The following is a 121,896-nucleotide window of genomic DNA, read 5'->3' as shown; positions in this document are numbered from 1 at the left end:
TATTAATGAGTTATTAATGGGTTTAAATATTTGTTTTTCTTCTGACCGTATTAAAATCCAGTATGTAGAAAAGTATTGTAAGTGGCAAGTTGATGAAGGTGACATAATACATTTAGATTAGCATAAAGCATCAGTATTACACCAAAGGAGGAACTATCTCATGTTTTATGGGCCATGCATGAGTAAAACTGTATGTGTTCATTTTGTTTGCCAAAAGCTTATCAACAAAGAAATGTATGGTATCCAAAGCACCAATGACCAGAAATCAGTGTTTTACAGTCACTGAGGGCTCAAACAGAATAATTGTGTGATTTCCTGCAGCTGAACCCTGAAACATGTCATCAGTTCAAAATCTTTTCAAACAATTCCCTTAAATTTGGGACAAGCTGATAAGCCATGGTAGTGGTATATTTTATGTTTTTGACCTACTAAAGAAGGTCAGGATCTCCAGGACCACAAACATTACATTAGAGTTAAACTGAGATGTGCTCAAGCAAATAGGCCATTGCAAGAAATACATTTTAAAAAGGAATACAAAAAAATACTCTGTACACTAACAAACAACTTCAGCAGGAAGTCAGTGTCAGTCAGAGCAACCTCTCTTGTTATTGTTAGTGTTATTAGCAGCCACAGGACTGTAATGTAAAGTATGTATTTTTGCTTTTAGGTTTAATTTCTACCGTCATGCTTTCCTAATCATGGCGCTGTTGTCGGGCTGTTAAAAGAATTAAGTTGCAGACTTCCCAAACCCTCCCCAAACCATATCATCAGCCTGGAGAGGCTGACTGGACAGACCTGCAGATCACAATGGCTGTTGATTGCAGCATGGGGCATCGCCCAGTGGGGGCTCTGGGTTTGACCTGGACTGGCTGTCCAGGGCATAGGGCCAGCACAGAAGAAAAGCGCTTTACGGATGGAGCATGTGGTCAGGCCATCCCTTCTCCTTCTCTTCACCCCCTTCACAGCTCCCCCTTAATCCCAGCCTGAAGCTCCCTCCCTCCCTCTGCCTTCGTCCCTCCTCCTCCTCAACTCACCACCCTCTCCTGTATCCAGCATATCGCAAGGAAATGTCAACAGATGCCCAGTGTCTAAGACAGGCATTATGTTCTTAGAGGATGTCCTGGTAATTCTGGTTTTTGCCAGGCTGTTGATTATTACCACGCTGTCTAGAAGTGGGGAGGACGAGAGGCAGCATAGAGGACAACAGGTAGCCATCTCTGCCGGCTGGATCACATGGCGCTGCAGCCTATGCAAAACAAGATCTGCAAGACCCAGAGGGGACATATGTCTATTTGTAGTATATGACGGGGTGATGGGATTAACATTCATGGAATAAACAGATACAATCCACAAACACATGGTTAGACAGACAGATAGATAGGTAGCTTGTTAAATAATTAGAATATTAAATAATTAGAATGTTATTGTCATTATTATTAGCAACATTATCAAAGATATTGAGGGGCTAACTAAATGGTATCTAAATGAGAATGCACCAACAGGGCATTTAGTGTTGTATTTTATAACATGTTACTCATCAAGAATTTAAAACTGGAGGAGCAGGACTTCATTTGCTATAAGAAAATGTGTCAATCATGGGGACTCGGGGAGAAAGTGGTTTGTCAGACCCTGAGGGGGCCACACTGACCTAAATACAAAATTGTCAACAGCAATCCTACACTGACCAACCGCTGGAGATACAAACATTTAACTCTGCAAAGACGGCATCAGTTAAAATACCTCAACTGGGAATCCATATTTCCAAAGACCATTTTAATGTTTCACAGTAAATGTTCACCACCATGTTGGAGAACTACAACAATAAAATAGGCTTGATGCTTTGTGAATACAACATACATGTATTCATCTTCAGTAAATAAGATGGGCATGTTGTTAATGGACAAGGTGACCGAGCTATTAGTAAGTGGCTGGCTTCTTTGGAAATCCTTCTGTTGTTCATCTTGTTTACTTGCCTGAGGGGCTCAGACAGATGTTTCTGCCTTATTGTTGATGTATGGTTTTTACATGACCGGTGAAAAGAGATCATTAAGATTAAAGCTGAACCCTTCCAGTAAAGAGGATTTCTCTCCATTCAACTCATCAGTGCTGAATTCATGGACGAGTCGGTGAGGACTGATGCCACCATGTGGTCAGGGGTGGTGTTGCTGGTGGAACACAAAACAAATCCTGCTCTATCAGGACTGTGATAATAAAGCTGTATATTGTCAAAAGTGTCATCATGTTTGGTTATTTTTGAAGCCCTAGTTTACAGTATTATTATATTTTACTGTAACACTGCAAGAGGTTTCTGTTAGTCGCCAAAATCCTCTACAGGAATAGACAAAACTGAAAATGTCTTCTTGAAAACATATTCTTTTTATAGATGAAAGACACTTAATTACCACATACACTAGAATGATTTCTAATCTGAAGTACTTGCACTTCAGTATTTCCATGAATATGTAATTTTACATCTTGACATTTCAGAGGGAAACATTGTTCTTTTTACTCAAAATCACTTTGTTTTTTTTTTTTTTTTTAATGACTAATTACTTGGACCATCAATATCTTACATATCAAACACTAGGGCTGCTCTTTATCGACTGATCGGTTGATCATTTGTTTCATTAATTGAATAGACTATAAAACATAAGAAAATAGTAAAAAAAAATGGCCACCACAAGCTGTCAGAGCCAGGACTGCATTTGAAGTACTGTTGACGAGACTGAAGTAATGCCTTCAGTAATATTTTTTGAAGTTAAGGGGCTTTGTAATGACATGAAGAGGTTATATTCAACAATTGCACATATATTATACACGTTGGGGTATTTACAGGGGTTTTAGACTAAATTTGATTATTTTTGGTATCCTACATCAAGAATACACCTGGCGCCAGAGTATAACTCAACTGCCAAATCAAAACATGAAATATGATATTTTGTGATAACTATTTAATTTACAATGACATAAAACTGAGAAAAGCAGGGAATTCTCACATTTGAGAAGCTAGGGCCAGCAAATGTTGGCATTTGTGATTGATAATTGATATTTTGATTGATATTGCAAATCATTTTCTGTTTATCAACTAATCATTTAATCAACTTATCATTTCATCTGAACAAAATATATTATCACCTCATAAAACATGCGGCACCGTATTAGATTTAATCATTCAACAGTATATGTATATATAGGTAGTTCAAAAAGGCTTTGGTTCAAGAAGCTACGTATCAGTAATAGAAGAGCTAATACTGACATTCACTTCAGTAATATAATACATAATATAATCATATATCATTTACAATGAGGAAGAAATGTGAAATGACTAATGATCCTCGAATATTGACCAAAACCTAATACTACCTTAGAGGAAGTGTGGACTTTTTTTTCCTTAATAGACATGATTTTAGTTCTTTAAAATGAAATTACAGAAATTAGACTTGCAGATGATTGTGAAAAAAAAAAATCAATGGAGACTTTCCTTCACCAACTCCAGCCAATATCCTGGACTTTTGTGAATAGAATTCCCTATATGACCTTTGCTCTGTGTATAAAAGCTGTGCACACAAGTACATGTGTTGTGAGCTGGGCTGCACCCGTAGCTCAATACTGGTTGACCTACAAAACCAGTGAGAGTGCTGATGTTCATCACAACCGCAGGACCCTGGTGTGTCGTAAAGACTCATGCTGATCTGAGAGTCTATGAGGCTTGACGCGTGACATCGACCTCGCGAAAGAACAGGGAGGGGAAAATAAACACATAACTGCCCAGTAACAAGGGCTCTCTCCTCATTGGCTGCTGAAGAATGTTGCATTGATCATACTCTTTGTGCAAAAATGACACATGTGGTTTTGAACCACGCACACACAGGCAGGATTACAGTAAAATGCTCACACAACACACGGCAGCTTGTGAATGTGCATGCACGGTCTGAGGCTTAGACGTGCGCAAACACACACAGTCCCTAACGCGCAATTACACATACACACATCTCACATTCACACACTGACAAAGTATTGGTGAGAACTAGGGCAGAACCACACCAGTAAGCCTCTTTTTTACTTAACTATCCTCTGAGAATTCAGTTTTTTCCTCCCCAAGATTAGCACTTAGCCCCTAGTAACAGTGCTGTCATTTTGCTGTTACATGACACCCACCATGGTTCATACTTATATATATATATATAAACTATATATATATATATATATACACACACACACACACATATGTATATAAACACTGTTTCTTTCTTCTATAATTGGCTGCTTTTCGTAACAACCTGGACTCAAAGTGTTGAGAAGTAACGTTTCAGAAACTGACTGCCTTTTAAAAATACATTTTTGCTGTCAAACTACACTCAAATATGATGTTTCATGGTAAATGATTTTTAGATTTTTATGTCAGATATTTTGTTCACATCATCAGCTACCAAAAAATGTACGGCTGCAATGAATGATCACGTTCAGTGTGTTCACTGATTCATATGACAACGGCAGAATGTTTGGCAGTTTTTGACTATTTTTGCTTGGAAATATATTTATCAATTATCAAAATAGTTGGTGATTATTTTTCTGTCATCTGACTGATGATGATTAATCAACTAATAGTTTCAGTTTTGTTAGTTTCAGAGCTGTAATACCTCAAATTTGTTACTTTGTTGCATTACCCACAGTATATTACACAGATTATGTGTGAGATATTGTGAAGACATGATCCATTTTACATATACGTTTACAAGAAATCCATTTGGCCTCAGTGGCTACAGTGTGTGCGGGCTGATCAGCAGTACTACAGAATGTGGCTATACTGCATATAAAGTACTCACTGACACTGCAGTGAGTATACTACAGTCTTCATCTCTGCTCAATAGGAACTGTGAGGTTTGATTTGGTCTTCGTTGCACGGATAAGATTAAACATCTTAGCTTGCTGTTACAGCATGTTCTGAGTGGACAAAAACACGCACACGCAGCATGTTTTAGTCCTGTGGTGATAGCATATCAAGTTTCAAGAAGCAAAATAATCTCGACACTGATCGATGATCCAATAAAATAAAAAAGTAAAAATGGTTTCACATATTTCACTTGAATGCTTATAATGTTAAATTTACTTGTCCATTAGCCATCATCACAATGTCTATCAAATGGCTGTGTGATGAGACGAGTGCATCGGTGCATTTCACTTTCTACCCTCACTGCTGGCTCTCAGCACCATGAAACGATAGCCAACTGTGTCAGTGTCTCCCGCCAGTACAAAACCTCTCCACAGCAAACCCCATGTATAGCCTCCCTGTGGTGACTACCATGCGGTCCAAGGCTAGATATGTAAGGATTCAGAGGAGGTCTGGCCCCAAGACTCGTGACATACAGTCCTCCTGGTGCATAGAAACCAGAGCTTCACTCTGCAGAACGATGAGTGTGCAGAGTTTGACATTCACATTCATCTGCTTTGGAAGGAAAGTTTCTCTGTGCCCATTAAATCTCAATGTAACATGTCTACATTTGAGCATGGTCTTAACCTGACATGCCAGGTGGTCTGTCACACAGAACCATCAGGGAAGTTGTCTTTGGAAAGTGTTTGGAAAAGGGCAGGGACTTTAAAAAAAGAAATACTAATCAGCCCATCAGATCAATGAACCATAGTAAGGGAAGTCAGGAGAAGAGTAAAACATCTATTCCATGGAGAAAAGCCTTCATTACCATTACTTGCTAATCTGAAAGAAGAAATACTGTGCAGTTCTGATATAACTGATGCTATAGCAACATCTACGCTAACTTCTTTCGGTCCCAGAAATGTTATTTTTGAACAAAAAAATGTCGCCCATAGCTGCGAGTAGTTCCTCACAGGACAATGATAGGTCCGAACCACTGAGATTTGGCTTCAAACACGTAACTCGAAGCCTGGTAAAATGGATTGTCACGCGATCTTGTGTGATCACACGAGTCCACCGGCCTCGCAAAGAAGTCATGGTCCAGTATGCCACTTACACAAATGTGATGTGGAAACTTGAAACACATAAACACCAAAAAAGACTTTACAGTGAGGTTGGAAACATGTATCTTTTGAAATTAACAATACTTGCATATTCATAGATTTTGGATTTTGAACGAAGGAGAAAGAGTACATGTGATTTTAAGAATTCTTAACGAATTCTTAAGTTTTTTTGTGGAAAAAACATGTCAGACATAACTGATTATTGAAAGCAGAGTGTTTTTCTATGTCTTAAAACATGGGGGATTGTGACGTGGTACTTTACTGACAGTCCATATGGATAAAGACAGCATCAAGGCTTGGCCTACGGAGCCAATAGCCTTATTATTACTTGCAGAGGAAGAAAAGTAAGTCCTCGTGTTTTGGTTTTCCCATTTCCACATGGTTCAATAAAAGGGCACCTATGGTTCTAAATAACACCGCCATAATGGTTGTGTCATCACTGGTCCATCATTGGCTTACATCATAGTTTTACGTCAATTTTTGTTTTGTTCATGGTGGAGCTACTGACACGCTGCTCACTGCAACCAATCAGCCAGTCTTCAGCTGTAAAAAATAAACTATGCCTTTCTGTATCTGGAACAATCAAGGATCTGGGGTTGGTAGGTTTTGAGTTTGTTTCTGTATTGCACATCCACTGCACATGAAAAAACACAAAGTTTACAGTAACAAACAAAAACAAGCAACGCTCAAGTCATCTTGCAGCATCTTTAGTATTTAATACTCATTAGTGAACCTGAGATAAGGTTAAGCTGCAAGAGAAGAATTAAAAAAAATTGGCTGTCGCACACTGATTAACATGAACCTTCTGAAGGTTCCTGGAACACAGATGTAGCATCATGAGCTCCTGAGCTGGGCTGAAATTGAATACAGAGAACAATATACACACCCTGTTCTCAACAATAGAGACGCAGCATACCGGAAGTGGGCCAAATATGATCACATGCAACATCACTGAACACCACCCCTTTCATGCATGCAGTCCATTTCGCCCTGTAATCCACAGCTACCGCTCAGCTGTAACACTGAGTCTGGAGAGCTAATTTAGGGATCTGATGAGAGGACTGTTTGCTCAACACACCGGGGTTCCCTGGCCTTCCCACGCCTCATTTGAGAGGCGACAAGAAAAAAGGCAAATAGATGAAAGGCGGACCCACAGTTGGAGATGATGCACCAAGGGTCCTCTCACTAAGCAGGCAGCTATTCAAATGAGTGGCTAATGGTGGCATCTGTTAACCCACTGAAGAGGTGTCAGTGCAGTATCATGGGTCTGTTAATTGGTACAAACAGGTAGCAGATGTAGGCTCTGAGATTGAGCATCTGCCATTTAGTGAGCCAACCTCCATGGGCAGTGATTAGACAGCCAAGCTGATGGAGAGAGATCAAATAGGAGGAGAGGAGAAGAGAGGGGAGGAGAGAGGAGAGAATATTTAAACATGAGAAAGCTTGGATTAAGAGAAAGACAAACCACTGAATAAATCACCCATTAAGATCGGTACATTTTGCTTCCAGAAGACAGTTTCCAGGTTATTTGTGTCATTTATTATTATTTTGCAAAATAATATCTACATTCCTTTTCTTTTATCATGCATATCTTTTGTGCCTTCATTTTCACCTAAAAGATCTAAAGATGATGACGTGACTTTTGCTGGGTTACAAATATTCTTTTACACCTGGAGAATATGATTTATTGGTTGGGACATCTCTGTAGCAACACACAGTTTCTTGTATGTTGTGACACATTTTATCTTTACAACAAATTTCAGCTCCTGCGTTTTGGATTTTGCATTTGGTCATATTGCAATTTTGATACTATTTTGAGCAATTGTTCAGCCCTAAATCTAATCTTTATTGAAGCAACAATTTAGATTTTTTTAGCATCATGTAGTATTCATGTGGGAAATGCTAACATTGACAGCTGAGATTGGATATTGTTAAGGGCCTAACAAATGTCATAAAAGTGCATAAAGTTCAATCAAATGAAAGATAATGAAGTAGCAGTAGTAAACTGAAATTTGTCTATGTCCAGATGACTGTAATAATAATGTGCTAGAGAGTCAAGCTGATGGCATCTGAATGCTATTTTTAGGCTTGTGACTGAACCTGTGATGGTAACTTCTTGCCAGCAGATGGTACTGGCTGGGCATTAGTAAAGAAACATCGCCTACTGTCCTGTGCTAAAGCATACAGACAACTGACAGTCTCTTTCTGTTCAGACTTCACTTTATGGGTTCTTGAGTTGAGTCATTCATATCACTAACAATTGATTGTGTTTATCTGATTAAAATGCAGTTGAAGTACATAATAAAAGCAAACAAGAAATATTTTCCCAATTAAATCACGTTTGGAGAGCTGGAAAAGGCCAGATTTTACAGAGCGGAACCTGAGGTACTACCATACCTGTGGCAGGTATATAATCTAGTTTAGAAAGGTGACTGATTTGAAAATTGCTCAATGATCTCTATGTGCAGGATACTGTATCTCTGAAAAACTGTGTGTTTTCACAAGGAATCTAAAAAAATCTTAAAATCTTGAAAATTTTGATTGATTAATCAGATGCATTTAATAATTTGTATGTGTACATTCACATGTGCACAGCAATGAAACACATGTAAACACTATAAGAAAACTGGATCCAGCAATATGGGCACATGGTAGGCTACAAAATCTGAAATCACTCCCTAGTAATCCTGCTGCTGCTAATTCATGAGACAATATTTTGGTTATCCATATGCAGCAGCATACAGGATGATGTCACACAATCATTATCCTGTAATTGCTGCAATTTCCTCCAAGTATTTAGCGTACCCTTGTTGTGACAGAAACAAGACAAGACAAACTTTACGATCAGACAAAGTATTGCTCACACTAGTAGTAGCACAAACGTTGATCCCTCTGTGTCGATTGGGTATGCAGAAATTTTCACTGTGTGATTAGATCATTAGTATACGAATGCTGTCAACACTGCAACACTGACACCTACTGGGAACTCGTACTACCTGCTGACAATGTTCATAATAAACAACACTCCAAATACATGAGAGGGTGATCAAACTACTTATTGCCTAACAATCTACCCTTACATATGGTATTACTACGTCACAATGTCTTGGCCTGCAGCCTGACTTCCATGTTGGCGTTTCAGCGCTCCAGATTTTTTGTGTATCTGTGTGTATGTATCTTTTTTTCTTCATTGTCCACTACTTCATACTCTACAGCTACAATCGGAATATGCTCGCAAACATTAGGGCATTAATGCCAACTGCTTCATCTCCACCTTTCTGGAGTTCATCGGAAGAAACTGGAAAAGGCTACCTGACTCACATGCACGCTGTGTAGCATTATAGGGGTCAGCGAGCAAGTGCCTTCTGCAAGTGGAGGACACTGCACACTGCTCCCGGCCATCTGTATGTCAAACGTGTGCTCCCTCTGCAACGAAAGGGATGAAGTCAGTCAGCTTTTACAGGACAATAAAGACTTTTAAAGGAACTCTGCCTTATAATAAATATGAGTCCTGATACACCAAACAGCTCTGAGAACTCAGGAGCCAAGAAATTGTAATAAGAAAAGCTCTGCTTCAAAAGACTCATCCTGTCCATCCTCAAACCAACCACAGGCCCTCTATCGGACCCTTCCGGACCAACCACTCTGTGGATCGATGCTGTCAACCACAGTCTCCACCACATACTTCAGCATCTGGAGACACTCTACACCTATGTCAGAGCTCTGTTTGTGGACTTCAGCCTTTAATACTATCCTCCCTGTCTGTCTGCACACCAAGATGCTTTCACTGTAGGTATCCTGCCCAATTCCTAACCAATGTGAAGCAACATGTGCAGCTTGGCAGCCACATGTGAGGCCTTCACTCTCATGACCATCCCATCATAGCTCCCTCCTTCATCTTCCGACCACCCGCCATGCATCATAGCCAATGCCCCCCCCCCCCCCTTCTCTAATGTATAGAATTCTTGTAATTAACTTTCTTTAACTTTTTAACTTAACCTTTTAATTTCTTTCTTTAAGTTCTTGTTTCACTCCAAAGTCAAAATCTTGTGCTGAATGAATTGACAGGCAAATGTAATATCCTCACCTCCTCAGTTATCTGAGCGCTCATCATGTATGTTTGCATTGTGCTCCTTTATTCTTCAGTGTTGTGCTTCTGGTATCTTTCTATTTTGGTTGCATTTGTCTGGATGGACTACGCAACTTTACCTCCTACAGATGTTTCTGACTAGCTTGAATGTACTTTCAGAATGGCTTCACAAAATAAAAAGAGATAGCGAGCACAAGCATTGACATTAAACACTGGCTTCAGACTGTCAGATGCTTGCTTATTAGCTTTTTAGATTACAGATGCTGGTCATCAGTATTTGCTCAGTACTTGTGCTCAGACAAACAAAACCCTTATCTGCTACTATTATACGTACCTGGGTCATCTTTGCTTCATCTTGTATCTGCTCCAAGATTCCTTTCTGTCAATGATGCTGATCTAGGTTTGTCTCTCCTGGATAGACTTTTTGGATCTTCTTCAAAAATCCAAAATATAGCTTGATTTTGTGCTACATCTTTAATTGTTTTTTTTTCTGCAAAATGTGAAACCAAGACAGTTAGTAGATAGTAGTTTGATTGCTCTTCACACCCATACTGCCCCCACACAGGTGTTTTAATGTTTTTGCTTGATTAAATATCTTCTCAGGACAATGGAGACATGTAAATGTGCTTGACTGACATCTCCCTCACTCTCTAGTTGCACCCAGTGTGATGGGATAACATTTTTAACACTTTCATCACGGCAGACATTTTTGACTTGGAACTGAGCCATAATTAATGTTATTGTTACTTACTTACGTACTTACTTGTTATTACAGTTGTGCTTTTGCTACTATGATCATTTTAAATGTCTTCTGTGAAAAAGGTCTACTGGAAAGCTGACACTGGGTACCTCAGTAATTCCAAGCACATCTCTACCTAACTTTTGCCCAAGTATCTTAAACCTCTATAAAGATATTACACATCGCCCCAGACTCAGTTGAGGTTAATAGCTCTCAGTACAGATATTTCACTCAGTATAACACTCTGAATTCTTCAATGAATTGTTGGACAATGAATCTCCTGCTTGTACAACTATAACCTGTGGGGACTGGCTGGTGCTGGTTTGCTAGCTTCCTAACATTCATACTCATTAAATGTGCCAAGAAAACACAAGCAGGAATGACATAAAGCACCAAAAGTTAGGGAACAAACATCTTTCTAACACAGCAGATACAGTTGACTCACCTGTAAAATGTGACAGTGACGCCTGCTGGTGATTTACTGGTACTACCACCTGAGACGCATTGGCGATAAACACTATCTCCAAAAACGGAACCATGAAAAACACTCGTTCATTATGAGAAACTTATTAATTAAAAAACTGTCCAAGAAATAACTTTGTTCAAGTTTCAGCGCATTGGAAGCAGAAATGATGCAAAATAAAACGTTTTCAAATTAAAATAATGCCCTCAGCAGTGCACGTTTCTGCCCGCCATTTTTTCGGAACTCATTTGAGATTCTCGCGAGATGGAAGCCAGTGTCACTGTTTATCACGTGACTGTGACGGGAGAGGCAAATACAGGTGTGAGCTCCTCCTGAATCTTACCAATAGGCTGGGTCAGTTTTTACATATAACTCTGCAGTTCAAGTACGTAAAAGACCTAAATGCTTGCAAGTTACTAATAACATTTACACCAGTTTCCCTGTTTCTTGTCTTCCCCCTGGAATACTCCTTGTAGGCTTGACAGTGGCCCAGCCTGGCCAGTGGGATATTAACAATAAAAAACGTAATTTGTACAGAACCTTTCAATCATAAGATGCAGCTCTAAGTGTTTTACAAGGTGACAATGGTAAATATTAAACTTGCTGAACATGCTAGCATTGTATGATAGCATACCGATGTGAGCAATTAGCTGAGGTACAGCCTAGCAGCTAACAAGAGACTCACATGGTCCAGTGGACATAATAATACAGTATCTTACCAGGCCCTGAATATCAGATATACTTCAAAAGCACATCAAATGAATAATAGAATACCAAAGATTTGGAGAATTGCTGTAACGTATTTGGTCTTTACAGATTGTTTTGCTCCATTTTTATTTGTCCTTTCTTTTTTTCTGATTTGCCAGGTGATTGTCAGTTACATTGTATTTTCATCTGTGGTCCGCCTTATTCTAGTAATGATTGTTGTGCCACTATTATTGTACGAGTGTGTATGTTATACATTTACATTACATTATACATGTAAAACATAACACTCATTACTCTGCTTATAACACTGCTACGGTAAATGGCAGGGCAAAGCCTGACTTTCATGGTAGTGTTTTTCATTCATGGTTGTAAAAGAGGCAGAACCACGAGGAAAGATAGGTGGAATATTAAGTGTTTAAATGGCACAATGACAAGATACATTTAAATTAGAAGTAGTGATGCAAACCATTTCAAGGACAATTCAATCACAGCAGGAGGCACAATAAACAGCAGATGAACTGTTTTTAAAATTCATTGAAGATATGAATTGAAGCCAAGCAAACAGAGAATAACAGTCTGACAATCAAGCCAATCACAATCAAGTGTGTTGATGTGTGACGCTTTGAATAGCCAATGAAATTCTGAACACACTGATATACCACTTCAGTGGGTTATTTACAGCTCGGGTAGCCTCAAATCAAGGATTTCACTGCTAATAGGAATTTTACACACAATTTGAAGTGGTGATTATAGTAAATTGCCTAGTTACAAACACCTTAAATGTAGAAAATGTAGATTTCATGAATGTAAATATAGAAACTGAAGATGAAGTACAGATTTTCAGGCATGCTATTATCTTAAAATGGCTTGAGATAGTGCATATAGCAACCATGAACTTCTGGCTCCGCCCTGGCACCCTTGCTGGGGGTACAGCCTTCGTATCCCCACTCACTGACTGCACCACATGGTTTCCACACACCTGCTCACATTCTCATTCAGTTACGCGACAAGAGCAGACAGTGGCAGGCAGATGGTGTGTTCTCCACAGGACATCTGTCAAAAAATGTCAAATCGAAACAAGGTTCTTTGTGCAAAATTTGTTTTATTACAACAAATAAATAGGTTGATTTTGTTCAAATACAACATCAAGTTTGCACTAATAACTAGAATATAAAAATAATGAAATGATACAATCATCTTTTTGTTTTCCTTTTCAAGAAAGACCTTACTGATCAATAAGTTCTCTCAGAGCCTCAGATTTAAAGTGCACAGTGTGTGTGTTAAAGTACTGCTGATTAATGAAAGAGGTTTGTCTTCAGGGAACTCTGTCACTCATTCTGTGGAGGGAAAAAAATGAAATGAAATGTGTCAATCTGTAGACTAGAATAATTAAGCTGAAAGCATCACATATCACTCATGCTAAACCCATTCAGATAGATTCAGACTCCGACGGGGTCACCTGCAACAGGTAGCAAAGAAGAAGACGCTAGTGTCATGTTGCCCTTCCTCTGTTGGCTGCAAACATATTCACCATAAAAACTCGATATATTGATATATCAGGAGTCCCTGCTTAGTAATTCACCCTCTACCTGTCTGATAACAGAAGAAAACTCAAAAAGCTGAAATAACTATCAACTGTACGAGACAACAAACAGCAGTGTATTTGTTAAATTCAAATCACATTTGTACAGAAAACATAGAATTGCATCTCTGTTGCATTAACGTACCGTACCTGCATTTGCTCATATATCCAGTTGATAAAGTAGGTTACATTGCCATAGACGCCTGGCTTGTTCCTAAAAGCACATCCAATTCCCCAGCTAGTGTCCCCTGCCAGCCACCATACATTACCCTGTTTGACCACCAGGGGCCCTCCGCTGTCACCCTGCACACAAGAGGGATAAATATGTCAGGCTAGTGTGACCCTGTGTGTGTGTGTGTGTGTGTGTGTTTGTGTGTGTGTGACGGGGAGAAAAAACTCAGCGAACCTGACAGGTGTCGACTCCTCCCTGCAGCCTGCCAGCACAGATCATGGTCTCAGTGACTTCCCCGTCTAACACATAGGGTCTGTTGCAGATCTCTCTGCTGTAAATGGTCACTTGTGCCTGATTTAGTCTGTCAGGGGTCGGCCCTGAAAAGGATCAGTGATTGGACATACTCAGTTAAGCATTAAAGGGCACTGTTCCCTTACTTGTACTTTAAACCTTAACAAGCAGGTGATCCCTGAAGAGGAATGAGCAGTATGCGTTCAAAAACAGTTTTGCTCGCTGGGCTCTCAGCGGACATGGTATATATTCTTGGAGGTATACACTTTGGCTGACCAGATGAGCGTAACGTTCCCCATCCTGTAATCCAGGCTTGGTTTCCAGCAGAGATGTCCATGTCGGCGTTGGGGAGACACACTGGCTTCACTGTTCCTGAGACGTAAACATGCGTGTTGCCATCATCACTTGAACAGTTCACGTCATCACTCAGTGAATGAAATGTGAATTTTACTGACGACTTACTTGTGAATTTCAGAGGTTCACTGAGCTTCAGAAGAGCAATGTCATTGTTATTAGTTTTTGGGTCAAATGCTTCATGAGGAATGATTTTGTTCACTTCTTTGGAAGCCCCAAAGCTCAGTTTTGACAAGCTCACGTCGCCGGAGTATACCCTCCATATTCGAGGATTGGCGTTCATTCTATGAGATAAAACAGTGAAACAGATAGAAGACAAATCTCAGATTCTTTCCTGAATGTCTATCAAAAAAAAAAAAAGAAAAGAAAAGAACAAACAAGGTAAAAGGCATGAAGGGCTCACTTTTGGAAGCAGTGTGCAGCAGACAGGATCCAGTTAGGGCTGATAATAGAGCCTCCACAAATGTGTTGACCATAAATCTGGAGACTGACCTGCCACGGCCAGGCCCCATTCACTGCCTTTGTACCACCCACAATACGAGAGCTGGGCTCTGCTGAACTCTCTCCACATTCTGTGGACAGAAAAAGGTGAAGTTCAAGTTCTGTTCTCTTAGATATTTGTTCCCATTATCCAGAGGAAGTCTGAATAACTAGCCACTGGCTGGCTGGCTGAATTGTCTTTGCACAAATCTCCTAAATTGATACATATTTTAGTGGTATGGTTGTGTTTAGGGTAAACCAGTGACTCACCAAGACAACGAAGTTTGACGGCCTTTGCTGAGCAAGTTTGGCTGGAAAGGAAAGGATGACAAAGATCGATATTTGAGACAGGAAATCCAAAAGAAGATAGGAGTTCTAAACTGCCCAGCATGAAATAAGGCTGATTCATCTCCCAGTGGGAACTGAATCACAGCTGTACTGTATATAACGTTATTATCTGGTGATACAGCCTGTGGGCTGTAATACCTGTAAGCCAGCTGTGACTGTATACGTGATCCATGACTACTTCCAGGCTTCAGCTTCATGTATCCCTTCGAGGCTATAGCACCTGCACTGCTTTCGGTGTAGGACACATAATCCTGGCTGTGGGATGGAGACACAATCAGATGGTTGCTGCTAATCTTCAAATAATCTCTGGTTTTTAATGGTGAGGTTAAAGCATTATGTGAAAGTCTAGATGTTGTTTCAGAGGCTTTTCTTTTCTGACCACAACACATCCAGGGGAAACAGTGAACACACTGAATAAGCCCTGGCTGCTGTATGTGTTGACTTTTATACAGCAGAGAGAGAGAGCACTCTGCAGAGGGGGGGGGCAATCAGTGAAGAAGACAATCAGCACCTCTTGTACCCAATGTGCTCACACACAGCTATCCCATAGTTGTTGTTCCAGTTTTCAGCACACACCGGCATCCATGTCCCGCTGTCAGTCCAGTAGCTTTCCAGGATGAAGTTCGTCCCGTGGAGGCGAACTGTGAAGCAGACAGAACAACACTGTTCAGCCACCATGCCGCTCGCTGATGTGACGCAGCACGTGCCGGAGGGAGACTGGGGGGATGATCTGAATGTCTTACAGCAGTGAGATTCATCCTCTCCGTGAGGACAGTCCTTAACACCATCGCACCACTGGGAGTGGCTGAGACACTTCCCACCACTTCTGCACGACTTCCCCAGTAAACACTGGTAGTATACTGCACACACACACACACACACACACACACACACATATATGACACATGGGAGTCTGTTGAGATGTTGATCACATTAAATTTACATGATGACAAAAATCCTTCTATGAAGCTGCAAAGTTCTTCATATTCACTTACAGAAGTACCAGAGCAGGAGGCTGACCACCGCCAGGATGAGAAGCACACACAGAGATGCACACAGTGTATATTTCCAGTGGCATTTCTTCATCCCTGCAACGTCAAATATCAGAATCACAGTCTTTTGCAGATCCCAGAGGAGAAAATGGAAAGTCTAGATAAATATAATGGTCGGGGAAAAATCGGCTATGCAAAAAAATAAAACGCAAATTGTGTGCTTACAGATTTACATACAGTATCACACATGCAAATATCAGGCTGAGCAGATACTCTGCTGCAGAGACGACAGAAGTTAACACGCCGTAGATCTAAAACACAGAATAAAAGTCTGAGAACACGTAGCCAACAGAGTTAAACCGCTCTGAGCATTATGTTCATGAAGAATTCAGATCTCAATGGTCTTTTAAATTATTCGACCTATTACTGTTCAGTGTTTGCCATAAATTGTAATGTAGTATATCTCAGTAAGTAAGAGATGAGTTTAAAGTTGGCAAACTCACATTAGCACAGAGGAATCGTATCTTTATATGACCACCATAAGCCCCTGGTCATACTGGGTCATGCACGACTGCAGCAGGAAAACCTCTGAGTGTACTCAATTAAGCAAGGGTGTGTTTTATTGCTCATGAATTCAACTTTTCATTTGTAAGAGGAAGGATATGTTCTTTCTTACTAAAAATGCAGTCACCCTTAAAGTAAGACACACTTTCTGTTCCTGAGGTGATAATAAAAAGAGGAGAAAGATTCTGTGAAACTACATTCATGTGACTGGATACTTCCCTTATGACTGGCTGGAAGTCACTGTTTACCTGCCTTTTACTTCCACACAGTATCACTTCACCAAAGACTCGGGACAAGCCATTAATCAAATATTACCGGACCTTGCTTTTTTCCTGGCTTATGTGGTGTTCCAGCTGTTACAGTGTGGTGGGTGTTGATGGTTCTGGCATTGACGGTAACATAGCTGGGAGTCTCTTGTGGAAGGGAAGGGTATATTCCCTGCTGTTGGGCATACGGAGGGGGTCTTCCGTCCTCATGCTGAAACCCGATGTTGTCATAGAGGGGACCATTTGCCTGGAGGTTCAGAAAAGAGATGGGAATAAAAACATTTTCTATAGCTAACACAAGATAAACGTGATCTGATATCACGGAAAGAGTGAGCAGACAATTAGAAATGTCGCCTTTTACTCTGAAACTGAACTTACCCGATTATTATTCATAGTGAGAGACGTTACAGTGCCTGAGGAGGGAGACTGTCAAACCTGGAAAATGTTGCACAGCACTTTTTAATAAAAATGAATGAAGTACTGGTCGTAAGCACAGTACATGACACCCTGCATGACCACACCGTAGCATTCATTAAAATGATCCAAACAAAAAATTTAGATTGAGCAAGTTAAATAAAAACTACCGAAACTCCTTTTTTTAAACAAACAAGCTGATTTGGGAGCTGTTCCACATTTCAGAAGCACATTATCAAAAACGTTCCCACATCGCCTCAGTTAGCTGACTTACTTTGAGTTTACAACCGCTTTTATCCACGTTTTTCACTTGATTTCCACCTACCTTGAAATTCCCACAAATTCCCTGCAGCGCTCTGGCTCTGTGTGTCCTTCCACTCCCTGTCTCTCTCTGTCTCACGCCATTCCTCCATGTAATCAACAGCCATGACCACACCTTTTCCACTGTGTGCACAAGCCAGCCTGTGGTGCACCACTTGCTTTATACAACACTTGACATAGACAAACAGCAGGTATTAGCAAAGGCTAGGACTTGATACTCATTATCTTCAGGCTTTCAGATAAGGAAAACGATAAGCTGAGGACTCTGTTCATCCAGCAGCGGCATCCATTGATTTGTGATAATCTCTCATTTAGGAATTTAATTCAGCAGTGTATTATACTGTGTATCTTATTGAGCCGTTTTATGGTAACTTTGTGCACCAATTATTCTGTTCCCCCCATCAAAACCAGGCCACCTCATACTCATGGTACATGATTTCTCACAACAGTTGGAAATCTTTGTTGGCCACATGTCTGGGCAGTAAACATCTGTAAAAGTGTGGTGTTGTAAAATCGCATTTTGCTGCATGAAACCTTGCAGACTTCCTCTTCAGATTACAGATGTCCAACAACAAAACACAGAATTAAAAATGTGCCATAAACGAAGTGGCAATTTCTTGTTGTTAGGCAATGCTGCCACTTCTTTTATGGCCAGTGTGACAGAGAGGGGGAACGGTGGGAGTCAACAGGTGATAAGTGGTCACTGCTTGTTTGACATACCAAAATCCGTCATTCAGACGAGGCCTTAGAGGGCTGAAAAGGATTTGAGTCAAGTGAAAAGGCACAAAAGACTTGGTTCTTACTTTATGCATGCTATTGTTTGTCCTTCTAAAGAGAAGCGTCTGCTGTGTTTAATCAGTAACGTCCAAACAAACAGGAAAGTAAGCTTAAAAATAATGACGGCCAAAGAGTGTGTCAATGTTTAACCCAATGTTTGACCGTGTTAACTGGAAGGAAAAGGAAGGAATGAAAGGCAAAGTCATCCGGTAAGAGACTGTGAAGATAACAGAACATAATGTCCTACTGAGTGACATCAGCTTTTGCATGATTAGACTGTTGTAAAATTAGTTATTAGAAAGACAACAGGAAATGTACCAGGCTAGAATATCACATTTGGCACACAAGGGGGAAAAACAGATGTACCTGCAGAGGTAGAAAATGTTGTATCTTCATTACCTTTAAGGCTCAGTTCCTCCAAGTAACACAAATATTTTTCCTTGCCCTGTTTTCTGTCTGGCAGGACATACTGCATTTGATAAATGTTGGTTTTTATTCACCTCCACTGTACTGACGTAATGGAAGAAACCTTTAAGTCATCTCAAACCCTCAGCTGGTGAAGTCTAACCTCATTTACAACCAATGACTCTTTTTAAATATATACAGAAATGTAGAAAACCTGCTGTGTGGAAGCAAAAAACACAGCGACATTCTGCTCTGACATGTTTTCTGCTGCAACAATGAGCACAAATACCATTACACAGAGAACTGCACCATCTAGTGGCCAATTTGAAAACCAGTCAGTGCTACATTATTGCAATATCTTTTTTTTAGGTGAAGCAGAAAACTGTTAAAACCAAAGTGAGTACGTGCTGTGAAACTTGATTTTTGTAAGCCACACCTTCAGTGACAATCAGCTCCACAGTCAAGAATCAATCAAAAACAAAGGAGTGGTTTCATAAAAACTATTTATTAAACCATTTCACTTCAGAGTTAAATATTAGTCTTTTTTTGGACGATATGTTTCATCAAATAAAGGAGTGCTTTATGTTTTATACACTGGAGTCATGACGTCATGTGAGTAGAGTCCAACACTGCTGTTTGAGTAAGGCCACTGGCATTTGAGCTTTAACAGATGCATTCTTCACAGTAGAAGGAAGTTCACAGAGGTCTTTACCATTTGGAGACAACAGGAAGTCAACACACAGATCAGCTAAGAGGCTCAGCTCAATTTCAAAAATCACGTTTCCTACAATTTCTGGATCAGAATAGATGAAGCGCCGCCACCTCCATTGCAGATGCCTGCCAGCCCATACTGGCCTGACTGGAGGTTGTGCACCATGTGACCCACAATTCTTGCTCCGGACATCCTGACAGGAGAAGAGACATAATTAATTTGGATATAGGCCTGAAATGTAAAAACACTTACTGGATGACACTTGAATAGTTACAGCTGAGTCTTTTGTCTCAGATTCAAAACTAGCAAAATGAAAAAAGTATTTCTGCAACACAGAGGAAATGAAGCGGTCGGGGAAAATCAGAGCACACCTCGTTCCTCATCTCAGCTCACATCTTCCAGGGAAGAACTAAGTATTTTTAGTATTTTTGTTCTTTTCTCTTCACTCCAGGTCTCTTCCAAAAGTCTGCACGAGTCTCTCTCAGCTGCTTACCCAATGGGGTGTCCCAGTGACACAGCTCCCCCGTTGACGTTGACTTTGGCAGGGTCGATGTCCAGCATCTTGATGTTGGCCAGCACAACCACGCTGAAGGCCTCGTTGATCTCCCACATGGCGACATCTTCCTTCTTCAGCCCTGCAGCATCCAGAGCCTGACAGACAGAGACAGACAGACAAACCTAGATTTAAATTTCAATTTCATCTGAAAATTTCATCTGAAATTCTGATGGTTCGAGTTTATAATCCGCAAAATACACAAATCTGCTAATTTTCGACGCTGAGGAATCTGTTATTGCTCCTCTCTCTTATCAGCAAAGAGCCTTGTACACAACATTCAACAGATCATATCAGCTGACGCGACTTAACATTAATTCTGTGAGGCCAACATTAAACTTGTCTGTTGTCGGCTCTGACGGCTCTCTTCAGCCGCTGTCTGTACTGTCAGATCCTCCAACAACTCTAACAGAGCGAGACTTTCTTCTCTCTGGCAAATCGCATCACATCAGTTTCAGAAGTCGTATTCTCCCACATAGACTTTCATTCAAATCACATCAATACTTTAAGCTTATAAAGTGTACTTTTGAATCAGGACCTTCAGTATTATAATGAAGGAGCTTGTGAAAAATTAGGTGTTAGGTACTGAATGTGTTTGATAAATATTCAATCGACATTTAGGTGAATATCAGCATCAAATAGGACTCAATATAGGCAGATCTGCAATATTCAAGGACTCAGATGAGGGGCAGACATTTAGATTGGGGCTGGGGCTGTCAACCAATATTATCAATTCAAATTCGTATTGGAATGTAAAAAAAATCCATACATACAATCTAATGTGAAGATTAATCTCTGAATGTGGAAAAAAAAAAGCAGAAACGATGAAGCAGCTGCACTGAAAGCACTGCATGATGGACAGGAGTCACAAAACCAGTTCCTATTGTCCAGTCATTAAATGTTTTTTTGTTTTTCTAACCAGGAAAATCTATCCGACATATTTAAGGATTTGTTGATGTTCAAATGCGCTGTTTCTCCCACCGCTTCTCTAATATCCGCCCTCTCCCTCTTACTTCTCTGCCGATTCTGTGAATTTAGAGTTTATTTCTACCAATCCAGATCTGGTGATGACTGTTGGAATGCTAGAAAGATGAACCAGGAAGGATTCTGTTGTTTTATTCTGTTTTCGTCATGTCTGAATGAAGTGTGAATGGAGTTTGGTGGCTTTGGTAAGAGCGATAAAATAGCTGTTTGTGGTTAAACAGAAAGGATCTCAATCTTTGAGAAACAGGTATCTCTGTAGGGAACCTTCCATAACGTTGTCAGACACTTTGAATCACGATCTGAGCTGTCAGTGGAAAACAAACACTTTCAGTGGACGTACATTGACGCTGTGGAGGGTTTAAATCACAGTGCGTTTCGTGGCTGCTGGCTGCAGCGCCATCAATCAATACCGAAAAAAACTGTCGTCATTAGTTACTTGGAGACACAAACATGGGAAAATATTATATCAGATAATGAATGAGCAGAGTTCCTCCTGTTTGTCGGGAACACTGAAGTCTTCCAGGACACGTGGACCTGCACAGCTGAGCACAAAATGTTGCTGAAAATGGAAATGTAGGCCAAGCTAATGTCCACCATTTAAAAGACGTTCATGCTGAAATAATATACAACCAGTTTGTCTGTCGTTGTATTGGCTGGCTTTCCTCTGATGGACATAATGCGCAAAAATAGTTGATGTTTGAATCTATGTGTTTTTATTTTATTTTTCAAATGTTCAAACGTCATTTTTGGCCAATTCTGACAGCCCTCATTGGGACAGCCCTGCTAATGACATGCTCACACTCACCTTGGGTACAGCATATGCAGGAGCGATGGGGAAATCGATGGGTGCAACTGCAGCATCAGCAAAAGCTATGGGAAAAAAGTAAATAAATAAATATATATGTAGACATTAATCCTGCAATTTTTTTCAGAACTATGACAACTGTGACAAACTAGCTTTGAAAGCATCCCTTCTTAATGAAGTGGTATCAAGAAACACACAAGCAAGAGCCCATTTTATTTTAACTTGACAGATACAGGTATTTGTAATTACACCGTTTATTTTCTTCACTTTTTTGAAAATAAACTGGAATGTGTCTCTGATATTACAACGTGGCTGTGAGCTTAGAATGCAATGGGAACCACTTCTAGTTTTTCTGTTTTAACGTGATGATGAGCTAACATTCGTTTTGATGTTTGAACTGCTGAAACACACATCCAACGTAGCCACAAACTCATTACTGCTTTCAGCTGCCATCCCAACCTCTCTGTTAATTTGTAGAATCAATTCAAGCCAACAGTTAATGTTGTATAAGTAGCCTGCTGTGCTTTAAAACGACAATTTCAGTGAAGCTCTGCACAGTTCAGTGTGTGTGTGTGTGTGTGTGTGTGTGTGTATAAAGCTTACACACAATCCTGGCCAGAGGAGTGGCGTTGAGTCTCTTTGCAGCATCTGCCGTCATTAAAACGAGAGCAGCAGCTCCATCGTTCAGGGTGCTGGCGTTGGCTGCCGTCACTGTGCCTAAAAGACAAGTGACCAATCACAACAACATACACGTCAAAACACGAAGGCTCGGTGAGAAAGCCTTCCGACAAACAGAATTAAAGTCCAAGTATGATGTCTGTGTCTGTTATGAGCTGTTCTGTACAAATCTGTTTAGTTCCACAAAAGGTGGCTTCGTGTTTATCCCCAACACAAGAATGAATGGAAATGAAGGCAGCTCATCATTACCGTTCTCCTTCTGGAACACCGCCTTCAGTTTGGGAACTTTGCTGAAGTCGACCCGCCTCCACTCCTCGTCCTCAGACACGACCAAATCAGGTTTGCCTACAAAACCACGTCAACATCAGTTACGCTGCGCTATGATAAGTACATGACCGAGGTCACCGGGCCCAGAGCAACTTCCTGTACCTCTCTGGGGAATGCTAACCGGAACGATCTCCTTGGCCAGAACGCCAGACTCATACGCTGCCTTGCTGCGGCTGTATGAGCCGATGGCGTAGGCGTCCTGCTCCTCTCTGCTGATGCTGCAGTTCTTGGCAGTGTTCTCTGCACAGTTGCCCTGTTAAACACAGTGAGGTAAAGCAACAGAAAACAGATCAGATATGAAACATTCAATTTCAGTCATTACAACTGACACAAGGAGGAATCTGTAGGTCCTCTAACTGTATCATCTGGCTTCTATCTGTAAACACAAATTAATTGATTGATTGAAATTACAATGACTAGAATGCATGTTTTGTTTTACACACACACACACACACACACACATTTCTGGGGCAGCTATATGTGAAAGTATTATTAGGATAAACACATCATTACTATAGATTTTAAAATCTATACAAATTACTTTTCACCTTGTGCACTAATTTCTCTTCATAATTTACAAGTAAATGCAAAAAAGATAAATCCTGTTGTACATTAACAATATATCTAACAATACTTTGGAAGTTTAAAACAATGCTTCCTGATCAGGTCACTGAAAAAGCAAGAATAAAAGTGTCTTCTTACCCCTACACTACTTCCCCCTGGTTTCCATGATCACCTCCTGCACTTGGTCTAAACCCAGTTCTTATATCTATATATTTTATAATATATATTTATATATTTATATCTAAAAATTTGAAATTTATCCAATAACAGAAGCAGGAGGCCCCTAAAAACCATTTGATAAATGACGTCTAACCTGAGCAAATGCATCCAAACGCTATCTGCACCACTACAGTTATGTAAAAACATATAATGTCTCCCACAAGCTAATATTTAACAGGTGGTTGCTAGTCACCATGTGGAATTTGTTGTAGACATCAGTGAGTCCGTCCTTCACGATGAGGTCTTCCATCCTCACTCCTCCATAGGCTGGGGTCTCTCTGGACATCACATAAGGTACATTGGACATGCTCTCCATGCCTCCAGCCACCATCACATCCTAAAATCACAGACAGCCATACGAGGATCTGTGGGGACAACTACAGTCTACTGTCCACTGTCCACTGTCTGTATGTGTATGAACGGTGTGAAAGGTCACTTTTCTGTAGCTTATTGTCTTTCACAGGATTTCTAATTACAGCCGTTCTGTCAAAGAACTGAAAGCTGTGTCACTTCAGTCCTAAGGCCACGTGTACGGAGTTATGAAACAGCTCATGGTAAACAAAGCTTGTTTTTGGTCACGACAAAGTTTTCCATGATCCAGGCAGAGATCAGATTTGTGTTTTTATATGTACAGTGTCGTGCACTGTCGCTGTACCTGCAAGCAGCACCGAGCAAGCAGAGGAGCGACAGTGCAGTTAATGCTCAAGCTACCTGGTGTCCACACATTAGACTCTGGGCGGCCATCATGATGGACTTCATCCCGGAGGCGCAGACTTTGTTGATGGTTGTTGCTGGAGTGCCGAGGGTCAAGCCTGAAGATGCAATCACAGACACATTTCCACTCATAAAAAGAGATAATAAAATACAAATCTCCTGAGCAGCCCTCACACTGTCTGTATATTTGATTTTACTACATTATTTCACAGTTAGCTATTGTATGTGACAAAAACTGAACTGTCGATTACAGTTACTATGTTTCTGATATGTTTCCAACCTGTCGAGACAGCACATGCGTAGCTGGTTTATGGAAGATCAATGTTTTGGTACACTGCCAACATCTGGAACGAGGATGAAAATATGCCAGTGTGGTCATACCTGCTCCAAGCAAGGCTTGTCTTGTGGGGGCCTGTCCTTCTCCTGCCTGCAGCACATTGCCCATGTAGACCTCCTTTACATCTTCAGGAGTAATCCCTAAATGCAGGAAAAATTCAAGTCAGCTCACTGTCTTCTGTTTGATGCATCCCTCCCCTCATGTGAAACTGAGAGAATGGGGAAACCTCAGGCCATCTGTTACATCTGTTACATTAGCTGAACGAAACATGCACACATGTGGTGATCATGTTACAAAAAGCCCTAAAAAAGTGACCCATCTGAACATACCTGCTTGGTCTATGGCTCCCTTAATGGCAACAGAGCCTAGTTTGGTGGCTGGTAGCGCTGCCAGGCTGCCTCTGAAGGAGCCCATTGGCGTGCGGACTGCGCTGACAATGACGACCTCCTGAAAGCATGCATGAAAAACCTGCATTATGGCGAGCAGTCCAAACGTTTAATTGTGCCGACAGTCTGAGATGTAATTCCTGTAACTCACATTGAGCGAAGGGCGAGACGTGTAGCTTCTTGAGAGGTACTTGTGAGCCTACAATGGCAGGATAATGACATGGATTATTCATCTTCAACATATGAGAGAGTCCCTGTTTCTAATCCCATCAGTCCCATCAAGTCTGCGCTTCGACCTGAAGCTCCTTGATACAATTCTTGTCAAACTGAGTTAATCGACTTTTAGAGGAGCATAACAGTATGTCAGCTATGCTAACAGTAAGTGCAGAGGTAATGTTAGCCAGCAGCTTGATGACAGACAGGGGCTAAAAATACCATTTAAGATAGCAGTGAAACCCGTTAAAATGGCCCTTTTACTTAAGACTAAAGACAGTTCTATTGTTGCTGTGATGCTTTCTCCTCGGTTCATCTAATGAGAGACAAATCTTGCTGTTACACTGTTGGGAAAATCTGTGATATGAGAAAGCTTCGCTGACCCACAGGAGCCACCAGGAGCAGTGATCAGGTGTTTTTAGACTGCAATATAATGACTATAATCATAAACTTGATTGTAGCACCTTTCATCTAAGAATTGCAGCTCACCGCTTTACAACAAAAGAAATCACATGCACCAAGTGCTTCACATAAAAAAGACAATGGACATAAAACACGGACAGAAAATGAACGTAAAATGAAAGGGGGAATAAAACCTATAAAAATTAGATAAAACTAAGGATGAAACAGAAGCACCAAAGGTCTCCAAACTCTCTTACGCCTTGAATGCAATGGCAGCCAGCAACCTGAGACTTAAGAGACGAGCACTCGAGAAGAATTTCGCCCTGTGTGCACACTCAACCAATCAGGCGCCTCTGAAGCAAACACGCATAACAGCGTGTCCTAAAAATCAGTCTTGATTAACCAAAATAAGCCAATTTCAGCCTTCCCAAAGGCTTAACCTCACTGTGGGTGTGATCTGTGTCAGGCACAAGCTGCCCGGGGGAAAAAAAAACACCTGTTGTGGTGCCCTGGGGGTTAAAAACGGACGGACTAGTCTTTTATAAGGTGAATGAATGACACAGGATAGAAAATTAAATCCACTGAATAGTAGTAATACACAAGGTCAAAAATAGTGTTAAGTGCATCACATAGAGAAGACATGAAGCACAACACAGGATGGAAAATGAAAGCACTGGACCAGTTCAAGTTTAAAACAGAACACACACAGAATGCAAAGGCTGAAGTGAAGAGGGAAGCTTGTAGCTGTCTTTGAAAGACATGCAGCTCACATCTACAGGTACTGTGCTCCACAGCAGGCTGCCTCTCAGGTGATGCTGTGAGGCTCCAACAGACCAGCAGCAGATGATAGTGGGAGTTAGCAATGTAGCTCGGTCCTACTCCATTCAGGGCTTTGTGTAAAATCAATTGTGAATGTCAGGGGCAGCCAGACATGACCTGATGTGATCTCTGCTCTTGGCTCTGGCTGCAGAGTTCTGAATGAGCTCAAGTCTCTCTCTGTAAACAGTACTACAGTAATGTAATGTAAAGTCTTGAAATAAATCAGCTTTTCAGCATCTTTTTGATTTATAAAAAGCCGCACTTTAGCTAAGTTTCTAAAGAGGAAAAAACAGTGTAACACAAGGACGGCCAGCAGACACAACCAGGCTAGCCGAGCTGCTCCAAGTGAAGCGGGGCCTGCTGTTTACAGCTAGCCAGGCTATAGCTAAAGCTAGCATTCCTGTGCAAGCTAACAACATGACACACAAAGTGATCATTGTGCAGAGCCTCACTCACCAGGCGTTTACAGATAAGAGCGCGCATACTGAGAAGTCCACTGGATGACATTTCGAACAGGCAGAGAGGACACTGACCCACACGCTCCCACTCACTTCACCTTCAGCCATAAAGCGGAGAGGTAACTGTATCAGCCAATCACAGTGAGAGGTGTGTTCCCTCTGACGTCATTATCGGCGGGGCATTATGGTTGTTGTAGTTTTTCGCGCGAGATCACAGTGCGTGTTCTACGTTTCATTACCTGACCATGTTTTCCTTCAATGACAGCTTACAAAAATCATCTGCAGGCACAAACTGCTAAAGTGTGCACGCTGTTTACTTCATTTAACGTTTGACTACTGTGTGAGCTCTGAGGGGATGCGTTTTAAAGGTAGTCTGATGGCTGTCAGGAGCTGGTAAACCCACTGTATAAAGAAAATGAACAAGGCATCCTCTGCCTTTCATTAACTCCTGCTGCAGTGAAGCCACTTAAACTGACAGCTGCGATCACGGTGGAAAGTGTCACCACACACACCAAAGTTTCTAGATGTCCCTTACACAACATGGCATAATGAAGAAACATTCAAACTCATTCTTGTTGTTATTTTCACTTTGAAAGATTTATTCAATCATCTTTAATTAATGCATGCAAGAAAAAAAGACAATGCCATTAGTTGCTGCCACCAGGAATATTATGTATTTCCTTTTCAGATTTATGCAGATTTCTACAGAAAAGCCCCCTTAAGATACTCAGGATTAGCGGAGTAGACCATGTGAGCGTATGTGTATTTCAGTGTTTGTTTCTTTAGTTGCAATCCATCCATCTGTAGTTCAACAGAGTACGCAGTGCTCTTCTTCGTTGGTAGTGGTACTCTGTCTGTCTGGATCCATAGGAAAAGTACAGGTACCCTGAAAGAGGGAATTCATCACTGGTATAGCCCCAAACAGGACATGCTACTAATGTTACTGCAGAGGGACCAGCCGTTGACTGTTACCTACCTCTGTTCTCAAAAGCAGCATCCACTCTGCGTCCAATCCCAGGGAGACCTCTGTGAATTAATTTTGGGAACCCCCCATCCATTCTGCCCCTCCTTTCATTGTAGCTATATGAGTAATATGAGGAGGTGTTCATCAGCATGTGCTGTTAGTCTATACCAGGATTCAGCCTGAATATTTATGGCTACCAACATTACTCACCTCCAGTATTTGTTCCCCACAAAGAAGAGGGTTCTGCCTATAAATGAGACGTGGACAGCAGCATCTACCTTGGTGACAGATGAAGGGAAGCCAAAGTCTCTGAGAGGTTTGGGATAACCAGGCTGGACAGTGTTTCCTCTGATCCCCCAGTAATGATCTCCTGTGATGTGGAAAGGCACACTTATGTTTCTGAGGGGTTCCTGCATTTATTTAGAGCTTGTTTTCATTCTTAAGTAACAAAAAAGAGCAAAAAAGGCTTTTTGTGGATTATTAACTGAGTACATTTTGTACCTTCAAAGAAAATAGCAGTATTGCCTTTCTTAAACCCATAAGCCGCATCAACTTTGCTAATTCCAGGCCAGACAGACTGAATTTTCTTCGTCCTGATGCCGTCCCAGGAGCTGCTCTTCTTCCAGAAATGTCTGACAAAAGAGGACACGTCACGATAAACTGACGGTGGTCACATACTGAGAGGAGAGTCTTGCAGTCTGCATGTAACTGTACAAATAACACCTCTCTCTAAGTGAAACCTACATGACTAAAACAAAAAACAGTGCATACATGTCTCACCCATCTTTGAAGAAGTAAAGATTGCTCTGAATGGAGGTTGCCGCATCAAATATCAGGTTACTGCTGCACCTGTCTGGAGGAGGTTCTGATGTGGGTTCAGGATCTGGTTCAGGTCTAGGTTGTGGTCCTGGTTGTTTGGTAGGCTGTGCATTTGGGTCAGGTTTAGTCGTGGGCTGAGCTGATGTTGCTCTGACTCCTTTGACAAGCAAAAGACAAAGAACTGTAACTGTAAGGAGTTCATCACAAGTTCAAGTGCTGCCTGTGAATTATTTATTATGATTTAGTACCGTAAATAGCCTGTACTCCCTGTCTGTCATCATCTGGTAGCTTGTAGCCCTCCGTGTTCACATATTGGTAGGTGGGATACATCAGGGCTGTCTGGACCTTGGAGTGGGATAATCCCAGTGCATGGCCAAACTCATGAGCTGCCACCAGGAACAGGTTGGCTCCTGCAGACACACACCCATAAAGTTACTGTGGGGACGTAATCAGCCGTAGTCTGATGTCACCTCACTCATAATGTTTCCTTAATGTCAGCACCTGCTGAGGTTTGAGTCCAGTCTTCATCTTCATCGAAATGGGTGTCACCTCCGTTGCCTTCTCCGGGGGAGAATGCATGGGCCAAGACACCACCCTGCCCGTCGAACACAGCAAAATCTCCGTGGTCTGGGTTTTAGAGGAGAAGAGTAACGTCAACACTAGATCAAACATCTTCTTAAAAGCACTGAAGGCACTGCATTACCTCGACTCTTGAACATGATCATGATGTCAGCGGTGCCGCTGTCGATCTGCTTGAAGTCCAGAGGAATGACGTCGCTGTAGAGCTGCAGAGCCTTGGCTATGTTGGCATCCACATCACTCTGACTCAAGTCTGCTGTGTAGTCAGTTATCCTACAGTGTGAGAGGGGAAATGCTTTACAGAATCTCTCAGCAGGAGCTTTCTCGTGCTTTATGTTTGGGTAGGCTGCTTGAGAGACTTGCTGCATTTTGTCCTAGTTTGTTTTTTGAAGATCTCGTGTGGTACCTGTATGTGATCACGGCCTTCTCCCACATTGGCAGACCGTCAAAGTGGGCATATCTGTTCACATCTGTGACACCGCAGCGGGGTCGAGCCATCACCTCGGCGGTGTTGGAGTCCAGCTTCCCCGTCACCTCCAGGCCAAAAAACTCCTGCATTTTTCTCAGAGTGTCTTCAAAGGAATCCAGAGAGCTGCGCCAGATGCTGTTGGGGGCACTGACACCCACGTCAGAGAAAAACCGAGACAGATAGGCCTGGACAAAGAACACAGGAATAAAAAAAATCTCATATACAGATAAAACTCCATAAAACAAAACTCCATCTGATGCATTAGAAATGTTGCTATTCAAATTTCAATGCAGTTGTTGTGGAAAGGGGTATTTTTAGATTTTAATTGAATTCAAAGAGATTTTCATGAAATCAAGCCCAGTTTTTATACTATTCAGGGTCAGTATATGTTTCTGCAATAGCCATTCAGTGTATTTACATTCTGTTACCTCCTCTCTGTGTGTAATCCAGCATGTTTGTCATTTCACCTCATTGATATCAGCCCCACTGTCTGCTGTTCATTCTCCTACAGCTGTATCAGAGCTGTGTTAGTGCTACTGCTGAAGCACCATTTCCTCCCTTCAACCAACAAAACCAAGGGCGGCTGTCATCGTCATGTCAACAGGGTTAGCCCTAATGAAAAATGAAAAACGACTAACTCTGACAAGTTTTCTGCTCAAGGAATGTTCGCCGCTCACAGAATTATGAGACCTTTAAATTGCACTTTCTCACACCACCATGGGTGTCATAAAATTAAAACCTGAATTTTACTACAACTTTCTTCTAGTTAACTTTCTCTTTTTTGATAATATCCCTTTTTCTAACATACGTTTTTACTGTCAAGGCCATGAGATGGAAAATATTGATATACTGTGTAATCCCTCTCTGTAATAACAATCTGGCATATATGCTGAAAATATACATTAAGAACATTATGTGTTATAGAAAAACACCTGATTTAATGAAAACACCACGTAGAAATGCCCGGCGATGAAATCTCATTGTCTGTAAGACATGCTGGATCACATTAACATTTCTGTTAACTTTCTACAAACTAACTTACATTAGTCATTTAAAATGTTCTTCAACACAAAACTGAGCCACATGTTTTTGTATGATGACCAACAAAATCCTGCATATCTCCAGACTTAGTTTCTCCTGTTTTAGAAGTGGTCTGTTGGCAATTCTCAAAACATGCTGGGTGAGATATTTTTCCTTTCTGCAGAAGACTGTTGTTCATATTATCTTTAAACCTCGACTTCGAATTACTTGCTAATTTTACTTTGTTTACTGGTTGAAATAGGATGGAGCTTACAGAATCACAGAGAAAAACTGGTTGCTCTTCTTCTCCCTGATGCTGCCAGGTTAACAACAGCAACAATATTTTAACATAGACAACGCCTCATGTTTACCTGGGCTTTAGTGAGCTCTTCTTGGCTGGGTGAAGCGGTGGGCACAGCTCCACAGTGGGCTACCACGACAGCTATCATCACTGTTCTAACAGCCAGAGCACCTTCCATGATTCCTTTTCTGCAGCAGAGAAAAAGGACTAACTCTGAATCCTACTTCTTCCTCCCAGGCTCTGCTCAGATGTACGGTTGCAAAGCTCTAGTCAGTTATTTCCTGAGAAATGTCCATTTCAGTGATTTGGTTGTGAGGTAAAGAGCAGAGACAGATGCATGATGGGGCAACAGAACATTCCTGCAAGTGTCTGAACAGGTCCATTTAGAACAACAACAGAGATAATACGTATAGTGATGAGAGGGGGAGAATGGAAGAGGTAAAATGAGATCAACAGCTGCAATATCTTGGGCCTGCATGAACATGAGGTAGATCACAAACAGTACAATATTGTTATCATTCAGAATGTACAGTGGCTTTTATTGACCCTTTCAGGTAGTTTATTCCTTTCACTTGCATATAACTTGTTTTGAATTAACTGATGAAGATACTTTGAATATTTTTGAGGAACAAAATTCAATGTGCTGGCACCCTTTCTCATCATCGTATATACATGTGGGGCAAATATGAGACATTTAGAGCAGCACTGAGAACTCTCTGGAATGAAAATTGAAAGACTGAAGCAGACTTAGGTTTAGTTATAGTCTTTTCTGGCATTAAATAACTCCTGATGCAGAATTTAAAGAAAGACTTTGTGTTCACTGTGCAGACTGCATCTGTCAGAGACCCTAAAGCAATCATGCTGTACTGTACAGTATATCTGTACATTTTGAAGATTAAGTAAGTGCAGCTTTTGTACAGTGGGACGGTGCAATGGCATCGAGCAAAACAAAACTTCAAAGCAAATCACTGACTGAATGTAAGCTTTGGCATGAACTGTCCTGTGAAAGAGCACTTGTGGTGTGGAGGATAATGCATCAGTGGATGTAGTAAGCAAAGAAAACAAGAGAGGGAGCCACAGTAGCACAAAGCTAAGCTTAAACAGACTGCAAAGCAGAGTGACAGGCTGACATGCCGTGCTTCACCCCGCTCTGTGGTTTATCTCACGTTTCTTCTTTTACTTCTTTTACTTTGACATCAAAACCTTTAGGATCCCTGAATCTGGCAGACAGATCAAGGCCCAAATGGAATAACAGCATAAGTGGTGGTTTCAGTACGTGCAAGTTCAATTTTACATTGGCAAGCAATTTTCACAGCAATTCACTTTCCACTAAATCGTTTGAAAGTACAAACTGTTATGCCCTCTGTGCTTCCATGTTTAAATTATTAGGTCACAACTGTGCATGCATTCATGCTCATTACAGCATAAAGACTCCAAATCAGGCTGGAAATAGGTCAAAACAGACATTTGGCTATGAATCCCGGTTTAGCCTCTAAATATCCATTATTCAATGACTGCCAGGAAAATTTGATCAATGTCTTGATTTGTAGTAGATGTTTTTGTATGTGTTAGTATTTCAGGATGCATTGGAACAACTTCTCTAAATGTTTGTGCTTTCACTCTTCGATGGGAGACGATGTAACAGATACTGTGTGTGTGTGTCAGACAAGGTGTGACTGCATTTAGTCGCTATAAATGTAGTCCTCATTAATTAGAGGACAAATGGACAGATCTTTGAATGGCTGGTAATACCTCTGTTGATTATTGGTCACCCCAAATAGCATCAGACTGGTTGAGAAAGCACTTTTACTAATGTATACTTTACTATAAGCACTTCAATAGTGGCACAGTGCACTCACTCCACATTTGGATTTTCACTTACACTTATGCATCTGTAAATTGATGGTGGCAAATTGTTTCATTTTGGTGCCCGTTACATTTAACATGTGCCCATTAAATGATTTATCCAGTATGGAGGATCCCGACAGCCATGACAACAGTTTATTTTTCTATTGCTGTCGTATCAATTTTATTTATTCTTAAAACTTTTATAAGACCTTTGTTTTGTCATGCTTTTATTGTCCAATTATATTGATGAATTGCTTTATAGGTTGATATAATATTTGACTGAGTGACTTATTGATTTAAAAATCTCAGAACTGGTAATAATAATATAAGTAACAGATGAGAGGCATCATCAGGAAGCTCCTGACAGAAGAAGCCCCCACATTTAACTTTTTTCTAAATATTCAGTTTCCAGGATGGCTGAAAAGTCTCACACACAGCATCACCATACACATACATGCATATGACAAACATGTAGAAGACAAATATAAATACCATTTTATTAATATATTCTTTGAATACTGTATGTTTTTAGCTGCAAATACATTTGATGGTACTGGTACTGAAATATTTGGAGGAACAGAAATATTTAAAATGTACAATTTTAACACTGTTACTATACAATCATTAACATTCAGAGTGGTTACATAAACAAATTAGGTAGTAAACTGGTCTAGAAGTTAGTGCAGCGCAGGAAGTAGCCGTTCCTCAGCACGCGGTACAGCCTCTTGGTCCTCAGGTTGTACTCAAACATGTAGGGTCCACTGTAGATGTACGTGAAACCTGCAGAACAGAGGCTCACTGTTTCTGTGCTACTTAAATAAATCATACAACATGCTCATTTGCTTTCTTGCATAGAGTTAGAGAAAAAAAATTAATGTCACTTTCATAGTTGAGTTTTAAATATTAAGCTGAAGCCAGTAGATGATTAGCTTAGCTTAGCACAGGCCAGGTCAGCAGGGAAATCAGGTAGCCTAGCTCTGTCAAATGGTAGCAAAATCCCCTACCAGCACCTCTAAGGCTCACAAATTAGCATGTTACCATCACTAATTTCCAAACCAACTCCAGAAAGTCACTTCATTGCGTCGTCGAACTCTCAGAAAGAAAGCTAATATTTGCATTTCCGCAAACTTTCTTTTTAAAGGCTGAAAAGACTGAAGGAGGATACATTCATCGTAAAAAACGGTGAACATATCATCTTCACTCAGGTCTTAGGTCAGCTTTAAATGTTACTCACCTCTGTACTGGAAAGCTGCAGTCACCTTGCCGGTCAGGCCGGAGAAGGTCTCATCCAACCTCTTGGGGAAGCCCCGGTCCATGGTCTTTTTGGCCTCATCGTAACTGAAGACAGTATTAGATTCTTTCAGTAAAGGAAAAGCTAGAGAACAGCTCAATCTGAAATCAGAAATGAATACAGCCTGAACACACCTGAAGTAATAGTCTCCTACAAAGAACAGAGTCTTGCCAGATTCCACGTCATAGAGCGCCGCATCGATTTTCTTCACGCCTCTTGGCAGACCAAGAGTTGTAAGTTTTTGAGGATAGCCACGTACAGGCTCATAGCCAGTGAAGGCCCACACTCTGCGGCCTGCGAGAAGGAAATGTTAAAAAAAACAAAAAGCTGACTTCGGTAAACTTTGAAACGGTGTCAGATTGCTGCCTTGGGAAGAAAAGCACATATACCTTTAAAGAGAAAGATTCTGTCTGACTGGCGGCTTTCATAAGCAGCGTTGACTTTGCTGGGGGCACTGGGCCAGAAGTTTGCGATGAGACTCTGCTGAGGTGTATTGCTCTGGGGGTGGCTACGCCAGAAGAAGCTGAAAGACACAATTTTGTCACTGCACCACTTACTATGGTGACTTTGGATTCAGATGTGTTAGTATTCTACTGCATATATATCAAACCTGTCCTTGAAGAAGAGCATTTCCCCTCGCAGGGTGGTGACAGCGTCCAAGACCATGGTCGAATCACAGGCGTCAGGGGTGGTGGGGGGCTCAGGTCCAGGTTTAAAAGGATCAATGTCTGGGTTTGGACCTGGAGATTAAATAAAATCAGCGTCTCGGTATTTTAGGGATTTTGGTCAGGTGCTTTTAGTGTAAACAGGCATCAATGATCCTGCCAGTTAGTACTAACCATAGAGAGACTGGATGCCTTTGACATCATCCCGGGGCAGAACAAAGGTGTCTGGGTTTCTGTATGTGTACACAGGGTACATGAGAGCACCAGGATCATCAGAGTGAGACAAGCCAAGAGAGTGGCCAAACTCATGGGCGGCCACCATGAAGAGGACGTAGCCTACAGCAGATAGAGACACAGATACAGTGACAGTTCTTCAAGATGATGGTCAAAACACACACAGTGGAGTTATTTCTTCAAATATCCTCCACCTTGAGGTGGAGCTAATATTAACTAGCTCTAACCACTGGTTTTAATGATCACTAATTATATACATTCACGTGGTTTAGACCAACACAAAAGGGTGGTCAGGTCCCCTATATGGAGTCATCAGATAAATCTGATGATTTATTTTGAGATGATTAATGGGAGAAGTAAAAAATATATATTTGTATTCATTTTTTGGAGTTTCCTAAAAACAAATTATTGGATCAGAACAAATGTTTAAATAAAATCATGTTAGAAGTTGGAGGGGAGATCTCTCTGATACAAGACAAGCAGTGCCAGTAACATAATAAAGGCTTACGAGCCAAAAAGGTTCAGAACAACTGTATTTTATAAACTTATCCTATATTTAATGAAACTAAACCTGAAAAGTAACCAATAACAGCAGCTGTTAAATAAATGTAATGGAGTAAACTGTACAATATATGGAATAGTTGAACTATAAAAAAGCCCAAACTAAAGTGAAGTACCTCAACAGCACTTGTGTAAATGTTCTTATTGTTACCAACACTGTCCAGTGCAGAGCATGAGTAGTGAACTGACCTCTGTTTGAGCGGAAAGTGAAGGTCTCGTCATCGTCAAAATGAGCATCTCCTCCGATGCCAGGGGCGGGGGCGAAGGCATGGGCGAGAGTGCCGTCAGGGCCATCAAAGGGGTAATAATCACCATGTGCTGGAAGAAAAAAAAAGCGTGCCTTGTTAAAAATTCTTTCTAGTGTTGTTTCCTCCTGCATTTGCTGTATTTCTGTAAGAAAAATAAATCTTTTCTTAAATACACTGTATTGCCATTTGTACTTCACAACCCTAAAGGTGAGATATCACAACCACAAACCTGAGCTGTGGTAAACAGCCTTTTCAACACCCTCTTAACCCTTAAAGATGGGAAGGAAAAGGAAAAAAAAATAAGCACTAGGGTGGCTGCAAGCTCTGGCACGCCACCGCTGGAATGACTGTTGTCTCTTTGTTACGCTGAGTGATGAACATTATGTAACTGTTCAAATGGTTGCCACAGTGCATCCGTCATTAAGGGGAAAATGTCACTCACACCATCTGTATCTGTTGTAGCAGAGGTGTCAGCAAGCTCTCTGAGATATTCACTCCTGACATACCAAACCAAACACATGCTAGAAAATAGATGCTTCACACTACAAGCCTGCAAGATCAGATGTTTTCAAAGTTACAAAGAGTTACACTCAGATGCACATTTATTCTGCACATTTCTGCTTACTTTGATTTCATGCTACTCAAGCCCACAAGCATTCAGAGGGAAATACTCTACATTTGTTTGACATGCTTACAGCAGTAAAGGAGTACTTGTACCACTGATAGTTATTTTGTACTCACATCGGCGGCCAAAGGAGATCATGATGTCAGCAGTGCCACCGTAGATCCTTGTGAATCTCAGAGGAGTGACTTTGGCCCAGACCTGCAGCGCTTTGTCTATGGAGTCATCTATCTCTGACACAGACATGTCAGGTGTGTAGTTCTCTATCCTGTAGGACAGATAAATAGTCAATCAGATAGACATACTACAACTACCACAATTTGCTCTGGTTAGATCATTCACCTGTAGGTGAGGCTGTTTTTACGCCACTTGAGGTTATTTCCATACGTGGAGAAACGGGCAATGTTGTCATCTGGAATGCCACAGCGCGGCTTCTTCATCATCGCCAAGGTGTCAGCATCCAGCGTCCCGGTGATCTGGAGACCGAAGAATCTCTGCATCTCGCTCAGCTTCCTGCTCACCTGGCTGATCCCGCGCCGCGAGCTCGGGCCAGTCTCTTCTGTTAGGTTGAAGAAATTCTTCAGGTAGCTCTGCAAGATGAGAACGCAACAGTCAGTAATGATCTGTATAATTTGTGGAGCTATGAAAGTTTCCAAAATCCTCATCTTGAATTCAAAAACACACGCAGGACAAGGTGGAGAAAACATACATACCTCTGCAAAACCCTCATCTTGCACAGTAACTTGTGAGACTGGCACGCAGTAAACTGCAACTGCCAAGCTCAGTAGGATGCACAGACTGCAGGACCTCATGCTTCCTGGATGGATGGGATTTTGTGCCTCGGCGCTGGAGTCTGTGCTGTTATATAGGCCGAGGAATACATGCATTGGGGAGTGGGCGTGTTGAGCAACTACCTTCTTGTGTCAGTTACTCAAGATGTTTTCCATATATGGATTTCAGGAGAAGATTGTCTTTGATTACTCAGCCAACAACAACAAAAAAAAATCCCCCAAACAAGAGATAATTCTGATGATGAGCGCATGACACGTCCATTCAGAAACAACACAGTCTAAAATTAGATATCAGCATTTTAGTATGAGAATTAGTATTTTTTTCGCAACCAAGTGTAGACAAAGGAGCCAGTAATCAAATCAAATGCTGCTTTTAAACTCATATTCTGATTCCTGTATGAAGAGGATGAAATTTTCTTCATCAGGGCTTTGCTCCATACTTATACAGTATTGTCCCCGAGCACCTTCACAGGTCCAAGGCACTTTGACTGAATATTTGTCATTATATTGATTTTTTTTTACGATTATATTCTGATATTCTACTTTTCCACGTTTTACGGCAGCCTGCATTCGAAGGTCTTCACTCACAAGCTGTCTTCTCTAACCCTCAGGCTACTGTTGCCCCTGATGAGACAGTGATGTGCCTTGTGAACAAGCACAGACAAGCTGCGCCATGTCGGGAACATCAGTCCCTCTGACATGTTACAGAGGATTTGTAGATACCACCCGTCACTCATCGTGCTGTACCACTGTGCTCACCAACCTCTTCACAACAACAAGGTGTATGGTTGTGAGTAAAAATGAATAATTTTACCATCAACACCTTAAATGTTTAAATATGATAACATTACATCAAATGTATTCTGTAATATATGGTTGATGTACAACATCTTAGGACCTTATTGTTTTTCAATTGGCAGAGACGTTGTGCATGTTTCCTTACATCAGCTAGGTTATTTTCTGTCTTAATATATCTATAGAAACCTATTTCAATATGTATTGATGTATCAACTGTATATATGTGTTGTCTGTGGAGAATTACTTTGTGACCACTGTTTCCTAACACTGGACGCTGGGAGGAGCAGCGCTGTCTCCGTTGTGAAACTCAAGGTATGTCTCAGGTAAATTGACCAACACTAGCACGCTCGAACATTAGGGATGTAAGTGTTGCAATAGAAAAACAGCATCTAAGTCATTTTAAATATATACATTATCTGGCCAAAAGTCAGCGGACACCTGACACCCCTCTGCAGCGATAACGGCTGCCGCTCTTCTAGAGGGACTTTCCACATGTTTTGGAGTGTGTCTGTGGGAATTTGTGCCCTACAGCAATAAGAGCATTCGAGAGGTCAGGCACTGATGCTGGACAAGAAGAAGGTGTTCAGTGTGGTTGAGGTCAGGGCCCTGTGCAGGCCAGCTGACCTCCTCCACACTGACCACAGACCATGTCTTTATGGACCTCGCTTTGTGCACAGGGGCTACAGTCATGCTGGAAGACCAAACACCCCAAACTGTTGCCCCAAGGTTTGAAGCACCCAGTTGGCTAAAGTCATAATTATGATTGACTGAATAATGATCATAATCATGATCTATAGCAGGGGTCGGCAACCTTTACCGCTCATAGAGCCATTTGTGCACGGCGTCTGCACGTCAGGTCTGTATGCACCTTCATCTTTACACAGGATCGTAAACTGTCATCTGTGAGGCATGTCAGTGTTTGTTTTTAAAACGAACAAACTAAAATAAAATACATTTTAATTTAATTCTCCTTTATCATTTTCAAAAGCCACAGGGAGCCGCATCAGAGGCACGAAAGAGCCGCATGAAAAAACAGCTGAAAAACAGCTCCAGACCCTCATCCCTCCTCCAAAGATCTTTACAGTTAACACTGTACATTCCAGTAGGTGGAATTCTCCTGGCATCTGCTGAATCAATTTTTGTCCATAAGGCTGCCAGATAGTGATCCATGATCACAACAGAGTACAGGCTGCCGCTGCTCTGTGTGTGAGTGGCGCCCTTTACACCACCCCAGCCGAGCGGCGGCGGCAGCTTCAAACATCTGTACTCAATAATTAGAAGTTGTGCCCACTGACTTTTGACCATGTACTGTAATTTATTCACTATATTATTCACTCAATAGTGGTCAAAAGTGCCCCGAATTATAAATCAATTGAGCACAATGTCTGTGCTGCACAAAACTTACTTTACAATTTCTAAAATCTATATTTATGTTAAAGTATTTTGACCCATGTGCTAAAAAAATGATATTTAAAAAAAACACAATTTGTTACACTGAACAGACACCAAGGTCTAATGGATACATGAAAAACCATCATTTCTGTTTCCAGAACAATACGCAGTATAATTTGTGTGTATATAAGGGACATGACTCACATTACTATTAGTCATATGTTGTATTAGAGAAGTTAACGTTGCATTATCCATGCTGATGTTACCACTTCTTTTTACCCATCCCGCTGCATTATTCATCAGTGCCCAGTCTATTATTAGACATAATGTGAGTGATGCCGGACCTAACTATGACCTTAACCCAAGCCTTCGCCCTGGGGGGGTCCCCACAATGTGAGTAAAACATGTACACGCACACATATACAGAGGTAAATAAATAATAAAATAGATAATAAAAGTTGATATATATATATATTCATTTCCCTCATCATGCTATCATACTTTGCTGATCTTTTAACTTTTCCATCAGCAGGTCAAAACTTTAATCTCTCTGAATACCTGCCAAACAAACTGACACTCCCATCAGCCTCAGCTGTACTTTGTGTTTCTGATGAAAGCATGCTAACACGGTAAACTAAATGTCACAGTAAACACATACCTGCTAAACATCAGCAGGTTCATATTATCATGATGCATGTTAGCATGCTGACATGGATGGATGAATCAAATGATAATGTGACACTGGCTCATGGACAAATCCACTAAGACTTTTCTCCCGTCTCTGCAGCTCCCCTCTGCTCCCTGAACAACGAGGTTTACCTTTGTGATTCACAGTGAAAATATCTCAGGAGCTTTTTAATGCACTGCTATAACATTTGGTGCAGACATTCATGTTCCCTGCTCATCTAGCGCCATCATCTGGTCAAAATTTCAGCTCGTCCAGTATTTTGGTTTGGCGTCCTGCCCTGCATGTCTTCCAACACACCTGATTCAAATGATCAGCTTGTCGTCCAGCTCTGCAGAAGCCTGATAAGGACCCTTTCATTTGAATCAGGTGGGATGGAGCGGGGGAACATGTGGGGCCCCGGGACCAGGACCGAACATGGGGAACATTTTACCTGCTGAAGTTGTTTTAGAATACATTACAGATACTGTATGTTTACGCTTTTTTCAGAATTCTATCAATGAAAAATGACTTAGACCACTGAACCACTATTACACTTTAAATTGTCATTATATTTGGCTATTTACCACTTCGTTCTAAAAACAGTGTCTTGTTTAGAAAATGTACTATCATGGACAGTAACTTTTAATTTAACACATTTATTAGACCATCTGTCAAAAAAACAAGAAAACACAAATATTTTAGAAATCTGTCAAAAACTTGTTTCAAACTAAAAATTGTATTGTTATTCATTAGGCAAACAACAAACTGGAACATATAAATAGTCCTTACTCACATATATTAACCAAAAATCTTAATGTTTTGTATGACCTCCATCGGTCCTGATAACAGGTTGCTGGTTTATGTACATTTCAATATTTTGTTATTGAGTTCCAAATAGTTTCTAGCTGTTCCCAGAGACTTGTGTTGGATGAAACTTTTGTGTGATCTAGTTTTGAATTCAATAAATCCCAGATCTGTTCAATAGGATTCAAGTCTGGACTGTGACTTGGCCAGTCCATCAGTTCCAGGACTCCGGCTTCCTTTTTCTTGGTCAAGTAGTCTCTGCACAGCTTTGCAGTATGCATGGGGTCATTGTCTCCTTGGTATGCGAACCCTCGACCGATCAGGCTCAATCCAGGAGGGATTCCATGATGCACCAAGATGTTGTAGACGTTCTTGTTCATGATACCATTAATTTACTAATTTGCCCATGCCGTTTCCCCAAATGGAACCCCATACCACAATGGAATCTCCACCGTGTTTCACTGTGGGTGCAATGCATCGAGCATCAAAACAATCTCCAGCTTTTCTGCGTTCATAAACACAACAACGCTGACCAAAGAGGTCAAACTTGGACTCTTCCATCCAGTGGACCTTTCTTTCAGTCATCTGCAGTCCAGTGTTTGTGCTCCCTGGCAAATTATAGGCATTTTTGGATGTTTGCAGGCCTCAATAATGGTTTCGTTGCAGCTATTCTTCGCTTTTAGCCTTGTTCCTTCAGTCGTCCCCTTGTGGTCATTCTGGAGACTTTCTCATTCTGATCTATAAGCAGTAATCTCTGCCTGAGGGTCAGCAGTGGTCTTCCTTCTGTCTCTAGATGTTGAAATCCTGACGTGCCTGACATCTGCTTCAGTTAGCTTTCGTTTTCGGCCTCTTCCTTCACGCATTTTATAAGTATCGGTCTCTGCAGTCGAGTCCAAGGCATACTCGACCACACTGTGGGAACACTATATGTCTCGCCTTTTTGTCTCAAAGACCATGCAGCATCATGAAGTGCTTTACCATTTTGAACAGGACTGAACTGGAATTCTCTGAGAAGTCAGAAATTAATCAAGAATAACATACAACCACTAAAACAAAAATTTCTGTTCAGGAATGCAAGTAAATAACTGTAATTTGGCATCTCAATCAAAAAATATTTATGTGCTTTGCTATTTTTTATGCCTTTTTGTAAAACAGTAAATGTGAAAATTCATGGATAACAACAATAATTCAATTTTAGCATTAAATATATCATTTTGATTAATGAGCTTGCACATACTAGCAGACTAACCACTACAGAAACTTTTGGTAATATTTTGGTAATCAGCAATACTGTTAATTTAGGGCAGCGGTGGCAAACACCTTACACTGGGTGGTTGTCTAATAAATTTCTTAAGCTCTGTACATATGCAAAATAACAACAAAACAAACTTCAAAATTTGATTAAACAACTTTTATTTGCAATTTCACGGTTCTAAGTTATTTAGGCATTTTTAATACTTTGCATAGATATTCTTATGTTTTGTCACAGTGGTGTGCTTATCTGTGTCGACATGTGGAATTGTAACAATGTTCAAATGAATTTACTTAGCATGTTCCACAGTTCAGCTTCATTAAACACAATATGAACATTCAAAAGCAATAATGAAACAACAAATATAACATAAATTAAATAAGATAAAATAGAGTTAAATTAACTTAACATAGCAATGGCTGACATCACAAAAATAAAAAAATATCTCAGAAAAAACATAAGGTGCTCAAGAAAGGCATACATCCAGTATATACCCCTAAGTATAACAATTTCATTATATATTATCAATTATTATGCCTTCATTATCACTGTGAGTGGCTGCAGAAGCAGCTTAGCTGGTAAACTGGTCTAATAGTTAGTGCAGCGCAGGAAATAGCTGTTCCTCAGCACGCGGTACAGCCTCTTGGTCGCCAGGCTGTACTCAAACATGTAGGATCCACTGTAGATGTACGTGAAACCTGGAAAACAGAGGCTCACTGTTAGTTTCTGTACAAAACCTCTTCTCATTTCAGCGGTCCTGACTTAGAAAAAGCTTTGAATGTTACTCACCTCTGTACTGGAAAGCTGCAGTCACCTTGCTGGTCAGGCCGGAGAAGGTCTCATCCAGCCTCTTGGGGAACCCCTGGTCCATGGTCTTTTTGGCCTCATCATAGCTGATGAAACACAGACAGGAATTAGATTGATTGAGCATCTTCATCATCACCTTACCTACATCAGTCATCTGAATTCACTTCACTTGACATTATTTGTACACACCTGTAGTAGCTGCTGCCCACAAAGAACAGAGTCTTTCTAGATTCCACATCATAGAAGGCGGCATCGATTTTCTTTACGCTTTTGGGCAGACCAAAGCTGGAAATTGATTTAGGATAGCCATGTACAAGATCATAGCCACTGAAAGCCCACACTCTGCGATCTGTGAAGAGGGGCAAAGAAAATGCTTTTTAGTGTATGCATCTAACAGTACATAGTGCAAAGTAATAGTGCCAGAATATGAGCTTTTGGTAAATTCAGAGAAATACAACACCTTTAAAGAGCAATACGTTGTCTAACTGTTGGCTTTCATAAGCAGCGTCGATATTGATGGGGGCATTGGGCCAGAAGTTTGTGATGAGACTCTGCTGAGGTGTATTGCTTTGAGGGTAGCTACGCCAGAAGAAGCTGAAAACACACAAGAACCAAAATTAGTTTAGAAATCAGCTCTTGTATGAAGAGAAAACACTTTATGGACTTTAGCATTCAGCTGTATGTCTGATACCTGTCCTTGAAGAAGAGCATTTCTCCTCGCAGGGTTGCGACAGCGTCCAAGACCATGGTCGAATCACAGGCGTCAGGGGTGGTGGGGGGCTCAGGTCCAGGCTGAACAGGATCAGTGCTGGGGTTTGGACCTGGAGATTAAATAAAATCAGCATGTCATTGCGTCATTGTAGAATGTGCAAAGTTTTTGGGGGATTTTGGTCAGGTGCTGTTTGTGTATCAATGGTCATCAATGATCCAGCCGGTTAGTACTAACCATAGAGAGACTGGATGCCGTTGACATCATCCCGGGGCAGAACAAAGGTGTCTGGGTCTCTGTATGTGTACACAGGGTACATGAGAGCACCAGGATCATCAGAGTGAGACAAGCCAAGAGAGTGGCCAAACTCATGGGCGGCCACCATGAAGAGGACGTAGCCTACAGCAGAAAACACAGCATTACAGGTCAGGTACAGCTCTTCTCGATGATGAGCACATATCGCATCAAGACACACACTGACAGAAAAAGAGACACCATGCGGAGAACACACAACAAACTGACCGGTGTTTGAGCGGAAAGTGAAGGTCTCGTCTTCGTCAAAATGAGCATCTCCTCCGATGCCAGGGGCGGGGGCGAAGGCATGGGCGAGAGTGCCGTCAGGGCCATCAAAGGGGTAATAATCACCATGTGCTGGAAGAAAAAACATATTCATGTCAGATTTTGCAAACCATATGGGATGTCACAACCGCTGAACTGAGCATAGGGAGCGTGTAGAACTGGGAAAGACTCACATCGGCTGCCAAAGGAGATCATGATGTCAGCAGTGCCGCTGTAGATCCTTGTGAATCTCAGAGGAGTGACTTTGGCCCAGACCTGCAGCGCTTTGTCTATGGAGTCATCTATCTCTGCTGCAGTCATGTCAGGTGAGTAGTTCTCTATCCTGCACAGAAAAATAAACTTAAATAATCAACTACAGTTCATACAACGCCTACACTGACTTTTACACATTTTCTCTTTAGATCATTCACCTGTAGGTGAGGCTGTTTTTGTCCCACTTGAGGTTATTTCCAAACGTGGAGAAATGGGCAATGTTGGCATCTGGAACACCACAGCGCGGCTTCTTCATCATTGCCAAGGTGTCAGCATCCAGCGTCCCGGTGATCTGGAGACCGAAGAATCTCTGCATCTCGCTCAGCTTCCTGGTCATCGGGTTGATCGCACGTCTGAAAGTCGGGCCAGTCTCCTCTGTTAGGTTGAAGAAGTTCTTCAGGTAGCTCTGCAAAACAGAACAAGAGTTGGCAACAGTTCTTAAATATGCATCAGCCGTAGACCCTACATAATATACTCCAAGAAAAAGAGATGTCTTATTTACAGCAGAGATGAAGCTACTACATTTTTTTCTGTTTGTAAGTTAAAGTGTCCACGTGCACCTTAATGCAACATAGTGAGAAAACATGCATGAAAAGGCAAAGCAAACCAACGTACCTCTGCAAGACGTTCATCCTCCACAGTAACCTGTGGGATTGGTATGCAGTAAACTGTGACTGCCAGGCTTAGTAGAATGCACAGATTGAAAGTCGTCATGTTGCGTTGAATGATGTTCCTGTGCTGGAGGCAGCTGTTATATAGGCTGAGGACAGGGTGTGTTCAGCAGCTACCGCCTTCACTCAGTGACTCAATGTTCCTTTTATGGACAGGAGAGGAAGTTGGGCTTGGATTGCTCATCCAACAAAAAGTTTCCCAAAACAAGATGCAGTAACTGTGTTAATATGACACATGTAGGAGTGTTACAGGTAACAGACTGTGCATGGGAAGATTTTCATGAAATTAAGATTAAAACTACCTCATGAATCTGACAAAGTACTACTTGTATATGATTTTCAGCCAATTTTTTTAAATCGAATTCAGTTTTCAGTTGTGTTTCTCATGGAAAATGTGCTATATTACTAATTGGGGTATATTAAGATTTTAATTCAACAAACAAAATCAAATCAAAGGAAAAAGTACACGTGTAACAATATAGGAGATAAACTTTTAAAAATCTGCAGTTTCTATTCAGATCAAGATCTGTCAAAAATGTTGAAAACAGCGGTAGATGTGCATGTGGTAGATTCTTTCACATTTGGTAATTGCAATAGTTATTTTATTTATATTAAAATGTCTGAATATGCAAATTGATTAAAATGTGGAAAAAAATCATTTGCTTCTGGTGTCATTTCCTAAAATTTATTCCACCATATCTCATCAAAATCATTAAAGTAGTCATGAAAATAACAAAGAAGTAAGAGACAAATACTGTAAACAGGAACAAAAATCTAACCATCTTGACAGGCTAACAATGAATATGTCTTATATCATGTTTAATACTATTAGGTACTTAAATATTGGAAGAAAAAGTAAAATGGTCAATGTTGTATTCCTTATTTGTGCTTTACTTCATCCTCAAAGATATGTATACACTCTGAGTATTCATGCAGTCTGTTTACAGCAGCCATTTTGTCCCACTTGACCCTCAGATTCAGTCTGACCCCTGACCCCTGACCTCTGCTCTCCAGCCCTCACATGGCTCCTTCCGTCTCATATTGTTGTGAATGTTTAGAATACATGAGATCACATGAGAAGTCCTGATAGGTTAGGGACTACTTATAACTCACAGTCAATCATTGTGCTGCAGTTTTAATCACAAACCACTTCACCACCCAAATTATTATCTTCATTAATGTGAGTAAATCTGGAAAAATCATGTTGGTTCTGGCTTCATCATCTTTTCTACTGTCGCTTCCATTGTGTTTATGAAAACATTAAGATCCGTTTATTCTATAACATATGAATAGATGTTGGGCTGCATAGAAAACATAAAAGATTTGACATGATAGAGGAGCTGTGTGACTCAACTACAGGTGGTTATTTTCCATCCAGACACGTCCTTAAGAACCTGTAACGACTCTCAGTGTTAGTGGAAAGCTACATTCTGGTCACTGTTACCTAAGAGTGGACACGGAGGAACAGTAATGTCTGCTGCAATGTATTGTCTCAGGTGAATTGATCAATGCCGGTAAAAGCAGACACTGTGAGAAATAATGTGTTGCAATAGAAAATAAACTTTTTTAATCGTGAAAAATAGAAATCTTGAACCATTCTGGCCTAAAATCAGGACCAGTAGATCCCAGTGTCACAGCGATGCAAAGGCAGACCCATAAAATACATTTTACATTTGTTGAGTAGCTTTAGAAGAAAAAGGCATCATGCATTACAAATGGAGATATTTCACACACCCACACACGCCCAACACACACACACACACACACACACACACACACACACACACACACTAGCAGCAACATTTGAATCAAACACATTTAATACAAGGTACAAATGCCATTATTACAACACTGTATTACACAGTGAGGAAACACTTTTAACCAGTTTCCTGAATTATTCATCAGTTCCCAATTTTGTATTACCGTAGTGACATTGCGGTTATTGCTGAACATATGGTTTTGCAAAACTTTGTGTCTACACACATCACCATCGACATCAGGCTACACGGAGCGCCTTCAGCCATCTCCCTTCAACGTCACAGTATTTGGTTGTCGTTCCTCTCTTTGCATTCCAGCAGCTCATTAGCGGGGCTGGTGGAGACCACGTGTTTGGAGTTGGAGTCATATTTGTAGTGGACGTTCCCCTTGAAGAAGTGCACAAATCCTGTCGGGGGATGGGGGCGGGGAAGATTCATTATTGTGACACATGAAATGTACATTATCAGGTTGATGCTAGCAGGAATCAGGCGCAGAAGGTGCTAAAGTATGTGAACATTATCACTGTTCAAAGTCAGGATGCTAGCTGCTGCAGGCCGCAGGGGCTCCCGCATCACTTTGGTGAATGTTAATGTTTGTTTTATCTTGAGGGATTTGTAACTCCTTTCACCATCTGTCATTGCAAGCAGTGACCGTTCTAAAGAAAGCTCAGACAGGGCTGTGTTTCCTCAGGAAAATCCCTCTTTCGTTTGTTCTTGATTTTTTATTGCCTATTTTCTTGTTCATATCACATTCTCATTTAAATATTTGTATGTATCTGTTGATGTATTTTCTGTGTGTGTAGATGGAGGAGGCCACAGCAGCTTCACTGTGAAATCCTGCAGTATGTCTGGCAAAGTTTTTTCTCTGCTTTTGTGAAGCACTTGAAAACTGCTTTAAAGAGAACAGCATTAGCTTTGGATAAGAGCCTAAGTTTAGGCATCACAATCAGTACTTGCAGGGAATGGTGAGATTGGTGCATTTGCTACCATATGTCCCTTTGCACTTTATGTGTGGCTTTGCTCTTTAGGGGCTAACTGTAAGCCTAAAATACATATATACGTATATATTTGGTTGCTATTGGAGGGCTTTATGTTTTGTCACCCTGCTTGCGAGTCATTTTTCCTACTTTATTTTGCTTGGCCGATGCTGGTGTCGATGTAAAATGTATCAGAGTTTATTGAAAGCATTTTGTTCACATGCTACGCAGCACCTTTTATGAATGTAAAGGTAGAACTGAAGGGTGTAAATACCATCATAGACGACAGCTGCATCGATTGGAGTTGGAAGCCCCGGCCACTCCTGCTCTATAAGTGCTGCCGGGCCTTCCATCATCTTCTGCTGCTCGTTGTACCTACATGTTGTACACAGAGACAACAGCTTTGTCACTGTTGCTGCTCATTACAGTTAGAGTTACAAGACAAACCACAGTGCCTGCGGTGTCTAATGACACGAGCCAAGTCATCCTGATTAATACAGTGAAAACCCACACTGGATGAGAAACAGCAAAGCTGGTGACAACACTCTGCTTTACACACACAGGAAATGTGCAAGGTGTCATTACATCAAAGTGTCAAGTCAAGTCATCTGTTTCATATAACCTAATATTACAAATCACAAATTTGCTTCAAGGGGCTTTACAGTTTCTACACCATGAGACTCTGTCTTAAGACCCTCGATTGTGATAGAAGAAACTCCCTCAGAAGAACCCTTTAACAAGGAAAAATGGAAGAAACCTCCACAGACAGAGGAAGGATCCCTCTTCTCAGCTTAGTTTAGCATAAAGACTGGACCCAGGACAAACTTCTGAGCGAACTGTAGGACTTTAAATACCTCCAACACTCATGGCCAGTGAAGAACACAGTGTAGCGGTCGTTTCTAAAGTGAAGAGCAGCATCGACGGATTTTATTCTGGAGGGGAAGCCCAAGTCGGAGATGTTTCTTGGAAAGCCCTCCTCAACTATTAACTGCCTCAGCATCCAGTACTGATGACCTGAGACAAAGACACGACTGTCTTACATTTACAGATACAGTGCATTTCATATCCGCCATCCCTTCAGGTAAACTTGCTTTTTCTTTGGAAAGCAGAACTCATAATGCTCTTTTACTATATTATTTTATTTTACCTTTGAAAAACACAACTAAATTCTTATCCACATTCTCATAGACAGCATCCAGGTAGGAAGGCACGCTGTCCGGCCACAGGCTGCTGATCAGGGTGATTCCAGTTTCATCAAACTGAGGATGTTTGCGCCACATAAATCTAAAAAAAGAAAGAAAATGATCTCAAACGCCACCTCAGTAATAAGAGAGGATACACCTGGTGAGAATCAACGTCTGTCACCTTGCAGGATGTAGACGTGCAGGTGAGGGACAGTTTACCCACCTGTCTTTGAAAAACAGGACCTCCTGCTGTAATTCTGTCACAGCATCAAAGGACAAATGTGGATCACACTTGTCCGGTGTTCTTGGAGGAGGTTTTTTTGAGAATAATGAAGCGAAATTGGGACTGACACCTGCAGGCAACATAAGTGAACAGTTTAAGCGCCTTTTTGACAGAAACTATAAGACCCCAACCTTTGAAGTGTACCCAGCTCAGCATTTTCTTTTCAAATAAAGTCTAATAAAAGTGCAAGGATAATATGATTTCTCAGAATATATAATTGGAAATAATCTAATATCATAAACTGTACATGTTAATGTGATTTAATCATGATGCATTTACTTTATAATGCGCCTGACTCTCTTATGTATTCCTGTCAGATCTACAGTCTGTCATAATACAAATCATAACAATGCCTGAAAAGTTCAGAAAGGTTTAAAGCTACACAAACGAATCAAAATATGATGCATTCACAGGCTGAGAACCTGAGGTTTTACAGTTAAAAAAAAAACAAAAAGCTGTGACGCTGGTCATTATCCAGTGTCTTCGTAGTCAGCTGGTGATGAAACTGCAGAAAGAGGATGCTGTGGTTTTCAGCACTGGGGCTGATTTATTACACGACTGCTGTGGGAAGAAAATCAGTGGTGTCAACAACAAATGACTGTTTGATTACAAGAGTGTCACCATGTAGACGTAGTCATTTTGAGCATGTGACTAAACTGACATTTAAATATTTTATAGGAAAATGCTGAGCCATGTTCACGTGAGGATTCAGTTGAAAATATGAATAAACGTTGAGGTTGAGAGCAAAGCAAAGGTAAAGATGAGCTTATTTTGAAGCTGGCAGGTGCATGGCATGCTCTGCAGCCTGTCTGAATCCACGCAGTGACATGCCGCTTCATCTTTCGGATCCAGCTGAACTCACCGTACAGGTGTTGGACGTCTTTGACATCGCGGAAGGAGAGCTGGGGCTCATAGCTGGGGGCGAAGCTGTACGCTGGGTACATGATAGCTCCGGGGTCAGGTGAGTGGGGCAGGCCAAGTGCGTGGCCAAATTCATGGGCTGTCACGGCAAACAGGTTGAAACCTGGAGCAGGAACACAAGCCTCATGAGGGCTTTACAGCACAGAGAGGGCACAGAGCTGCATAAAACAGCTTCCAAACATGTCATGAGAGGAAGTGACAAACATTTTTGGGTGAATTGTTTTCTTTTAAATTCAGACTTGTCACTTATGATCTGTGGAAATATGTTATATATGAAATGAGTTATATGGCATATGCAAAATCTTTACTTTTTTACTTTGTTTCATGACTATTCTAAAAGTGAAAGAAGAGTATGACATTTTAAAAAATATGCTCATTCACGTTCTTGCTAAAATGTGGATATCACAAGTTAAATATGGAGCTACGGCCAGCAGCTGATTAGATCAGCTTTAGATTGGATGTCCTGGCATATTTTTTATTCCATCCACAGTCATTCTAGCCAGTCAGCCTAGCTGTTTCCCCTGCTTCCAGACCTTGTGCTAAGCTAATGGGCTACTGGATGTAGCTTCAGCTTTACCAGACAGGTGTAGGAGCACTAGTACATCTTCTCTGCACAAGAAAGCGAAGAAGTGAAGCTCTCAGAATGTGTTCCAGAAAGTTGGACCATTCCTCTACGTCAACAAAATCCTACTGTGTGTGACATTTCTGGCTTCGGTACCAGTAGAGTTGAAGCTCCAATCTTCATCAGCATCAAAGTGCACGTCTCCACCAATGCCATACCCAGGCAGAAAGGCATGAGCCAGGATTCCTCCTTTGCCATCAAAAGGTGAGCCATCCTTATGGTCTGTAACACACAGTTAACTGTTATATTCAGTAAATCATTTACACCACGTGGCATTGCAGAGGAGATCAGTGGCCCGTTGCACCAGCTACACAGAAGTTCTCTCTGGAGTTAGGGTCCACACTAAACGATGTGTGGAAACTAGTCGGTTTGATGCTAAAGCTGTGTCGACGTTTGGTTGCACCGCAGATATGTAATCAGAGAAAAGCACGATCCTTCATGCAGCGTTTTTATTTCGGCTACGTTTGAACTTACACATAGCTGGTGCAACCCAGTGCCGGTCTCTTTAGAGCTCACCGCCGTTGTGGAAGGAGATGACAATGTCAGCCTCTTTCCTGCTCCGCTTGCGAAATTTCATCGGTGTGACGTTGGACCAGAGCTTCCATGCCGCTCTGAAGACTTTGTGCACCTTCGAGGCTGGGATGGACAGGTTGTAGCCAGCTATCCTGAGGAACAAAGATACCATTTTATTTCTGAATTAGATTAATCTTTCCTTATTCTTGCATTTAATGCTTTTTGTCTTTCACTTTTTTCTCAGCAGCGGGTATAAGAACAGCAGAATAATCTTCTGGCATGCCATTTTTAGCAACGTCAGTCCTGCCAATCCACCACTTGGGTGCTTAAATATCTCAGTAAACAGTGGATGGTTTGCCATAAAAGTTTGTACAAACATTCACAGTACCCAGAAAATGAATCCTTTGGTGGCCCCCTAACTTTTCCTGTATCACCATCAGCAAGTTTTCACTTATCCTCAGAAATATCTCAGCAGCTAATGAACGGATTGGCACAACATTTTGCACAAACATTCATGGTCTCCAGATGACTTTTCCTCTTGCACCACCATCAGTTTCACATTTGTGGTTTTGAGTAAAATGGCAACAGCTATTAGATCCATTGATGTGAAATTTGGTGCAGACATTCATGTCCTCCTCAGGATGAGTTGTAGTAACTTTGATGATTCTTTGTTATGATTGTGCAAAACCACTGACATTCCCTCTTGCCTGGGCTGTATTAGTGCTAATACGTAAATGTTAACAACTAAGATGGTGATCAAAGGCCAAAGCATTACACCTGCTAAACATTAGCCTGATAGCATTGTTATTGTGTTCTTGTTGCCATGCTTGTGTTATGGACTGCGGCGCCTATTACAGCCTCACAGTGATAAAGGGATGCTCTTCATTGTTGCAGTCTGTGGTTCAGCCTCTAGCTTTTTAGCAGGAATCATATCAGAGTGACTTTTACTGCACAGCTTTCTGATCATTTCTAACCTGTAGCTGAGGGTTTTCTTCTTCCAGCGAATTGTCTCTCCAAATCGTTCCACATCTGACAGTCCACAGCGCGGCCTCTTCATGACCGCCAGAGTCTCTTTAGTCAGCTCTCCACTTGGAGGCAAACCAAAGAAGCGTTGCATCTTCTCGACCTTATCACAGAGCCCAGTCGTCCAGTCAGCATCTACATCTGTGTCTGCAGCCCTCCTCCGTCTCTCTGACTTGTGTTCGTAGCCATAGAAGTGCCGTAGATATGCCTGAGGAAGATAGCTCAGTACATGCAATGCATTTCCACAGTCAGCTGAAAGGTAATGAATGCACGTTGAGCTGATGCATGCCATTCAAACAAGAGAGAGCATTCCTTAATTAAAGTTTTCTTCTCTCTGTGCCTAGAGGGTTTCACAATTTATCTGTCAAGCAGAAAAGAAATCATATAATAAAACAAGCAGCTTGAAAACAAGCTCTAGGAGCTAAATTCCTTGATTTGTTTTCTGACATAGTCACGCAGGCTGAGGAATGAGACCAACGCTCAACCACTCATGAAATGATTAAACACAAACCAGCCAGAAATCTTGATTTCAACATCATGTCTTTACTGATCTTTACTGGACAAGTCGATCTGAGCGCTGCAGCATTTCTGATCTGCTTCCTGATATGACGCGTCCAGGCCTCTCGGGTGGTCCGGGACAGGTCTGCTTACTGTCCCCAGAGCGGACGCATGCATGAAGTTAGACTGTTTTTTCATATCTTGCTTTGCAATACAAATTTTTCTAATTTGGTTGATAAGCAAGATAGATAAAACAGGATTTAGCTAAAATCGCATTTAGCTCTTATTTATGGGTCATTACTCTTTTTAAAATGTTATATCGCCTTCTCTTTCTGTTACATCTCGTCTTAATACCTTCTGTGTCTTAGATTAAGCAGTTAATTGGCTCGTTGTTGATGGGAGCTCCACACATCGACCTGCCTTTCCTTGCCTCACCGACTTTACAGTAAACATTCCACTGGTCTCCTCGAGATTTAATGACAGTGGGGGGCTTTCCTTGCTGCACTCATGTAATTGTAGGTGTCAACAATAACCATGCAAGGTATAAAGCTGGTGTCGCTTCTGATTTACAGGATTACTGAAGCTTGTACAATAATCTCCATGGCCAAATGTTCCATTTACTGTAACACCTCTATAATCTGGGTGCTAATATTACTGTTATTTAATACTTAATTTTGGGAAATATGAACATATTTGAACTTCGTTCATATCAAGTATGATACAATACCTTTGATAGTTGATACTACAGATCAGTCAGTTTCAGAATTCATTGAATTTCAATACCTAGCCCATAACCCAGTAACTCTATAACTCTATAAATCAGAAAATTGAAGATCAAGATCATTCCAACAGTAAGCTGGCATTCAAACACAGGACTGGTGGCCATAAATATGCTTCACTTGGCAAATACGGCCACTAACTGTCTCTCCGTGTGTGGCTGCGGTGGCTCATATTTTGACTGCCGTTATCTGACTTCACTATCTGTTGTCGCAATAACGCTGGCCTTGTAGACATCACATCTCCCGCTGTCTTCTTGAGAAGTGAGTCTAGACAGACTGACAAGAGGCAGAGATTCAGAGGGAGAGCTCATAAAGACTCAGCGAGCTGATTGTTGGAGAGTTGAGAGGGTGAAACACAGTGCATAGGTGTAGACACGTGCAAGGCAAAGAGATTTATTTATCAAGATGCATTTCTTATCTCACTAAACACTGTGGTTACTTATCCACCAAGTCGTTAATCAACATTAACTTCTGCATGGTTGTATACATTTTTGTTACTGTGGGTTGTCGTGAAAGAATTTAAGGGAAATTATGACTTCTATCAGTGAAAATGAAAACAAAAATCCAATCAATCAAAAAAAGTATACCTCCAGAGGATGTTTGTCTATGCAGCAAGTGACAAATACAGTCCACATGGAAGGACGTCTTTCAATAGTCCTGTATGTTGAACTATTATCAAACTATTTTATGTTGCTGTGTTATGTAACCTGATGCACCAGATGTTTGTTATATAGAACTATCTGGGGAGTCAGCCGTGGAAAGTGTTTTTAAAAAGGCAGGCACTTTCCAAAAATACTTGATTGGACGGACTGTATGTGTCTGTGTCTTCAATCAGTCAGATCAACGATGTATGATGCAGTGGGACTCTTGCTGAAGCCAGTCGGGAGGAGAGCGAATGCATCTTTTCCTTTGAGAAAAGCCTTCAGTGCCGTTCTTTGCTCATCTTCTAGTAATGAAACACTCTCCAGTTCCAATATAATTGATGCTATAGCAGCGTCTGTAGCAGCATCTAGTCTACCTTCTTTATTGTTTTGGAATGAATGGTTGCCTCTCTCACTGTTGCTACACCTAAACTCCACCTGTAGCTGCCAGCTGTTCCTGGGGGGACACTGACTGATCCGAACCACGGTGGTACGGGCACAAGCACATACCTTGCCTCGCAAGGTAAATAAATGTCTGGACCTGTGGAAAAGGATCTCTGGAGCCATAAACAGTATTTGTCTGGAAACAGAATCAGTGGGTCAACTATAACGCCATTTAAGAAGCTTTTAGGGAGATCCAGCACTTAGTTGAACTAACAAATCAGCCATACTTGAGCAAAGCTCTTCTCAGCTCAAGGTAGTGGGGCTATAAAGCTGTCCAGAGTGAAGCTCCCATAAATAAAACAACACTATCCCAGCACAGAGACTGTAAATCTAGCTGGCAGTTCTCATCTTTTCTTACAGAGGTCATATCCCAGGTATGAATCAGTAAATACCTCTGCAAACTCCTGGTCAGCCTCTGATGGTCCAGCATGGGGTCGCATAGGCAGGTCTGGGCTTCGGAGAGGCAAGGCCATGACAGGAGTCCTGCCAGGCATCATAAAGGTCAGGAGACTCAGCCAGAGCATCCTCATGTTCGACAGGTAGGAGTCCCGGCAAGTCAGGCTTTCTTTGAGATGTGCAGCCGCTGACGCACAGGTCTGTATGCAAAGCTGCAGAGGGGACCACCTGCTAATTATGTGCGAGTGCTCCTGTCCCAACAAGAACGGCAAGGTGACTCCGCACACAGCAGGGTCGTCTTTAATGTCTCGGCAGAGAAGCACCAGGACCCTGACTTATAAAGCTCCTCACAGTAGAAAATCAGGTCTGACTGGTCCAAAATAGTGAAAACATTTTATCAGCATTGCTAACTGAGGAATCTGCCCCTATGTCACGCAGAGAGATACATAACTGCATCTGTTCCACAGAAAACAACTCCTTTCATTCTACACAAATATGAAAACACACCGCGGGGAAAGCCTGCTGATTTTCCCTGTTACTGCAGCTGAGAGGGCCAAAACCACATGTTCAACAATTCAGCAAGACAAATTAGTTACGTATTCATGAGCTGTTGTGACCAACAACAGAGCCAAAGACACATCTCAAAGACATTTGTCATTGGTCTCAAAGTAATTTCATACCTATAATTCAGTATCACTTGTCTTTTTGGCTTAAGTAAAATTCAGCTATGGGTCCATGATGCAAAGTGATAACATTATGGAGTACAGATGTACAGGAAAAAGGCAGCAGTAGAAAAATTCAATGGCAAAGTGCTGACGTTCATTTCTGGGAAACTTTTAAGCACTTTGAAGTTCTACTAAAATTACAGCATCATTTTTTGACGGCAGATAATTAAAATCTGTCTGCACGGTGAAAGAATGTGGTTAATTTATTGTGCTGCATCCTTTCTTTGTTGTGCAAGTCTTCATTTGATCCTGCCAAAGAAAGACATTCTCATATAAAAAATAATGATATTTGTAATAAAGACAATAAATCAACGACTGATGTGGTTTGAAGTGTACTAACATGTGCAGTCTGACTGATGAGACGTGATACTGCTGGAGCTATTCATCATGATGAAAAACCTCTGAGGTGAAGGTGCTGTGCCAAAGATTCGACTGAATGTCCTCGTGTGATGTTAAATAAGAAAACTTTTTAAAAAGGCTCTTTTCTTTCAAATTCTCTGTCGTCCATTTCCCAAACAGTCTGATGACAAAGCAGGAGCTGCTTCCCCCAAGGCCACAGTGTTGCAAGCTGAAGCAGAACTGTCTGATTGAGGATGCACACTATAGACAGGTAGTTGCACAAGAGTATTTCAGTACTGTGAGTGTAATGTAATTCTTGGCTATATGTTGTCTCAGAACTCCTCCGAGACATGACTGTTTGACTGACGAGCACAGAAATCAATTTGATCAGCAACTTTGTATTCCAGATATTCAGGATCCAGGTCGGTTCGATCAATTTAAAGGCACATTTTCTGCCCAAATTACATCATCTCACTGTGGTGCAGCTTGACTGTAGAATGCCCAGACTGAAACATCTCAATAACTATTGGATGGGTTGCCGTGACACTTTGTCCAGGCATTGATGATACCCAGAGGACATTGGCAATACCATGACTTGTCCTCTGGCAGAACCTGCATCAAAGTTTTCACCTTTCTCCTGCAACATCTCCACATCTAAAAAATGTCATTACGGACATTCATGTTCCCCTCAGGATGAACTGTAAAAATGTCTGTGATCCTTCAATTTTCCTTGGGTGAACCCGTAACCATCATCAGGTGAACATTTTAAATTGTCCAATATTTTGGTCTATGACCAAATACCTGCCAAACTCGGCCTCAGTACTTTGTGTTTAATGCTAATGTAAATGTTCCCTGGCTAACATGCTAAACTATGATGAGCACGGTGCAGTTCTCCAAATAGACCGGTGTACTCAACATTACAGACATGAAAATGCTCAACTAGATGACGAAACTATCTTTTACATTGTCCTGTATGACTTCTGTTTCATGCTGAAAATGATTGCCGACATCCAAAGCTGGAACCTATCCTAACCCTGTCTGTTCTACTATAAAATGCACAGTAGCATTTTAAGAAACAAAGTCTGCCAACTGACAAAGTCTGTCAAGCATTTCAGCGATGACCTCAGAGCCAGCAGCCTCTCTGCGTCTGCTTCCACTCCAGCAACTCTGGCATTCCCAGCATGAGTCAGCTCAGCACTGACAAGGCGTCACACACGCCGAATCTGTTTTACGGCTGGGACATTCACCTGAGCCGAGACCAAACCTCTATACCTGAACAGAATCTAATCACAAGCGTCATTAGATACAGCTAGCACTGAGTCAAAGGAAACGGGTACACTGGAAAAAAACCTGCTAATGATAGTCATTAAGACTCTATTACACACAGTTTGGCATTGACTCATAGCATCTTCCCACCGTCCCTGCGGGCAAAGACTGATGGTCCCAAATAAAGCTTCAACATTAAATGAATGAAAGGCTGTTGTGCAATACCTGGATGATGATTTAAAGTTATAGATCTCTCTTCCAGATATTGTGTTTTTCAGTGTGCACATGTATAAATAACATCGTATACTGCTCTAACTGATGAAAATCCCTCGGAAAAAGATTGCACATTTAAAAAATGTTAATCATTTGTCATTCCCACCTTTTGTCAACATAAGGAAGACATGGTAAATTACTTTAAACTTTCAGGTTTATGGAAGCAACTATCAAAGTCCAAAGTGTTCTGTTACTGTTTTGAATGGGACAGAAGAGTGGAGAGTTGTTCATATGCCAGGCAGCTGAAGGTGGAAGGGGTTTTTACAGATTGGTCACCACAGGAGGTGTTTTCCTCCTTTTCTCAATAAAGCAATGAAGTTGTGTCAAACAAGTCAATAAAGATATGCCAGAAGCTCTGCAGGGTTTAAGCCAGAACTCAGTGTTGTGAGTAATGACGGCTTAGGATCTCTGTTATGTTCAAAACACCTCCCTACTGTATACTTACAGTGGTATACGTATACTACACACATGCTGATCGACAGTGTGCACACTGCATAATTATATTATGTGGATGAATGGATGACAGCTCGGTTTCTACAGCATACCGACAACAAAAGTCCTGTTGGAAATGACAGTGTGCAACAACTTTGCAAAAACACAGCAGCACTTGTGGAACATCAGCATCGCCTGCCTTGACAACAATGTTTACGTACGATACCCAGAGAGGAATGTGGTGCAGCCTGCGGCAATTATTCTGTGTCTAAACTTGCCCTTCAAACAGCACACTGAGAGATGTCAAGAGATCCTGACTGCCAAGGACAATTATAGTCAAATAATATACACTACATGCTGTGTGTTCATATACCTGCTGACAGTACACATCATGGGTGGTTTCCTCCTGCTGTTGGAGTACTAGAACTGCAAGACGAGAAGACAAAGAACGTGTAGCTCTAATTGTACACCGCACTATTTTTGGACTCTTTTTAAAAAATGTATAGTTTGAGATATTCTGATGTATTGAATACCAGATGAAGATTTGTTTAAAAAATTCCTCTTTGCACTGAGCTCACAGGTCTCCACTTGACAAACCAGTATTAACACTGGCCCAAAGACCACAGAAGATGCTGCATGCTAAAACAACCTACACATATCACACTAGAAGATCGACAAAGACTGCTGAGCCCCTGCTGCAAACACACTTAGGTTAAAGGTATATAGATCCAATTTCTATATATCTATTATCGACTGAATTTTGACTATGGTATGATACTTAGTGGTGTCTCTTACATTCAAACACCTGTAAAGAGTCAGGTGCCTGGCTGTTCAGGTTACCTGCTGCTGCTCTTAAATCCAGAAACCTGCATGTCTAGTCCCATACAACATATACTTAAAACAATCAAAGGAAAAGGGTTGGAGGGAAGTCAGAAAACTTGCAGTTTTATAGTCACATTAGTTTCATTAGGGTTGTGCGCTCAGCCCAGCCCTCTTCACCATGTTTACTCACAACTGTGCTGCCATACACCCCACCAACACAGTCGTGAAGTTGGACGACACTACAGTAGTGGGTCTCATCCCAAATAACAACGAGACCCACTACAGAGAGGATATACACCAGCTCACCCAGTGGTGTTCAACCAACAACCTGGTGTTGAACACCGGGAAGACCAAGGAGGTTATTGTGGATTTCAGGAGGTCCAGCAAGACGGATCACGCCCCCCTCCTCATGGACGGAGAAGTGGTGGAGCGTGTGGACAACATCAGGTTCCTGGACCTTCACATCACATCTGACCTCTCCTGGTCCATGAACACCTCCTGCCTGGTGAAGAAGGCACAACAAATGCTTTCAACAATTGAAAGCATCCTCTGCCTCAGTGTGACAGTGTGGTACGGCAGCTGCACGGCACAGGAGAGGAAACAACTGGCACGGGTGGTTAAAACTGCACAGGGCATCGTGGGCCGCCCCCTTCCTGACCTAGACTCTATATATGAAGGCCGGGTCAGGAAGAGGGCCAGATCCATCGCCACGGACCCCAGCCATCCGGGCCACAGACTGTTTGTACCGCTACCATCAGGAAAGCGGTACAGGAACATCCGCACCACCACCAACAGACTGAGGGACAGCTTCTACCCCAGAGCTGTTAGAGCTATCACCCCCAGCAGCCCCTCACTGCAGTGAGAGACTGTGTGAACTGTGAACCACTGCACACCGCACTTTACACCTACACCTGCACCTACACCTACACCATCTGTGTACTTAACATTTAACTACACACACACTTAACTAAATTATATACATTTTAGTGTATTGTCACATTTCATTTTCATTGGTATATTTTATTGTTTACTGTTGATATACATTTTAGTACATTTCAGCTGCTGTCGGTACATTTCACTGGTATATTTAATTGTTTATTGTTTAGTATATTTTTATTGTTTTAGTATATTTTCATTTCTGGTATATTTTTAATTGCATTTACAAATATTTTTATTGCATGTTGGTTTATTTTATTCTAGTATCTTAATTTTATTCTTTCTAATCTTTCTTATTATCTTGTTTCTAACATGGGGGTTGCAATGCAAATGTCATTGACATGTCATGCTCAATGACAATAAAGAAATCTTAATCTGAATCTTATGATCGGTCCTTCGGTGACTTGTTTGTGAACCGCCTTGTCCCAACATGTTTTTCTGCACATGCAGCAACACATACAGCATATCTTCATCTTTTCTGGAAGCGGTGGGTAGTTCCTTGTTATGGACTCCCGTGACTAATGAAGAACTCACTGACGAAGGGAGCAAATCAGTTCACCAGTCCTTGGCTAAAAAATCCAGGTGACGCACACTCTGAGCTGTGTGCCATGTGTACATTTAGTCAGCAACAAGCTGCTGTCTGCTGTGGTTTTTGTGGTTAACCATGATGCAAGATGAAAACAATACATCCTCTCCATAGAATGAATAAGTATGAGGCGGTTACACGGTGATGTTGTGTGTCAAAATGGTCAACTAGCAGCATTTTAATTTGGGAGGCTGCATTTAGTGGTGGAAGTACAATGTTCCTTAAAGCATAGCATAAAGTAGAAGAAAAGGTAATACTAAGTATCAAAAGTGCATTTAAGTACAGTGCTTGAGTAAATGTACTTAGTTACTTTCTACCAGTGCATTTCCATGTACATATCTTGCATCTTTTCTTTGAAGTTCACTAGTTAAAACACTCCACCATTTCCAGCTTCCCAGTTCAACGAGAGTGCACAAGAGTCAGAGGAGCGTTTTGGAAGTATGCCAGCGTCTGTAGTGTGCGGGGAGTTTGTGCCAAAGCCTTTACCAAACTACCACACCTTTCAGCCACATGACTCCATTCAGCCCAACATAATGTTATCTGTGATATGACTGTCAAAAAGGCAGACAGGGAATTCATGAGTCATGCCTGTCTTTCCTTGTTTATTGATACTGCAGCGCTCATGCCATCCTCAACCTACACACATTTGTTCTACGTGGCTACGTGGCAGTTCCCAGAAATGATATGGGGTGAAATACAGTGTGTGGCATCAAAGACAGGACAAAGACAAAATAAAGTTCTTCTGTAGACAAAAAGTCTGACACATTTTCATTTATTTGACAAGACAGGACATCATTAAAGACTGGCACGTGACCGAAGTTCAACAAACACGCTGGCAGAGTTTGCTCTTCTGGCCTCGACTCACATGTACTATCATTTACAGCTACACTTATCATCATTAGAACAACCTCTAAGATCTTGGACACATGAAATGAATGGAAGGCCAAAGAATCAGGCACAGACTTTGCATTAAACGCTGTCATTGTTTGTCCTTCTGATGCTCTAACTGCTTATAATGAGGGGAAAGGGCACGCTGTACAACACACAGGACAATTTGAATGGCGTGTTTGTCATGAACATCAAGGCCACTTGGATTACACTGCAAGGATTACAATAAGGCACCCTCTTTGACAGCTGCTCACCTCCGCTGATGAGCACTGATTTCAAGATAATGACACACACTGAAGACTCCACACAGACATTTGAACAATGTTAATACTTATCTTTCATACATTGTGCTTATGACCGTTTGTAACACTGGGATCAAGCCATTATACCCAAGCATATGAGAGTCAGAGACACAGCATGTGGGCATAATGAAATGAAATGAAATATGAATGTGTCTCAGGAAGGAGATAATCCAGCACACAGCAGTATTGGAGATCACACTGATACAAATATCTCTGTACAACACTAATGTTGTGCGTTTTTAATTTACCACAACTACTTCAAGCTCCAGGTTCTATTGTTAACATTTCACGTCCATCATTTCACAGTAGCAAAACAAACATTATGAATGAAAAGCCCTTCATTTCAAACCACAAATCCAGTAGAAGTAAACTGAGGCAAATGTCCTTCAATAGGTAGGTAGGTAGTTCTTCAGTGCACTATGGCATGCTTGGCAATGTCTGAATTAAGCTGGAAAGTTATGCCACCTAGTGGTTGTTTCATAAACTGCTTCCCACGAGTATTCCCTTAATGTATATGTGCCATTTGACTCTTCACTGTGACGTCAGGGCATAAATAAATGAAAGAAAAGGGACTGATAAATAAGAGCATAATAAATAAAATGTAGTAAAATGTGGTATTGTGGGACATGTTTAAGTCTTACATACCAATAGATAAAGGGATGTCTACAATTGACTTAAATCAAGTATTTTTCTAATAATCAGGCGGGTTACTCAGCCATTATTACTGTTCTCTTGAGTACAGGTTTTAAGGAAATTTAGTGTAATGAAGTAGGAGACAAAATCCTTCTCAGAACTGACTGGGTGTAGTACCTCATTGACTGAAGCTTATGAAGACGCAATGATTCAGACATGTTCCATTCATTCTCTTGGTCCTTTGACTGAATGTTAGCATTTACAAATAGCAAATGTTCCTCTGAAGCAGGTTGAATCTGTTAGCTGACTTCATTAGCTGGGTTTCAGCATTTTAACTCTACCTACCCTCAAAGTTAGCGGTACTGTTCACAACGGTCTTGTCACAGATACTGGCTTGAGATGGCTGATCAGACCTGCCAGATGCTGGTCAAATCCCAGCAATGGGGTTTCTTAACATAACACACCCTGTGGGCTTGAGGGGTGGCTGTAAAATTCTAGTCCAGACAGCAGAAATTTGTGTGCAGTATCACTTTCACAGAAACTTGAGATGTAGAAAGTGGTCCAACTTGCTTTGCCTCCCTGGGAAAATGTTTAACCCTGTCCTAAGCAACATTAAAATTTAGTGTAATGAGGTCGTGTAACGAACCTATAGGCTTTGCATCTCTTGCATGATTAGAACGAGGTACAAGATTAACATGTTTCACACATTACACGACAACTTTGGCGATTAAAACAAAAGAGAGATGAATAATTCCAGTCTTGGCATGTTTTGATAAGACAATTTCTGATAAAAATGAAGCCTGTGGCCACGCAAATGAAGAAGGATGTTCTAGTTACAACAGCTGAGCTGGACTAACACAGTATCACTTTCTAGCTGGCAGGTACTATCCCATTTCTAGTGAGCACATCCAACAACAATACAATTCTCCTTGAAAAGGAATATAACAACACTGTGTTGTAAGTGGAGCTCCCTCAGCTGATTGTTAAACTATACTTAAGCCTTAGTTCTACTTTTATTTGAGGGCCTATTTAAATAAATTTAATATAGGCTTAGGAGATTGAAATATCCACAGAGTCAAACATTCAGCAATAATATGCTAAATTTGAATCAGTGACGCTGTTATCCCTTTTCCCAAACCCTAATTAAGATAACATCCATAACTCCTTTAACATTTACCACTGCAGTAGACTACACATCATTTTTGCATTCACGATGAATGAACAAATAAAATTATTACACTTCAATATAATTACAGAGAAGCTAGTCTAATAAATTATGATTAATGATAAAAATCTTCCATTTCTTAAAACTGGCTCAGTGCTATACTGTACTTAGTAATTCTCCACAGTGCAGTACCGAAGGGTCCCTGGGGTGGTGCCTTGGGTCCATCTGCCCCCGAGCTGTGGGCTGAGTTCCCTGCAGTGGGCATTGGCAGGTCCCTATGCCGATGGTGTCTGTATATGGCAGTCACCATCCTTAAGTTGGTCCCCATCCCTTCATTTCAGCTTGTCTTCTGTGGTTCAATTTGCAACGTGGGCCAAACTCCACAAAGAAACTGAACAAAATGAGGATAAGACAGGAAAAATGAATGAATGAATGAATAGAATGAAATAAAATCTACCATTTAAATAAAGGCTAAGGACTCAACGTACCTTTACTTTTGGTCTGTACTTGAGGTAGGTTGACCTGATCTGCAGGCTAAAAGAAGATGAACATTAGATTGTAATGCAAATGAACATGTCTCATCACAATGAAACACACTGCAGCTGACTTCTGTTACTTGCTTAAGGGAGCTTACCTGAGAAGTATGTGCAGGTAGGATCCAAGGCCTGTGAAGATGTGCCACCAGGCATGGAACTGTGTTGCTACTCCAACACCAGGGGGAAGTGTATGTCTACTGGCTCTGAGAGACCAAAAAAGTGAAGACCCAGCAACTTTAATTAATAACGAAACAAAAACAGTATCTTTGACAGAATGAGATTCTCCAGGAGAGGACGCCACAATGGAACGGAAGAGCAAACGGTCTAAACAATCCACACATGACACATTTGATGTTTCTGCCTGCATTTTCTTATTTTCTTCTTATTTTGCTGCATTCAGAACGTATCTGGGTGTCAGCCTTTGCCCCCAGCCTATAACAGCATGTGGTTGTGGCTCTATAAAGAAGTAGCACCAGGTCACACATGTCTGTTTGACCAAGGACAAGACTGACACACACACACAAAGCAAGGAGGCAAACAATGAACAGGATTAAGTGTGCGCTTTGGCTAAATTCACACCTAATCCGGAGATGAGGCACCTTCCTGCAGGGTCGTACAGAGGTGTGGCTGTTTAACTGTGCTTTAGAATGTAACCGTCATATAATTCAGAAAATACCATTTTATCTCTCTGATTCACTGCTTTGTTCTTGCGAAAGCCACTCCCTCTCTTCATTCACTCTTTAGCTCGTTTGACCATCGCTGCTCTCTTGGTTTCATCGAGCTGGGGAAGGGGGGCTGAATTTGAATGGTTTGTTTTCAAAGAGCACCTGACAAACACCATGCCTTTAACTATAATACATAGAATAATAGACACTTAGTATTTTTCCAGAACAAATACTCACCTTAATGTGTCACAGAAAATATTGTCGATGTTCCACAGCAGGAACCCTAACATAAAGATTCCTAAGGAGGTGTAGCCCAGCGGTCTGAGCCATGGGTACACCCTAACATTGAAACAAAACAAAGAAAAGAAAATTGATGAACAAACATTCCTTTGGTATGTTAACGTTTTCAATTTTAAAGGTCCTCAAACGTACCATGTCACAATGAAGATGGACCGCATCACTAGGCAAGCTACTAGAGCACCATACATGACCTGGAAGGAGACACAATTACTGTGAGCAAGAAATAAAAAAATCTCGCTTCTAACTATTTACAATTTTTAAGTGTTGCAGCTGCTGAATTCTGAGCAACCTAGGCTGTAGAGATTGATTGATGCTAACCACCAGCATGGCCTTTTCAACAGAAGCAGAGTTCTCTCAAAATTTCTTCCACCCACCAATTTTGTTTCCTTGACAGTAACGAGCATTTACAGCCAGCCACAAGAGCTCTTTATTAGAGGTAAAGAGTTTTAGACTTTTTGCAAAATAAATGGTTTCAATTAGTCTTTAACTAATATTTTATTATAGTTGTTAACTCATGCAGACTTCCTTTTAAGGAAGCCCAAAAGGTTGGGAACCACTGTGCTAGCTTACAGTAAACACAGAAGTGTATTCCTGTTGCTTTGATACATTCCACTATCCAGCATAAATGAGGTGGACCAACACAAAGGGCTGCATGCATTCAGTACATTGTCCATTCAAAAGAAGTAGAAAAATACTCATACAAAAAAGTCACCATTTGAACCAAACTCTGTTTACATGTTCACTCTGCTGCAACCGGGACATTAGCAGTCTTGCTATGAACCAGCACAGAGCAGTGTGGTCAGTAAACAAAGTCAGCTCCAAAGAGTAAACACAAGCACCTTTGTCACATTGTCCTTACTGTTGTAAAGCAACACGCACAATGTGAGACTCTAAGCAGGTACAGACAAATACAGTACACACAACTGAGGTGGCTGTGCTCATCTTAAAAGGTTCATGGAGTTACTGTATATGGTTGGGGTTGAAATTATTCTTCTGCTTGGCAACAAATGTTAGCTGTTTGATTCTGTAGTTCAGGATTCAGCTCTGAGTGTAGGGTTTAGTATTTGTCTTTTCTGAAATACTAATACAAACAACAAACTGTAAAATATCATTAAATGTTGCTGCTTTGATATGAAAAGCTACTTTAGATTTAACAACCAACATGCACCAAACTGAGTGTTGTATGCTGTGTTGGCAGGCCCAGTGTTTACACAAGGTGAAAATGACTTAAGGCACACTGAGCCCTAATGGCAAACAACCTGAACCAGGTGAGCACAACACAGACCACTCCCTTACCTGGTGAAAGACTGGCTCCTTCCACTGTAAGTATACCTGGAAAGTGCATACAGAAACCACTCAAGAAGATATAATGTTATGTTACGCTTCACTTACAATATGGTTCAAAGTAAATGATCACCCTTATAATGAAAGTGGATACTCACCACAGTGACTGAGACACTGAAGAGTAATAACAATGCAATAGAAAATAAGCTGATGCTGTTCTCTTGTTTGAAGCATTCATATCTGAAAAAAAAAACCAAATGTGTGTATCTTACATGTTCAATTTGAATAACCGTAAGGAATAGAGAGCAAATAATGGAGGGTTACATGTTAATCCAGGTTCTCCGATCTCTCCACCCAACATATACCATATGTATGGAGAATAGACCCCACAGGGGCAGCTGACGTGGATACTGTTTGACACATCACTTGTGGTGGCCTCTGATTGGCAGCGCATGGTTATATTAGAACCATGTGTACATAGCCTCTCTGGTTAACCTTGATTGGAACATGTTTCAGAGCAGCCTGGGGCTGGAAAAATAGTCTCTCCACTCAGAGAACCAGGGTTACACATATAACCTTTATTTCTCTATCCTGTGTACATACTACACATGTACAAGGACTCTCTAAGACACACATATAGGAAAACACGCTGACCCAGTCAGGTCCCTGGAGGACCATGAAATGACAGTCGAGTTTGAATTAGACATTATCACCATCAGATCACTCACTACAGGAACCATTTACACATATACACTAAGTACAAACTTAGAAAAGGTTTAGAACACAACCAAGGCTTCACTGGGCCTGCCAGATGTTAAGGCCAGGTGTAAATGGGCGGAAGGCCACTCAGTTACTACTACTCAGTTATATGTCCACTTTTTTAATGTAGGCCAGAAGTGCTTCATCACAAGGACCATGTGGTTGTGAGGCCCTATGTGGAATGCGCACGCACCCCTGCTGAGACCGGCCTGCCTGACCTCTTATATGCCTGTTGGACTGCATCCAAACTCAATTAGCTAGCATGCATAGTCTTAGTATGCAACAAACACCTGGTCTTATGTTCTATAGGCACACGTCCAATGAAAGTACACTGTCAAGGCCCCAACGGAGCACAACAGTGACTGTCACTCAAGAGGAGAGGATGCAGTTCGATAGATTGGCTGGTGTGGAAGTCGGACAATACCTTAGGGTGGAATGCAAGATTCTGGCATCAACCCAAAGGAAGCAGCAATGACAGACTTGAGAGAAAGCAATTTCCACTCCTTCTTTGAAGAAGCTTGAATGGCTCATGTTGCAAGGCTGACAGCCCCATCTCCAAATCCCATGGAGGGACAGCTGACCTTCTACAGTATGGAGTACCTTTACGAAACAGAGCAACAATGTTGCAACAACCCTCTGTCGGTTGCAGAGGCCAAACACAGGCTGCATTTATGGCTGCCACCATTCCCCTCAAAGCTGAGGGACACTTGCCTCCACCAATTCCTGAAGGAACTGGAGACTGCCACGGACCGTGCGGAGAGGGGATCAACCCATCTGCACCATGTTTGAAATGTCCCACAACAATAGGAATATGCTGCCCTAGTTTCTGGATCCACTTTGATGGAGAACTCTTTTGTAAGATGGCACTGGTACAAAGTTAGAATAGTCCATATCAGTTAACCAGCTGTCCCTGGATTGCTGCAGCTCCATGCATTCTGGTGAGCATGGCATCCATCATTTTAATGTTCCTGCTTGGGCAGGAACTTCAAGGACTTCACCAAGACATACTTTGAGGAGGACACCAAGGCCCTGAAGGCCTAATCCATAGGAGGCAGTGAGGCAATCCTCTCCTGACCATACACGTGCTAGCCATCTATATAAATCTGACCAGCAATGGGCCTCAGATGATTTAACAAATTTCCTCTAGATTAGGAAAAAGCACGCTGGGAAAGCATGCCAGCTACTTCTTACAACAAAGTATAGAATATAGAAACGGGAAAGAGATACCTAAGTCCAGGTTAGAATCAATAGTTCCATTACATACAGCACACTCTACAGCAACACAATGATACACACTGTACTTTCTTGGAAAGGATGAAGTGATCAGTAAGGGAGTCACTTATTCATTTTACAGCCACAATCACACTAAATATGTTCTCAGTGACCATTCAAAAATCCAAAAGGTTGAGCTACTTACAGACAGTAGACAAAGACGCATGTACTGTAAATCATTGGTAACTCATCCAGTAACTGCAAATGAAAATACAGAGAAAACACAAAATAGATCACAAAAGGACTAAATTGTTTCAGTATAATTTAACATTGCATTAGGCATCAAAAGTTTGACCTCTCATTTCCATTACAAATATTTCTGATTCATGCAGTTTCAGCAGGAATGATTCTGTACATACTTTTTGCTGACATATAAAGATTTCAATATAACACTGTAGCCCACCTGCATCTCATACAGCAGCGTCATGTGGAAGCACCAGGAACCAACACCAACAGCTGTGTGGCCCAAAACATTTAACTGAAAGTCAGGGCTTAATCACATGTATGAAATAAGATTGACAGCATCAGCAGTAAATACTGTATAACTGGAAAGGCCATTGTCAATAGCCACAATATGTAAACAAGCGCAGAGTTTACTTTAGTGTTATCACTAATGTAGATCCAGGTAATTTGTGATTACAACAGACTAACCTGCCAGTCCGAGGAAAGAGCAGACATAGCGAAACTCGAGACCATCACGAAACGTCTGGATGGCCCCACAAATGGGAGGAAGAATCATAATCAGGTTGCTGACAGTGTTCCCTGTTCAAAAAGCCAAGAGACAAATTACAGCCAGATGACATGATCTGTGCGATATATGAACACGTCTGAGATTGGATGACACGACAGCGGTGAGAGTTCAGAGGGACAGCCTTGGCTACATCTTGTGATCACGGTAACAACAGCATCAATGGTATCTTATAACAGACACCTGATCACTGCACTAGGGGTTCATGCACACACTTCGATTGCTATGGCTGCTGCCACCATACATGAATTTTCTACTTTATTAAATACTGAAATTACTGCACATCAGTCCCTTTCAACAACATAATACTGGTAATGCAGTATTTGGGTTTTTAATTACAGTTGCAGGTAATGGGTAAATGTACTGATAGTAAACAATGGATGAACTTCAGTGCCACTTTTTTTTTATTATACACAAAATTAATCAGAAACAATTTTAATTATCAGCTAGTTGTCATTTTTCAAGCCAAAATGCCCAAACTTTGCAGCTTACTTTACAGTTAGTTGAGTATTATTGGGTTTTGGACTGTTGGTTTGACAAACAACACATTTGATGTATTCTCTAGAATACTGTGATGGCCATTTTCAGTTTTCTAATGATTTATACACAAAGCAATTAATAAATTAATCAAGAAACCAATAGGCAGATCAATCAGATAATGAAAATATTGTTAGCCGCAGCCCAAATTATTTTACAATGTATTGGTGTACTATATTGTATTGCATTGTTTGAACTGTTATCATTTTCACTCAATTGCAAGAAATGAGATTAGAGATTTAAAATCGATCAAGTGTTTGCAAAGAAGCTGAACTGAACTGAAGTATGATGACAGCATGGCCTGTGTGAAAACTGAAAACAGCTGAATGATGAGCTGAAAGAGACTACAATAACTATCTTTAAGTTTGCATCAAGCCTCATCTGTAAAAGTGGCCAATGCTTGAACTGGTGTCAGTGTTTCTGTATGTAATACCACCATCCTCAAGGCCACAGCTGTATACTTTCTATACCGCTGGTACATCATCAGGCCCATGGAGGTCCTGATAACAGAGTTCAACACGGAGCCTAACATAGCTCTTTCTGGGAGTGGTGATGTTAAAAAAAAAATCAGACTTACAAGGACGTTGAGTAGTTTGAAAACTAATATCTTACTGCGTACGAGTCTTTTCATAACAAGCATGACTCTTTCCCTTTATCTGTCTGTCTGATAAAAGCCAAGGCGTTTCCAAAGTCCTTACAGTGACCATTTCAGAAATGTGTGGACTTTGGTTGATGTTAATAAATGTGCACATGCCAAGAATATGCAGCAAGTGAGTGTTATGTTTGTCACATTTCAATAACTGCAAACAACTGAATTTGATGAGACACCTATCTCATGTTTGAATGATTGATATTTGAGTGATATTTTTGAAAGTGAGCTCACGCAGAAAAGCACACATGAAGTGAGGATTAAAATCCCGCTGGTGTCTCTTTTCTACGTGAACAATACCACATTCCAGCCATTGTAACCTGAATCACCATTTCAACGCCAAACAATTCTCCTGCAGCTGAAAACAGCTATCGAGCTAGGCCAGCATGTGTCATTTGTGTAAACACGAGCTCCGACTGTCAGTGCCCTTGATGTGCTGGATTCACACCAGCGCCAATGTTCAGAGACATGAACATGAAATGAACGGATACAGTATGCTGAGCACAGTAACATTAGGCCTACAACATGTACTCCACAGCTAATGGCTTGGAGTAGCTTAGGACTTTTTAGGACAATAAAATGAAGTGTATATCACTACTAAGGTGGTAATCTAACTGACCTCTGACCCACTGGGCTTCAGTATACCCTGCACTGACTGTTGCACCACTTCATACTCTGAGCCCCACTGACGACAGCAAGTGGAAGGTGCCTGACATACAATGAAGTTAGTACTCCAAAGAGTTTATCTTCAACTCTAAGATGAATAGAAAAGGAATGTGCATGTGATACTGTATGAGTGACAGCTTAAAGAGGACTTTTGTATTCATAGCCTAGTCCACATCCAAGCTTAGATTACCTGCACAATAATGAGCAACTTTAAATAATTCTTATCAAAAGGACTGTTTGTCTTCTGTAGTTTGGCTGATAGAAAGCATGTGTCACTGCATAAACGCTGACAGGAGCGCCCTGAGTAATTTCAGGCAATGCTTTACCAACAGTTTGACACTAACAACGTTCAAATCTATGATACTCGTTCCCGAGGAACCAGTTTTTATTGTTAGACAAAACAATGAGGCGCCCGATAGCATGGAGGAAATTTTTAACAAGTTTCAAACGCTGTCTGTGACTGACTAGGAAGGCAAACGTTCAAGTCCCAGAGTCAAAATGAAATATAACTGAGTGATAATTGTAGTAACGTAAGCTAACCGTGTGCTGTGTGCTGAGAGTAAGAGCCTCCAGGAAAGCTATATGCAAATGAGCTCGACTCGGAACAGGTTGACTGGCTCCGTCTCCGCTGATCTTTTTCCTCATTACAGCTTTAGCTGGTTTAATGCCGAATGAGCTAACATTTAGCTTACACCAAGCGTAAGTGCATATCAGCTGAGCTAGCACGAAATAAACTAAATAGTTGTTATAGCAGCTAGTCCTTCATGTTTACGTTATTCAGGGGCGACTGTACGTACACAGAAGGACTGTCCTCCCAAAGTGTCCTACAACGAACCACAAATTCACCCTTTTCGCATAAATCGCGCAGCTGGGTTTTACTCACAAAATTCCGCGATGTAGAAAGAGACGACATAATTTTCTTCACACCAGTCCAGCGTTGAGGTCGGCCGCCCCCAGTATCCGTGCCTGTCTATCGAGGGAGCCATGATGGAAGAGGAGGAGGCTGTGGGTGCTAACGGATCTGTAGTCCCATCACAGCGCGAGCTCCGCTCCAGCCCTCCGCCGCGCGAGCGCAGGAACAAAGTCCGGCACAGCTGGGTGGAGTGTAACTCTGCATCACATTATTTCAAATGTTTAGATATATCTGTCCTGTGGCGACATTCAATATGATAGGTCATTATTGGTGCACTGGTTGCACAAAGCTATATAATTATAATCTTAATTAGCCTATAAAAACTTCAAATATGATAAAAGCCGGTCATGCATTACAGTTATACATACAAAAATTACAAGGTGTTATGTAGAGAGATTCATCATGGTAGTTATTATATTAGCAAAGCAACAAAGAGGGAGAGACAGAGAGAAGAGCAGCCTCAGTGGTTCTTTATCTATGCTCATTACATCATGTAGCAAATCATTGCAGCCAATCAATGAAATAGTTTCAGTTTAGTACTTTCTCGCCACATCAGCAATCACTTGACAAACATTTGTCATGCAGCTCAGAGGAAAGAGGAACACAGAGCAACAAGCATACAGCGTCACAGTACAGTGAATATAACGACACAAGCAGAACAGCATGTATATCAGTAATAACAGATCCAAAGATAAAATCAGATGGTTAAATTCTAAAATCTATCTCTCGTCTAATGGCAGGTGACTGATGAACTCCATGCTGTACTTGATTATATGGAGTTTGGGTACACGACTGTATACATCACAACACATAAGCAGCTCCTGAAAGAGCATAACATCTACAGCTCATACTATACAAGACTGTCTTCAAATGAGCTGCAATGCAGTTCTTTGATTAATTACGGGTCAAGGTTTTAGACACCTGAATGGTATTTTTGAAACTTGCATTTCATGTTCTATGTCGTTGTCCCCCCTTTTTAAGTTCGTAATTACTGTAAATTTGACTGTTCATATTGCACATCATTTATGCAATTCTCCAATAATGACTCACAAAGCCAAAGAAAGCAACTAGAACAACAGTATGACGAATGTCTTATAATAGATAATTGCATAAATTATGCAGTTTGTTTACTACATGAAAAACCATCATTGTTCTGTCATACATCAAATGTCCACTAGGTGGTGTGCCTACACTGGAACAATGACTGAAATAATAGCAGAGTAACTTAGGTGCAAATTTCCTGTTTCCATCCTCTCCTTTAAAAAGTAAATTTTGTTGTTCTATTGAACAATTTGAACCTTTTCATGAACTCTTGAATCATTTGCTCTTTACTGACTGTTTTTGTAGAAGTTTTCATTGTGAACCTAATGCAAACATTCATGTGGGAGGTTGATGATATGGCATTCAGCATTTCCTTTGCCCATTACAGCAGCTGCAGAACACATCTGGATGTATCCAAATATTTTGTCGAGTTCTAAATAATTAAGAGACCATGTTTACCATATAGTGTATACCATCGCAATGCTTTCACATTCCTTGCTGAAGTGGAGCTGTCCAGGAGGTCACACAATCACCCTCAGTGGAGCTTTCTCATGTTATTCGGCTGGAAAATCCCACTGGAGGCCAGACTTCAACAGACCTGCCCAGGGCTGAACTGCTACTCCAAACAGACCTTCATCAGACGAGTCAAGAATCAAGCAGACTGAATGAGCCAAAGTTTTCTGGTACCCAAAGGAACATGCCAGCACCAAATATCTTCAATTAACATGAGACTTGTTGGGTTTTTTCACACCTTTATTTGCAAAAACTGGAAAATTGAAACAGTCTAAATGCATCCATATCTTGAAACTGTCAAACCATGTGTGCACACGTTGTTTTAAAGATAGTTCTTATTAAATCAGCCATTTGGTTTGCTTGCCAGTTTAGATCAGTGTATTCAGGGTAGATCGACACCAAACAAATAAAATAAATGTGCTTGTGCTGGAAAGCAGTGCAAAGGATGGGCAGATAACAGTGAAGCTCCTTGAACTTAACAAATTAAAGGTTGAGCCATGACAAACTAAAACATATTTTCTTAACTTAAACAACAAGCACCATAAAATCTCTCCAAAAGAATGACTGTTGAACACCTTTCACAAAGATTGATGTTAAGAAGTCACAACAGAAATCATGGCATGTGGTAATGTTTCACAGGTATTCTCCCTCCTCCATTAAGCTATGTGCATTTACATTTTAGGAATCAACCAGGGAAATCAAACTTAATGTAAGTGTCAAGCCCATAATAAGATGTGCCAATGCATAACAAAAAAAAAAGCCACAGTGATATCAAATAGTCTTCAAGATAAAAATGAGGGGTGTGCACAATGTTTGCTGACTGAAACACAGGACCAAATGTTTGAACACATCTCTTCAGTCGTGTATTGTGGAATGCTGTTGACACGTGATGTGCAATATCAAATGTACATTTCGTTTCCCACTTCTCTCAGCATACTGCAGGAGAAAATATGCACACTCACACACACGCACAGTCAGGCATTTAAGTTAAGCAGCGCAGGTGAACACGTGGTTACAATTCATCTCTCATCTTTTCACCCTTTGGCCTGACCATCCTGCCAATGAACAGGATAGAGTTTGTCTTCTGGTCCTTCACCAGGAAGATGAAAGGGTGGTCGGCGTAGAACAATTTAGGACTTTTCAGCTTGTCTGTGCCGAAGATGCTGGCGTCAATTTCGTTCCCGTCGGTGTCCCATTCCAGCGCAGAGGCGTGGAACACACTGGACAGGTAGAGGTCCTTCTTCCCAGAGATGTTGGACAAGTCAGCTTTGGATTTGTCCACAGCCTCTGTCAGCCCCAACTCCCCGAGGTGTTTCTTAAAGGGAGCAGAAAATGGAGGAATTCAGTTAGAAGAAGGGCTTGAGGCAGAAGTTAAGACGGTGTAGACATGCACACTCTCTTTCATCTGTTACCTGCAGGTTGTGACTGACTTCCATGCTGACTTTGGGCAGAGACACGGCTACTGCTGTCTTCTGCAGCTTGCCCATCCACGTATCCAGCTGCTCCTTGGTCAGCATCTTCTCCAGCCTCGCCAGAGTTTCCACATGGTGGGGCATGATGAACAGCACAGTGGACTTCTTATGAGCCAAAGGCATGCTCAAGATGGTCAGCTCATTGGTTTTGTCGTTATAGAAGTCATAGATACCTGAGGAAACAAATGAAAGACATAGCACATTAGCAATCTCTGCTTTTAATGCGCTTTAAGGAACTTCTTAAGCTTCATGCTGTGAACCACTGTTTAGTTACAAATGTGAGTGTGATTTTGAATGAATGACAGTTTTTACTCTTAGCATATTTCCCAAAAACGGTGATTTGAAATTTCACAAATTTTGCCTCTGAACACGCTACCAGCACTGTCTCCACCCACCTGTGCGGTGCATCATCTGCACTGACACAGTGTAGCTACGGGACACCATGAATCCACGGTTGTCCACCATCTTATGATGGAACTGTTCATCCCAGTGAGCTGTGAGAAAAATCAATCAATCAATCAATGAATAATTTAAAGGAATAAAGCTGCACACATACAGGTTTTACACAGACTCACGTTTGAAAAACATAGCGTTGATGATCATTGCCCCATCAGTCTTTTCTACATCCTTGGTGACCTCAGGCAGTTTGCCATCAGTAGACTTGGCTGCCCACTCGTTGATGGAGTTCACAGCGCTCTTCTTATCTCTGAAGTTTATCTTGGAGTGGTCACAGTTATAGTGCTTTTTGCTGCTCTTGACAAAATCATCGACAAAGGTGACAGAGCTGGGTCCATATAGACGGTTGCTAATCTTCCAGGTGACATTGCGGGTCTTTTGGTTGCTCACCTCCGTCAACAGCTCAGCCAGACCCGAGTGCAGCTGCTCGTCTTTAACTTTAGCCGCATTCAGAATGGTTTTCACCTGAGAGGCAGTGGAGGATTTGCCTCCAAGAGCCACCAGACCCAGAGAGGAGGCCACCACCACAGGGGAGATGAGGATGTTTTCCACATCTTTTTCCTTAGCCATGTTCTGGTAGAGACTGAAAGCCAGTTTTGCGCTGTTGTCAGCCAGGATGGTGGCGTGGTTACTCAGGACCTTGTCTGCTGAAGCCGAGGTGGCAGCTGAGGCTGAAGTGGCCAGGAGGACCAGGGCTACCAGGTTTGTCACCCACATGGTGTAATGCTAATCAGTGAAAACCTATGAGCAGACATGAAGACAAACATCAGTCATTAATGTAATCTGCTGACCTAAGAAGAAAGAGAAAATCTTGGCTGGGTTAAAGTTTGTCTGCTTTCAGTGCGAAATATCTTGTTCTTCTACTTTTCCAAATTCATCTTGTCATATGTTCAGGGTTTAATCTGCAGTTTTTCTGTACAATAGCAGGGGGAGCCCATAGCATTCAAGTCTCATCTCTCCCAGTATCTCAAGGCAAGACTTATATAACAGCCACGTAGGCAGCTGCAGGATATCACTAAGCCAAAATATTGCCCACCTACTTATGAGTCCTTCATGTCTTGACAACATGAAAGATTTAAGATTTCCAGAATTCTCTACACAGAAATGAGCCCACTTGGTGCTGAGTCTGTCACCTTCAAATAGTTCATTTAACCAGACATGAGACTGAGAATAAATGGAGAGAAATTGTCTTTTGCAGTTTTAATGCACAATAGACACTGTTTACACTGAAAACAGTATAATAGTAGACAAAGAAAAGGGAGATGTCCCATAGCGCAGACGAAACCTGGTCAAAAGTTGCAGCCAGCTCCCTAAATGTCTAAAGTCTCACACATTTCTTATGTTGTGCAACATGCTTTTACATTTTCTGCTACTTTTTTCTTATTTCTTAAAGCCTACCCAACAACTTGGATGAACCACACTGATTTAATCTGCAATGGAATCTCAAACCACACATCACAGGTCTGACTTTGTGGCCTCTTTTCACATGCCTGGGCATTTCCCACCAGTTGAACACTGCATGCATACTCTCCCTCCCCCCCTGACTCCCACTACTTTTATCTTACCTTATTAGGCTCTTTCAATAGTTCAGCCAGCTGCTTGCAGATATATTCCTCAGCACTGATGCACTGTATGTGAAGTTAGTATATTTAACGGTCTAAAGCAGAATTATAGGGGGCCTGTTGAAGGAGTTGTCTTGCCTAGTTGTCAGCTTCAAAATCTCTGCACTGGAATCTTATTTCCAGGCCGGTCCCGCCCATGGTATCCAGGGGCAGTGGGGGAAGAATCCTCCCCCTCCAGGTCCTAATGCCTGAATTTGTATTCCAGTTGGAGCACGCTACCACCCAATGACCCATAATAAAGTTACCATTCATTACTTACTTATATGGTTGCACAGAAACACACCCTTTAGTATCTCAGACAGTTTCAGCCCCTCCAATGAAATGAGCTACAGTAGGTGCTTTTAGGGTTTTTCAAATGGTGTTTTTATTTGTACGTATTGTCTGTATTTACATGAAATATGACCAGACCATGGTGGTGCCTTCATGTAGAAACCTGTATACATGCTTCTAAATTCCTGTTCTTCTGATGGCTCCACTTCTGATCTGATCTACTAGACAAAACAAAGTTTCCAGGTCATGAAGAAGGCTTGGTATTCTGCTCCTTCTAGACTTTTTTTGTATTTTTGGCCTGTGCTTGTGCTGACAGGAGAGTTAATGATCTTTATTGTCATCTCAGCGCTTTGACTGCTTTTTCTTCTGCCTCCCCCACCCTGTAATTGCACCTCTGCCAGCCAGATTGGGGGAAACATCTTGGATGCATTGCTGTAGGTTCACTTGGTTGTCAAGGTGTTTAGTAATGCCAGGACATTTCTTGATACAAACAGCTTGAGGGTGTACGATCCTACTGAGAGCAGGATGCATGTCTATTACTCAGAAACAGTAAAGACTATGTAATGATTTTAATATCAAAATCAAACGTACAGTAACACAGAAAGCTCCCCACTCTCACCGTATAAGGGGGCACTCCAGCCGTTTAGTATTTCATGTTTACAAAGCTGAGGACTTGCACAGCTGAGACACATTTGTGAAATATGGTCAAAATCAAAATCAGCACCTCACTTTTAGCCCCTAGTATGAGTTGAGTTTCAAAAACATAGGATCCTACATTTCCTATAATGCAACTCAAAGCCATTTTTCATCAGACCTTCCTGCCTTTTTTTACTTTTTTACTGTCTATAATGTAGGTTTTCTCAAATTGTCTCAGGCCTACCTCAAATAATCTAAAATAGCCCTGATGATGCATCATCATGGAGTGCCCCTTTAAACGAGTGACCTGTGTCGGAAAATCAGGTCACAGTCAGTTAGCTGCACAGCCCTGTTAGCAGTGGAATATACAGTAAACTGCAGGAGACAACAAGATGTTCTTTGAAACCACACACTCCATCTGATAAAAACAAGGCTTACAGCTACATGTGTGACACCTCAGTTCAAGAACAAACAGGGCTGACTGTCTCGGAGAGGTGGTTTGACCAGACAAAGCACGTGCCGACACAGACGGGATGAACTCGACCGTTTTGAAAACGGCTGCCTATTTATACTGCCAAATCTGCGGAGATGATTATTGTTGCCAGTCCCATGAACACAGCAGAGAGTCTAGAGAGGCAAACAGGCTCTGATGGGTTTTCTCTTCAGTTAACCCATCAGAAATCAGTCCAGTCAGTTCAGCACAGTAAACCTGGTGTGTAAAGAGGGTGTGGGAACAAATGCTCTGGTGGTATTTTTTTTCCCATGAATGCTTCCTTGTCTGCTTCCTGGTGTTATGTATCGCCCCCCTCCCTGGGAGACAGTAGCGGAGGAGGATCAGGCAACAGGAAGTTACAGAGGGAGCGGATGTGTGTCCGGTGTAACACTGTCCCTGTTCTCTAACTACAGTAGATCTACAGAGGTAGAGGTGAGAGATGGAAAAGCATAGTTCATATATCTTCAGCAGCGATCTGTTAATGTGATTAATTGAAGTGAACGTGTTTATGTTTCTGCAGCATAATGACCCATAGACCAGGACACTCACGGTCTTTTTAACTCATGCTGCTCCAGTTGTATTTTTATTACGCTCCAAATATGATCCAATGTAGTATTTCAGAGAGAAATTTTGTAACTGTAGATATTGTTTCTTACTTTTGTCAGCTTTTGGTCAGTTTTCAACTCTTTTTCACAAAACAACGAGCAGTGCGTGTCAGATAGATAACCTGATGTATTATCTTTAAAGTGTTGTGCTTTGACTACAGCTAGTAAGCTTTTTAAAGAGTAAACAAAGTTGGAAGGCTTTCAAGAAACATATTAAAAAAAAACTTTAAAAGTCCCAGACTCTAGAGATCCTACATCTCCCATAATGCAACCGATAGCACTGTTCATTAGACTTCCCCAGTCTGGTAAATGAACATTTCTTTATCATATCATCAGGGTGATTATTGCAGATGACTGAAAACCTGTTCTAGAGGAACATAAGAAAACAAACGTGGAAAATCTGTGGAGTTGTCCCTTTAATGATTAAGCTGCAGATTATCTAGACATGTCTCTGACATCTAATGTCTCTGACTGGCCCCACTGATTATTTGTTATTGATTAATTCATTTATTTGCTCTAATTGTTCACTATATCACCTGTATTTAAGCCCTCCATTTGGCCTTTTCACTTAAATCAAAGTGAAAATCTGTTTGAATTTATAATAATGAATATTTTGTAGCAGTCTCATGCCTCAGTTTCTCTGGGTCTTGTGCAAATAAGCATTGCTTCACACAGAAAAACTACAATACCCAGACCAACAGGGTATTGTACATCTTTTCTCACTGTCATTCAAAAAGAGAGACAAAGACAAGGCACCACCAGAGCAGCGGGTGCTGGTGCCCTCTGCTGGCTGAAACACTGACCTTCAGCTGAGCACTGGGAGTACCTGCCATGACCACTAGAGCCCGACAAAGAGCCAACAATAATGCAGGAGGCCGTGTGCTCTTTTTTTCTACTGTTAGTACAAGCGCCACAGCCACTGTCACCACCACTGCTACCTTTTTCATTTTATTACCTTTACAACTTCATAATCATCAGAATTACACAAAGAAATTAAATATTTTAGTTACGCTGTGATGAGTAACTTACAAGCACACATTTAAGCATGTAAAGCAAATATGGAATTACATCTTATTAGGTTTTACTTTAACGCCTCTCCTGATGCCATAACAGGACCAGCATGCATTTCATCTGTAAGACAACTTCTAGCTGAGGAACCGTCACCGCCTCTGCTTAATTGTTTGGGATTAAAGGGATCTGACGTAATTATCCCAAGCCAAGGGTTAATCTCTGAGTGCTGGGCCTGGAATAGATCTCTTACAAGACTTTACTCATCTTTGCCAGGTGCTGGTAACACACGGCCTCCTGGGTCTTGTACAGCAACTGATTGTTGAGCAACAGAGTTATTACAACAACCAAAACGCTAAATAGTGGAGTTGCACTAATGTGTAGAGGAGAACAGTACACTGCCATGTGATGATTAAAGATTCCACCCATGAAAACCTTTCAAAGCGACTTTCAAAGCTGTCAAACGATAATGTCGGACGTGTGATGTAAACAAGGTGAATGCAAGACTCTCTGTCCTTTCTGGAGATGAGAAGATTTAACCAGACACATGACATTTAACTCAGATAGCTGCACAAATGAAACACAGCTTTTTCAGTCATTGAAGCGAGTAATTATTCTTCTTATTCTTGGGGCGCCAAGTCCATTTTCAAGTCAGACTGTCAGTAAGAAACCAAGGATCCATGGAAATAAATAATCTAATTTGTGATATCTAGCATTCAAGCCTATATCTGCTCCATGTCGACTCTTCCTCACTGTGTGGTACTCCATCAGTCTGATCCAAACCCCCTTACCTCCTCCCTTGTAGCTCAGCTAGGTAAATTCTAGGAAACACTAACATTTCCTAGAGATGGGCCCTTTGCCAAACCTCCTTGGCAACTACAGACCCCCCACAGAGAAGTTTAATGAAACTATTTCTCTCTTATCCCCCTTTGATCTCCTGACAGCTCCAGCCACACTTCAGACCAGCACCACACCTGATTTAACACTTCTCACTGTGGACCAGGTCCACCAGTGTCAGCAGAAAGGGGCAGAAACCTTCAGATAGCATCAACGTGGGCCGTCTCTCCTCTCCTCTTCTCCTCTTCTTCTCTGGATAACAGATAAGATTGATGCCTGCAGAGAGGAGTGAAACTGACTTCTGATGCTCCTCATGTTTGCACTCATGTTTCCTCACACTGCAAACATTAACCACACATTTTGTCAAGTAGTGACTCTTTGAATTGTAATTACTGAAAACACTGAAACAGTATGGTAAGGGAATTAGATCACTGCAGATGTCCGTACTGTCTGATACAAGTAATACGAGTAATTACTTCATCGCTGACATTAAGTCGTATCTTCTAGAGAGTTCCTGGAGAAAAGGAAAGCTGTTTTGAAAAGAAGTCTGCAAGTTTACTGAAGTGAACTTTTCACTTTATTTCAGAGTATTATCATCGATTGAAAGTCAGCCATTAACCTGGGACAATGGGATGTTGGGATTTATTTTGCAGCAAGATGATTTGAAATGAATCAATCGCTTCAACAGATCAAATCAAATGTGTTTGTATAGAACATTTCATTCAACTGAGGCTCGGCGTGCTCACACACACAACCAATATAAACAAAATAAAACAGAGCATCACTGCATATTAAAAACAAATAAAGCAAAATCAAAATGATTCATTCCCTGCTCCCCCGCCAACATTAACATACCCGACCACACATACCCACAGACAAATTTTTAAAAAGTATCTTTTAGAAAGGCTTTCTGAATTGTAACCCAAGATGTCAGTAAGTATTAATAAATGATTTAATAATTCTACTATAGATCAGTTATAAGCATTAATGGGAACAAAGTGTGGGTTGGCAGGTTGTGAAGAATCCCTTTGATTGGTGTTTGTCTTTTCTATTTGGTTACAATGTGTTTATCAAAGATAAGTAATAGAAATAAGTAATGCTTAATTATTTGTTAATGAATGAAAAAATACTCCAGATCCTTTGCTGTCTCTTTTCAGAAGGTGGTGTGTCAGTCAAGTGGATTTCTTGTTTATTAGCCAATAATAAAGCCATAAATAAGAGTTTAATGCCTTTACGAAGGGTGCATTATAAGATAGCAATAATAAGACTGTCATGGCACAACCAGGCATCATTACAAAATAATCTTCCCATGATGCATGATAACCTCTGTCAGTTATCACCAGTTCAGTTCGTCAGTGGGTGGTGTAAAAACCGCTCGCACGGAGTATTTTTTGCAGTGTGGCGCACAGCTCCACCCACACCGTGTCGGACGGATTACAGTTTTGAACTCCTCTATGAGCGCTGAAGGTCTCGTGTGTTCAAGGGGAAACTCTCCTATGATTTATTCCAACATCTGACAGTGAAATCGTTCACAGTGTGGCGCTGAAACCGGTGTTCGCTGCTCGGGCGCGCGGCGGGCTGATGTGTGCCACTGCTCCGCCTCGCACGGCCGCGCAAAGTAACTTTCAAGACTTATGTGAAATATCCGCAAAGTCCAGCTGTGAAGAGACGACATTATGTCAACATCCATGGAAATAACTGATTAACCGGGAGCTTCTGACGGTTTCTGCTTTGTCCGGGATACTAACGGTGTCGTGGAGGTAAAGTAAGTGTTTGTGCGCACTTTATCGGATTATGTTCATATAATCTCAGTAACTGTCACTCGGCACTGTCATGTGTTTTGTGAGCAGTTGGTGGAATTGAGTGGAGTGCTTTTATTGTGAATCATATTGTCTTTTCACTCAGATCTTCTGAAGATCATGTTTAAATGACATTATGGGCGGCATCAGCACAGCTTTATAACTGTAGGCTCCCCCACCCTCTCTTATAGGGGTCCATACATTATGAGAGACTAAAGGACAGACGATGGGGTCATATTATTAGCTGTCACGTGTTCTCCTGTATGATGGTTGATGACAGTTGTGAAATTGCTTTAATTTACTGAGCATCTTGAGTGACACCTGCTGCAGGACTGAGTGTTGTGTAAGGTCAGACACAGAGAAGCAAAGCCAACCTGCACAGGAAGTTAGAAATGCTTCCATGAACACACACACTTATCTGACATATTTTGACCTGACTCCATTTCCCATCATACATGCAACGTCTCTGCAAAGGACAACATTTTGTCAGTATGAATTATTCCTTTCATGCTGCATATGATCCAGTTGGCCCTATATACACGGGCTCTCGACTGAATGTTTGCAGTGAGAGCACTTAAAGGCTGGTTCGTTGACCTGCTGTGAGTGTTTTTTCAACAGAAAAGTCTTTGGCAACCGAGTGGCGATGTCATCATCGTTGCAAAGCAAATGAATGAAGCTTTAATCACATTGGTCCGTCCTTTTGTCCTCCCAAATCTGATTAGTAGAAGACATATCTGAGCACTGGTTTTCTTCTCTCTGGGCCCTGGCCTTCCTGCAGCGCCGCTTCCCTTATCTGTCAGACTTCCATCACCTTTAACAAAGACCTTCAATAAATGAGACCTTTAATAAGTCAGAGCCTGCCTCGGAGCGGACAGGTGTTGCTTGGCTGATGATGGGGCAGGAGAGCAGGGTCTCACTTTAACGGGCAGCAGCTCATGTCCTATGACCACCTGATGGATGCATGTTATCACAGAGTGACAAAAAAACAGCAGCATTTACTGAAATAAACTTCATGGCCTCAACAGCAGCTTTGTTTTCAGTCCTGCCCTCACACTCCTCCCTGTGTGTGGGTAATGAGCACGTGGCACTAATGGAAACTCTATTTTTGGCCAAATCCACTGAAAGATTAAGGATACTATTAATGCATGCATATATAAATTTCATGAAGGAGTGAACGATGGAAGCCTGGAAAGAGGCGACAGTGACCGAGATAAAAGGCTAATAATAGACCGATACGGCAGAGGCTCGGTGGCAATTGGTTGGCTAAGACTTAGTGGATTATTGTATTATTATTGAATGAGCACATTTTAACTCCACGGACTACGTTGACACAGCGAGGTACCTGCAGCCTCGGAGGGGTATCGACAGTAACCTGGTTACCTGTGGAAGCTGGCAAGAAAGGGAGTAGTAAAGTCCTATCAGGTAAATGGCAGGTTCATGAGAGGAAACTGGCCTGAAGCCAGCCGAATGAGAGGCCAGCTGGAGAGGCCCACAAGAAAGAGCTTTGTCATAGGCGGAGGACATGCGAACCTGAGTGAGCTAGAGTCAAATCTGGAGAGCTCTCCTCTTCATAAAGTTACAAGGAGCTGGCTGGAAATTCAACAGCAACGGATTAAATAAGTGTAGTTGTCAGGGTCAGGACAGCATTTATATATTGCTTTTCCAGTCTTACTGACCCCTCAAAGTGCTTTACAGCACAAGTCAGCATTCACATATTCACACGCATTCCTACACTGGTGTCGGAGGCTACAACAAGAGGAGAGACTACCCTGTACACACTGTGTGTCAGAGGCTAGCAGAAACAATAGAAAGTACATTAAAAATTAATAGCACATTAGACCTGAGAGTTCAATCACCAGTGCAGCTCTGCTACACTAAGAACAGCATCAGCCACAGCCAACACTGCTGACTCATGACACAGTGCACCGTGGTACAATCCATAAACCACAAAGAAACTAACCAGTACAATACTGCTGATGCTTATTTTCATCGGGTAAGTGCAGGTTCATCAAAACTGTAATTCACTGAGGTCAAAAGAGTTTGTGCGGAGTGTTGCTCTCAGTGGTTTGACTGTAAGTAGAAGTTGTGTTGAAGACATTCCTTCAAAGGCACTGTAGTTTATGCTGCACATATTTCATTAGCAGATTCATCTTTTCTGTCAGGTGTTAATGGAGGTCCTGGAATACTTTGTGTGTCATTTTCCAGCAACAGTTGCCCCTTGCCTCGCATCTCTTTCACGATACTGTGTGTTGCAGCGAGCGTTGCCTGTGTTCTTTGCATCACAAACAGCTGACTGTGATGGCATGAGCTCTGATGTCAGACAGAAACACTTACCTGCACCTCCTGAGAAAACATTTCCCTTTTATCCACATTAGGGACCACGTTTACGGCCACTGGAAAAGAAAGGTGTAGAGGGGAAGATGGACTGTTCATAATTGCATCCTTTTACTGAATACATACTGTGCCAGACATGATTTATATGGAGTTATTTCCAGTTATTTTCACTAAGAGAAGATCGAAATTGCACAACACAGACAAGTGAAGGGTCTCAACCCTGACTGAGTGGCCTGTTTTACCTCCTGCAGACCACAGGTCAGTGACGATAGCACCGTGGTAGAAAGCCAGAAGTGAGACAATAGACCAACCTAGCTGGAATAAGGCCCCTGTGATTTCAGCTCCAGTTGGCCCTTGTTTGAGGATGGGGTCAGGAAGTGAACACTGGGAGTCTGCCAACTCCTCTCAGTCCAGGAGAAAGCCCCCTCATGCCTGGGAGTTACTATATAATAACCAGTCAAATGCTGCAGATCTGCAAGGTGTATGTATAACAGTTTCCTCTTTTTGACCACTGTTGTAGATTAGATTGAACAAACATTCCACCTTTACATCTTCAAGTCACATTGCTCACTGCTCATTTATTTCTAGAATTGTAGCCATGCTAGCAGCGGCTCTCATGATGGCAGTGTCGGTCGGTCAGCAGGCCTCTCCGACACAGACTGAAATATCTCCTGAACATGAATTTGACAGGATGAAGCTGAGAAGATGAAGCTTGGCCATGTCTTAACTTTTCATCTAGCGCCATCGTCAGGTCATATTTTGAATTTGTTCAATACTTTATGACCAAACTAATGGCATTCCCATCATCCTCAGCTGTACTAATTCGTAAACAAGCATGATAACAAGCTAAAGCAAGATGTTAAAAACATACCTGCTAAGCATTAGCATGTTAGCATTGTCACTGAGAGCACGTTAGTGTGCTGACGTTAGCATTTAGCTTAAAGCACCGCTGTGCCAAAGTACAGCCTCACAGACCCACATGGCTTGTTTACCTATGAGTCAAAAGTTTGAAGTTTGTTTCACTATTTGCCTTTTTGAATCTTTGAAAATCTTGAAGTGCTAGCAGTACACACACACACACACACACACACACACACACACACACACACACACACACACTCTCACACACACACTCACTCACACACACACACACACAAACACATTGGCCCGATCCCCCTGTCATGTTGTAATTTCTCAGCTCAGAGATAAGGACAAAGGAGCAGTTTGTTTTGTTAAGGGCTGCTGCCCAGGAAACCCGCCCTTATCTACCTTCATCTGACCAGGAAATTGCTGTTCATTGCTGCCTTCCATCAAGAAAAAAGGAAAATAAACTGTGAGACATTTTATTTCAGCAGAGTTTTCAGCTCCACCTTGTTTCTTGTTCGGGGGTGACTGTTTCTCCGTCTAGAAACCTCATCCTCATGGCCTGGTTCAGGGAATCGACCGTGGTCATGGCGGGGTGACAGCAGGCACCACAGGGTTCAGTTTTCACTCTCTGCAGGCTGAATCCCTCTGAAGTCGTTGTCTCTTTGAGGACAGTGCTACTGCCTGCTTTAACCAAGAGGCTGGGCGACCTTGTGCTCTCTTTCCACATCTACTTCTGACTAAAAGAAGTGAGGGGCTCTCTATTATAGGGTTTTTCCATTATGGGAGGGTAGACATGCCGAGCTGGCATGACTGAGCTGTTTTTTTTTTCCTTTACAGCGTGGTGATTCGGTAAAAGGAGGAGCCTATCATGCTCACCTTGATCAGGTGTGGAGGGTCTCCAGTCGTTGTCATAATCAGAGCGATGTATTTGTGCTCTGTGATGATGTAAACAACAGCGTTCAGCATGGAGCTCTCGTTCCTCGGATCAGTGCAGGGATGTTGCACTCTGTAAATGATCCACTTTTGTATATGACAACACATTTTTGAGCCATTGAGTGATGACCTTGCTGAGACCTGTGGTCCTGCTAAGTATCAGCTTCGGTATAAACAGAAAGGCCCTGAAAGTCACATACTCAGACTGTGAACTTGTTCCGAGGAACCGGCTTTATTTTTAGACGAGATATGAATAACACGAACTGTACGTTACATGAGCCAAAATGATGTAATTCCATATTTCTGTCAGTAAGGTACCCCATGCAAAAATGATCTGAAAATGTGAAAAAAACTCAAACGAGGACACAAGCTGTCTTTTGAGCAATTTGGACCCTAAACCAAGAGACAGGCACAGCATCATCTCTGCCAGTGAGCCATGACGAACAACAGCCTCTGTACCAAGACATTTTTACCTGCCACCACGGCAACAAGCTTCTGAGGCAGAAGCAAGGCTGGGGCGACACGCTGACTCCAGCTCACTTCCTTTTTTAATGATGTTCTTCTCGTTACAGGATCAAGTCGTACACATAGATAAATATTCTACCTACTCAAGCTTATTTATTGCTTTTCCACAGGCAGACCTTCTTAGATTGTGACTGTAAAGCATATGCCATGTTATTACGCCTGTCCCAGACATGACTCACTATTGAATGGTGTGTTGACTTCCTCTCATTGGTGTTTTTACTGCAAATAAGGCCCAGGACTGTCAACACACTCCTCTTGTTTTGTGAAAATATACCGTACCTCACCAACATGACGTGACATGGCATGTTGATGAACAATCTAATTGTATGTACAGAGACTCAGCTAATTGTTTGAAAGGTTGTCCTGTTTGGTAACACTTTGATCTCCTCCAGGGTTCCCAGTCCTGTGTGGGATGTTAACAGACTGGTGGTGCGTTGAGGCTGAAGGAGCATGGTGAAACACCAACCCTTACAGGTCTATGAGAAGCAGGTCTTTGTGTCCTTTGTCACTGGGATCTATGGTTGCCGCTGGAAACGCTACCAGCGTTCCCAAGACGACAGCTCCAGGGTAAGATAATTTAGCTGATAATAAAAAATGGATGTCATAGTAATGTATAAAAGTGAAATATTACTTGCTTGGTATACAAATAAAACAGTAATTTCTGCTTGTTTCCCACCTGTGTTGGGGAAGTGGTTTGAAAACTGTAATCAATTACTGATTACGCATTATTTCACTAATTACTCAGTAGCGAAAGTAATGCGTTACAGTACTCATTTTTCTGCCCAGCACTGTCAAAGGTTCCTTTGAATAACCCCACATCCTCCACAGCCACACTCCACATCTGCTGTATTTAATACATGTAGAAAGACAGAATGAGACACTGTGGCTGGACCGGCAGGTAGAGCCCTACAATTCCCAGGGATTTACGGACCAACAACACCTACCTTAGCCTTGGTGACGCCACACAGCTCTCCAGAAGCCCTGACCTCAGCCTCACGGTTCACACACCTTCCAACTCTAAATAAAACTAGGTGACTCCTGTGTGAGGCTGAAAACTGGCTGGGACAAGCCTTTCCTTTACTCCAGCACTACAGTGAATCAGACATGACACAGAATAACAGAAAGTAAAGCTGAGCCTGGGCGTCGCCTTTCAGCTGCTTATCACACTCGAGCTGTTGTAGCTGAAGCAAGGAGGAAGAGCACAGAACCATGGTTATTAAGTTAATCGTAGGTGCTTCAGCTGTAGTGTTTACAGTGCTGCATGAAGAAAATACCAGTTGCAGTCTAATCGGGTGTAATGGTGAGAAGAAACAGGGCTGATATGCAGAGATGGATGTGTTGAAAACATCCGCTGTATGTTTTTTACCTAAATGATTGTATAACCAGATGTGTGCAGGGATCTTGTAGGTGAGCCTTTATGTAAAGACAGTAGATCGAGTGGAGAGTGTGTGACAGTGTGGCTCACTGTACATAGCGTGAAGCAGAGGAAAACACAGGCTGATAATGACACAACACAATCCTGCTGAGGCTGCACTGAAACCTGATCGCACCTCAGGAATAAATGAACTATTTTCCATTTGGTGGTTCTGAAGGCTGAAAAATAGGTCAGGCTTTGTGAAGGGCAACACAAAGCTACACAACAGTAACCCGAAGTGCAGCGCACACTCATTGATCTTGATTATGGCCTAACAAGCTCATTTGTACCCTGAAATTCCCCTTAGCTTTTTCCACGGAGGTGCCATTTAGTTTTCAAAAGTAACATCACTATTTTTCTCTCGTTTGTCTTCTTTTACATATTGTTTGTGCACTTTTGGATTAAGTGGATAGTATATAGTCTTCAAACCAGAGATGCTGCAGTCTACATGCTACTTGTCTTGCAGTGGTACCATACAGAGTTATGCCATGTATTTTTGATGCAATGCAGATTTATTATTTTATTATTATACTTCACTTTCTAAGGTGTTTGTAAGTGATAATGAATTTACAGCTTAATTCAATTAAGCTTCACTTTAGTAATTCTTTAGAATTTACCTTTCTAATATAATTCCAAAGGTTGTTTCCAAACTAATCTAGTAGAAATTGATGTCATCCCATTTTTTTAACTGAATTCCTGAGGGGCTCCTAGAGCAGACCCTAGTAACTGGGGAAATGATCCTTACAATAATGCAAGTAACAGAAGCAGTGCAGTGTTGGGATGCGTAAAGCAGAGCCAGACACCCAGCTGTGTTGGATACCCACTGGGCAGCCACAGCTACTGCTGCTGGATGTCTTCTTTATCACAAAGAGCCAGTGGTTCGGCCATAAATTAGTCCATTTACTGAATGTGTGTGAGTCTGGCACTGATGGTGTGCTGACCAAGAGGAAAAAACACGAGCACACAGCTGCCTCTTTCCCCTCTCTGTCTCCATTTACAAAGCCTCATGCAGTCACACACACAGTGCTTGCACATAAACAGAGAGGTAAGCGTTCATGCACTGAAATGCTGTGTGTTTACGCTGCGACACACTGATGTGTGACTGATTGTATCTCTAAGGGCAGTCCTTTATTAGGAAGGACAGATTACACCCTCAGTTCTGCTTTGAGTTTCAGGCTTAATGTCCTCTTAGACACCATCAGTACTCTGAACCTCTGTTTCTCTCACTTAGCCTGTGTTGGTTGTGGAATCTTTGCATCTTGGCATTGCGGCTCACAAGAACATAACACGGCTAATCAGGCAAGATGGAGGCTGTATATGTATCAAATATGGATATGTGTGTGTGTGTGTGTGTGTGTGTGTGTGTATGTGTGGCTCAAATGATGTCGTGTAACATTTATATTGATGACGTCACTCATATTGATGAACCCCAGAGAGAATTATCAGCCAATTCTGCAGTTCCCCTCAGTCGTACTGAGCATTTTAGCCCCTTCAGCAAATTTTTTTGATTTCACGGTCTAGAACTTAGCAGTTTTGTTTCTCTATCAGCCTCGTTTCCACAGACAGCAGACAGTTCTTTCAGAGAAAGGGCTCTGGCAAACCACTCCCTGCCCACCACCAAGTGATGACTTGCTGGTGAAGAAAGTGGAACATTTTCTCAAAGTAGTCAGTTGACACCGAAACACAGCTAAAAGAGAGTTAATTTAGGACTAATATTTAACTGGTGGCCGGAAACATCTCCAAATGAATGCTTATGTTGCTCTGTGTCTGCTGGATGTGTTACTTGCTTTGGTAATGTGTTTGCCAAATCAACTCTATAATGTGATAATATCTTAATATTGTGTTCACGAACATGGATGCTCAGTGTACCCTGTATGAGATGCACCAGGCATTCAAATAGCTTCTGGAAGAAGCTAAGAAGGCTTTCTTGGAGCTAGTTAGTTGAAAGCCTGGTGTGTCTTATACAGACACTAAAGGGTACAATAAGAGCTGATGAGGGGCGTGACAAACTGATGGCATTTAACGACCTGGAAATGAGAAATGTCTGTGATCACTGCTCGCTGTGCGGCCCCCAAGCGGTCAAAAATATATTAATACAGGTTTTATATAAGCTAATACCCCCATGTGCTCTTGCTTCATCAGTGTCCATTTTCAGCTGACACTGACCTTGTCTGATGCAGGCCACCCTGTTCAGTATTCATCATCACAGGAATGCAGGAGCTAGAGGTTCGTCATATGGTGAAGTCAGCAGATACTGTAGATCAGGATTTATGAGTGCTGTCAGAAGTTGGGAACCAGCAGTTCTAATTGGAAAGATAGAGAGACCTTTGAAGGCCATGTAGCACTCAGGAGAAAGTGCCAGTTATCACACAGCTCTCCTGAAAATGACTTGCAGCTACTTCACAGTAAGAGTGTCCTGCTAAAGGTTGGAACATGTGATTAGGAGTCTCCCAAGCTTTGGATGAACGGATGAAATGCAGTAAATGTGTTTATTACTGGAGACGCTACAGACAATGTGAGAAACCTTCAAACATTTTCTCTTATGAGCTTGCTTTTTAAGTCCACATATACCATTTTTAGATCCCCTTCAACTATGACATGTTTTTCTTGTAGGATAATTGAGGTTCAGCCCTTCTAGTTGCATTACGCCATGGATGACAACATGGTTAATCAATGAGCAGGACTTGCCTTTATTGGGTTAAGAAGATTTTTTGATATGAAACGTATCTCTTTGTGTTAAGTATTTATGCTTTTTTTTTACTTTCATCTTTTAAATCTAAAAATGTGTAATATCACAAACTTTATTGTTATTGAGACATTTACAGTGACAGAAAGTGCTATCCATATTACCCAGCAGCAGTTGAATGTCCTTTGACAGTAGTGAGCTGAGGACCAGGTTTCTCCCCATCACCATTTTCTTCACTGAGGAGCTTTTCTCAGCTAGGGATTACTTGACCTGCCATCACCTTTCTCTGACCCCGCTGGTCACCCCCTGCCTAATCTACCAAACGACCAGTCTCTGGAGGAGGCGTATAGATAGACAGAGGGTGCAGAAAGAATAAAAACATATAATACCCAGCATCAATCAAGCCACACATTCTGGGAATTGGTCTGATTTAGTTAAGAAAATCCGTGGACATCATTTCCCTCTGTTGTTTGATGATGAGTTAAATTTACATCGGGAGTCTGGCTTAGTGCCTCGTAGCCATGAACCGTCACCTGACCTCCAGGTTGCTGCTAAACCAATTAAAATCAGCCACCGGTACTTGTCATATTCCTACTTCCTCTGTCATGTTGTAGTTGTGGACAACTAGGTTGGAAGATATTCCCTGATGCATACTCATTCCCTCTCCATTCCGGCTAAAAAGTGAAACCTTTCACGAGTCGCTCTGTCTGGACTCAACTGCTTCATTAGTGCAGCCATTTGCTCTTTCCCTGCACACACATCTAATTATCTCCCAGCTTCTTACATAAGTTGCTGAAAATGGTGAGTCCAGGCACAGTGTGGTGCAAAGCTGATCAATGCTCAACAGGATCTGTTGCCTGGCCTATCATACTTTACACCTCCCCTCACGTGGCATTAGCTCCTAATCCTGTTAACTACTGAAGGGACGAGTCCTTGAATGCTGCACATGCTCTCCTCTATACCTTTGTCCCACATGTCAAGCCAGAAGACTGTACAGGAAGGTGTTAGAAACCTGGGAATGAGAAAACATGTTTAAGTAATAACATTTGTGCGATTCTAAACAAATGGTTTAGGCTAACTATGTCTTAGTAATGGCATGCATGATTTACAAGAATCATCATGAGCAGATTGTTTTGAGAAAATAGAGAACTGGGTAGCTAGCCTGAGCAATGCTACCCCACTAGTTCACCCACTGATTGCTAACTTAGCGGGTTTCTGTCGCTGATGGAAATCACACTATGAGAGCCGGGAGAGCCAATCAAGCCATCCATTGATCCATTGTTGATATAAAAATTTCCCAGCTTGGGATAAATAAAGTCTATCTATCTATCTATCTATCTATCTATCTATCTATCTATCTATCTATCTATCTATCTATCTATCTATCTATCTATCTAAGTACTGATTATAGCAGCTTTAATCTTTTGTCAATATTTGTACCTTAATTCCTGGCATAGAATTAAGGATCAAACTCTCCATATTCTCATATACATGTATGCAGGTATGCAGATGAAAAGGTAAACTGTTGTTTGTGTTTTCCTTTACAGTGGGAGTGTACATGGTTCGTCATCTTGTGCAGTTCTTTCCTTCTTCTTCTCTTTTGGGCCTACTTCTGGTTGGTGGCTCAAAATGATTTCAATGAGTTCAACTGGTGAGTCAGTTATCCCACTGTGACTGTAAGTGAAACATTGTTGACCAAGGATGGAACCAGGTCCAAATGAGGTTGTGAACGGCAGGATGTTGACCCAGCAGGGTTGTATAGTGGGTTCTTGATGTTACCGGGCTGCATAGTTGAGGCACAGTTTTTGACAAGAATTGATAAGTTTTACCATAGATCAGTGAGACCTTACTTGTTCACACTTCAGGTCGGTATACAATCGCTCTGGGGAATGGAGGGATGAGACGATCCCCATCCTTGCATCCACCACTGTGGGATTCAGCTACATCACGTTCTTAATGGTAACAGTTTTTTTAAATCTCTCTAAGTGTTTACTTATTGCAATTTACTTATTGCTCACTTATGATATGACTCACTGACTCTGGCTTCTTTTTCAGATCTTAGCACTTTTCCATATATCCTTGGGCCAGCAGCTGAACCTCTACTGGGTTCATAAGGTGATGTGATTCACATCTTAAATTTTTGCCATGGATTTGCTCCACACACACTCCATCTAAAATCTGACCTCATCATTACTCGTTTTGTCTGTACAGATTGGAGTGTTGGCTACGCTGATCACCACTATCTCTGGTGTTGTCTCGGTTGATGACATATGGGGAGACGAGTGGGACATCCTGCTTGTGTCTCTGCAGGTTAGAATCAGAATCACATGGTGTGCAATAAGTTTAATGCATGTTGTGTTTTTGCCCATTCAGTTCTCCAATTTTTGACAAAAATTACATAGAGTATACAATAGAACTGATACTAATACTGGACTGATTAAAGAAGATCTCACTTTCCTTAAAGGGACATCAGTTAATCCTTTGACTGAGGCGTTTAAAGTATCATTTTAAGTTTATTATTAATTTATTAGTTTGTCCCAAACAGTACAACACAATTCTAAAAGCTAGAAATATCAGCAGCTGAGGGGGTATCATTTGGTTTAGCTTTTTTGAGATTTTAAAATAAGTATATTACTGAAACACTCGTAGTTTGCTTAGGTTTGCCTTGCAGCTTGCTTGGCAGGACACGTACAGTGGTCACTTGGGTGACCTCCTTTGCTCCTGTCATAATTATTCTGGCCACTAGAGGTCACCAACAGAAATGTAGGTCTTTATAACCTGCTTGCACAGTCGCAGTCATCGACTGTTTTTCTGGTGAGGACAGGCTAATTTACATTCAACATAAATACATGAGCTCCGAATGCAGAATAAGGACTTTAGCACCACTATAAATATAATAGCTCAGCATAAAAAAGTGAAGTAGTCCTGCACATCCTGTCCGTCCTGTAAAAATCCTGAAGGTTATGGATATAACTCCAGTTCTCTGATTGGCGTGAGTGAGTGTCTCACAATGGGAGCACCTCCTATGTGACCTCATCAGAAGCTCAAATAACATTAGGGCAGCCTGAATGGCACTAGTGACACCTATGTCATTAGGCTCTCCTTCTATATATTAGGCTGACATTGTCAGGCCGAAACTGAATAGAGGACTCAGATGCAGAGTTCAGCAATACACAGAGATTTATTATTCAGTGTGTGGAGATCTCTTCGTAGAGTGGAACCAAACAGGCTATGAAATTACTATAGGTAATCTTAACCAGACTAATCCCAGCTTGGGATAAAGTATATCTATCTAGAACAAAACAATAAAGTAACAAAAAACGCTCCACAAGGAGGATAAGTAATGACTAACTATGAGTGAACAAAATGAACAGAAAACGCTCCCGAAGGAGGAAAAACAAACTGCTATGAATAACAAAAATAAAGAACAGAAAACGCTCCCGAAGGAGGCAGAAACAAACGGCTATAAATGCTCAAAAGACTGAGTAACAAAACAACAGAACAAAAGATCTCTCCTAACACACGGAGGCAAAAGAAAACTTCTATGAACAATAAATGAAACAAAAGCTCAATCTAACAAAGAACTGAAAATCGGCTAAACTAGCGAGAAAGTCAAACCAAACTAGACTATGGAAATTACAACAAAAAACACTCAAGAAGAGGATCAAACGACACTTAAGCAATAACTCTAGGACTGTGGCTGAGATCAAGGGAAGCACGGGTGAATCGACCAAATGACAAAGACACACTGGCACAAGACAAGGGAGACGCCAACAATTTAACACATGGAGGGTAATCAGGAACAGGTGGCGACAACAGGTGATCAGGGCGGACACACAGGTGACACATGAGGAAGGGCAAGTGCTCTGAAACGAGACGAGAGTTAGACTTTCAAAATAAAACAGAAATTAACAAGACAACGAACCCAAAACGAGACAGACCTCACCACAGTGTGACAGACATAACAACAGTCATCATTCAAAACAAGCTCGCCTCTTCCTCTTTTCTTTAGTGAGGAAAGTGGTCTGGTGCGACACTCACTCATTTTAATAAAAGAACCAGGATTATATCCATAATCTTCAGTTCTCGCTATGGGATAAAAACTGACTCTTGGATTACCAGACATACTTGTAAAGAAGACAACTGTCTCCGTTGGTGCTTAACAAGGAAAGAGCCGAGTTCTGAGAAGAGCCTTGATTGAGAACTGAATGTGACAGAGTTGGTGCTGTGACTTCCCACCCAAAAAATCTAGCCAACATGCAGGCTGAGGCCCAGCATGCCACCTCCTGAATAGAAACTCCTTAAAAAGAGCACCCACAAGGTTGTTAGACCCCTGGGGGAACCTGCACGTAGGTCAGCGGGAGGCTGGAGACCCTTGCTAGTATAAGACAGGGCAATAGCCTCTACAGTCCAGAGGGTGAGATGCTGTGTGGACACGTGGTTTTACCCATCCTGTCTAAAAACCTGAGTCCTGTCCAAAAAAATTAGCAGTGGTCAAACTGGACACAGTGTAGGCAAATCCCGGTGCTACTCAGAGGAGTAAGGCAGGGGATAGAAAACGACCAGTTCTTCAGAGGGACACAAGACTGTAACCTTGTGGAACTGCATACATGCCAGGGTCACGGAAAGTGCATGGCTCTCACCTACATGCTCAACTTAGGGCTAAGGAATAAGGCTGTCTTCAAGGACAACATCATCAGAAGATGAAAAATCTCCCTGGATAACAGATCTTGCCCACAGATCCAAATGCTGTGTCCCAGTGTATGTCTGGGGGACCTCAACCCCCCTTGCCTGTTCATATAAGCCATGACAGTAGAATAGTCTGTCCTTACTAAAACACGATGACCCTGAACAGCCAGCAGCTCCAGGCAACTTATATGGGCAGAACGCATGTGAGGGTTTCCTATTCACTGTTCTCCCTTCGTGAGTGGCATCCCAGCCCACCAGAGAAGCGTATGTGGTTCTTTCACTGCCAAAAGTGCAATTGAGTACCCTGACCCGACTGTGGATCCAGACCCACTGGATGCCTCTCATACACCACTGCCCCACTGGTATGGCCACTACAGAAGAGGGCATCAGTCTGAACAGCCTCTGGCATTGCTTGAGGGGAACCACGTCGCCCCTGTGAAACAATCCCCTCCCTCACTTCTTTGGCACTATAAAATACCTAGAAACCACTGTGGTTCTCCTCAAGAGGGACAACTCCCATAGCTCCTTCTCAAGGTAGAAATTTCTTGTTGACACACTCACCCTGAGCGTGACAGTAGATTATGTCTTTGAAACATGGTGGAGCGATATTGAATTGATGACCTCTTGTTTGTACTTAACACATTTTGAGAGAGCGAGCGAGAGAAAGGGCTAACCAGCCACACTGTCAAACCTGGTGTGTTGGTGCCCTCTTTTGGCTGGGGGACGCCACACACGCCATCCATGGGCTCTGTTGCCACCTGCACACAGCGAGAAGTTCTGGTCGGAACTGGACTCCGACCAGGTGTCAGAGTCCAGGTCGTAGCCACTTATCACCTCAGCTCCCTTCTCCCTGTTGTCAGACTGGCCTCCTTCAGTCCCGGTCTGGCTGTGTTCACTGGGATGCTGCTGAGTCCAGTTCCAGTGACCATGACGTAAACACCAACAATCCCCTGGTGCTCCGAGCTCTTGGGTGGGGCAAACTTAGTCACCTAACAGGGCCGGTAGCAGCTGGCAAACTGAGCTAACTAGCTAACAGCAGCTAGCAGAGGATAGAGAAGAGTATAGTTTGCAGCAGTTAGCGGTTACTCTGTTGATATGCTGCCCCCTATTTGTTTGGAACAACCTTCGAGGTGGCCAATTCTTACATGTTGTACCTTTAAATCCTGTCCAAACCGACATCTTGTGAATGACATTTCAAACTAAATTCTGAATGTTAAATGCATTTGTATTAGCAATGATAAGGCTTCCCAATGAAAAAATGGCTATTGAAACTCTGAAAGTGAATGAACCAAACCAACCAAAAGAAATTTCTTTATACTTTGTTTCTCTAATATAACAAGTAGAAAGTGCTCTGCTCATCATGTACAGATTTATTAGATATTTATTTATGATCTACATTGTCCCATAATTGCATTCTGTTGAAGTGACTCTAACAAGTAACCACCAGTGTTTTATATTTGTGCTTTGTAACCAGTCCACGGCACCTTTCCTGCACATTGGAGCCCTGGCAACAGTGACAGCTATGAGCTGGATAATAGCTGGATTTGTGGTTCGCAGAGAGAGATCCAGTAAGTGTTCACTTGTATTTCATGTAAAGGTCTCACCATGTTATCACCCAGGCAGATTTCTGCTGTTCTTTGCCTTATAAAGAGTGATGAGGTCTAAGGATGACAATTTTTATGATTGTATCATGAATAAAGCTATAGTTTTCCATCTTTTTTCTTTTTTTCCATTACAAGGTGCTATCATGCAATATTTGAGTAAACGCATGAAGATATTTTAGATGTTTTCAGTGCTTTCCCATAATTGTCTGAATTAAAAGTCGGCATTAGCAAATAATTTTCCCCTTTCAGGAAGTGCTACCCTCTGGTACTTCAAACAAATGACCAACTCTGCTAACCAACACAGACTAAGCTAAAGCAAGCTAAACATTTCTTCTCTTATTGAGTAGATGAGATGAGCTGAAGATGAAAACTCTTAACCTTAATTGCCTTACTTCCTCTTAGATTTCCAGGTGATGGTGTTGCTGATCTACATCATCATCCTCCTGGCTCTCTATTTGGCCCCGCTCACATTCACCTGCCCTTGCATCATGGACCGCCACAGCCTCAAACCTCGACCGGATATCATTGGCCGCCGGGGAGCTCCTATGGTGAGTTGGCGCTTTGCCAGACCTCACTGTCTGATCCAGTTAATTGTTCAAATGGATGATGTGCATCTCTGTGGGAAGACCCTGTCACTGCCAAGAGCTGTCGGATATCCATTTCCTGCTGGTACTCTGGACAACAGTGTGAAAAAACTACAAAAATGGCAAAATTATGTTTATGATGGATCAATTGATATATTTTCATGTTCATAAATAAGTGCATGGCTGTGCACTATATTCCACACTGCAGTGTGGTGTAAAGCTGCAGTACATGAGCTTCCTGTTATCAGGCTCAGTAAGAACCAGAGCCAACAACACACTGAACCGTCATTTCACAGCTGGGCAAGCAAATACTGTTCCAGATGACTAGCTTTAAACAAATGTACAGTGATGTTCAGAGCTGTGTTTCCCTGCCCTCTGAAGGCACACATACATGCTCATACACACAAACCACTAAAGCCACCTGCCTTTCACCTCTCTGCAGTGTAAGGAGTTTTTAAATAAATAACAGAACAAAAGCTTCAGGAAAAATGAATACGTTTTGTGTAGCGTTTTCATGACTAAAAGCATCAACACACTGTACCACGTGAATTATTCAGATGTTACTACAACGTATGCTGCATGAAATCAATACTCGCCTATCTCAGCTGGGAATCATACATAAGTAAAATGATAGACAAAGATTTTATAAACTATAACACAGTCACTGTATGATCACTTGCTGCCATAAACAGATTACTGAATAAAGCTGAAATAGTAAATGTACAAAGTACAATAGAACCTACATGATAGTAGGCCTACTTAAAAAATGCAGATGCAAATGCACTCAGTCTCTGCACAGTCTTCACAGAACACAGTGGGAAATGCAGCACCTACAAAAAACATGTGTGAGCTTTTTTATCCATTTCAACAAGTTTGTTAGAATTCTTTTTTATAGTTCATTTTTTATACAGCTGAAATCTTTGTCTGCTATCAATATTTATATTGAAAGCAATATAAGGAATTTATTCACCATTTAACACACTTGCATTTGTGATTTAAAGGTAGTTTAACTTCAGATTCGCAGGTGGCAGTTACTGCTACATTACCCTGCTGAGCTTGTCTTTAGCAGGAGTTCAGCTTGTTTCTTCTCTGTTATGATAGGAATTAGCCACTGTGTCACTGACCTTGTCATGTTGAACAACAAACAAACTATCCAAGATGTTGGTTCATCAAGGGAAAAATCAGTTAGTGCCACCAGCTAGCTTTTGGTAATTGTGCTAATTCTCTCTTTGGAAATGTAGAAGTTCAAATACTGCAGAAACAAATTCTGAAAAGTCTTTTGTCATAAAGAACCATGTGTCCTGTGCAGATATGCAAAGTAAAGAACAAGGTCCTGTTCCTCGGTTTGACTTTGAATCATTTCCCACAAATGTATTCTGTGCTTCTCCACTGAAATGCCCTTTCCTCCCTCTATCACCTCTCCTGAGTGTGTGTTTTCTGCACACAGTGACTGACAGTAGTCCTTGTGTCTGTCTCCTCTCTGCTCTAGCTGGCTCCAGAAAACACCATCGTGTCTTTTAACAGAGCCCTGCAGCATGGAGCCAGCTCCCTGGAGGCAGATGTCACCATCAGGTTATTAACCACACATTTCTAACATTATCATCCCGGGTTGTTTATATTTTATGAACTCACTGTGCTCTGAAGTTCCACATGTAGATCCCACAGCTGACATCTAGGTTGTTTGTCTGAAACATCAAAATGTAATGAATGAGATGCAGCAGAATATTGTGTGATTCATTACACAACCTGTTGTCCAGTCCTTATCCGCTGTTTGATGTTATTTACTGAGCTGCTGTTTTAATGATAGATAATTATTAGATTTCCTTTTCCCAAAGTGTATACTAAATCATAATAGCAGTTGTGAAGTGTGACATTTGCTGACCACTTTTCTTCCAGTGTGGACGGAGTTCCCTTCCTAATGCGAGACCGCACCTTGAGACGAACCACGGACATTAATAAGATCTTTCCAGCCAGGCAGCATGAAGATGCCTCTTTCTTCAACTGGACAGAGATTCGCTCTCTAAACGCAGGCCAGTGGTTTTTGGAGGTACTGAAATCCACACCGCCTCAACTCACCCTCAGTAGTTAAAGCAGATTCCATCACAATATTTTCCTCTTGGATGAGACCACATCATTCGCCATATTCAAAAAATCCTTTAGGAATATAAAATATTTCAGGAGGTATTATGCTAGTGATGTACAGAACAAGAGACCCCTCCAGTTTTAACAGAAAAACAGAAGAAACAAGTCTGTAAGTGTAAGTAAATCTATAAAGATTAGATAGCCAATAGTGAAAACTGGCAACATTGAATTATGGAATATAATTGCAGTGGAGCAGTGCTAATTTTGAAGGAAAAGTTCTCTCCTTAGACAGCAAATATAGTTTTTGTTATGGCGATAAGTGCACAGATGATTTGGTTTCTTTTCAGTAGAATAGTCACGAAAAAGACAAAAAAAAAAAATATATATGGAAACAAGATAAAATTCTAAATCTGAGATTCAAAAGACAAATGTTGCACAAAGCTGCATATACTTGATTTAGATTATGTAAATTGTTTTTATGCTGTATTAACCATTGTACAGAAGAAGATAGTGTATGTTTCATGTCAGTGTCTGCCTCACTGCTGCTTTCCCCTGCTTCCAGAGCGACCCCTACTGGACAGTAGAAACCCTGACAGCGAGGGACCGCAGCCGAATAGGCAATCAGACGGTTTGCAGCCTGGTGGAAATGCTGCGTCTGGCAGCCAGGGCCAACAGCTCTGCTCTGCTCAACATCCGCAAGCCTCCACCAGAGCACCCGCGCTCCCGGAACTGGTTCATGGACACACTGTGGGCTGTGCAGAAAGCAGGGATTTCCCAGAAGAGGGTGAGGACTGTAGGTCCCTCTATAACAATCCTTTGATTATTTCAAGGTGCTGCTTGTAGTACTGTAACCAAATAAATCATGAGTACATGACAAACCATCACTGAGGTACTGTCCTACAGTATCTGATTTTTACATAGTGTGTTACTATGGAGAATAGTGTGAGACCTTTACAGGAGAGGGAGGGTACTGTTTTGTCAGCTGAAAGCTGCTGTAAACTCCTGCAAGGATTGAAAGTCTAAATGAATTCCAATCTAGTTAAATAACATAGTCTTATTTTTGATTAAAAATGCCAAACAGGATGCCAAAAACTATGTCATGTCGGCCTTTGCTGACCGTAGTTACTATATACCAGGCATCACAGTTTATTTGCCAACCTAAATTCATATTAGCATTGCATATTTTGAATTCTGCAAGTAGCACCATTTTACCATTCAAGTGTAACATCGCTGCATGTGAAGGATATCATGATCAGGGTCTTCCCGTGTCATATGTGTTTGTGCCAGGTGACGTGGACCCCCGACACGGACCGGGGGAGGGTGCGAGGGCTTCGGCAGACCGCAAATGAGAAGCTGTCAGTGGAAGAGATAAGGCAGAGAGGAATAACAAGTCTGACCCTCCATTACAGCAAGGCCAGCCACAAAGACATACAGTAAGAACAGCTACTGCTAGGCAACGAGGAAAGTTCTCAGAAGAATGATGAAGGAGGCAAGAGGGAGCTTTGTATGCTGCTCTCAGCACTGTCTGAACAGTATCCTTCAAACAGCAAGTGAAGGACCAGCCTGATGTAATTAATTCTCCCCCATAAATAATATGTGAATATTTATTTTAATTTTACTTCATTTTTAAGCAAATATAACTCTTGCTGTGCCAAGTAAAGAGGTAAACAAGCACAGGAACAGTTTTAATTCAAATCTCCCCCAAAGCATCCATAGATTTTAGACATTAAAGTCTGTTTCCAGGTTTTGGGAAGTACTGCTGCACATGTGAAAAGCCTTTGCTGGCTCCAGTGGGAGCTGTGAGAAATCTGATAAAGTGCCTCAAGTGATGTCACTTGAGTCATCTTTGGTTAGGACTGATGTAAGAAAATGTAAATGAAATCTGGGGATGTGGAGGTACAAGTGAGCTTACCAAACCTGTGGAGCCCAGTCCTTATCTCTGCTAGAGGCAAATCTTTGACTGAACAGTCAGCAGCCCAGTTGAATTATGGGTAATGGAGGCTCAAGGTTTTGAGAAAGGAGTAATGTGTGGAATACAAAACATGATATCTGTGGTTGTGCTGCATTGATTTTTAAACGGCAAAATCACTGCTAATAGAAAACATCCAACGTTCCTGTTTATTAAGAGTTCAACTGTCAAAAAACTCATCAATTGATCCTCTAATCCACGTCATCAGGGCCGTGTGGGTGTAGCTTCATCAAAGTGTGATTAACTGTGCTGCAAAAATCAGGGAACAACCCCAAAAATATCATCTGATTCTGATTCAAATAGTGTTATACTCTGATTGGTGCACGCAAATAGTGACATCACCTTTTACCATGTGAGCCCCGTCGACTTCAAACTAGTGAGAAGAGCACAGACAAAACAGACAAGACAGAACCAAAACTGTTCTAACTGTGGCAGAAAACTGTGCATTAGTCCCACATGGACACTGTGCTGGTGCTTTAAACACATACTTTGCCTGATACAGGTGAAATGTTGTCGTTTTAATGTTTCACAGTGCGTGCATTTTGATAAGCAACAACATTTTCTGTGCTGCGACAAGTCAAAGGAGCAAAGGGAGAGGGCCTTTTTTCAGCGCTGACATGTATTTTTCCTTTCCCCAGGGAGTATCTGGCTAATAATGTGAGTGTGACTGTCTACCCAGTGAATGAGCCCTGGCTCTACTCCATTCTGTGGTGTAGCGGGGTGCCTTCTGTGTCCTCTGACGCCCCCCAAGTCCTCCGAAAGGTGCCTTACCCCATCTGGCTCATGGTAAACAGCTCTCTTCTCTCTGTCTCTCATCTGACACCACACACACACACACACAGACACACACACACAGACGCATAGACAAGGTCACACAGCGAGACGAGAGGACAGCAGGAGATAGGACAGAGACTGACGAGGGCTCAGCAAGACTCGAGGGCAAGGACACAGAGAAATATGAGGGAGCTCAGCGGCAGACTTCAGCTCAGCGTGGCGTTAGAGAACAACAGGACCCTGGGAAAGTGTCTGGGACAGATTGAGACAAGGGCACAGTTCTAGACTAAAAAGCAGCTGTCTGTCCAGCAGGCCTGTGCTTCAGTCAGGGCCCCGTGTTTGCTTCAGGAGACGTGCATGTTAATGGTGACCTCCGCTGGTGTTCACCGGAAACTACTTTTCTCTCTCTTGTCTTGCAGAGCCAGAACGCTTATGACTTCATCTGGATCGCTTCAGATCTGGTCTCCCTCGCCGTGGTCATAGGGATTTTCTGTTTTCAGAAGTAAGTTTGGACTGTGGCCATGCTGAAAGTAACAAATATACAGTGCATTGATAACTGCAGCACTCAACTTTAATGCATAAGCACCTGTCATACAAGTAGCAAACACAGACATGTATTTAAGACACTGATGCGTAGCCATGACAACATGCTGGTTTTGCTGGGGTATTAAGAGTAGAGTGCAGCAAATTAAAACAACCAAAGCCTTGACTGCAGCGTCTCTCTTGTCTGTAGCGGTCGTCACTGGTGATATTACTCCTCCTTGGTTCCAGCTTGACAACAGCTGACAACACTGTTCGTCCTGTCCATGGCACTGATTGGCTCGTCGTTAGCGCCCCTGCGGCGCTCATCAGATCAATTGCTTTTTAAGTAGGCGCCGTCTCGTGTGGTGATCCAGTCGCTGGAGTGGGCAGATTCAAAGGTCTGGACCCAGATCCGGCCTTTAAAAATCCTGAGGTCTTAGCTTTACTTCCAGCGTGCAGTGAGACAGGTCTTCATATGGATGGAACATGGTCAGACTTAATGTCCTGTAGAAATACAGTGAATGTGTTTTTGTTCAGAACTTTCAGTATGTGTCTGATTGGACCTGAGCTGTCCAGTCTGCTCTTCAACACTGACTGGTCATCCTGCTCTCTCTGCCCCTCTGGCCGGAGGCATTAGGTTTTCGGGTTGTCCGTCTGTCCGATTCTCGTGAACGTGATATTTCAGGAACGCCGTGAGGGAATTTCTTCTCTGACTAGATTGTGGTGGTCAAAGGTCAAGGTCACTGCGACCTCACATCCGTCCCATTCTTGTGAATGTGATATCTCAGGAACGCCTGCAGGGAACTTCATCACATCTGGTGCACGTGTCCACTTGAACTCATGGATGAACTGGTAACATTTTGGTGGTCAAAGGTCGCTGTGACCTCACGAAACACGTTTCTGGCCATGAATCAAGAATTCATGTGCTAATTGTGACAAGAATTCACACAAATGCCTAAAAGGAAAAGGTGATGACAGTTTATAGCTAGATTTTCCTGGGTTGAAGATGTGTGTGAGAGCATCCAGGTTTTACAATTTGAACCCTCTTTGCAGCGACATCCATATTTGAAGCAATGTCTGTTGTCATGGCTACATGGCCCAGCTTTATGGGCCGAGCATTAGAACACATGCACGGAATCTGACCCTGTTTTTTGTTTCTCGGGGGCCTGGAGAATTGGTGCGAGGTGGTTATTCTAGTTCTTTTTGTTTCCTATGTTTTCTGTTGTTCTTCCTTCTATCTGCTGTATTTTGTCTTCTGAACGTCTCTGTGTTTCTCCTCCATGCTGTAACCTCTCTTTGTCCTCTCTGTACTCTCTTTCTCCTTTGACATTCTTACTTTGTCCTGTGCTCTGTCTGATCTGCATGCAACCTTCCTCCGCTGCCCCTGGCATCTGTCAGCTATCATATGATCAGGTAACTGCTGCGACTGCCTTGGCCTTTGTTTCTGCCTCTTTGTCTGTCCTCCTTGTGCCTTTTCTGCCTGACACCCCGAGGCTGACTCCTTCCTTTCTTTCACTGCACCTGTTTACCTCCCGTTTATTGATGTTCATTCCATGAAATGTTTGTATTGTTTTATGTGTATCCTGATCTTAAAGACCCAGTCTGGCACCATAGATATTGAATTGTCTGGCTTGATGACAAATCGCCCCCTGTACTTAATGGTTTGTGTGTGTGTGTGTGTGTGTGTGTGTGTGTGTGTGTGTTGTAACAGGTGGAGGATGAGCGGGATGCAGAACTACAACCCAGAACAGATCATGCTGAGCGCTGTGGCGCGTCGGTCCAGTCGGGACGTCAACATCATGAAGGAGAAGCTCATATTCTCAGGTGCAGCTCTGACCACATTCACACCTGGGAATAAAATGTTCACGGTGCAAACATGTATTATATCAGCAGGAAATACAGCCTTTGAGCTTCTAAATTCACAAATCAGGTTCTGTGGTGTGCCCACATAGATTAGGCATTACTATAGCATGTAGCTAATAATAACCAATATTTCCGATTAAGCAGCTGCAACATCATCAATAATTTTCTGTCATCTTTTTCAGAACTGAACAATGGACTCAGCAGCACGGAGGAGCTTTCTCTGTATCCGGAGAACGGCTATGCCAGATACTCTCATGGAGGCCTCAGTCGCTGAGCACATCATGCCACAGCCAGCAAATCTGGAGTGTTAGTTTGATTTCAGAGATTTTCTGACTGAATGTTTCTTTGTTGTCAGAAGAAGAAGGAGCAGTGACCTGTTAGTCAACTAATCCTGGACGTGGTGACAGCACGGATACCAAATCCTGTCTGAAGTAAAAAGAAAGAAAGTTTCTTCTGTTTGGCCTCTGGATTCATCAGTTTTTAAACTAACACATTATTCACTTGTTTATATACAAGTTATATGTAATATATGTATATATGTAATATAATTTTGTGTGTGTTTTGTTTCATAATACTGCGTGAGACTTAACCACATTCCTTAAAATAGTCCATTTAGTCGCTGTAAGGGGTCATTTTCTTACTTTCAGTGTGACAAAGTTAGCGTGAAGCATCAAAGTCTTCACCTGGGACACACGGCTGGTTTGTGTCATCACTAAAGGGTTTGCTGACAAATGTCCAAATGACTGAAGAACACAATGGTATTGGAGTTTAATGGGACTGGAATTTATAAAGCTGTTGTTTCATACCTGAGGAAATGGGCTGTGTAGTGTCCTATATTATTGACTCTTGTAAATATAAGTTGTTTTACATGTTTTTATCTTTTTTCAACGGTTTGGACGTATCAAATGTATATTTTATGTTTGCACTTATTACCATTATGACTGATGTCTTCTTTTAAGTGTGAAAGACAGATTAGGGCATACATGATACCAGTTTAATGCGGGGGTTTTGGGAAGTATTGTAGTGAATGTTCTAATCTTTTTTTCTGCCTCTTTTCCGTCATGCCATGATTTATTAACTATAAAGTCATATTAGCTACTACAACTTTCACATGACTGCCTTTTTTGTTAAATCAGTGGACTGGTAGAATGTAGGCTGCAATATTTTTTGTCTTTTAGTTTGATAACAGGGGCACAAAATGTCAAGTTAAAAGTACACGATTAGCTGCAGACATGCCGGCTGTTCAATAAAAGTGATCTTTTCTCTTCAAAAAATGTGCAGGCTGTCTGTTGTAGATTCACTCAGGATAGATCAGAAAAGTGAGCTGCTTTGACAGTAGACAGCTTTTCCATGCATTCTACCAGCATGTCTGATCATGACGACAAATGAATGTGTGCATGTGTGTGTGTGTGTGTGTGTGTGTGTGTGTGTGTCTGAGGGTGGCTTAGTCTGTTCAACATTTTGGTCCAGACTGAAATATCTCAACCACTGGATGGATCTGAAATTCTGTACAAAGAACGATGGTCCCTGATGATTGATTGACTTTGGTGATCCTCAGACTTTTCCTCTAGCGCCACCATGAGGCCGTCATTTGAGCCTTTGAGCGCAATGTCTCGACTGTTGGGTACACATATTAATGTGTGTCCTCTGGGTGAATTCTGATCACTTTGAATCAGTGTGCAGGTTTATACCTGCAGCACTAATGATAGTCCTGTCATCCACAGCTGTACTGGGTGTTTTGGGAAAATGAGCAAATGTTAGCATGCTAACACTTTCAACTGAGATGGTGAACATTGTACCTGCTTCACATCAGCATGTTAGCATTTGAGCACATTAGCATGACAAAGCTGACATTTGCCTCAAAGCACTGCTGTGCCTCATTAACACATGTTGGCTGTAGACACTTTGGCTGGTTAAGATTTTCTGAGCAGCAAATGTTTCCTTATTTCTTAAAATCAGCAAATGGAGAAAGAGTTTGTTGCTTCAGGTGCACCTGACAGAGAGTCGCTTACTGACTTCCTGTGAAGCGGTGAAACTCTCAGTGATTATCAGTGATGTATGGTAGGATCCAGGCCCCAACAGGAAGTCGTACAACAGTTCGCTACTGTGGTTGCATTTCAGTGAGCTGCTCAGAACATTTGTAGTAAATATGGCTGCTTACTCAACACTTTACACACTGCAAAAGTGTCTCAAAATGCTTATGCTAATAATTAAAATGACAATAAAAAAAACTAGCTTATTGTGAGTACAATAAAAATGATGACATCTGAACTGCTGAAACAGTTAGCTGATTCAACAAATAGATGTTTGACAGGAAATTAATCAGCAGCAATTTAAATAATTGATTGGTTGAATCGTTTTTTCTAAAAATGCCAAAAATCCACAGATTTCACCTTCTCACATGTAATTTTTGCTTTTTTTCTTTGTCCTATACAATAGTAATTTGAAAATCTTTGCACTCTGGGAAATGTGGTCAGCATTTTTCACTATTTTCTGACATTTTGCAAACCAAACAGTTAATTAATTAAACAGGAAAACAACTTATGGGCTGGCCTGTAATGACAATGATTGTTAGTTGCAGCCTGAGACACCTGTACTCCTTAAAATAGTCTTCTTTTTTTGGGACAGTCAGTGAGTTAACTGTGATGTTGTGTGCAAATGGAGAGTATTTGCTCATTTCATGGTGATTCTCTGTGACTGTTATTGGCCATAGTAAAATCTTTTACAGAAAACACATTCATAAAAGCTTTTTTTTCATGAAACAAATGAACACCTTACACGTGCCCAGTAGAGGGGCTTTGGGATTAGCAGTGGTAAAGGCTCACCACGGGCATTTTATTGTTCATAATTACAAATTACATTGTTGAAAGAAATAAAAAAAAAAACAGTTTTTGATTCGCGGAATAAGGAATAAAACAGGCCTTATTGCTCTCATGAAGCTGTCGTCTCCGCTGGTAGAGGGTATTCAGAGATAAAGTGAAGGTCTGTGTCCTCTGTGCTGTTGTCAGAGCCGTCAGATGGCATGTGGCAGCCGGAGTCTCTTGGGCAGTTGTTCGTATCTGCCTTCGTGTTCTCGCTGGGGGTCTCGGCCTCCTGATTGGCCTCGTTCTCCTTCTGACTATCAGCTGTAAAGCAGAGGAGACGGCTGGTTGGACTGTCACAGAGTTGAAAAGATGAGCAGTAAGTAATCCTTTACAGCTATTATTCCTGTGCATTAAGGCTCAACGGCCTATCTGTCTGCAGCTACTGTCCTTGTGTGTCCTACTCTATTCTCAGAAATGCTCTTTGGGGTTATCCTGTTATCCTTAACCTCTTTAGCTGTGGCCCGGATACCCTCCCAGTCTTATCTACTTGAGGTGCAATGTCACTTGTCCCTTCTCCTTTCTGAATCCAAACGTCTCAGCGTATCTTTTTCGGGTTTTATCTTGTCACAAAACGTGCATGGTGACACTGTCCTTGGATGACCTTTTCTGTGTTTCCCATTACTCACAGCGCAGTTGCTGCAGCGAGTCGACAGCGGCGAGCAGACGATGCCTGTGCTCTGGATCAGTCACATTCAGCTCCGTCAGGTGATGCTCCCTCAGCCTCATCAAGTCGTCCACTGTTTGGTAACCGTGACGCTGCAGAGATGAGGAGTACTCCTAGTGCAGCGAGTGGAAAAAACACTTTTCAGCTGAACAACACACTGTTGTATGGAAGATGGTTGTTGGTAGGCTACATTAAAATCAGCCTGAAACACAAATAAGAACACAATACCTCCAAGCTAAGGCGCCGTAACACCTCCAGAACAGTTGATTTCTGCCTCACTCTGTGGGTACATGTGCCCTCGTGTGTCTCGGGACTCTCCTCTGTCAGCAAATCCACATAAATGAACTTGAAATTTCCCAGTCTGTTATTCAGCATACCTGTCCATATTCCCATCGGGGGCTTGGCGATGACGTCAATCACATCTCCCACCTGAATGAAAGTTTGGTTTCGTTTTATTGCATTTATTTGACAGGCACCGTGCACAAAAAGCATCGCTCTAACACACAGAGAAGAAGTATAGAGAGAGCTATTGCTACTTTTCATCTGTGCTTCCTGGGCAGGAGCAACAAGCAGCAGGGTCTGTAAAAAAAAAAAAGATGCAGTTCCTTGAATGACCACTTGAGGCTGGCTCCAAAAGCAAGTTAATCCCCATAGACCTCCATATTAAAATTAGCAGAAATACACAGCATGGTACAAAAACTGGTTTTGACCTCTGTAGCTAATTTCCCTTGTTTATGACAACTATACAGGGTGGATTCTTACACAACTCACTCGTTTAAATTCTATTAAGGCTTAAAGTTATACCTAATTGTGGGCGGCATCCTTACGTGACAGCTGGCCACTAGGTTTCAGCAACCAGGCTTCATTCAGCCAGCCTCAGCTCCACCCACGCTCCACCTCTTTGCCTATTTTTGGATTAGCCAGAAGTTTGGTGGAGTCAGGCACTGCCAAGGTGAAGAGCCAGTGTCACTGAGCTCCACAATGGCTCGTTACAAACCTATTGTCCATGTCCACTAAGTCCATGTTTACACTGTTAATGATGTTTAGCAGGTGTAATGTTACAATGTTCACCACCTGTGTTCAGTTTAGTTTGCCTTGTAGCACATTTACAGCTGTGGCTGATGGGACTGTCATAAGTTTTGCAGGTATTTATTCATAAACCCAAATATTGGACGCATGAACATTTTTGACCTGAGGGTGGAGCTGCATGGAAATGTAAGGCATCAAAAAGTTATTACAATGCTTAGCCCATGCCACAGCTTGTCATTAATTAGGCAAAATAAGTGAGTATCTTCCAAAATTACAGTGTTTTTAGGCTAAAATGTCCTCTTTTTGTGAATATCCTTCCATTTCAGCTCAACAACACAAAAGATGACTGTAACTTTGATTTGATTAACTGCTGAATCCTCATATAAGCTTTCGATAAACCTTTGAACACACTTTCACACGGAATGAGTGCTGTGGATTTTGGACTGACATGATGGGCTTTTAATTTGCCAGTAAAATGTCAATCTCATGGTGGCACCTTGGGAAAAGTTTTTCATGGCAATCTATCAAATGGTTGTTGAAATATATCCAAGTCTGGACCAAAGAGGTAGACCAGCATCGACTGACCTTGCCATCCCCTGTAGCCACGCATGGCAGTCCAGCCCCAGTTTAATACAGTTACAGTTATACAGTCCCACATTAAGTATATTTCCTTTCCAGACTGGTTTACCTTGAGTTTGAGCGATTCGGTGTCGTATGGACTTGGCACAAAGTCTGTATGGACTCTGGCTCTGCCACAGAACTGTCTCGTGCACAATAGGTCGTCCTCCAGCCTCAGACTGTCTCTGTTACTGGAGCAGTCTGACCCACTGGTGACTCCACCTGTGGAACAGCAGACAAACACGCGGGTTCAACAAAGGGCAAGCTAATTACTTCATTCCATTCTACCGCCGTCTAGTCGAGTCATCCTCGTGTCAACAGTACGACGGCCCAAGCCTGAGCGGAGGATGTGGGTTTTGATTTGTCAGAGGATAGCGTAGCTCTACAAATTAGTGCATCTGAAGGGGAGGACAGGATACTTGAGTGCACAAGCAGGGATTGCATAATTCATCAGGTTGTGGTGTGAAGGGTACGCCTCTGCCTGAAGGTGCTTACTTGAGGAGCTTTGTCCACTGTTGAGGCTGTAGAGGCTTTCCAGAGAGTTACTGCACCCCCTGTGTCCTTTAATAAATGGTCCTCCACCACCAACTCCTCTGCTGTCTGCTTCATCTCTCTGTGTGTTTCCATTCTGCACAGTGAAAACAGCAACACATTTTTATTCTGCCTTACACACTTTCGGTTCTCTGTCATTTGTTATCTTCCACTACAGGCAAACAAAAGAAAAAGCTAACCAACCAGAAAGCTGAGTCAGGGCCCTAAGCTGCAGCGTTTGATTCCTCATGTGAAGGAACAGCTCAGTATCTTAGTTTATGCTGGGACACGCAGCTCCTCTGGCAAGCAAAACACTTAATCCTGAAAGAGTTGCCTTGCTTTTTATAGCTGAGACCTAGGAGGTGTGTGCTGAGCTTAATCCCCAACTACCTGTGCTCAGCTTTTAACTTCCTGTTCCTGTACAGGGACTTTCACACCATGGCCCATATTTACATCACTCCATCAAAGTGCAGTTTCTGAATTGTAAGATACCGCATGGGCTGCACTTAAACTTAACTTAATTAGGTTTTATAATAGCAGCAGAAAGTCAACATATTCCAAATTTACCAATGCATGTAATTTAAAGACGTTGGCAGACCAGGTTTTACTCTAAACTTCATTATGCATATCACATTACATTGATGACTAATGTAGACATAAATACTTTTTCAGCAATTTGAGGAAGGTTTAATTATATTTTCAGTACTCATAATTAGTTTTCAATAATAATACGAAGCATAATCTTAACAAATGCATAAATAATGTGCCAGTCACAATGATTCAATGCATGACTTAATGCAGATGAATTTTGCATGAAATGATCAAGTCATTATGAGTTTGTGTGATAAGTTAAAATGTAATAGATCATCAAAAATTCAGTAAAACTCTATAATTAAAGTAGAAAACGCAAAGCACTGATAGTCAGATGATCTTCACTGCCATCCCTACGGCCACACAGCTGGTCTGGCTTTAGTATGATACTTGTGAATGTGACAGATGTTTAGGTAACATGTAGATCTTTGCATCTGAGTACTAGTTTGATCCTATGTAACTGAGATGCAGATAATTTGGTGTCCAATAAATGACTGCATGAAGTAACTGTAAGTTAACATACATTGATTGTGAACTAGTCACATAAACTCATTGTGACTTGATCACATTTTAATAGTGAGAGGCAGGAATTCATGATACATCTGCAATAATTCATGTATTAAATCATCATGACTCATTCATTAGTGAAGCATACGTTCGTACTATTATTATATAGTGTTACTGAACTGTGACTGCTCCAAAATGTAATTAAATATTTCTTAAATTCATGCCTTGACTCGTCAAAAAGTAATTAGTTATCATAAATACATTTTCAGACTTGTCATAAATTATATCTGTAATGTGACCCCCGTCAGCTATTAGATGATAAAACTGCCATAATTTGACAGCTCAGTAAAACTGATGGAGGCCAGAGTGAAATATGCACAGGATCGAGTTGTCCTCTTGAGCTGTTTTTAGGAAATGCAGGTGACGCGTATGCAATGAATTCATGCATGTGTGGATTTCTTTTTAACCTTGAGCAACAGAAATTCATTACACATCGTGCATTTATTCATGCGTTTAAATCATCATGACTCACGTATTAGCTGCGCATTAGTTAAGCATGTGTTTTTCACTATTGTTAGAAGTGCCACTCACGGTTCTAATGAATCGACTAGTAAAACATGGACTGCGAATGCATGTAATGTGATGTGGTCAGGCTTTGAAAGAATGGCTGGATGCTGGCAGGCCATTTTCTTAAAAAGAAATATCTCCAATTATTATTCCAACAGTCACACTGTAATGATTACTGCTGAAAATGCATTTGCAGATAAACTTTTCATACACCATATTCACATTGTTGTGTTAACCTGTCTTTTAAAGCAAACCATGTCAAGGTGGCAGGAGTCCTCACGCATGTTGGACCTGTCAGCCCCTGCTGTACTTTTAGTGCTAATGTCAACACTAGTCTGTAAAGCTGCTTCAGTAAAATGGCAAATGATAGTTTGATTGATAGCTTACAGTGTGGCAGAGCAGGTGTGGTGCTGACAGCTGTGTCGCTAACAGATGTTTTTTCATTAGGTGTGAACCACAGCGAGCGCAGAGTGCCACGAACTTAAAACTGGTTGCATTAACGTGAGCTTTGTAGACTGCGTGACATACAATGATGGCTGTCAGCCTTCTCTCCGCTGAGGCCTTGATGTGCTTCCTGTCCCTGTGTGGTGAGGTCTCCATCTCCTTCCTCTGCAGCCTCAGCGTGGCTGGATCACCATTCTGCTCCTGCTTTTGCTTTAAGAACAAAACACTTTGTCAGTAGAGCTCTGCCAAACAAACGGTGCACACTTCCTGCTCCAAGAGGGACAAGCTGGTAGATTGGGAGGGTTGGTTCTCTTACCAGAGAGCCTCCATTATCCTCTGGTCTCATCAAAGGCGAGTGCTGTCTGAAGGCGTCAAATCTCCCAAATCTGGTCAACTGTTTGGGTAAAAGAGAGATTAAAATGTGTGTTTTGTGGTGACAGATGGACATATTATTTGCCTGTGTGTGTGTGTGTTCTCCCTGTGACCCCACAACATAAACAGTTGGGTGTTTGTTCCCTATGATTTGTGTTCAGAATTAGGTTAAACCCTGGCAGCCATACAGTTCTTAGATATGCTGTATTTTTATGTATCCTGAGCCAAAATATTGTGGCTTGTATTTGAATGATCATTTTGCACTGATCTATAACTATGTTATGTTCCAGTAACGTGGGGAGAGGCTCGCTGTTATTTTTGTCAATCTCTTTCAACATAGATCAGCAGATTACAAAAATGCATCATCTGCTGGTCTAAATTCTTACATTTTCCTCTGCAACTGTCTTTGAAGGGGAAACGGTGCGACAGCAATGAGCCCCTCCAGTTTGCCATTGGCTTCAGTTTAGCGGTCATTCAGCGCTGCTATCAGAACATCTGTTACACTGACTCTTGGCTTGTTTCCCAACACTGACCGTTGGTGAACCGAGGCCTCGCTGTCACGCTCTAAGTGCTTGGATAAGCAACTATTTAATATCATTGTCCTCAATACTGGGTACAATTTACAAACATGGATGCATGCATGTTTGCAATTACATGAAACATCCATATTAATACTGAATTTTTGTAGTTTCCATGCCACAGCTGAGATACTCAAATCATATGCCTTGAGTCATTTTCTGAGACTTGAGTGGACTGGCTCTTTAACTACATCACTCCTTCATGCATCAGCATGTCATTTATCTTTCCTGGATCTCCCTGATGTGCACCTCTAAAGATGCTGCTTCCTTCCTCTCATGTGTAAACTTTAAGGGATATCAGTTGACATCCACATTCGCCAGTTCCAGCAGGACGGTCGACGCTCCTCCAATACAGTCTTGTGTAATACCATCACATCTGTTTTGTTTTCATACGGCTGAAATTATTAAATAGCAGTTTATAGCGCATTAGCAGCGCTAGCTGAGGGTGATAATGAAACTGAGCAGTAAAATGTTTCGTTCAGTATATCCTAAAAGCAATAAAAAACAATTATTAGCTGGAAATTTCAATTAGACTTCAGTTAGTCTAAATGTTCCCTAAAGAGCTCTGAGGTGCAATTAGAGAGTCAGGCCTGGCAAAGCACAGTTTAATGATACTTTAGAGATGTGAGAGCAGGCAAAAAGAGTGAGAGGCATCACAGACTGTGGTACTCTTAATTTCTCCTGTTCTTTCAATAAATGCTTAACACTGTCTCAAATGCTTTAACATCATTTGAGACATAAGAATAATTGCTGTAAACAAACAAACAGCATCCTCTGTGAAATTGTAATGTGTTGGGTTGCTCTATTCCTCAGATATTCAACAGGCAGAAGGAGTGAAAACTTTCCACCATGTTTCAATAGAGCCAAAGAAGAAGCCACATAAAGGAGCAGTTTGGGGAGAGCGTTAAAACCACTCTCATATCTGCCTGTTCAATATGCTGTGAGACTACAGCCAGCTGCAGGTTAGCCTAGCTTAGCATAAACACTGGGCATGAGGAAAGAGCTCTGCTGGCTCCGTCCAAAGGTAATAAAATCATCCCACTCAGCATCACTAAAGCTTACTAATTAACACATTAGATCTTGTTTGTGAAGCAGCTGCATTTTGAACAGACAGATATGAGAGTGGTATCAACCTTTTCATCCAAGCAAATGCAGATATTTCCCACAACTGTTTCTCTAATATGCATCATATGATGATGTTGTGATAACACTTGCGCTGAAATCGCCTCATTTTCTGATGGTAATAACAGCAATGTTGAACTTACTGTGCTTTGTGAGCGCTGCAGGTCTGTGATGGGCCTGCAGACTGTGTGTGCAGGAGACAGATCAGACTGTTTGCTGTCCAGTTCCTGGATCAAACTCTCAAAGCGATCCCATTCTGTCGCCCGGGGCAGCGACAAGTTGCCGCCGCAGACCCACAGTTCATGTCGAGGTTGGCGACAGGTGTGGTAGAAAGGAGTCCAGGGCTGCGGACACTCAAATGGGCTCCACAGGTAACTCCCAAGCCGTGGGCTCCAAGCTCCTTCCTCCTCTGAATCCTCATGGACATCTCTGGGCTGCTGCTGCTGCTGCTGCGGTAGCGATGGAGCAGTTTTAGAGGGCTTCTTCTCGGCTCTCTTCCCCAGGCCGATGCAGGTTAGCACTGGATTGTTGTTACTCAACACGTTTGCCAGATGATCTGAAGATGAGCAGAAGTGATTGTTAATGATGACAGATTCAAGGCAGAATCTTGAACATAATGAACAATAACTCACCACCGTTCTCGGACGTGGTCTTGCCTTTTGCAGCTCCACCCTGATGTCCCTTCTGTGCGTGCACCAGATTCTGCAACTTCTTTAGTCTTCCTGTGGTGTGTATTGATTCTGCTGTGTCAGCTGCAGCGTCACCACCCTGTTATTAAGAAACAATAAGTGCATTCAATACAGTGTATGCACATGCAGCAGCAGCCATACATCAAGTTTGTGCATTACAGAAACAGAGGAATATGTTAAAGGAATACACCTTTAAATAACACCTTATTAGACTTTGACACCACTGCATAGGAATGTTTGTTTGCAAATAACATAAATGGGGAAAGCCATCCTTAGTATTTTAACTAAATTTAAATCCCCTACTACCACACATAAGCTATCTATTATTATATCAGATCTGCTTATTATTTAGCATATGAACTACCACAAGTTCTCATGTTATTCATTCAGTGCTGGAGAGTAACTAAGTGCATTTATTTGAGATATTTGTACTTCTGTATTTCTACTTTTTGCCACTTTATACTTCTAAACAGTAATGGAAGTATTCAGATTGGCCATAATAAACTTTTTTCTCCACCTCATTTATTTTACAGATATTGTTGGGGTCTCCTGTTGGACCAGAGTACTTCAGTAAGGTTTTGAGTGCAGGTTTAGGGTTCTTAGTGTGGTTTTACTAGTTTTATGTAAGATAAGAATCTGAATGCCACCACTATCTACATTTACATTAAGGCGCATAACAACTAAGCATATGAGAGGGCTAAAACATGCTGTTTTCCCTCTGTGACCATCCCCATCACTTGCTCCCTGTTGTGGATGAGACTGCTGTCCTCTCGTGATGTCCCCTTCTCAACTATCAGCTGTTGGCACGAAAAACATCAAACTGTCCAAAACCCAGGTGTTTTAAAGAACACAGGGCAGATATAAAAGAGCCTTACAAAGGAGATTAAAGATTAGAAGGCAGATTAAAGTGAACAGTGGATCTAATTTGGCTGACATACAGGTGACCTCTCTCAGGTTTAATTCACGTTCACTGTTCTGTTTACCCCTGCACCCTCCGTCCAAACCACACAAACATACTCAGTGAGTTAATTTTGAAGACTTAGCCAGACTTCTGACTTCACACATTTAGACTCCAGACAAAATGTTCTTTCATCTACTGCCAAAGGGTCTAATGTGGTATTTTTATCAGCAGCTTACTGTAATAGAATCTGTTGCATTCCTCCGTTACACCACCAGACCGTGGAAGATGACCAAAGATAGACTGACACTGACATTTCCGTCATGTGCACTGACATGTGCCCCACACATCCAGGTGTGTCAGGTAGCTACGTGCCTATCTGGCACGGACTGTCATGTGGGTAGAGGATTACAAAAGACTACTCTGCCCAGCTTTGCCAATAATTATCATTTGTGGGACTAAAGTGATTGTGTCCACGTGCGATTGATGAGATTGAGATAAGGTTTAAAAAAAAAACAAAAGCCATTATGTATTGCTCTCCAATCCGAATTCTGATTTTTATTAAGCGAATACAACATTAGCATCACTTTTAGCATGGTTACTGAACTGTATATCTGCTAAGGTGATGTGGTTTTACCTCAGCTGGCAGGCGAGCCTGTGTCCTGTGGGAGTTCAGCTCCTTCGCTCTGTCATCTCTTGTCAGCATGCTGCTCTGACGGGGAGCTTTACCCATCTCTGCAGGATCAGTCCACACAGGTCAGACAATGCTCGTATAATCATACATTGTCAAACATACAAATCAATTATGTCATTAGCACTGATGCTTTGAGGTAAATGACGCCAGCCAGTCTTAGCACAGTTATTCGATACCTGCTGTCATCTGGCTTCCTCACTCTAACTTCTCTGATATAAAGCTGATCTCTAACCTCAGTGAAACACGGTGCCCTTGTTGAGCACTTTAGTTTTGCTTAGGTGGACATGTTTCTGATGTTTCTGAACCTCTGTTCTGGACTTTCAGCTGATGAGATAAGTCCTGTCCTGTCACCTGATGACGTTCAGCAGGCATGATTAATGTCTTTGTAATGTAAGATCAAGATAAGCAGAGTAATCTTAAAGTTACTTTCTCATAAAGTCCTAACCATCTGACAACACAAACATCAGAGATATGAACAGCAGTGATGGTGATCGATTTAACCAACCTGATGTTTCATTGTCCAGGGGTGATGTTGACACACATGACCTAAAATGATAATGACAAATATTTTAATTCACTTATGGGCAATAGCTTGATTAATTAATTTATTATTATTATTATACAAACAAAACACATAGTGAAAATTATTAGCGAGCAATGCAGTGTGTGCTCACTTAAAAAACAATTCTGTACAAGCTGAGCAGCAGCTCACGTACCTTCTATTATTCCTCTTTATAACTTTTATTGAGCCTTGAGGTCGGTCCTTGGGGAAACAAAGACAGGCACAACTTATTGCAAAATCAGACAGAATAAGAAAATAATAAATAGGAATCTCTCCAGCAGATCTCTGGGCTACCTGTGCCTTTTTTTTAGTCGTGCTAGCAGCTTGACTCTACAGACACACTTTGGTCCAGAGTGAAGTTTCTCAACAACTGTTGGCTGGATCAGCATGGATTTCCAGAAAGCTGAGAGGAGTAATCCCAATGACTTTGGTGAAGTGAAATATTTCAACATGTACTGGATGGTTTGGCACCGGACAGTGAAGCCTACCGATTTTGCTGAAGCTCTGACTTTTCCTTTAGCTCCACCACGAGGTTCACATTTGTGGTTTTGAATGAAACATCTCAACAACAGTACAATGGATTGCCATGAAATTTACTACACACATTAGTGTCTCACTCAAGATGACTTGCAATCATTTTGGTGATCCCTACTTTTCATAAAGAGCCATCAGCAGTGTGAAACTTCATTTCTTTGGTTTATGACCAAATACCTGCAAAACTAATGACATTCCCATCAGCCTCCGCTGCACTCACTTGTTTAGTGGTCATTAGCAAATGTCAGCATACTTGCAGTGTAATGTCATATGTAAAAGGTTTTTCTTTTTTTCATGTGTGACACTTGAATGTGCATGACACAAAAATAAACAAATCACGGAAAACATTACACATTAACATCAGCAAAGTGTCAGCATGTTGCGCATGCTGATGCTAGCATTTAGTCCAAAGAACTGCTGTGCCAAAGTACAACCTCACAGAACCAGTAGCATGGCTTCAGACTCTTTGTATTGTTCCCTTGGTAATTACACTGTTGCACAGCTGTACCTGCATCAACTACAGTATGCAGGATCCAGCAATTCCAGTCCCGGACAGTGCGCATGACTGATCAACACCACTGTTACACCTCTCTCTGGTTGTGCAGAGCAGGCTTTCATCCTGTATCATTCAGACTCTTTGTGCAGCCAGGAAAGGATCTGAGGAGTGTCACTAGTCTCCAGAGTCCACGATGTGCATCGCTGATGTTTGATCAGGTCAAGCTCTGAATAAAATATGAAATGAATAAACTTACAGAACTGATGGATGGATCTGAGCCGCCCCATTCAGGCTTCCGCATCCTAAGAGCAGGGCTGCACTGGTACTTGGGTAGGACTTCCTTCAGTGTTTGGCTGTAGGCTGGTTCATATATGCTGTCTGTGGAGCCCTCCTGAGGGGGGGGAGAAAGTCGTCAGTCAGCATGGTGACAGCAGCCAGGTTTAAATACCACAGTACACCGATTGGTTCGATTTGAACTTTCAGACTAAATATATCTTGTTGTTGAGGCTCATCAAGGAGGAATTGTCTGGAATCAATCATCAGTGAGACTACACAATGCAAAATCAATGAAAAGCTGTACATCATTGAGAGACAAGCATGTCCTCTGATCTAGCAGTCTGACATCTACACTGGTGTGATTATTCTGCATGTACAGCTTGCCATTCAAACATGTATAATCAATATTCATCACACTTTGGTGTACTTCTTGTGCCTAATTTCCTCAATCCAAGGGTAGTGCACATCTGCAGTCTGCCATGAACACACTGATTCAGTTCAAATGTCCTGCCATGTGAAAAGTAAATGCTTGTTTATGTGAGAAGTGCTGTATGCAATAAGTAAAAACTGATCATTCAAACTAAAGTCCATGTCGTTGGTCAGACATAGAAGACAGACATGTTACCGTTATATAATCTTTACCTTTTCCATGTGGAGTGTCACATTAAAGTTTCATAGCTCGGCAAGAAGTTTCCATTCTACCATTGCACACATATTGCACATGTTGTGTTATTATTGTAGATTAAATATCTTAAGATTTGATTGCTTTTAGGCAGAAAAGTGAAAGAAATTAAAAGCAAATATGATTTCTGCAGCAATATTACACTTCTGGCAATGAACAAAGGCAATAGAACTGACAGATAATGGGATTTCTAAAATCCCGTCTGTCTGCTCATCTTTGTGAAGTGGTCCCTCGTGTGTCATATTCTGCAGGGACAGCCACTGTTTGTGTGCAGAACAGGGTGGGATCGAAGTGTTAGAAGCCCAGTCATCTAAACCTTAAAACTGTGACACCTGTGTAACCCTGACGCGTGTGTACGTGTAAGATGGTAACTTCTCACATATGTTTCAGGCTGCATGTGTTGGATTCACACCATCTAAGCATTTTGAGATTTTTTTCAGTTCTGTCCATTTTTACATCTTTTTCCATATTAACATTAATACAACATTTCAACCTTGACTAAAGACACCAGTTGTGTAACCGCTGACATAAATCTGTCATGGCTTATTCAGGTGACAGAACATCCTCTGCTCCTGTGTTATTACAGTTTTGAGTTCATGACATTTTGTACTGTTTTGATGCTAAATTTATAGTAAAGTTTGGCACAGGGCCGAAGAGGGCTCAGCGCGGTATTAACAGCCACCACTATAGATTGTCACTAATTATCTAATTGAAGCCATGTAACAACTGTAAATGTGATCACTTCCAACAACAAACCAGTGTCCCTGCAAATTGTAGCTACTAGTGTGATAATCACAGGAAGTTTTCATTCCATCACACTCAGTTAGCACTGATTTTATGATTTCTCTACATCTACACGTCACACTGTTGAGTTTTGTCACATTAACATATGCAACTCATAACAATTCAAGAAGTAGTACATATGCACTAAATGTGAAAGCGATTACATAAAACAAAGTTGCAAAGCTGTTATATTCTTGGAAAATGTGTCACATTAACAGGATTATTTTACCATTACATAATGATTGATTACACATGACACATTCACAGTTCTAAGTAGCCAACTCAATAGTGAATGTGAGCACAGCAAAGGGAGACTGCATCAACTCTGGAATGTGATGTATCTTACAAACAGAGGAAGTTGTTTGCAGTCTTGCTCCCCAGGAAGACTATTTCAGATCCTTGTCAACAACAATAACGTCAGCAGTCTCTCCCACAGCGCGCACACAGCGTCTTCTGCTTCCCAGCTCTTTCAGGGCTGCAGGGACTAAACGAGCGCTCCTGATCGGCAAACCTGAAATGTTCTGGAGTTCAGAAGATGACGCATCTTACCAGTGTGAAGCAGAACAGGTTCATGTTTGAAGGTCCGTGC

At 41.7% G+C, this 121,896-nt stretch overlaps 10 protein-coding genes across 16 annotated transcripts in view; 1 reads left to right on the top strand and 9 right to left on the bottom strand.

Moving 5' to 3' along the window:
• Nucleotides 1-13,155: 13,155 nt before the first annotated feature.
• Nucleotides 13,156-17,892, bottom strand: tmprss2 (transmembrane serine protease 2). 2 transcript variants are annotated; one of them, XM_041952601.1, is made up of 14 exons: nt 17,783-17,892; nt 17,422-17,478; nt 17,098-17,290; nt 16,217-16,309; nt 15,965-16,081; nt 15,733-15,862; nt 15,360-15,476; nt 15,144-15,184; nt 14,797-14,965; nt 14,502-14,677; nt 14,316-14,411; nt 13,983-14,125; nt 13,727-13,879; nt 13,156-13,331 (listed from the first exon to the last, which is right to left on the bottom strand). In XM_041952601.1, the coding sequence occupies exons 2-14, from the start codon at nt 17,434-17,436 to the stop codon at nt 13,323-13,325; spliced, it is 1,452 nt and encodes a 483-aa protein (XP_041808535.1). In that variant the 5' UTR covers nt 17,437-17,478; nt 17,783-17,892; the 3' UTR covers nt 13,156-13,322. The 2 variants fall into 2 exon arrangements, with proteins under 2 accessions (XP_041808535.1, XP_041808534.1); XM_041952600.1 differs by having other exon boundaries at nt 13,156-13,879.
• Nucleotides 17,893-19,454: 1,562 nt separating this feature from the next.
• On the bottom strand, nt 19,455-27,281 carry acat1 (acetyl-CoA acetyltransferase 1). The gene is made up of 12 exons (XM_041952417.1): nt 27,130-27,281; nt 25,391-25,438; nt 25,183-25,300; nt 24,898-24,993; nt 24,514-24,614; nt 23,996-24,139; nt 23,122-23,272; nt 22,942-23,037; nt 22,618-22,731; nt 22,015-22,079; nt 20,166-20,323; nt 19,455-19,865 (listed from the first exon to the last, which is right to left on the bottom strand). The coding sequence occupies exons 1-12, from the start codon at nt 27,178-27,180 to the stop codon at nt 19,745-19,747; spliced, it is 1,263 nt and encodes a 420-aa protein (XP_041808351.1). The 5' UTR covers nt 27,181-27,281; the 3' UTR covers nt 19,455-19,744.
• A 422-nt stretch (nt 27,282-27,703) lies between these two features.
• Nucleotides 27,704-31,600, bottom strand: mmp30 (matrix metallopeptidase 30). Its single transcript, XM_041952416.1, has 10 exons — nt 31,354-31,600; nt 29,900-30,147; nt 29,618-29,766; nt 29,416-29,541; nt 29,163-29,324; nt 28,876-29,071; nt 28,597-28,727; nt 28,306-28,465; nt 28,108-28,211; nt 27,704-28,017 (listed from the first exon to the last, which is right to left on the bottom strand). The coding sequence occupies exons 1-10, from the start codon at nt 31,459-31,461 to the stop codon at nt 27,914-27,916; spliced, it is 1,488 nt and encodes a 495-aa protein (XP_041808350.1). The 5' UTR covers nt 31,462-31,600; the 3' UTR covers nt 27,704-27,913.
• A 1,758-nt stretch (nt 31,601-33,358) lies between these two features.
• On the bottom strand, nt 33,359-37,598 carry LOC121616928 (collagenase 3-like). Its single transcript, XM_041951817.1, has 10 exons — nt 37,466-37,598; nt 37,095-37,342; nt 36,872-37,020; nt 36,072-36,200; nt 35,262-35,423; nt 35,033-35,162; nt 34,812-34,945; nt 34,557-34,716; nt 34,366-34,469; nt 33,359-33,911 (listed from the first exon to the last, which is right to left on the bottom strand). Exons 1-10 carry the CDS (start codon nt 37,562-37,564, stop codon nt 33,802-33,804), a joined length of 1,425 nt encoding a protein of 474 aa, XP_041807751.1. The 5' UTR covers nt 37,565-37,598; the 3' UTR covers nt 33,359-33,801.
• A 5,037-nt stretch (nt 37,599-42,635) lies between these two features.
• Nucleotides 42,636-45,517, bottom strand: mmp13a (matrix metallopeptidase 13a). The gene is made up of 10 exons (XM_041951728.1): nt 45,419-45,517; nt 44,962-45,209; nt 44,725-44,873; nt 44,495-44,623; nt 44,210-44,371; nt 43,955-44,084; nt 43,724-43,857; nt 43,453-43,612; nt 43,246-43,349; nt 42,636-43,154 (listed from the first exon to the last, which is right to left on the bottom strand). The coding sequence occupies exons 1-10, from the start codon at nt 45,515-45,517 to the stop codon at nt 43,045-43,047; spliced, it is 1,425 nt and encodes a 474-aa protein (XP_041807662.1). The 3' UTR covers nt 42,636-43,044.
• A 1,499-nt stretch (nt 45,518-47,016) lies between these two features.
• Nucleotides 47,017-55,872, bottom strand: LOC121616884 (matrix metalloproteinase-18). The gene is made up of 10 exons (XM_041951727.1): nt 55,509-55,872; nt 52,706-52,962; nt 51,735-51,883; nt 51,315-51,440; nt 50,538-50,699; nt 49,616-49,745; nt 49,356-49,492; nt 49,063-49,222; nt 48,483-48,583; nt 47,017-47,638 (listed from the first exon to the last, which is right to left on the bottom strand). Exons 1-10 carry the CDS (start codon nt 55,644-55,646, stop codon nt 47,511-47,513), a joined length of 1,488 nt encoding a protein of 495 aa, XP_041807661.1. The 5' UTR covers nt 55,647-55,872; the 3' UTR covers nt 47,017-47,510.
• A 5,777-nt stretch (nt 55,873-61,649) lies between these two features.
• acer3 (alkaline ceramidase 3) lies at nt 61,650-72,646 on the bottom strand. Of its 2 annotated transcripts, XM_041952796.1 has the most exons (12): nt 72,577-72,646; nt 72,179-72,406; nt 69,347-69,457; nt 69,099-69,151; nt 68,841-68,893; nt 66,823-66,904; nt 66,677-66,712; nt 65,513-65,571; nt 65,318-65,419; nt 64,514-64,618; nt 64,368-64,413; nt 61,650-64,270 (listed from the first exon to the last, which is right to left on the bottom strand). In XM_041952796.1, exons 2-12 carry the CDS (start codon nt 72,279-72,281, stop codon nt 64,217-64,219), a joined length of 804 nt encoding a protein of 267 aa, XP_041808730.1. In that variant the 5' UTR covers nt 72,282-72,406; nt 72,577-72,646; the 3' UTR covers nt 61,650-64,216. The 2 variants fall into 2 exon arrangements, with proteins under 2 accessions (XP_041808730.1, XP_041808729.1); XM_041952795.1 differs by having other exon boundaries at nt 72,179-72,618.
• A 1,338-nt stretch (nt 72,647-73,984) lies between these two features.
• serpinh1a (serpin peptidase inhibitor, clade H (heat shock protein 47), member 1a) lies at nt 73,985-77,428 on the bottom strand. The gene is made up of 5 exons (XM_041952315.1): nt 77,256-77,428; nt 75,810-76,431; nt 75,630-75,728; nt 75,175-75,407; nt 73,985-75,077 (listed from the first exon to the last, which is right to left on the bottom strand). Exons 2-5 carry the CDS (start codon nt 76,405-76,407, stop codon nt 74,775-74,777), a joined length of 1,233 nt encoding a protein of 410 aa, XP_041808249.1. The 5' UTR covers nt 76,408-76,431; nt 77,256-77,428; the 3' UTR covers nt 73,985-74,774.
• A 5,147-nt stretch (nt 77,429-82,575) lies between these two features.
• On the top strand, nt 82,576-107,073 carry gdpd5a (glycerophosphodiester phosphodiesterase domain containing 5a). 5 transcript variants are annotated; one of them, XM_041952120.1, is made up of 17 exons: nt 82,576-82,921; nt 88,012-88,186; nt 93,267-93,370; nt 93,585-93,678; nt 93,775-93,834; nt 93,931-94,029; nt 97,883-97,976; nt 98,415-98,560; nt 100,086-100,168; nt 100,493-100,643; nt 101,241-101,471; nt 101,966-102,111; nt 103,286-103,433; nt 103,841-103,923; nt 105,342-105,356; nt 105,655-105,767; nt 105,989-107,073. In XM_041952120.1, the coding sequence occupies exons 2-17, from the start codon at nt 88,070-88,072 to the stop codon at nt 106,078-106,080; spliced, it is 1,776 nt and encodes a 591-aa protein (XP_041808054.1). In that variant the 5' UTR covers nt 82,576-82,921; nt 88,012-88,069; the 3' UTR covers nt 106,081-107,073. The 5 variants fall into 5 exon arrangements, with proteins under 5 accessions (XP_041808054.1, XP_041808055.1, XP_041808053.1 ...); XM_041952121.1 differs by having other exon boundaries at nt 82,576-82,926; nt 101,241-101,462; XM_041952119.1 differs by having other exon boundaries at nt 82,576-82,926.
• Nucleotides 107,074-108,726: 1,653 nt separating this feature from the next.
• samsn1b (SAM domain, SH3 domain and nuclear localisation signals 1b) overlaps nt 108,727-121,896 on the bottom strand; it is a 13,190-nt gene continuing 20 nt past the window's right edge. Inside the window, exons 1-14 of the mRNA XM_041952703.1 lie at nt 121,857-121,896; nt 119,823-119,957; nt 118,691-118,737; nt 118,480-118,520; nt 117,918-118,015; nt 116,326-116,461; nt 115,837-116,249; nt 113,938-114,015; nt 113,706-113,831; nt 111,477-111,609; nt 111,052-111,203; nt 109,563-109,763; nt 109,297-109,447; nt 108,727-108,931 (exon numbers count right to left, since the gene is read on the bottom strand). The exon at nt 121,857-121,896 is cut by the window's right edge and continues 20 nt beyond it. Of these exons, the coding sequence (XP_041808637.1) occupies nt 108,738-108,931; nt 109,297-109,447; nt 109,563-109,763; nt 111,052-111,203; nt 111,477-111,609; nt 113,706-113,831; nt 113,938-114,015; nt 115,837-116,249; nt 116,326-116,461; nt 117,918-118,015; nt 118,480-118,520; nt 118,691-118,737; nt 119,823-119,957; nt 121,857-121,880 (1,929 nt within the window). The 5' untranslated portion in view covers nt 121,881-121,896 and the 3' untranslated portion in view covers nt 108,727-108,737. The remainder of the gene's footprint in view (nt 108,932-109,296; nt 109,448-109,562; nt 109,764-111,051; nt 111,204-111,476; nt 111,610-113,705; nt 113,832-113,937; nt 114,016-115,836; nt 116,250-116,325; nt 116,462-117,917; nt 118,016-118,479; nt 118,521-118,690; nt 118,738-119,822; nt 119,958-121,856) is intronic.

This window comes from Chelmon rostratus, chromosome 14 (genome assembly GCF_017976325.1).
Source record: "Chelmon rostratus isolate fCheRos1 chromosome 14, fCheRos1.pri, whole genome shotgun sequence".
NCBI lineage: Eukaryota > Metazoa > Chordata > Actinopteri > Chaetodontiformes > Chaetodontidae > Chelmon > Chelmon rostratus.
Note: the sequence above shows the minus strand (reverse complement) of the source record. Positions and strands in the feature narration are given on the sequence as shown.

Excerpts from the sequence above, each read along its gene's own strand:
- tmprss2 (XM_041952600.1), bottom strand. Across the intron at positions 15,863-15,964 it reads AGAGGATGAATCTCACTGCT|TTCGCCTCCACGGGACGAAC; the intron begins GTAAGACATTCA and ends TCTGCTTCACAG. Across the intron at positions 15,185-15,359 it reads CAGTCACAGCTGGCTTACAG|CCAAACTTGCTCAGCAAAGG; the intron begins GTATTACAGCCC and ends TTTCCTTTCCAG.
- acat1 (XM_041952417.1), bottom strand. The coding sequence starts at position 27,180 with ATGTCATCCAGTGGACTTCTCAGTATGCGCGCTCTTATCTGTAAACGC. Across the intron at positions 25,301-25,390 it reads CGTCTCGCCCTTCGCTCAAT|GAGGTCGTCATTGTCAGCGC; the intron begins GTGAGTTACAGG and ends GCATGCTTTCAG. Across the intron at positions 22,732-22,941 it reads GGTGTTCCAGAAGGAGAACG|GCACAGTGACGGCAGCCAAC; the intron begins GTAATGATGAGC and ends CTTGTCTTTTAG.
- mmp30 (XM_041952416.1), bottom strand. The coding sequence starts at position 31,461 with ATGGAAGGTGCTCTGGCTGTTAGAACAGTGATGATAGCTGTCGTGGTA. Across the intron at positions 29,542-29,617 it reads GATCATGTTCAAGAGTCGAG|ACCACGGAGATTTTGCTGTG; the intron begins GTAATGCAGTGC and ends TCTAAAACCCAG. Across the intron at positions 29,325-29,415 it reads CTGGACTCAAACCTCAGCAG|GAGCCAACCTGTTCCTGGTG; the intron begins GTGCTGACATTA and ends GTGTGTCTGCAG.
- LOC121616928 (XM_041951817.1), bottom strand. The coding sequence starts at position 37,564 with ATGAGGTCCTGCAGTCTGTGCATCCTACTGAGCTTGGCAGTTGCAGTT. Across the intron at positions 35,163-35,261 it reads AGGCATCCAGTCTCTCTATG|GTCCAAACCCAGACATTGAT; the intron begins GTTAGTACTAAC and ends TTTAATCTCCAG. Across the intron at positions 33,912-34,365 it reads TGCAGCTTTCCAGTACAGAG|GTTTCACGTACATCTACAGT; the intron begins GTGAGTAACATT and ends TCTGTTCTGCAG.
- mmp13a (XM_041951728.1), bottom strand. The coding sequence starts at position 45,517 with ATGACGACTTTCAATCTGTGCATTCTACTAAGCCTGGCAGTCACAGTT. Across the intron at positions 45,210-45,418 it reads AGGATGAACGTCTTGCAGAG|AGCTACCTGAAGAACTTCTT; the intron begins GTACGTTGGTTT and ends TCTGTTTTGCAG. Across the intron at positions 44,624-44,724 it reads GATCTCCTTTGGCAGCCGAT|CACATGGTGATTATTACCCC; the intron begins GTGAGTCTTTCC and ends TTTTTCTTCCAG.
- LOC121616884 (XM_041951727.1), bottom strand. The coding sequence starts at position 55,646 with ATGAGGATGCTCTGGCTGAGTCTCCTGACCTTTATGATGCCTGGCAGG. Across the intron at positions 51,884-52,705 it reads AAGAAAACCCTCAGCTACAG|GATAGCTGGCTACAACCTGT; the intron begins GTTAGAAATGAT and ends TTTGTTCCTCAG. Across the intron at positions 47,639-48,482 it reads TGCAGCTGTCGTCTATGATG|GATTTGTGCACTTCTTCAAG; the intron begins GTATTTACACCC and ends ATCCCCCGACAG.
- acer3 (XM_041952796.1), bottom strand. The coding sequence starts at position 72,281 with ATGGCTCCCTCGATAGACAGGCACGGATACTGGGGGCGGCCGACCTCA. Across the intron at positions 69,152-69,346 it reads CTCTTTCCTCGGACTGGCAG|CTGTTGGTGTTGGTTCCTGG; the intron begins GTTAGTCTGTTG and ends TGGGCCACACAG. Across the intron at positions 65,420-65,512 it reads TCCATCTTCATTGTGACATG|GGTGTACCCATGGCTCAGAC; the intron begins GTACGTTTGAGG and ends TTTCAATGTTAG.
- serpinh1a (XM_041952315.1), bottom strand. The coding sequence starts at position 76,407 with ATGTGGGTGACAAACCTGGTAGCCCTGGTCCTCCTGGCCACTTCAGCC. Across the intron at positions 75,729-75,809 it reads CAACGCTATGTTTTTCAAAC|CTCACTGGGATGAACAGTTC; the intron begins GTGAGTCTGTGT and ends TTTTTCTCACAG. Across the intron at positions 75,078-75,174 it reads AAGTCAGTCACAACCTGCAG|AAACACCTCGGGGAGTTGGG; the intron begins GTAACAGATGAA and ends GCTCCCTTTAAG.
- gdpd5a (XM_041952120.1), top strand. The coding sequence starts at position 88,070 with ATGGTGAAACACCAACCCTTACAGGTCTATGAGAAGCAGGTCTTTGTG. Across the intron at positions 88,187-93,266 it reads CCCAAGACGACAGCTCCAGG|TGGGAGTGTACATGGTTCGT; the intron begins GTAAGATAATTT and ends TTTCCTTTACAG. Across the intron at positions 105,768-105,988 it reads GGAGAAGCTCATATTCTCAG|AACTGAACAATGGACTCAGC; the intron begins GTGCAGCTCTGA and ends CATCTTTTTCAG.